Genomic DNA, 119,979 nt, shown 5'->3' with positions numbered 1-119,979 from the left:
CAATGGTCAACAGCTTCAAATGCTGTTGAAACATTAACAACTAAGATATCTCTCACAATAGGAATGATGTTGGTAAGTTTATCAAGAGGAGTTTCACAGCAGTATTGGGGGTAAAAGTCTAATATACAGTTGAGGGTCACCTGGAGGTGAGGAACTGGTGATAAGCAAGCATAGACAATTTTCTCAAAAATTCTCTTTACAGGAAAGGAGAATTTGAGCAGAAGCTAGAAGGAGGATATGCATGAAGAAGACACTTTAAACAAATGAGAATGCTAATGGCAAGAAACCAGTAAAGAGCGAGAGGTTGAAGACACAACAGAAAGAGAATAATTGATGGACCAAGGCCCCAAGTAGACAGGAGTAGACAAGACCTAGAATACATATTGAATGATGACCTCTATTGTAAAAAGAATGGAGGAAGGAATGAGTATAGTTCAAAACTTGTTAATTTGATTATAAGTAGTAACTAACACACACTCTCATGTTATTAATTGAATTCTTATAATAAAGTATATAAGTATAGAAATACAGAGTAATATAAATATACTGTTTATTAGTATTATTTTCTCTGATTCTCAAGACTCAAACTACCTAGATTCATGGGACCTAGCCAGCCATTTTTTGTTTTGGTAAGTGCCTTATACAATGTCTGAAATACCGTAAATATTTCACAAGTGGTAATTTAACCCCATTTCCTTGGCTGACTCTGGATTCAAAGAGTTAGGGGCTTCATCACTGATGATATCTGATTCTTCTTCTAGCTTCTCCATTAGTATGATCTACTCTACCTGCCAGATACCTCCTGAGGTTATAAATATCTTCTTTTCTGATCTAGCCCTACTTCTACATTTTTCCAGGATAAATCTATCCATTTATGATACAATAATTTTTTTTTTTTTTTTGAGATGGAGTCGCTTTGTTGCCTAGGCTGGAGTGCGGTAGCATGATCTCGGCTCACTGCGAGCTCTGCCTCCTGGTTTCACGCCATTCTCCTGCCTCAGTCTCCAGAGTAGTTGGGACTATAGGAGCACACCACCATGCCCAGCTAATTTTTTGTATTTTTAGTAGAGACGGGGTTTCAGTGTTTTAGCCAGGATGGTCTCGATCTCCTGACCTCGTGATCCGCCCACCTAGGCCTCCCAAAGTGCTGGGATTACAGGAGCCACTAGAAATTGATGCTGGGTATGGGGTAATCCCTCAAAAATAATACAACTTATAAAACTGAACAAAAACTAAAATTGATGTCAATTTTCATAGTGACAGGTACTGACCAAAGGCATATTTTCAGACTTTGTCCAAATGTATCAAAGAGCATTTTAAAGTATTAAATTGGGTTCTTCACTTACTAGTAATGAAAATACATACTTTTATTTATAATTAACAAGTATAAAAACTTGTTCAAGATTGAAAAACTGAAAAAACTTGCAGAGAAATAAGGGAATAAAATAGAACCACACATATCTATTACCTCATTAAGGGGAAATATTTCATCTGGAAGATCAATCCAAACGATGACTTCTAAAAACTAAATACTTAATTATATACCAATAAGAATCAATTTTGGAGCTAGTTCAGTGATAGGAAGACAATGTAAAATACCTTATCTTATATTCTAAATTAGATAATATAAAAATACTACACAGCTACACATCCACAATTTTTTAAATAAGTATATCATTAATATTTTCTTAATATGTCAGAAAAGATGAAAAGAAACAATATAGAAATATTTTCAGCTATACAAATTCAGGGCTTCCATGACAAATAAAGGCTAAAGATTCCACCTTTATTTACATACACTTTTTTCTTCATAGAAAAAGCCGATATCCAATAAAATGTTACCTAATGCAACCCCAGGCAAAGTGAATGCCATGATTGGACAATGCAGACCTATTCATTGAATGGTTATATGTAATTACCATGTGCCAGATACTGTTCTAAGCACTCTATGGATGTTAGCTCATTTAATCTTAAAACCATGTAAGAGAATATGGTAAAAAAAATAAATATGAAAAACTAAAATTGCTACTTTTCTCCCCACCTCTTCATCCTACCCCATCATATATTGTCAGTAAAAGGACAGCAGGAGTCCAATGAAAAGATATTTAAGTTGGACTCAAAAGATTTGAGTTCATTTCTGGCTCTACTTAGGGTTCTGTGTGACCTTGAACAAGTTATTGAAACCAGAACTTCCCAAACCTGACTGATCATTGGAATTCAAAGGAGAGTGTTATTACAGTTACAGATGCCTTGGACTTCACCCAAGATTTTCTAATCCTAAATCTAAATATTTTCTATGTTTAGAGTGGGACTTGAGAATCTGAATTTCCTTTGAAACTATACAGGTGATTGTGATAAGCAGTCACATTTGGGAACCACTGATACAGTACTCTTATCCTCCAATCCCTTGACAGAAAAAGTATAGAAATACATGGTCAAAAAGGGTCGTCGACATGAAGAGGAGAATTATGAAGACCTAAACTGTCATAACCCCACTCTACACATTCTCATTAAAGCTGTGTTTAGATATTCTAGGTGACCCTTTTGTTGTGGGTCATCCAGACTATCTAAGCCCAACAAACATATCCAGAAGCATATCATACAGGGGACTGTCATCTCCAGCACCTACTTAAGCCTATCTCTCCAAGGCATGACATCATTAAAAATGAAGTGGGAAACTGAGGCAATGGTTCCACCAATTTAAAGCATAAACCCAAACTAACTATCTTTATGTGAATGTGCTGAAAATGTGTACAATCCCCTAAAAAAGTTTCTGAGGTGATTGTATCAGCTTTTTATTCCCTAATTCAACTAAACATCACAATATACTTTTTATTTATCCCCAAAATATTTTCTAAGTACTTATTTTGGACAACATGAAGGATACAAAAATGAATAAAACAAAGTGCCTGTCTTCAAGCTGGTAAAGATACAGCCATAAACATAAGAATTGTAGTTTTCAATTTTAAAAACTTAAGTTTGGCTGAATTTTGGAGATGGTGCAGGCAATCAAAAATAAGCCAGAAATGCTCATATTATAAATACGTTCTGAAATAACAGTCATATCAAGCTGGTGACCCTGGTATAAAGTACTAAAAGAAACAATATATTTGAGAATCTCAAGATGTGTGCTTGAGTAGGCTACTTGACAACTGTAGCGAGTTTTTAAGTCTTTAAAAACTAGTCTCAGAGGGCTAGTCTTTCAGCACTCTAAGCCTACTTCTTTCTTTTCTTTTCTCTTTTCTTTTTTTTTTTTTGAGACAGAGTTTTGCTCTTGTTGCCCAGGCTGGAGTGCAATGGCAAGATCTTGGCTCACTGCAATCTTTCCTTGAACAATTTGTATCTCACAAAATTGTGAAAACAAAATGAAATAGTACAAATGTTAAGGTATCATGGATTTTTTTTTTTTCTTTTTTGAGACAGGGTTTCATTTTGTTGCCCAGGCTAGAGCACAGTGTAATGATCACAGGCACTGTAGCCTCGACCTTCTGGGCTCAAGGGATCCACCTCAGCCTCCTGAGTAACTGGGATCACAGGTGAATGCCACTATGCCTGCCTAGTTTTTTTTTTTGTTTTTTTTTTTTTTAATAGAGATGAGGACTCCCTATGTTGCCCAAGCTGGTCTTGAACTCCTGTATTCAAGTGATCCTCATGCCTGGGCCTCCCAAAGTGCTGGGATTACAGGTGTGAGCCACTACACCCAGTCAAGGTGTCATGACTCTTATAGATAATGCTCTTAACTCTAATAAATAATAAAACATGACTTTGAGTTGATTTTTCATCAATGGTGACAAATGGCTATTAACCAATTACCTTTTCATCTGGCCCTAAAACACAAAGAAGTCTTGTTTGTCATTGTTGTTACCAGATGTATAGTTAATATACATTATATGATAATTTTATAAATTGGTATATAAGCAAGTATATAAAAATAAATATGCACATTAGGTAGTCATGAATATATTTAAATATTTACATTATGCATACACCTTTCTAAAGGAAACACTGAAGTCACCAATTTAATGGAAAAAAATTTCATCTACTTTAGGGATAGACATTGGACAAAACTTCACAAGTCTATATATTTCATTACGTTTCTGATTAAACAGTGATGAGAATGACAGAGTCTCACAGGAATGTTCAACTTAATTGTGTCAAACATGTAACTGTATATAAATTCTATAGGGACTGCATTATTCTATGGGGACATGAGTAATGTTTTTAATACAAAATTCCAGTTAATTGACTGGAGTAGACTAATCATTAATTCTAAAACATGCTTCTGGCAAATCCCTATCTACCCTGTATTTTCCCCTAAAGCATATATTAGCTATGAGTAGCATGAACATAAAAGTTGTAGTTACCAAAACTTCTTTTTACTTCCCTCTTTCATTAACTATATTTGTTAATACACTAGGTTTTATCATAAATAGTAAACAGTCAATTCACAAGTTAAGAAAAAAGATCTAAGTGTATTTCAAAACAGGATCCTTCATGTTCTTTGAGTAATCCAGGCAGCAAAGTCAGGAATGCTCATGAGTGCTACTGGATATTAGTGCTAACTATTAATAATATGTGCTTACAATTATGCCCTTTCATCCAAGTACCTCAAAGAGCTTTCATAGCATTAATTTGTTATTTCCTATAATATCTCTGAGAGGCAGTTGATAGAAAGTTATTATTACCTCTATTTTACAGTCAGAGAAACTAGAGCATAGAGAGGTTAAGTGACATTGCTAGGGTCATACGGTGAACAACTAACAAAAGAGGGACTCAAGCTAATTATTCTCATTTCCTGTTCAGTATATTATCCATTATATGGTTGTTCAATACACCTAAATGCTTTTTTATCCAAGGCAAATTGAGAATACTGTATTTAAATAATCTACGATGTAAGTGAATGAGTTTCTCGTTTTTGTGTGTTCAAAAATGCTGCTCTACAGGGATATAGAGTTAAAAACTAATAATTAGTCTTTGGTTTGCAGCTGTAGCTATTATTTATAGGGCTTTTACTACTTGTGGTTTTCTGAAGCTCTGCTCAAAACGAACTATTCTATTTCTGACTGCTTTATGCTAGGTTAGCATAGCTGTGAGCCACCGAAAAGCAGCTGAGACAGGCTTACTAATGAATCTGAGGTTGTCTTTCATTGCATTCCTATTGCTCTCTTCTTGAAGTCATCCTCCTTCTAGTTCTCCATTGAGCAGATATTTGTGCAACCCACCATCCTCAATCCTTAACCTATGGCCAGCTTAACTGTTGTCAATGATTAAATTTAAAATATTTTATTGGAACGGAGCAATTCCGAGAGAATAAAAAAGAAAAAATTAAAATATTAAAATATAAACATAGATAATATTTCATTTTATGAGTTAATGATGCTATACTATTAACAGTTACCACTGTTACATCCAGTTTCTGCTAAACCTGACCTTTAGGGTCCTTAGAAGACCATTAAACATTAAAGTATTGGTCTATGGATGACACATATCACCATACTGGGTTTTTTAATGCGGTATTTCAGTAATTTTCCCAAGTAAAGGCAGGGAGAAAGGAGAAGTAGTTTTGAAACTGTGCTCAATGACATAAGACTGCAGTCAGCTTGGATGTGGTAATGTAACCCTGTGGTGTTTCCAACTTCAGCCCCGCTCCTCCCTGAGCTCTAGACCCATACAGCAACCACCATTAGACAGCACCACTCTTACTTCACTCATCAACTCCAAAACTGACTGTCCCCTCCCAGGACTCATTCTAATTCTTCCTTATCTTATTTAGTAAAATACGCCCTTATCCTGCCCCTCCCTCAAAGCAAAACAAGGCCTCATCATTGCCTCTTCCATTCTCCTATCTGGCAGCTGCCCCTAGCAACCAATTATCAGTTGATCTGGTCTCTTGAATATTTTAGGAATCCATCTCCTTTGGATGCTCACTACCACTCACACAAGGATCGGGCTTCTGCAATAGCCCCCTTGTGGGCTCTCTGCTTACCCTTCTCCTCTGCCCTCCCACCTCCACCCCGCAAGTTGTATCTGTTCTCTACCAACAGAAGAATAGCTTAAATTGTAATCTGTCCACTCATTGCCTCACCAGGGCATAGATGATTCGTGATTTGGCTCCTGTTTTCTTCTCTAGCCTCATCCTTTTCAGCAACCTAAGTTTGAAATTTAAGACCTGTAATTATTACTCATTCTCCTCAACACATTATTTGTCCCCGTGCTGCATCTCCTTTCTGTTCGGATCCGGATTTGCCATCCCACCCCTTTTTTTGTAGTAGAAAATACCTATTTATCTTAAAAACTCTAACCTACAGTTAGTAAAGCTATCCATTCTTTACTCTGTACATCTTGATATACCATACTTTCAATAGCAATTATTTGCTTTCATGTCTGTCTGTCCACTAGACTGGACAATACTTGAATGGCTCATACCAGGAATGTAGTTGGTACTCAATTTGTAGGAAGCAAAGAGAGATAAGCGAATAAATGTCAAGACATAAGAATCTGTAGTTGCTAACTTAAATTTACGGATTTAGTGAAACTACTTCTCACAAGCTACCAAATCACAGTGCCATGGGGCCGCAAGATGATCTCAGTGCCACACCGACACCTGACCCGCAGAATCGCAGGGGGGGTCCGATACCCCTCAGAAAGAACTCGCAGACCGTCCGAGGAGGCGAATTCTCCAGGGGGTCAGCAGTTAGATGAGGCCCAGGGCAGCCACGAGACCCTCCAGCCAGGGTAGGCGGCTGACCCGCCTCCTGGGATTTGGCCCGCGACAAGCCACGTCGCCAGCTCCGCTCTGAATACCTCCGTCCACGCCACCGAGCGGCCTCAACCCTGAGACGCCCAGGGAACAGGAGCTGACCCTCTAGAAGCAAGATGGCGGACTCCGCTCTCCCCTCCTTCCCGCAAGAACCCCCTCCTGGTCCCCAAAATAAAGACAAGGACACCGGGGCGACGCCGCCGAGATCCGGGAACCTCCGCGAGCCCGCAGCCACTCCCGAGCCCCCAGGAGATGACTTCACCTCGCGGAGCTCAGAGAGCCGGGGGTGGGGCCACCGGAAAGACAGCGCAGACAGGCCTCACCATGCAGGGGGCGGAGGCCGTGCAGCCTGCGCCCTCCAAGCCATTGTTCTCCTGCCCGGGCCCATGTTCACCCTCCTCTCAGCCCACGGACAGGAAGTCGCTCCCCAGCCGCCCCGCCCCGCTCCCCAGCGCCCCGGAAGTGATCTGCGGCGGCTGCTGCAGAGCCGCCAGGAGGAGGGTGGATCTCCCCAGAGCCGAGCGTTGGAGTTCTCCTCCTCCTCCTCCTCTTCCAGCCGCCCAGGCTCCGTCGCCACCCGTCGGACTCCTCCTTCGACCGCTCCCGGCGCGGGGCCTCCCAGGCGACAAGGACCGAGTACCCTCCGGCCGGAGCCACGCAGCCGCGGCTTCCGGAGCCTTCGGGGCGGCGGACTGGCTCGGGGTGCAGGTGAGCGATACCCGCTCGGGCCGCCCGGGGAGGGACTGGGGCCACCAGGGCGGCGGCGGGGGTGTGTCCGGGCGGCGGCGGGCCGAGGCCCTTACGCGGATTCGGGCTGCCGAGATTGCACATCCCGCGTTCTGCCCGAGGTCGAGCTGCGAGATGAGCCCGGCTGGAATCCGGGGCACCGCGTTCGCCGCTGTGGGGCGAGTGAGCCCCCAAGAGCGGGCGGCTGCGGAGAGGTCCCCCGCGCCCGGCAGCCCCTCTGAGTTGGCCTCGTCCGAAGGTCACCCCGCACCTCTCGTCCACGGCGCCCAAGTTCCCGCCCGGGCGGTGCCCGCGACCTGGGGCAACCCGCTGCCGCCGCAGTCCCCGCGCCTCACTCCGCCCCTCTCCCCTCCTTCCCTTTCTTTCCACTCCTTGCCTGTACTAGAGCTGCTGCTTTTTAAGCATCTCCCCCAGGGTTTTTTGTTTGTTTGTTTGTTTTTTGCCAGTTAAAGGAATGTTTTTTCAGACTAAAGTCATTAGACTCCCCGCGCTGAACTGACTACCTGGCCTTGGGCGCTTGCACCGCTTTAGCCCATTTTCAGGTAATCTAGCTTCTAAAATGAGGAAGAGAATACATTTTGGGAGAGAGGTGTTTCCTCTGTGGTTCGTTTCTGAAAGATTTCTAGAAGTAGAAGATGTGATTGGCATGCTTTAGCCTGTATATATGTGTGTAAGTCGACGGGGGTGACGGCACACGGGTGGCAGTGTTGTTTCAGGATTTAGGGAGAATTAGGGAGTTAACTGGCCTGTGCTCGGAAACCTGAATGTCCATACTTGTAAGAGCTCATCCAAGTGTCGCTGAGGTAGTGTGAGAAGCCCCGTGCCACGCCCTACGTGTCAAGCTGAAAAGCACCTAATTTACAAATTGTGTAGTGTGTGTGGGGAACAACCTTTATAAAACATTATAAAACATGTATCATAAGTTAATGCTTTTCCAGGAAGTAAATTGCAACTTTAATCATATTCCAGAAATTGGATAACAGATTTCATTAGTAAACTCTTACAGTATGTTTATTAATGTATTTCAGTGTGTCTTATTAGCTCATGTTTTTCTGTCTCTGGAATACAATATTATTCTAAACTGTCTCTTGTATTAAAATAATAACACTATTATTGTAAAATATTATCTGAAAACACCATTTTTTGACCTTGAATTTCTTCAGGGCAGGAGCCATGTCCTACTTACCACTGTTTCTATGCAGAATGCCTTGAACATGAAGCTGTTCACACATTTCTGCACTGAATGAATGAGTGTGTAGGTTATCTCACAGTCACCATCCAGGAGTTGCTTATTTTTGTTGGGCTAGGCTATTTGGTTTGTTTTAGGTTCTTGCCACATACAGACTTACTTCGTCTTTACATTCTTAAGCAGAGTCAAAGAATTCTTTACCTTCCAAAACTAGCCTGCTCTGAAAGGTTAAAATTATATTAAAATTGTGCTGGGCATTGTAACTTGTATTCCAGTGTTAAATGCTTACTACTTGAGCATATTCAGAGTTAGTAGGAAGAGATTGCCTGGTGATACACAGCAAGTTTATGTTTGGGATTGATAACTGTACCCTATCTTAATCAAAAAGAGGAAATTAGGAATTATCACTGTTTGGAAAACGTGGTGCTTCCCAGAATGCTTATAGTGGTTCATTCTTCCCATGAATACATGCAATCCTCTGACATCCTGATGTGACCTTGGCATGATTTACCAATAGCCTCTTTTACATTTATTTTCCAAGATCCAGATGCTGTTCTCTAGTGTGTTTGCTGAGTGTGCAATAATACATATCATTTATTTTGAAGCAGTACTTCATTACAACACTTTCTTCACAGGACTTTCCAAAGGAAGAAAGGACTAATTATAGAAAAGAATCTTGTCTACCATTTGTGAGGGAATATTTTTGTCTATAGATGGTTGGATTATTTTCATGTTAGGGAGGTTCAAATAAGAAGAAGGTGCGATGTTTTCTGTCCTCTCCAAGTATCTGGTGGTGGTCCTGCACTGTTTTTCCAAGCTTAGCTTCTACAGAACATAAATAAATGTACCACTGTCAATTCTTGTAGATATGCGTATCAGTGTAATATGCATTTGTATTCTTTAGTAGATGAGTGGCAAGGACAATTACTTTTAAAATAACTGGAATAAGAGGCTGTGAATGTTAATGAGGAAAAATATTATGATTTTGAAGTAGATAGTTTATGATTTTCATTGTTTTATAAAATGTTTTAACTCTAAGACACTAAGGAGAGGGAGGCCAGCAATTTCTTATGTCAGTGACATTACCACTATACAGAGGTTAGATTTTCCTTCTTTAATTCAGTAGTCCTCTTGGTAATAAGAGTTCTCATGTGTTGATTGCCTGCCAAGCACTGTGATAAGAGCTTTACTTAAATTATTTCTAATCTCCACAACACTTCTGCAAGACAGGTAGTTTTCCCATACTTTATTAAGGTAAATTGAAGTTATTTGCCAGAGGCTGGGCACCTAGCTTCTGTATAGTAGAGCCTAGATTTGAAAGTAACAATTGCTGAGAGCATTGAGTATTATTGTAGTTAATCCTAAATGGCTGTGGAAAAGGCAGTTCTGACTGAGCTGGGAACTGGAGCTTCAGGAAGGCGAAGATACTGATTCCTCTCTCTTGGACATCAAATGTGGCCTGGGGTTGCCAGTGGCCCTGGCCAGGTGGCCTCAAGCAGCAGCCATTCTTCTCTTTTATCTTCAGTGTGCCTACAAATACAGTGTTACCACCTTCTATGTGTGCCATGATGGAAAAATGGTTGTGCATTGTTCCCGTCAGTGTTCTGGTAAAGTATTTGGACTCAGTTCTTTTGATTAGTGCTTTTTAAAGTAACAGAACTGTCCCTGTTTGAGAGGAATACCGTAAGTCTATTTGTAGTGACCTTTCCTTGAAATCACATTGTTTTTTTAGTTCTTTCTTTCACTAATGGAAATTGGGGAGAAGCTAAGGGGGACAGTAGAAAGAATGGTAAAAGAAGCAGAGATGTTCTGGGTCTGTTTTTAACCATTTGAGGCCGTTAATCATTTTCTCTGGGTTTAAGATGGAGGCTTAAAGGTGGCAGAAGTCTTGTAAGGGTCTAGCTGCTATTCAGTGCTGGTAGAATTCTCTTCCTTCCTTCTAAGCCTGTGCACTTTTTAAAATGCACTTTTAAATAGGCTTACTTTGAAGAATGTGTTTTTTTCTCTCTCTCTTTCTGTTTTTTTAAAGATATACCCTTAAGTAAAAAACAGCTGATTATCTGGCCCCCATAAGTAACAGTTATTCTGTTTTTTTTTTTTTTTTAAGACATCTTTCTTATTACCTTATTGCATTCATAAGGATTTGGGTTGCCATATAGAAAAAAAGAAATTAAACTTCTATGGGTTTCTATGTATGAGTAAATTTTAGATGAGAATTTGCATATTTGATTTAATTATACGTAAAGGTATTGACTTAGTTTCTCAAAGTCAAGAGGGTAGTCTTTACAAGCCAAAAAAGGCATGTCTCCATAAAATGATACTGTTCTTAAAGCCCTTCACCGCTAGGGTCCTATATTACATGCAATAGATGTAACACTGGCATACATAATCTCCTTAAAGTCTGGGATCCAATTTTATTACTGAATTTACTTTTGAAACTAAATGTCAGGGTTTGATAGTGTTATTTTGGACAATAAGACACAGTTAGATTATAAAATGGCTTATACTCCCTGATTTATTGGGAAGGTGACCAAAGATCCCCCAGTTTCCAAAAGATTGTGATCATCTAAGCCATGGGATCCGTTTGCTTATGTAGTCGAGAAGCTAACGTAGTACTCCATTGAAAGTGGAGGTTGCCACACTGAGCGACTGAACACTGAGTTCAGCTGCCCTGTCTAGATTATTCTGGATTACTACAGCAGCCTTATAGCCTGTGGTTGGAACTCATCTGATACTTTTCCCATTCTTGTGTAGAACAGTGGTGATATTCCCCTGCTTGAAATCCTCTTGTGGCTCTTTTTTGCCCATTAATAAAATTCAAACTCCATTTAGCCTTAATCTCATATACAAAATCTTCAAGATGTGCTCCTTACCTAACTCTTTTTTTCCCCTTTATCTTTCATATTTTTTCATTTTTTTCTTACCTAACCCTTTAGCCTTATCTCTCTTCTTGGATGATCTTTTGTTCTAACAATACCCAGCTTCTGGAATGCTAGTGTTTGTTTACTCAGTCCTCCATTTCCTCTTCCTGGAATTCTAGCCTCTCTTCCTTCCCCTAATTTAGTATAGTCCTACTGGTCCTTCAGAATTCAGTTTAGGTTATACTTCTCCAAAAAAAATTACAATTAGGTTCTCTCTCTGGATCCCATCCCTCAAAAAAAAAAAAAAAAAAAAAAACCTTCAAGACTGGGCTGGTTGCTTCTCTTATGTCCTGTCATAACATCTGCTACAGCTCGTACTACACTGGAGAGAGTACTTTCATTAGCCTGTTGTAAATTTTGTTGACAACAATCCACAGTAACCTCATAACTACACACACACACGCTTTCTTTCTCTCTCTTAAAGGCCTTCTTCATAGGCCTTTATCAATCAAGTGCCCAGGCTTTCTCAATTCATGGCACCCTTATTATCGCAGTAATTTTTTTCACAGCATCCCTAGGTCAAAAGAAACACCTAACAGTTTAATTTTTTTGTTTGTTTGTTCTTTTTTTTGAGATGCAGTCTCGCTCTTTCACCCACGCTGGAGTGCAGTGGCTTGATTTTGGCTCACTGCGACCACCACTTCCCAGGTTCAAGCAATTCTTCTGCCTCAGCCTCCCGAGTAGCTGGGATTACAGGCACATGGCACTATATCTGGCTAATTTTTTGTATTTTTCATAGAGACGGGGTTTCACCATAGTGGCCAGGCTGGTTTCGAACTCCTGACCTCGTGATCTGCCCACCTCAGCCTCCCAAAGTGCTGGGATTACAGGCGTCAGCCACCACGCCCTGCCAGTTTCATTTATTAAGTAATTAGGTCTGAACAACTTAATAAGTATTTATCTCCTAACAACTCAGTAGCTATGTGAAAAGATAATATACATAAACTAAAATCAATAACTTTCATTCTTAACTGCTATCGTAGGTACCATAGTTTTTCAACTATGTCCTGTTTGAACATTTAAATAATATCTAATATTTTGCAATTACAAATGATGTTACAGTGAAAAACTTTGCGTACGTGTATCTTTGTATTGTTGGAGATACATCTTCAGGATAATGCATATGTAGAGTTGTTAGATACTGTCAAACTCCTTATCCTATGGGGTTGTACTATTTTGCATTCCTACCAGCAGTGTATGAGAGTAGAGTGTTTATTTCCCACAGCCTCACCAGCAGTGTTTTGTCAGCTTTTGAATTTCTGCTGATCTAATAGGTAAGAAATGGTATCTCAGTGTAGTTTTCTTTTGTACTTCTATTACAAGTGAATTGAACATGTTTTCATAGATTTAAGGGCCGTTTTAGTATTTCTTTTTATTGTTCATAGTATTTGCCCACTTTCTTTTCTTTTTCCTTTTTGAGACAGAGTTTTGCTCTGTTGCCCATGCTGGAGTGCAGTGGCATGATCTCTGCTCACTGCAACCTCCGTCTCCCAGGTTCAAGTGATTCTTCTGCCTCAGCTTCCTGAGTAGCTGGGATTACAGGTGTGCGCCACCATGCCTGGCTAATTTTTGTATTTATTTACTTATTTATTTATTTAGAGATAGAGTCTCGCTCTGCCAGGCTGGAGTGCAGTGGCGCCATCTCAGCTCACTACAACCTCTGCCTCCCAGGTTCAGGCGATTTTCCTGCTTCAGCCTCCCGAGTAGCTGGGACTATAGGTGCGTGCTGCCACGCCCAGCTAATTTTTTGTATTTTTAGTAGAGACGGGGTTTCACCGTGTTAGCCAGGATAGTCTCGCTCTCCTGACCTCGTGGTCTGCCTGCCTCGGCCTCCCAAAGTGCTGGGATTACAGGCATGAGCCACCATCCCTGGCCCTAATTTTGTATTTTTAGTAGAGATGGGATTTTACCATGTTGGTCAGGCTGGTCTCAAACTCCTGACCTCATGATCCATTCGCCTCAGCCTCCCCAAGAGCTAGGATTACAGGTGTGAGCCACTGTGCCCAGCTCTCTTTTTCTTTTTCTTTTTTTTTTTTTTTTTTTTTATTTAAGACAGAGTCTTGCTGGACCCTCCCAGGCTGGAGTGCAGTGGTGCAATGGTGCAATCACAGCTCATTGCAGCCTCAGCCTCTGAGACTCAAGTGATCTTTCTACTTCAGCCTCCTGAGTAGCTGGGATTATAGGTGCATGCCACCATGCTGTGCTGATTTTTGTATTTTGTTTGTCGAGATGAGGTTTTAACATGTTGCCCAAACTGGTCTTGAACTCCTGGACTCAAGTAATCTGCCCACCTCAGCTTCCCAAAGTACTGGGATTACAGGCAGCAGCCACTGTGCCCGACCAATTTGCCCATTTTCTATATGACTTTCAGTCTTTTTTCCCCTCAGCTTTTAAAAGTTCCTTCTACTTAAGAATATTAGCCATTTAACTTTGACATATGTTGCAGATATTTTTGCTAGTTGTCTTGGCATTGCTTGTGGTGATTTTTTGCCATGCAAGAGATTGTTTTTGTATAGTCAAATATGTAAATTTTAAATTTACTGCATCTGAAGTTTTAGTCATATTTAGGAAGCTTTTTCTTTTTTTTTTTTTTTTTTTTTTTTTTGAGACAGAGTCTCACGCTGTCACCCAGGCTGCAGTGGAGTGCAGTGGCCGGATCTCAGCTCACTGCAATCTCCACCTCCCAGGTTTGCGCCATTCTCCTGCCTCAGCCTCCTGAGTCGCAGGGACTACAGGCGCCCGCCACTTCGCCCGGCTATTTTTTGTATTTTTTTTAGTAGAGACGGGGTTTCACTGTGTTAGCCAGGATGGTCTCGATCTCCTGACCTCGTGATCCGCCCGTCTCGGCCTCCCAAAGTGCTGGGATTACAGGCTTGAGCCACCGCGCCCGGCCTTAGGAAGCTTTTTCTTACCTTCAGGTTATAGAGGAATTCACATTACACATGCTTTCTTCTGGTATGCATATAGTTTCGTTTCTCACATTTAGTTCCATTCAGAGTTTATTTCTATGTATGATACATGGAATGCATCTAATTTTATCCTTTTCCAAGTGGCTATCCAGTTGCCCCAATGACATTTATTTAAAAAAGAAAAAAAAAATTCTTGTTCCTTCTATATGCAGTTGGGTGTATTTTTTTCTATTGGAATATCTCACCATTCATGTACCAGTACCACATCATTTTAATCATAGAGGCTTTGTAGTATGTTTTAATAGTTGGTAGGGCTAGTCCCCCATTATAGCGCTTCCTCTTCGTTGTTTTTCTTGCCTTCTTGTATGAACTTTAGCATCGATTTGTCTTAAGTCTGTGAAACAATTCCATTGCTGTTTTTGTTCGTTTGTTTGTTTTGTTTTGAGACAGAGTCTTGCCGTGTTACCCAGGCTGGAGTGCAGTGGTGCCATCTCAGCTCACTGCACCCTCTGCCTCCCAGGTTCAAGCGATTCTCCTGCCTTAGCCTCCCATATAGCTGGGACTACGCATATGTGCCACCATGCCCAGCTTATTTTTTTTATTTTTAGTAGAGACGGGGTTTCCCCATATTGGCCAGGCTGGTCTCAAACTCCTGGCCTCAAGTGATCCACCTGCCTCGGCCTTCTAAAGTGCTGGGATTACAAGCATGAGCCACGGTGCCCGGCCTCATTGCTGTTTTTATTAGGATCACATTAAGCTTATACTAACTTATTGAGAACTGACATCTTTTTTTTAGAGAAAGGGTCTCCCTCTGTTGCCCAGGCTGGAGTACAGTGGTGCCATCATAGCTCACTGCAGCCTTGAACTCCTGGGCTCAAGTGATCCTCCTGCCTCAGCCACCTGAGCAGATGGTAGTACAGGTGTCTGCCATCATGCCCCGCTATGGAATTGACATCTTGATGGTATTGAGACATGTTAACCTAAAACAAACAATGTCTTTTTATTTTTTAAATTCTACTTTTGTGTCTTTGAGGAATGGTTTATAGTTTTCTTCATATAAGTTTTCAACATTTCTTGCTTATTCCTAAGCTATTTTATCTTTTTTGTTGCTATTATAGTTTTCTTATAATTTATGTCTTTTAGCTGGTTATTGTCCATGAATACGAATATTGTCGATTTCTGCATATTTTCCTGCCACCTTGCCAAATTCTTATTAAGTTGACTATGTTAGCCTCTTTTGCGTTGCTATGAAAGAATACCTACGACTGTGTAATTCATAAAGGAAAGAGATTTGTTTGGCTCACGGTTCTGCAGGCTGTACTAGCATGACACCAACATCTGCTTGGCGAGGTGAGGCCTCAGGAAGTTTTTACTCATGGAAGAAGGCAAAGAGTGAGCAGGTGTGACACATGTCAAAAGAGGAGTAAGAGAGAGGAAGAGGTTCTGGGCTCTTTTAAACAACCAGCTGTCATGTGAACTAATAGAGTGAGAACTTGCTCATTACCGTAAGGACAGCACCAAGCCATTCATGAGGAATCTGCCCCATGACCGACACATCCCCCACTAGGCCCACCTCCAACGTTGGGAATCAGATTTCAACATGAAACTTGGAAGAGACACACATCTAAATCATATCAATTATTTTCATCATTGCTTCTCTCAGACTTTCCAGAGATACTATCATGTCATCTGTAAATAGAGTTTTTTTCCTCCTTTTCCAGTGTTTATGCTTTTAACTGTTTATCTTATCTAATTGCATTGACTAATATCTCCAGAACAATATTAAATAGCAGTGTAACAGTGTCTATAATAGAGGTGCTGATTGCTTCATTGTATTACATTCATCATGGATATACAAATGTGTACATTTAAACCTAGATAATAATCTGGCTATGTATATACCTTGCAAGGGTTGCACACAGTCTTTTGCTATGTCTTTAAGAGATGCTTGTGGAGATTGACTGGGCATGGGGGCTAAGACATGTAATCCCAGTAGTTTGGGAGGCTGAGGCCAGCAGGTAGCTTGAGCTCAGGAGTTTGAGACAAGGTTGAGTAACATGGTGAAACCCGTCTCTACAAAAAGTACAAAAATTAGCTGAGCATGGTGGCGTGTGCCTGTGGTCCCAACTACTTGGGAGGCTGAGGTGGGAGGATCACTTGAGCCCAGGAGGGAAGGCTTCAGTGAGCTGAGATCATGCCACTGCACTCCAGCCTGGGTGACAGAGTGAGACTCTATCTCAATTTTTAAAATATTAAATTTTAACAAAAGATACTTAAGGAGATGGATGTGGCAAGAGGCAGGAAAAGTCAAACTTTCTTAGTGCATGGTAGCAAAATACGGTGCTTAGCATGGTAACTGCTCCATGGTTTCTCAGTTTATACAACCAGTCCTGAGTTTTCTTGCTTCTCTACACAGTTTTCTGGATTTCATTGTGTTTTTTACCCAGCTAGTTATAGATGCCACAGGGTGACCTCCTTTTCTCTTCTAGGCTAAAGCTGTCATGGGTCTATGAAAATCTAGGAATTCCCTTCTAGGCTTCATAGTCTTAAGTGGTGTGTGTGCTTTGCAGATGAGCAAGGCTGATTTTGTATTGATATGGTGCTGCCTTGACTTCTTGTATTTCTAGATCGTATAGCGAGGTAGATGTTAGTCTGTTCTCACACTGCTATAAAGACATACCCTAGAATGGGTAATTGTAAAGAAGAGAGGTTTAATTAACTCACAGTTTCACATGGCTGGGGAGGCCTCAGGAAACTTAAAATCATGGCGGAAGGTGAAGAAGGCATGTGTTACATGTCAGCAGAAAAGAGAGAGAGAATGAGAATGCCTGTGAGAGAGCAAGAGGGAGCATGTGCACGCCAGAGCAGGAAAAACTGACTTATAAAACCATCAGATCTCGTGAGAACTCACTCACTATCACAAAAACAGCACAGAGGAAACCGCCTCCATGATCCAGTCACCTCCCACCTGGTCCCCCCCTCAACAGGTGGGATTATGGCGATTACAATTCAAGATGAGATTTTGGTGGGGACACAGCCAAACTGTATCAGCAGGTTTGTAATTAGATGAGTTTATCCATTGGGGGGTAATCCTAGAGTACATAGCTGTGGGTGGTTCTTGACAAGTGTGTAGGGCCTGGGACATCTGGCTTTGAGGCAGTTCTTTCTCCAGGTTTTATTTATGCGGATCCAGTCATCTGGCAGGAATGATTTGTTGGTGTGAAATCAGGTGTTGGCCCAACATCCTGCACATGTTCCATCCACATGGCAATGAAGGTGGTTGCACACCAGTGCTTGGTCTCCCAAGTTCTGGAGAGTGTTTTTATTTCACTGCCATCTAATTTATCCAGAAAGTTCAAGTAGCATATTTTCTGTAGATTCTTATAATTTCAAGATTTCCAGGTCCCTTTGTGAACTCTCAGACCACATCCTATTGCCCTTTTCTGTCACTCTATTGTTTTCTCTCCCAGGAGGGCTGGGTGGTAGGATGTTTATTAATTTATTGCCCCATATGCTAATGAGTTCTTCCTAGAACTCCTTATAATTCTCAATCCTTGGCCTGCTGTCCATCTTTACTGTCCCTGGAGTGCTGGTAGGTGGAGTATTTAATGATCTCTTCTTGTCCTTAGGTTGAGGAGCCTTCACTCACCTTGGTCCATTCCTTGGTCCATTCCACCTATCTGTCTTCACTTTTCCTGTGACCCATGTCACCTTTTTCTCTCAGGGTCTTGCTGCCTCACTGGTATGAAAATCAGACTTGGGTGGGGCAGACTTTGGGGTTTCCTGCCTTGAAGATCCTCAGATATTGTCCTGTGGTGCGTGCAGCTACCCTGATGGCACGCTTCAGCAGGAGGGTGATCTTTTCTGTTCTTTTTGTTGTTGTAGTCTTATTTCCTCTGCCCGCCCCCTACCATTTTTAGTCTGAGGGAAATCTGTCTTCCATCATCTTTCTGCCTAAAATATTTAGTCCATCCTCTGAAGTCTTAGGTTTCTGGGACACCAGCCCTAGTCATTTAGTGCTTGAATAATTGGTAACCTTCCCACTACCCTATTAATCTCCAAAGTCTTCCTGTTTCTTACATCTGCATAATATAGCTAAGACAATTCTGTGCCCCTGCTGCTTCATTCTTATTTGCTGCTTGTGATTTTCAGTAGCTTTCTTAGTCCCTAAGAATAAAATAAAACTTGATCATTTTGTCGCTGTTTGTTGCTATGCTTATTTATTTTTATGTTTTGTTTTGGTCCAGTTCATAAAACCCATTTCTTTGTCTTGTTAAAGTTTCTATTTCATTGGTCATTTGTATTTCTTAGTGTGTGAATTGTCTTTATTTCCTTTGCTTATTATTTTTTTGTAGTGAGGACTTGAATCTTCTTTATAATAACAGATTTATTGAGATATAATTCACATACCATAAAATTTGCCCTTTAAAATGTACAATTTCACCAGATATGGAGGCTCATGCCTGTAATTCCAGCACTTTGGGAGGCCAAGGCGGGCAGATTGCTTGAATCCAGGAGTTCAAAACCAGTCTAGCAACATGGCAAAACCCCATCTCTACAAAAAGTACAAAAAAATTAACCAAGCATCTCTACAAAAAATACAGAAAAATTAGCTGAACATGGTGGCGCATGCCTGTCTGTAGTCCTAGCTACTCAGGATTCTGAGGTGAGAGGGTCGCTTGAGCCCAGGAGGTGGAGGTTGCAGTGAGCCGAGATCATGCCACTGCACTCCAGCCTGGGCAGCGGAGCCAGACCTGTCTTGAAAAAGAAAAAAGTACAATTTAGTGGTTTTTAATATAGTCAGAGTTGTGCAATTATCACCAATATCTAATTCCAGAAGATTTTCATTACCTTCAAAAAGAAAGCCATACTCATTAGTCATCAGGCTTGATTTCTTCTGCCCCTCAGCCCCGGCAACTACTAATCTATTTTCTGTCTCCACAGCAGTGGTCCCCAGCCTTATTGGCACCAAGGACTGGTTTTGTGGAAGACAGTTTTTCCACGGACCAGGGGAGATGGGGAGGAGGATGGTGTTGGGATGAAACTGTTCCACCTCGGATCATCAGGCATTAGATTCTCATAAGGAGCACACAACCTAGATTGCTCATGTGCGCAGTTCACAATAGGGTTTATACTCCTGTGAGAATCTGATGCCAGCACTCATCTGACAGGAGTTGGAGCTCAGGAAGTAATGCTTGCTTGCCCTCCGCTCACCTCCTGCTGTGCGGCCCAGTTCCTAACAGGCCACAGACTGCTACCAGTTTGCGGCCCAGGGGATGGGGACTCTGCTCTACAGCCTTTCCTATTCCAAACAATTTTTGGATTCCATAAATGGAATCACACAATGTGTAGTCTTTGTGTCTGGCTACTTTCACCTAACATAATGTTTTCAAGATTATCCACGTTGTAGCATGTGGCAATACTTCATTTGTTTTTATGGCTGCATAATGTTCCATTGTGTGGGTATGCCATGATTTATCCATTCATCAGTTGATAGACATGTGGGTGTTTCCACTTGGGGGCTTATATTGAATAATGCTGACATGAACATTGATGTATGTGTTTTTGCATGGATGTATGTTTTCATTTCTCTTGGGTGTATATACCTGGGAGTATATACTCCCAGGGAATTGCTGGGTCACGTAGTAACTCCATGTTTAACATTTTGAGGACCAGTCAAACTTTTCTAAAGCAGCTGCACCATTTTACATCCCCACTGGCAGTGTATGAGAGTTCCCAGTTTTTCCGCAACTTCACTAACAGTTGTTATTGCCTTATTTTTTTTATTATAGCCATTCTAGTGAATATAATTTGTTTTCCTTCCTCTGCTAGGATACTTTGAGCTCCCCTATGTTTATGAAGTTATCTATGTTTTAGCATATCATATATGCCTTTTCTTCTTAGATCTCTAAGTTTAAGGTCCAGTCCCAAGAACACTTTCTTTATTGTAAAAACTATAAACTTGACTTTTTGTTTGAACTTCCAGGTGGGCTTTTCTTTTGATTCATTAACAAAATTTCTGTTTTACATTTGTGTATTTGATGTTATACCAGTTTGTTCTCTCAGTGCTATAAAGAACTACCTGAGACTGGGTAATTTATGAAGAGAAGAGGTTTAATTGACTCACAGTTCTGCAAACTGAATGGGAATCATGACTGGGAGGCCTCAGGAAACTTACAATCATGGCGGAAAGCAAAGGGGAAGCAAGCACATTCTCGTTAAGGTGGAGCAGGAGAGAGAGACAGCAGGCAAGGAAGTGCTACACTTTTAAACCATCAGATCTCATGAGAACTCACTATCACTAGAACAGCATAGGAGAAACCACCCCCATGATCCAGTCACCTCCTTCCAGGTCCGTCCCCTGACACATGGGGATTACAAATTGACATGAGATTTGGGTGGGGACATAGAGTCAAACCATATCAGATGAGTTTCAAGCTGTTAAAACAGTAAATTGCTAAAAGCACACTGTTAAAATTTGTGGTGTAGCAAATAGAATGTTTAAGAGTAATGAAGGGGAATTATTCATAATGAATACTGACATTGTCTAAGTGAATTGTTAGTGCAGTGTTGACTACAAAATTGAGGAGCCCCAGTTATAGCCAAAGTAACCCAAAATGATGCTAGGTTTAATCCTGTATTTCTGTCCCTGTTAACAGGAAAGTACAAAGTGTGACTAATTTTTTTTAATGGAAACTGAACTTTTGTATACATTATCTTATTTGATCTTTATTATCAGCCAAGAGATATAGAGAGGACAGCTGTTCTTCCACATGGGAACATTTATTGACCTTCATTCAACAATTGTTCCCTCTGTTTCAGTATGTTAACACAGGTAGACCAAAAAGATGACAGTATTTATACATCAACTATGTTCTTCTTTCTAAATGCACAGAGAACTTTATTGGTGATTCCTTTTACATTTGGTTAGGTTTAAAATGAGAGTGCTATTTCCTCCCAGCTTTTTGTTTTGAAACATTTAAAACCTACAGAAAAGAGTAACATAGTATATTGAATGCCTACATACCCTACACCTATATTCACCAATCACCAATTATCATTTTGGCCACATTTGCTTTTTCTGAGTATAGATGCTTTTATTGATTGATTGATATTTGAGCTATTTGAAAGTAAGCTGGAGAAACTTCACCTTTGTGTACTTCAGCTTGCATTTTCTGAGAATAAAGGCATTCTCCTGCATAATACTGTTGTAATACTATTGTAACACCTAAGAAAATTAGTAATAATTCCATAACATCCTCTAATATCTAATCCAGATTCAGGTGTCCCAGTTGTCTCCTAATGTCTCTTTCTCCCTCTCTTTTTTTTAAATTTTATTTTAAAAGACAGGGTCTTACTCTGTCACTTAGGCTGAATGCTCTGTCACCTAGGCTGGAGTACAATGGTGTGATCACAGCTCACTCTAACCTCTAACTCCTGGCCTCAAGTGATCCTGCTGCTTAAGCCTCCTGAGTAGCTGGGATTACAGGAGTGTGCCACTTGTTCATAAATTTAGAACAATATTTAGTGTCAAGTCAGTGATTTTTCTAAGGGTATAACAGGGATCTTCATAGATTTGCCCTTTCCAGATGGTACATATAAATGAAATCATACAATATGTGGTTTTTGTGTTTGGCTTCTTTTACTTAGCATAGTGTCTTTCTGGTTCATTCATGTTACAGCATGTGTTTTTTTGTTTGTTTGTTTATTTGTTTGTTTGTTTGTTTTGAGACGGAGTCTTGCTCTGTCGTCCAGGCTGGAGTGCAGTGGCGTGATCTCAGCTCACTGCAAGCTCCGCCTCCCGGGTTCACACCATTCTCCTGCCTCAGCCTCCCGAGTAGCTGGAACTATAGGCGCCCACCATCACGCCCGGCTAACTTTTTTGTATTTTAGTAGAGATGGGATTTCACTGTGTTAACCAAGATGATCTCAATCTCCTGACCTCATGATCCGCCCGCCTCGGCCTCCCAAAGTGATAGTATTACAGGTGTGAGCCACAGCACCTGGCCCATGTGTCAGTAGTTCTTTTTGTTGCTTAGTAGTATTCCATTCTATGGATATGGATATACCACATTTTGTTTATCATCATGTCTCCCTGCAGTCTTGACCCTCCTGGGCTCAAGCATTCTTCCCACCTCAGCCTCCCAAGTAGCTGGGACCACAGGCACATGCTACCAGGCCTGGCTAGTTTTTAAATTTTTTTTGTAGATATGGGGTTCTCCCTGTGTTGTCCAGGATGGTCTGAAACTCCTGGGTTCAAGCTGTCCTCCCCTTTGGCCTCCCAGAATTCTGGAATAACAGGCATGAACCACTGTGCCCAGGCCATCTTGTTTATCTATTTACAGTTGGTGTATATTTGGATTTTTTCCACTTTTTGGTGGTTGTGAATAATCCTGCTGTGAACATTCATGTACAAGTCTTTGTGTAGACATATGTTTTCATTTCTCATGTATATACACTTGGGAGTGTAATTATTGGGCTGTATGGTACATTTATGTTTAATCTCTTAAGAAATTGCCACGCTGTTTTCCAGAGTGGCTGCACATTATTTTGCATCCTCACCAGCAGTGTTTGAGGGCTTCTATTTCTCTGCATCTTTATGGACAGTTGTTACACAGTAAGTCCTCACTTAATGTCATAGGTAGGTTCTTGGAAAATGTGACTTTAAGTGAAATGGTGTATAACAAAAACAATTTTACCATAGGTTAATTGATATAAACAAGAGTTAAGTTTCTGCAGCATATTTCTGGTCACAAAAACATCACAAACTTCTAAATCAAGACCCAAAACACTTCTAAACATTGAAATAATTGTGAGCTATACATACCTTTCAGAAAGATTGATACAAACAAGTAAGATTATTACCCAATTTTTGGTGAATCAGTGAGTGACAGCAGTTGCATTAGTGATTGGTCAAATCAAAGAAGAACTCTTTACAAAGCGAAAAATGTAAGGAGCACTTTCTGCCACCACACAGTTCAGAAAAAAAAGCGGTGATGTGCGCACGTAGTCCCAGCTCCATAAGAGGCTGAGATAAGAGGATCTCTTGAGCCCAAGAGTTTGAGGCTGTAGTGCACTATGGTTAAGACTGAATAGTCATTGCACTCTTAACCATGACAACATAGTGAGACCCTGTTCCTTTAAAAAAATAGAGGGAGAGAAATAATCATAAATATGACAGACTTTCTGAGCACTTTTATATCATATCCTGTGTTTTCATACATTTGTCCGATTATCATAGACTTTATAGATTTTTATTTTCTAATAATTTGTATTCATCCATTCATTTTCCAACCCGCTTTTTCCAGTTCAGGCTCTTGGATGGCCAGAGCCCATTCCAGCAACTTAGGGAACCAGGCTGGAACCAGCCTTGAACAGGACGCCATCCTGTTGCAGGATGCCCTCATGCACACACCCACACTCACTCAGGCATGGACAATTTAGACATGCCTGTGAACCTCTTGTACACATCTTTGGAATGTGGGGTTTTTTCCTCCTATTTCATTAAAACCAAATGATGTTGAACCAAACAACATTATTTGAGGACCTGCTGTAGTCTTTTTTGATGTTAGTGTTTTTTCTGTATTATAACCATTCTAGTGAGTATGAAATGGTATCTGGTTTTTGTTTTGTTTGTTTTTTTGAGACAGGGCCTTGCTCTGTTGTTCAGGCTGGAGTGCAGTGGTGAGATCTTGGCACACTGGAGCTCAACCTCACAGGCTCAAGCAATCCTGCCATCTCAGCCTCCCCAACAGCTGGGACTACAGGTGCATGGCACCACTCCTGGTTAATTTTTGTATTTTTGTAGAAACGGGGTTTTGCTGTGTTGCCCAGGCTTGTCTCAAACTCCTGAGCTCAAGGGGTCCACCTGCTTTGGCCTCCCAAAGTGGTGGGATTACAGGCATGAGCCACACTGTACCCAGCCTGAAATGGTATCTTATTGTGGTTTTCATTTGCATTTCCTTAATAACTAATGATGTTCAGCATCTTTTCATGTGCTTCTTAGCCATTCACATATCTTCTTTGGTGAGATGTTTAGTCAAATCTTTTTCCTGTTTCTTTTTAAATTGGGTTATTTTCTTGTTACTGAGTTGTAAGAGTTTGTGTATTACAGATAAAAATCTTTTATCAGATATATATGATTGGCAGATATTTTCTCTCAGAGAGTGCTGTGTTTTTTGGTAATGATGTTGACCATGAGCCTTTCTTAATGTTTTCTAATTTCCCATGTGACTTTCTTGGAGGGTTGGGAGAAAAGCTACATCTTCTGGTCTTAATTCTTCCATGTATCTATTAATAGTATTAAAGCAGAGCCAGTTAAAGAAAGAATAGTCACCTTCATCTTCATTCAACAATTAAGCAGTGAGAAACTCTTCCCCTTTGAACCATGTGAAGCAAATACTCATACTGTGGGTATTAGGACTCTACCCACAGTTGTAAGAGCCAGAAAACCAGTTCAATAAAACAGAGTTTTGCCATTTTTTTCTCTCTTCCTCTACTTCTCCATTTTACTGGCAGACTCTCTTCATGTGGTCAGAAAGATAGCCACCTTTATCTCCAGATTCAGTTCTTCCTCACTAGCCCTACTAGAAGAGCCCAAGAATGGAGCGCTTTGGCCAGCTTGGGTCTCATGCCTTGCTTTTGAGGGAAGTGGCGCATGCTAATTTAGTCCTGTTGTGATGGGGTAAGGAGAGGAAGGGGTGCTGGAGGGGTGCTGGGCAGACAAATCATATGTCTACTTCTTTATGGGTGTTATGTTATTTTTGCCCATTTTTTATGAGGTTAAACCAAAAGTAATGAATAGAAGGTTAATACCTGTACTATTTTCTAAAACTCACATTTATTTTCTGATTAATTTTAACGTTAAATCAGGCTTTACTAATAGAACCATTTTTGTATTGAAACAAACACATATGATACTTGGTTTATGCTAAAATATTCCACATACATCTTTGCACCTCCCAGGGAAGGGAGGGGACCTATCTCAACATTGATAACAACTTGATAATTGTGGCTGACCTCCCCACTTCTCGTGGACTTTCTTTTACGTAGTTTCTTTACCTCTCTGAGTGGGGTTATGACCATCTTGGAGTTCCTACATTCCTACAGATTGCTGAAATCAGTTTTTTAAAACTGGTTTGCTTCCCCTCTGTGTTCATATATTTGGATTCCCAAGCTCTGTCAGTGTCCATATGTTATATGATTCATCTTTGAAGTGATTTTTGTTTTAAGTAAGGATAATTTTTTTAAGTAAGCATAATTCCCAGTTCATTTTCATGACGTTGGGTATATGATGTGGATGGTGATGGTGATGGTGTTATTGATGTAGTTTTAGTGATTTTCTTGCTCAAAAAAGGAAATCATGTTTATCACTTGAAGTGCTTCTTATCTAAACCTTTAGTAGATAGATACAACTGGAATTTGTTCATGTAGTTGAACAGATATCTTTGGATACTGTGTGGAACTTACATTTCTTCCATATAGTACTTTTTGGGATTTATTTTAGTATGAAAATTAAATGCAGAATTGAAAAATTCTGGCTTCAGATTATCTGTATAAAATGTATTATCTGTCAGAGTTGAAACAGACCTTAAGGGGTCATCTTGTGTATTTTTGTACCCAAGAGGAAGGCTAAAGATCACCTCTACCCATCTTAGTTCCTCAGTTGGAACAACCGCTGTAACAAAAGGCAGTTTAACAATAGAAAAGCAAGTTTATTAACATGTGCAGCATACAACACATGGGAGAAACCGCAGTGAAAACAAACTCAGAGAACAGTGGCTTGCAGCTCTGGTTTATATAGCGTCTTCAAGAAAGGGCAGTAAATGTGTGAGTAAATGACAGGACAAAGGAAAGGATTTTAGGCTTCCAGGAGTGGGAAACTGTGGAAAGGTAAAGATAAGGGGGGAAAGTAAAGGAGTAAGATTTGTTTGCGGATTCCTCTGGTGCTGTCTCTGGGCTGATGAGTCTAGAGTTGTCTCTAGTGACAGAGGATTTATAACCTATATCTTGACTTTAGGTAGAAAAGGAAGAGGATAGAGATTTTCCTTGGTTTGCCATCTCTCAGTTGTCTTCAGCTAAAAAGTAATTTTTACATCAGAGAGGCATATTTGGGGGTTATATATTCTGATTTCCTTCACACTCTTTACAAAAATCCCCTCAAAGCTATCCGGCTATTAGCCATTCGTAAACCCCTGTAGTGATATTGTGGAAATCTGCTTCATTTTTGGATGTTTATATTTAAAAATATGTCCTCTTTGAACAGAAGACTGTTGTGACTTCTCGTTCCTTGGTTTGCTATCCGGAGCAGCATTTGGTAGACATATTTTTGAGCACTTGTTAAATAGCGCAACTGTTGACAGAATTGAGAGTAATCATTTTACATATACCTTTAATCAAATAATTGAAGCTGGCTGTCGTAAAACTTTCCCACTGGTTTCCCAAGTGGTCTGCCTCTTCAGGCCACACATCATTCATTTCTTTAGTTAGTTTCTAACCATCCTGATCACAAACTTCTGAAAATAACACTGTAACATTCACTTACTTGGAGCTCAAGTTTTACAGCTTACATATGGAACACCTAAGGCAGGAGGAAGTGACTAGAATCTGTAGATTTCCTTCTGTTCCCATGCCCTGACCTAAGCAATTTCAGATTCATTATTTACATCTAATTATCCAGTAAAACCTGTGAGGTAGAAGATGAGGAAACTTAAGACTATACCATTAAGAATTAGAAAGTAAAGTTCAAACAAACAAAGAACACCTTTGAGCATCCATATAAATGCCAAAGTCCTAGCACTAAAGGCTCTTGTGTATCTGATGCACAAGAGAATAATTAGGTTATCACCCAGAACCTACTTACCCTTGCTTTATACTTAGTAATAAACTTGATAGTTTATTTCCAAACAATTTTTAGGGGTGAAAGGATGTTGCTGCCGGCAGGCGCATAGGCAGTAGTGATCAGCGGGGGACAACTGTGCAAGGGAAGAAAGAGGCAGAAAAACGGCCAGGTGCAGTGGTTCATGCCTGTAATCCCAGCACTTTGAGAAGCTGAGGCAGGCGGATAACTTGAGGTCAGGAGTTCGAGACCAGTCTGGCCGACATGGCAAAATCCCCTCTCTACTGAAAATACAAAAATTAGCCAGGCGTGGTGTCTCACACCTGTAATCCCAGCGGTTTGGGAGGCAGACGCAGGTGGATCACTTGAGATCAGGAGTTTGAGACCAGCCTGACCTACATAGTAAAACCTCGGCTCTACTAAAAATAAAAATATTAGCCAGGCATGGTGGCACATGCCTGTAATCCCAGTCATCTCAGGAGGCTGAGGCAGGAGAATCGCTTGAACCGGGGAGGTGGAGTTTGCAGTGAGCCGAGATCCACACCACCTGCACTCCAGCCTGGGTGACAGAGTTGAGACTTCATCTCAAAAAAAAAAAAAAAAAAAAAAGAGGCAGAAGGACTATGCAGTGCTGATAGAAGAATTCAGAGTTCCACATTCCAGGGCTATTGAATTCAAGGAATACTGCCCAGAATTCATAATAGCCTCTGAGAGCGGGTTAATAATATACATAATGACTCCAGGTCCTCAGAAATCTTTTAAAAAGTTATTCAGTTAAATTGAGGAATTTATGAGACAGACAAAATTCTGAACTCAAAATATTTATTGAATATAACTCAGAAATTAAAATACTATTCTACCTGACTACTACTTCTGGTGGCTAAATTGATTGTTTCTTTTTGTTGTTGGTGTTGTTGAGATGGAGTCTTTTTCTGTCGCCCAGACTGGAGTGCAGTGATGCAATCTCGGCTCACTACGATCTCTTCCTCCCAGCTTCACGTCATTCTCCTGCCTCAGCCTCCCAAATAGCTGGAACTACAGGCGCCTGCCACCCCACCCGGCTAATTTTTTGTATTTTTTAGTAGAGACAGGATTTCACCGTGTTAGCCAGGATGGTCTCGATCTGACCTCGTGATCCGCCTGCCTTGCCCTCTCAAAGTGCTGGGATTACAGGCGTGAGCCACCACACCCAGCAAATTGATTGTTACTTATTATGGTCTTGCTGGGAAATTCCTATTTTTTTTTTTTTTTTATTTGTATGTGTTAAGAGTTAAGTGTAATAAGATACTCAGTAGGTATTCACTCATTGGTGCTTATTTTGGGAGCTAATTCATACAGTTAGAATGTATCTTGGTTATAACCTTGGTTGAATCATCAAAGTCTTCCCATCTTGACTGTGTCAAGGTTTATCCCAGCTTGACTTCCCTTTGTGTCTTAGCACATCCTGGTCCACTTTCCCTGCTATCAGTTGTTAAGTATTTACAGAATGCTGTTATTATTAGCCTGAGTGAAACATAGTTTAATTTTTCATATAAATATGTATGTGAGTACTTTTAAAATTATCTGCATAACAGTTGCTTTCTTGTAGACTTGGAAAGAAAAGAGTAAGTTTGCATTACTACTGAAATACTTTGTTTCATCCTTCATCTCTTTTTCCTTCAAACCCCAGCTGTTAATTTGGTTACTGTTTTGCCATAAACAGAGTACTGCCCTTTATTCTTAGTGGATTTAAACTGTCTAATTTCATTAGATCTTTACATCTTTGATGCAAATATTGACAATTTGTTCTTCAACCAAAAAAGATTAGGTAAATATATAGTCCAGAATATTTATGCTGTTATTTCTTGATTATTTAAAACCCAGAAGTAATGTTTGTCAGAGGATTGCTACCATTGAGACTAAAAAGTAGTAAACTTTTCTATGCTTTCAGGGAAATTTTAGGTACTTCATTTTAAAGAGTTTTGTTGTGCAGTATACAATACAATACACTTCATCACATGACAGATTTGTACAAAATTGTAGGAAACCCAAGTTCTGCTTATAAATTACTTTTTCCTCTTTCTTTATACTGATGGATTAAGCAGGTTTGATGCAATCAGACTTTTTGATGACTTTCCTAGATGTTAAAAGTGTGAAGTGTCCTTTGGCTTAAAATATTGAGATTATGATTGTAACATCATCCAGGTTCAGAACTGAGTACTCATTTTTTTTTTTTTCCAGTTTAATGTCAGTGTAAAGTATCCTATCACTTAACATTAAAATTCTTGGGACAAGAATTTTACCAGCAGGGTTTTGTAGCTTATTTTTGTTATATTAGCCAATAAACCTATTTTGTAAATCCTGTGTGACAGTGTGAGAGGTGAGGGCAGAAGGGTTCAGAAAGAACATTTCCTTTTTAAGGCAGCAATATGAAAATATTTTGAGATGAAAGTTGTTAGTAATGTGAGTTTTCTTAATTCTTAAACTGAGACACATTGACAATTATGGCCTCATAAATGAAATGAGAAAGGGAATGATGATAGTAATTGAGGGCTTTTTCCTTTAGAAATTATAGGTTGTTTTTCCTTTAATATTTGAAGCTGACAAAAGTCCATTTATTGTCAGTAAAGTGTAAAGGAAGCATATAACCTTTTAGGGGAGACAGTATGGTATAGTGACATGAGCATAGGTCTTGTTTAATAAAATGCTCTTGAATGAATAAACACCTGCTATGTCCCAGGTACTGTACTAGGCAAATAATAGTGACTGGCGCTTAACCTAGACTTAAGGAACAAGGAAAGCTTTCCGTAAGTGACCACAGGAGAACAAATAGGAATTTGATAACGGAGATGCATCAGGTTGAGCTGGACATTGAATGTTCAAAACTGGGAAATAAAATTCGTCCCATGAATTCAGAGCAAGAGTATATTCCTAAGGGGTGAAGAAGGGAGGGAAAAGAGACTGATTAGAGGGGTCAGGAGGTTATAGGCAAATCATAAAGCACCTTAGGTCACTGGGGAGTCAAAAAAACAATTTAAGAAGCATTATAAAATTTGCCTTTAGACAGACTTGGGCCATTCTCTACTTCAGAGCACTCAAAATTGTCTTTGGTGAAGGGCTATTTAAAAAATTTTTAATAAGTGGCCAACTGATACTTTTGGAAAATACAACCACAGTGAATTACTAGAAGAATGAAATGTTTAAAAGACAAAACCGTGCTGGCTCATGCATGTAGTCCTAACTACTTGGGAGTCTGAGGTGGGAGGATCACTTGAGCCTGGGAAGTCAAGGCCGCAATGAACCATGATCATGCCACTGCACTCCAGTCTGGATGACAGAGCAAGACCCTGTCCCTGCACCCCCCCAAAATAAAAAATAAATACAAGCCCACTTTTAAATTAGATTGAACAGACTGGGCACAGTGGCTTACACCTGTAATCTCAGCACTTTGGGAGGCTAAGGTGAGAGGATTGCTTGAGATCAGCCAGGGCAACACGGCGAGACCCCCATTTCTACAAAAAAATTTTTTTAAATGAGCCAGATGTGGCAGCACACATCTGTGGTCCCAGCTGCTCTGGAGGCTGAGGCAGGAGGATCACTTGAGCCCAGAGGTCAAGGCTGCAGTGAGCCATGTTCTCGCCATACACTCCAGCCTGAGTAACAGAGCAAGACCCTGTCTCTAAAACAAAACAAACAAAAAAAAAAACAGATTGAACATTGGATAGACATAAAATTGCTCTAAGTTTCTCTATAAAAATTTCTAAGTGTGTACTCTCAAATTTATTCTGTTCTAGTCATTAACTACTTCACTTTGAGTACCTCTGTTACAGAGGAGTAATGTTTTTTTGGTCCTGCACGCTCTCACTACAGAACTCTAGAGCCTCCCGTGTATATATTTGCTTTTTAGCCTTATCCATGTACTGCTGTGCAGTTATATGATTTCCATTATAAACCATAAAATAATAAACTATAAAAAGTAAGAAAATAATGAGAGGTTGGATAAGCTATTATAAAATGTAAAATTTTATTTTTAATCATATGTAAATATTGTGTTGACACTAAACCATTGTTTAGTGAGATCGGTATAACTAAGAACTCCTATTAGCTTATGAACAGATTCTTATTTATTTATTTTGGAGACAGGGTCTCACTGTGTCACTCAGGCTGGAGTGCAGTGGCATAGTCATGGCTCGTTGTAGCCTCGACCTCCCGGGCTCAAGCAGTCCTCCCACCTCAGCCTCCCAAGTAACTAGGACTACAGGCATGTGCCACCATGCCCAGCTAATTTTTGTATTTTTTGTAGACACAGAGTTTTGCCATATTGCCCAGACTGGTCTCGCACTCCTGCGCTCAAGCGTCGTGCCTTCCTTGATCTCCCAAAGTGCTAGGATTACAGGCATGAGCCACCATGCCTGGCTGCAGATTCTTTCTAGTGGAAATCTACATAGCTTCTGCACTCATGAGGCTTACTCTGTGATTGTTTCTGATCAAAAGGTTCCTTAAGTATCTGTGTCTGTCCTAGGTGTATTGTGTATCCTGTAACTGAAACTTGAGGTATTGTTGGAAACATTGGAAACAGTGTAGGTCTGGAGTTTCGTAGTCCTGCATTTGATTTCTAGCTTACTGTTGTGTGATCCTGGACATGTTTGCACTGGACTGAATGTTTATGTTCCCCCAAATTTGTACGTTGAAATCCTAGACAGCAAGGTGATGGTATTAAGAGTTGGGGCCTTCAGGAGGTAATTAGGTCATGACGGAAGAGACCTCATGAATGGAATTAGGGGCCTTATTGAAAACGACCCCAAAGAGAGCCCTTGCCCCTTCTGTGAGGTTACAGTGAGAAGAGCCATCTAGGAGGAAATGGGTCCTCACCAGACACCGAATCTGCTAGCACCTTGATCTTAAACTCCCCAGACTCCAGAACTGTAAGAAATAAATTTTTGTTGTTTAAAGAAAGAGTGAAAATTTCTTCCTACTTTTCAGTGTTGTTATTGAAAACAGAGATGACTTTTTCAAGTATCTATCAAAAAGTCTTAGATCTATTTTAAGCCCTTAAATAAGTGTTTGTTTCATTTTGTTTCACCAACCACATAAGCTTGTAGGCCACTTCTATAGGGTGTAACATTTTTCTTTCCATATTAACACACCTTTATAGAGGCTTGTAAGCTTCTAAAGTCATATAAAACATTTTGGAATTTTGTAGATTTTAAAGGGGCCCAGGGGCATGGGTTCAATCCTCTCATTTTACGTGTCTGAAAACCATGGTCTTCAGAGGTTTGTAGTGGCAGAAAACCAAAATCTTTAGAGGCTATGAGGTAGTAGAACCTAGGCCCATTGACTCATACTCTAGTCCTCTTTCTGCTATCATGTGTAATCCAGAGCTTTATGTTTAAAAACACTGTGAAAATGAAAAAGGAGTTAATATATACAGTTTTTTTTGCCAGTAGTTTTCCATCAAATTAATAAATTTTTGGGGGGCGGGGTCTCTTTTCACAGTTAACTCTTTCATCCAGCAGATATTAAGGATCTCATGTGTCAGGTAACGGAGATATAACAGTAAATACAATGGGCAAAATTCCTGCCCTCATGGATCTTAGGTTTTGCAGAGAGGAATCCTAAAGGATGTGAGGGAGCGAGTAATCTGCTAATCTTCCAGTTGAAGGAATGGCAAAGTAATTTAGGATCTCTTAGACCTCATAAGGCTTTTATTCCCAGTGATATGAGAAGTCTTCTTAGGAATGACTATATTTTGAGAGTAGAGGTGACAGATTTGCCAGCAAATCAGATGTGGGCTGTGAAAGAAGAGTTAAGAATGACTCCAAGGGGCTGGGTGCAATGGCTCACCCCTGTAATCCCAGCATTTTGGGAGGTTGAGGCAAGCTAATCACTTGAGCCCAAGAGTTTGAGACAGAAGAGGCAATAAGTCAAAACCCAGTCTCTACAAAAAAATACAAAAATTAGCTGGTCATGGTGACATGCGCCTGTAATCCCAGCTACTCAGGAGGCTTGAGGTGGGAGGATCGCTTAAGCCCAGGAGACTGAGGCTGTACTGAGCTGTGATCACGCCGTTGCACCCCAGCCTGTGTGACAGAATGAGACACTGTCTCAATAAAAATAAAAGAATGACTCCAGGGGTTTTGGCATGAGTATCCTGAAGAATCGGGTTGCCATTTACTGATAGAGGGAGAGCTAAGAGAGAGGCGGATTGGAGTAGGTTAAACCAGGTGTGGAGTTTTAGACAGTTTGGAATTTGGACAGTTAAGTTGCCTGTTAGACAACTAGTTTTATGTTTTAAGTAGATAGTTACGTGTGAATCTGATGTTCAGGGGAGAGATGAAATCTAAAGATATAAATTTGGATGTCATCCCCATGCAGATTCTATACTGAGTATTATGGTTTGAATGTTTGTGTTGCCTCCAAAATTCATGTTGGAACTTAATCCTTAATACAACAATATTAAGAAATGGTGCCAATAGGAGGTGATTAGTCCACAAGGGCAGAGTCTTCATGAATGGGATTAGCAACTTTATAAAAAGGCTAAAGGAACTAGCTAGGCCCTTTTTTGCTTTTCAGCTCCTTTTCCTAGGGAGGACACAGCATTGGTCCCCTCTGGAGGATGCAGCAACAGGGTGCCATCTTGGAGCAGATGATGGTCCTCACCAGATACCGAACCTACTGGTGCTTCAATTTGAATTTCTAGGCCACAGAACTATGAGAAATAAATTTATGTTCTTTATAAATTACCCAGGCTTACATGTTTTGTTGCAGCAACTCAAACAGCCTAAATGAACTCATGAAAGGAATTAATGTAGATGGAAAAAAGAGGCCCAAAAAGAGATGGATGGAAAAAGATAAGCCATAATGACTTTGGAAAACCAGGTGATTGTGGTATCCTGGAAACCAAACAAAGAAAATGTTTTAAGAAAGAGAGAGTCATGGTCTGCTGCTACTGATAAGTGAGGTATAACGAAGATTGAAAATTGACCATTGGATTTAGCAGTGTGGAGGTGACCTTAACAAAAACTTGGTATGAGTAGGCTTGGGAGAGGATAAAAGGAAAAAAATTGGAGACAGTGAGTTTGAGAAATGGAAGTAGGGTAGAGAGTTTTTGTTTTGTTTTTAAGATAGAAAAAAATACATTTGAAGCCAGTAGAGAGGAACAAATTCATGGATGAAAGGGAGAGAATTTCTGGAGCAGTCTCTGTTGAGTTGGCTAGAGGGAATGAGATCGACATGAGCGGAAGCATCGGGCTTACTAGGATCTCGATCAGTTTCATTTATAGCAGGGGTTGGCAAACCCCAGCTCTGGAGGCAAATTCAGCCTGCTGCCTGTTTTTAAAATAAAGTTTTATTGGAACATAACCTTGTGCATTTATTTAGGTATTGTCTGTGGCTGCTTTCAAACTATGGCAGCAGAATTGAGTAGTGCTACAGAGAAACCTAAAATATTTACTAGAAGGAGCTTGCCAACCCTTAGATTTACAGTAACTGAAGAAAGATAGGATGAAATATGAGTGGGAGAGGGGAAGAAATAGGTATGAAATCTAGGGAATTGAACATTTTGAAGAAGGTATTAGGACACCTTTTCTGGTTTTGATCAAACCACATAGAAAATCAGAACTTTGCATTTAGAGCAAAATGACTTGCAGCCTCGGTGCTTCTTCCTAAGGCGGGTTCTTGGAAGGGCCTCTGGTCTCAAACTGTAAGCTAACTATATAGTTATCTCTTGGGGCTGTGTTATAAATTACCAATATCTTAGCTGCTTAAAACAACAAACATTTATTATCACAGTTCCTGTGGGTCAACAATGTGGAAGCAGCTTAGCTGGATGGTTCTGACTTAGAATCTCCCATGAGGCTGCAATCAAAGTGTCAGCCAGGGCTGCAGACTTCTGAAACTTGGCTCAGTTGTATCGGCTTCATATCTCATTCATGGCTATTGGCAGGAGGCTTCAGTTCCTTGCCACATTGGCCTCTCCTTTGGACTAGTCACAACTGGTTTCCCCCGTAGAAAGTAATGAAAGAGAGTGCCCAGGACGGAAGCCTCAGCCTTTTATACCCTAATCTTTGGAATTGACATGCATAGACAGTCCCTGACTTAGGATTTTTCAACTTTACAATGGTATACCATCATTATGTTTTTCACTCTCAACCCAGTATTCAATAAATTACATGAGATAGTCAACACTTTATTATAAAATAGGCTTTGTGTTAGTTGGTTTTGCCCAACTGTAAGCTCATATAAGTCTTCTGAGCATGTTCAGGTTAGGCTAGGTGTATTAAATGCATTTTCGACTTATGATGTTTTCAATCTAACAGTCGTTTTATTGGGATGTAACTCTATTGTATGTCAAGGAACATCTGTGTATTTGTCACACAGACCTACCCTGGTACAACATAGAAGCCTACATAAGAACGTGAATACTAAGGGTGTGGGGATTGTTGGAAGCCATCTTGGAGGCTCCTCACCACACTGACCCACTTGAATGTCTGCAAAACTCTGTGTCATGTGACCAGTGTTTCCACAATTGCCAAAGCAGCTGTTTGTGACAGTTTGATTATATTGGAGCCTAGCCACAAATATTTTAAATATTTTTCCTTTTTCACTAAACTTTTTTTTTCTGATTACAAAAGTAACATTTGTGGTAGAAAACTGGAATACAGTTAAGCAAAAAGCCCTGGAAGTTAAACATTTTTCATATTCTCTTGTTCAGATTACTCTTAGTGAAATTTTATTTTGCTATCCAATCTTTTCATGTTTGTAGTAATACATATCTGTTCAAAATAAAGTTAATATATAAATACTCTTTGTAAGCAGCTTTTATTTTCTGAACGTTTTCCAGTGTCATTCAGTACTCAGTGTCATTTTAAAATGGCTGTTTTATGGTTCGTGGCTATCCATAATTCTTTTTTATTATGATGAATAATGTTACAATAAATATTCTTATCACTAATTTTCTATGCATAGTCATGACCCTGACAGCCATTGTCTCAGTCCATTTCCTGCTGCTAGAGCAAAGTACTGCAGACGGGGTAATTTGTTTTTTTAATTGCCTTTTTTTTTTTTTTTTTTTTTTTTTTGAGATGGAGTCTTCGCTCTGTCGCCCAGGCTGGAGTGCAGTAGCGCAGTCTCGGCTTACTGCAAGCTCCGCCTCCAGACTGGGTAATTTGTAAAGAATAGAAATTTCCTTCTTATATTCTGGAGGCGGGGAGGTTTAAGATCAAAGTATCAGCAGGTTCAGTCTCTGGTTCCAAGGTGGTCCCTTATTGCTGCATCCTCTAGGGAGGAGGAGGAATATGGTGTCCTCCTATGGCAGTAGAGCAAGAGAGGTTGAAAGGGCAAGGTGAAGGGTGATGAACCTATCTTTTTATAAGGGCACCAATCCCACCCATGAGGGTGGGCCTCTTATGGCCTACTCAGCTCTTCAAGGTCCCACATCTTAATGCTGTTAACAATGGCAGTTAAATTTCAACATGAGTTGGGACAAACATTCAAACTGGAATAGCCATTTCCCCCCCAATGTAAGTTCTTGCTAATAATTCACATACAAATTCACCAAAAGCAATAATTATAAGTTTTATAATATTTGTATTAGTTTTTAAACAGGACCATTGTAGGGCTTCTAAGATGAAGGTCCATTGGTTTTATTGGGTTCTCAAAGATGACTAGGATATTCAAATCCTCAGTTAATTTGCAAAAATTGTTCAGTTGCTGTAATCAGGTGTTACATAAACCTGTTGGAGTAGATATAAGAATATAGCAATTCTAACATTCCTCAGACTCCTAAACTTCATAATACCTGTATAAGGTAAGAAGCAAGAAAAGTTTTACGGAGGTTTGCTACTTTTCTAGAGTGATTTTAGTAAACGACTATCCTATCAGAGGATTTGAATTTCTTTGTAGTCAAATCATGATGTAGTTGAATTAATTTTATTATTATTATTATTTGAGATAGAGTCTTGCTCTATTGCCCAGGCTGGAGTGCAGTGGTGTGATCTTGACTCATTGCCACCTCTGCCTCCCAGGTGCCAGCAATTCTCCCACCTCAGCTTCTCAAGTAGCTGGAATTACAGGCATGCACCACCATACGCGGCTAACTTTTTAGTACAGATGGGGTTTTGCCATGTTAGCCAGGCTTGTCTCAAACTATTATTATTGTTAGCCAGGCTGGTCTCAAACTATTATTATTGTTAGCCAGTATGGTCTCAAGCTGTTATTATTTATTTATTTATTTATTTATTTTTGAGATGGAGTCTCGCTCTGTCGCCCAGGCTGGAGTGCAGTGGTGCAATCTCGGCTCACTGCAACCTCCACTTCCCAGGTTAAAGTGATTTTCCTGCCTCAGCCTCCTGAGTAGCTGGGATTACAGGCATGTGCCACCACGCCTGGCTAATTTTGTGTTTTTAGTAGAGACAGGGTTTCACCGTGTTGGTCAGGCTGGTCTCAAACTCCTGACCTCATCATCTGCCCACATCAGCCTTCTGAAGTGCTGGGATTACAGGCGTGAGCTACCACACCCAGCCTATTATTATTATTTTTTGAGATAGGGTCTTGCTCTGTTGCCCAGGCTGAAGTGCAGTGGCACAATCATGGCTCACTGCAGCCTTGACTACCTGGCTTAAGCCATCCTCCTACCTCAGCCTTCTGAGTAACTGAGACCAAGATGTGTGCCACCATGACTGGCCAATTTTTAAAACATTTTTAATAGAGATGAGACCTTGCTATGTCGCCCAGGCTGGTCTCGAACTCCTGAGCTCCTACAATCCTCCCACCTAGTTGTAATTTATTTAGAATAATTTATTTAGAATTTATCTATTTAGAATAATTATATGAAGTATCACCTCAGCTCAGCAGAATTATCTCTCAAAATTCCATTTTATTTTTTAAGACCTTTTTGAACATTAGTCTTGTAGTAGCTTATAGCTTCCAAGACCAGCGTTTAATTTTTGTGTAGTACATTGTACTTCCAGGTGATAAAACAGCGTTAAGTAGGGTTCCTATTCCTCCTGAGTGGATGTCTTAGAATTTTGCCAATACTGATGAACTGTTCTCTAAAATCATTTTCTCGAGTTCAGGGTTTTTTTCCATCTGAATATGTACTGAATATGTACTAGTTATTTTCACATACTGTGCTAGATGCTGAGATTACAGAACTGAAAAAGACAACTCTCAGCTCCCAATAATTAATTTGGTGAGCAGCACTGATAGAAGTTGCATCCAGAGTACTATGGAACAGTGAAACAATTAGCCCATTGAAGGCTGGAGAGCAATTGGAAGGTAGAGGATACTGCACAGGGGGTTCTATTTGAACAACTTTCTTTACCTTTATGTACACAGTCACATCACCCCGGCAGGTAAAAATGTTTTAATTGAAAACATTTTTATTGAATTGTATGAATCAAGAACATAATTGCTTCTTTCACCATTGAATAATATGATATCAAATATGCATTAAATTGGTCTTCTTAGAAATAGCTAAAATATGTATTTATAGAATAAGAAATTTGAATTTAATCAGCTCAGTCTCCAATCCTCTTTCTTTATCTGTTGGAATTCTTTGATGGGGCTTACAGACAGTTTATTCCAATTTTTACAGTAATAAGTACTTGGAAACATCTTGCTAGTGAGCCATAGCTGCCTCTTTTTGTCTTCTCCTCAGTAATTTTAGTTTTAAATTCTAAAAATTATCTCCCAGTCTGTGACTTATCCTTTCATTTTCTTGACCTTTAAAGACTGGAAGTTTTTTGTTTTGATGTCCAATTTATCAATTTGATAGATTTTGCATTTGACCTTCTATCTAAGAAATCATTGAATGCCTAACCCAAGGTCACATGCCTAACTCTATGCTTTCTTCTAGAAGTTTTGTGGCTTTAGGTTTTACATTTAGAAACAATCCATTTTGAGTTAATTTTTTTGTATATGGTATAATATATGAATCTAAATTTTGGTTTGTTTTTTTGAGACAGGATCTCGCCCTGTCACCAAGGCTGGAGTGCAATGGTGTGATCATGGCTCACTGCAGCCTCGCTTTCCCAGGCTCAAGCAATTCTCCCATCTCAGCCTCCCAAGCAGCTGGGGCTACAGGCGTATGCCACTATACCCAGCTAATTTCTTTTATTTTTTGTAGAGACTGTATCTGACTGTGTTGCCCAGGCTAGTCTTGAAGTCCTGAGCTCAAGCAATCCTCCTGCCTCGGCCTCCCAAAAATGCAGGATTATAGTCATGAGCCACCACGCCCAGCCTCTGAATTCTTTTTTTGCTATTCTATTTTTGCATCTAATTGTTCTAGCATCATTGTTTTAAAAAGGTGATTCTTTACTGAATTGCCTTTTGCACCTTTGTCAGCAGATGCTGAAAACTACAAACCACTCAAATGTCCATCAACAGGTGAATGAATAAACAAATTGTAATATATCCATACCATGGAATACTACTCAGCAATAAAAGGAAATGAGCTATAGATAAAAGCAACAGGGATAAATGTCAAAATTATGCTTACTAAAAGAAGCCAGATAAAACAGAGTACATATTGCATAATTCCTTTTATGTGAAACTGAAGAAAGTACTAACTAATCTATATGTACAGAAAGCAGATCGGTGTGAGGAGGGGAGATGGAGGGAAAGGAAGGAGAGGGATTACAGTTGAACAGACTTAAATATGTGCAGTTTATCATATGTTGTACCGCAATAAAGCTTTTCCAAATAAAATTCTGAAATTTATATAGTATAACATAGTGTTTAGATAAGCTTCTGATAACCAAGGTTTTTCTTTTCCCATTTCTTAATTTTTTTTTTATACTGTAACTCCAGTTTATTTTTCCTCTTAAAAAGGTATGTAGATCTGAATATAGCATTTGGAAAATAATTGTGATTGTTGTAAACTCACTTCAAGTATATCTTCTGTTTCTTTGAGTTATGTCATGCCAATCCCTTCAGAGTCTATTAACCTTACTTAGTACCACTGTTTCACTTTACTTATTATAATTTAACCCAAACTTCCCCAGATTTTCCACAATTATTAATAGAAATTACAGAATACATCAGGATCAAGGCATATAAGGATTAAGGGGAGAGGAATAAAAAAAGAAATGAGCAGGGGCAGAATTAAGGAATTTAGATTTTCACCTATGAGCAATGTGGAGTCTGAAGAATTTTAAGTAAGCTGTGTCAAACTAATTTCACTTTTTATTGTGATCAGCTGAACTTACATAAAAAAACTGGCAGTATTTATATAAGGGGCTTTGCATCAGTCTCTTTGGTGTTTTAGTTAGTATATAGTTTTTTGTAGTGGCAGAGTCAAAACCCCTATTCTGATATCTTAAATTTATTCCCATGCCTTGTACATTATAGTTGCATCCTGTCAAGTGAACTGTAACTAGCAATTCAAAATTCAGAGTTATCTGAATTTTCTTGCTTCTCAGTATTTCTTGGGTTTATGAGATTGACAACTCTATTTAGGGCAAAGTATTTAGTCTACTGGAATTAAGCAAATACAGGTTTCATCTATTCATGTTTGCTATTTCTCAATTTAAAATCCTGTAGCATGTAAGAGCTTTAGTATTTTATTTGTCTTTCTTTCAGTCCTTCAGAGTTAGGACTCACTGATTTGGGATTAGTTATGACTCTCTTATGAGGCTACTACTGATTTTTGATAGGAACACGAACCCAGGAAAGAAAAAAAAGGTAATTTATGAGCTGTAGCCAATTATCTGGCAACCAGATGCCTTGTTGTTAAGAGTCTATTGTAACAAGTCTCTTTGTCTTCATGCAGCATCTGTTACTGTGCAACAAGACCATGTTTTTGAACACCTAGCATAACATGAAACTGTTAGGTTATATTGTGGCTAATCCTGAAGGAAGTTAGTTAAAGTCTGGCTCATGTATTTAAACTCAGTCCTCCAGTATGACAGATTGGTGAATGTGGAAGTGGGTACCAGTTACTAAGTAAAACAAACATGCTTAGCCCATCTCTTGATCTGGACCCTGAATTTTGGGATAAAGTGAAGGGATGAGAGTAAGGGATGTTCGCTTCAAAAGTCATTTGGGAGTTTCCAGTGATGTCACATCTGACTACACTGGCATGGATATATAGAATCTCTTGGATCATACCATCCTGGCTCAGTTCCAGTTTGTTTGTTTGTTTTGTTTTGTTTTCTTGGGATGGACTCTTGCTCGGTCACCCAGGCTGGAGTGCAGTGGCGCAACCTCAACTCACTGCAACCTCCACCTCCTGGGTTTAAGCGATTCTCCCGTTCAGTCTCCCAAGTAGCTGGGATTACAGGCACCTGCCATCATGCCCAGCTAATTTTTGTATTTTTGTAGTGACAGGGTTTCACCATGTTGGCCAGGCTGGTCTTGAACTCCTGACCTCAGGTGATCTGCGCACCTCGGCCTCCCAAAGTGCTGGGATTACAGGCATGAGCCACCATGCCCAGCCCAGTTCAGTTTTAACTCCACTACAACTCTCTGGAACTTCATGCCAGTGATGTAACTCTTGTTGAACCCTTATTTCCTTATATAAAAAAATGGAGGGTTTGAATTGTTTTAAGGCTTCCTTCTGTGATTCTTCAATTTAATTATATTTACCTTCAAAAACTGTTCGGTGAAACTTCTAGGTAAACATAAAAGCAACTTGTTAAAAAATCATATCAAATTGTAAAATGGAAAGAAACAGACTAGTATACTGAAGTATTGGAGACGGTCCCAGGAGAGCCTTACTTTCTGTGGGGTCTGGACCTTCTAAACATTATCTTTTTGGTCATTAACCTGTCCTCTATATTAGTTGAGGCCTGTAAGCCTTAAGTGATAATGAAATGCAGCCAGACATGGTGGCTGATGCCTGTAATCCCAGTGCTTTGGAAGGCTGGGGCAGGAGGATTGCTTGAGCCTAGGAGTTAAAGATCAGCCTGGGCAACATAGCAAGAGCCTATCTCCACAAAAAAAGAAAAAAAATGTGATAATGAAATGCTACAATTCTGTTTCCAACCACTAGTTTGAATGTAGGTGCATGTGTTTACTATTTCAATTTTAAATATGACTGTCTTTTAATGATAGTTTTAAAAGATTGGAGGTTTGCTTGTGCATGGGCCTGATGCCCAGCCTGTGTGATACTAGTTCATTCCTGATGAGCCGTGACTGTACCCACTAAGCCCCATAAACAGAGGGTACTCTTCCCCCTACTTCTCTTTCTGTGAGTTAAGAGTATTAACAGCACATGCATTCTTGTCCGTATTCTTGATGTTACACATGTTGGAAATGACTGAGGAGCGTTGTCCGTTTCTTGAGCACACAGACAGTTGCTAAATGCAGGCCTTGTCTTAAATTAATGTTCTCTGGTGTCTTCTATTACCTTCTCACTCCATCATTAACCCCAGTGGTCTTCATTCCAGACATAACAGTGGTTTGCACTGTGGCATCCAGGACTTTGCTCCTTTTCTCCTTCAGCCACCTCTCCAACCCTCTCACCTCCCCATACAAAGTCAAGGTATATTTTTGCCCATTTCTTGCCTAGTGTTATCAATACTTTGAACAACTAGTATAAAGAAGTTAGTAAAGCACGCCTGGTACAAAGTAGTATGTTCAGTCTGTTGGGTATTTTTATCCCCCAGCCACTTTCTATTAGATAAACCATATGAAACTGCTGTTTTTGTATGTATCTATATAATGTTTGCAGTTTCATATGGTTTCACTTTATAAATATACACCGTGATGATTTTTCACCAGAGATATAAACTACAGTTATCTAGGCAGTTCAAAATATATATATACACACACTATCTGCATCCTTGACCAGTGAGTTAGGATCTTCATGGATGGGTCTAGGGTAAATGCATTTTTTAAAAAGCTGATTCTGAGTCATACTCCTGGTTAAAAACACCTGTAAGCGAATCTTCCCTTCAGGGTGTTTTTAATTTTTTTAATTTTATTTTTTTTTTTAGAGATGGAGTCTTACTATGTTGCCCAGATTGGCCTCAGAATCCTGGGATCAAGCAATCCTCCCACCCTAGCCTCCTAAGTAGCTGGAACTACAGGCATGCGCCACCGTGCGTGCCTCAAGCAGACTTTGCATACAGATGCATTTTTGGTGTAATCAGTTGTCTGATATGAACTGAAACATTAAGTCTATGACTTCATAAATTACTATTATTTTAAAATTTTAAGATATGGACTGGGTGTGATGGCTCATACCTGTAATCCCTGCACTTTGGGAGGTCGAGGCAGGCAGATCACTTGAGCCCAGAAGTTCTAGACCAACCTGGGGCAAAATGACAGAACCCCTCCAAAAAAAAACACAACAAAAAAATTAGCCGGGTGTGGTGGTGCTGCTGTGGTGGGGATGAAAAGGGCTGAGGCAGGAGGCTCACTTGACCCCAGGAGGTCAAGGCTGCAGTGAGCTGAGATCATATCGCACCACTACCCCCAGCCTGGGCAAGGGAGAGAGACTCTGTCTCAAAACAATAAATTTAAAAAATATATAATCAAACCTTAAATTTAGATTTTTCAGTACTCAATCTTAGGAAGAAAAATATAAGTGCTACGAGATGTTTTATGATTTTCAGGGAATTGTCAAGTCTTTTTTTTTTCCTAGTTTGTAACTTCACATTATGTTTTGTATAACTTCAACTTAAGATTTTGTACTTTTCAAGTATGCTTTTGTCTTTCATGAAAAAGGGAGTTAACAGTAGTGAGCAGGCTGTAGTTGGTTATCAACTTAATCATGACTCACAATGCAGCTTACCTACATGATTCATAATTTTACTGTAGCCGAGAGAAAATGGAGTTTCTTTGAACAGCATCTGTCTCCCTTCACTGACGGTAATTTGTGTGTTATGCCGTTATCATTAATCACTGCTTTTGGAATCTCTGGGTAAGTAGGCTCTAAATAAGCCCAAAATTATGAGCAAAAGTTGTCTCTTAATTCATTGGCCACTGCAGAAAGGAGTACTAAAACCCAGAAAAGAGTTCTGAGCTTCCTTCTACCTCTCCCTAGCGTGTTCTCTCTAATTTTGCATTCCTTAAAAATGAGTTGGGCTTGCTTTAGTGGCATGTATATTTTTAAAAAATACAGATAAGTTTAGTGTGGCTCCTTTATAAAAATGACTCTCAAAAAATAATAAAAGGAACATGCTCTCCAAGGGGGCTATGCGCAGCTCTGGGCCCTTGGATGCCTGTGACTGGGAGTCTGAACCTGGTCTGCCCATGGCCCCCTTTTTAAGAAAATTTTTTTTTTTAATTAAAAACAATTTAAGGCCAGACGCAGTGGCATGACTGTAATCCCAGCACTTTGGGAGGCCCAGGTGGGAGGATCACAAAGTCAGGAGTTCAAGACCAGCCTGGCCAATATGGTGAAACCCCATCTCTACTTAAAAAGTACAAAAATTAGCCTGGTGTGGTGGCATGCACCTGTAGTCCCAGCTCCTTGGAAGGCTGAGGCAGGAGAATTGCTTCAACTTAGGAGGCAGAGGTTGCAGTGAGCCAAGATCACACCACTGAACTCCAGCTGGGGCAACCAAGACTCCATCTCAAAAAAAAAAAAAAAAAAAAAAAAATCGTAAAATGACTCCCACTTGTGATCCATTTCTTTAGAAATACATAACACTTTTAAGAGGCAGTCTCTAGTGCTTAACTCAGAAGAATTTTTATCAGGAAGGAATATTGAATTTTATCCAATGCTTATTTCTTTTCTCTCTCTTTGTTTTTAAATGGATTTGCCTTCTCTGCATCACTTTTTCTTTTCACTTGCATTGATTATATTGATTTTCTCACTGGGCCTATTCATGTGATTGTATTTTCATGCTTACTATTAATCTAATATTGCATATTTGGAATACAGTTGACCCTTCAACAACACAGGTTTGAACCACAATGGTTTACTTATGGAGATTTTTTCAATAAATATATTGGAAATTTTTTTACAGATTTACGACAATTTGAAAAAACTTACAGTTGAGCTGTATAATCTAGAAATATCGAAAACAAGATAGGTATATCATGAATGCATTAAATATATGCAGATACTAGTTTATTATTTACTATCATGTATACAAATCTTATAAAAAGTTAAAATTTATCAAAATACATGCATATTATATTAGTCTGTTTTCATGCTGCTGACATGAAAGACATACCCAAGAGTGGGTAATTTATAAAGAAAAAGAGGTTTAATTGACTCACACTTTTCCTGTGGCTGGAGAGACCTCACAATCATGGTGGAAGGTGAAAGGCCTGTCTTACATGGTGGCAGACAAGAGAATGAGAGAGCCAAGCTAAAAGGTAAACTCCTTATAAAACAATCAGATCTCATGAGACTTATTCACTACCAAAAGAATAGAATAGTATGGGGGAAACTGCCCCCATGATTCAGTTATCTCCCAATAGGTCCCTACCACAACATGTGGGAATCATGGGAGCTACAATTCAAGTTGAGATTTGGGTAGGGACACAACCAAACCGTATCATTCTGCCCCAGCCCCTCCCAAATCTCATGTCCTCACATTTCAAAACCAATAATGCCTTCCCAACAGTCCCCCAAAGTCTTAACTCATTTCAGCATTAACTCAAAAGTCCACAGTTCAAAATCACATCTAGACAAGGCAAGTCCCTTATGCCTATGAGTCTGTAAAATCAAAAGCAAGTTAGTTACTTCCTAGATACAATGGAGGTGCAGGCATTGGGTAAATGCACCCCTTCCAAATGGGAGAAATTGGCCAAAACAAAGGGGCCAGAGATCCTATGCAAGTCCAAAATCCAGCAGGGCAGTCAAATCCAAGCTCCAAAATGATCTCCTTTGACTCCATGTCTCACATCCAGGTCACTCTGATGCAAGAGGTGGGTTCCCATGGTCTTGGGCAGCTCTGCCTCTGTGGCTTTGCCAGGTACAGCCTCCCTCCTGGCTGCTTTCGTGAACTGATGTTGAGTGTGACTTTTCCAGGCTCATGGTGCAAGCTGTCAGTGGATTTACCATTCTAGGGTCTGGAGGACAGTGGCCCTCTTCTCTCAGCTCCAGTAGACAGTGCCCCAGTGGGGACTTTGTGGGGGTGCTTCAACCCCACATTTCCCTTCTGCACAGCCTTAGCAGAAGTTCTCCATGAGGGCCCTGCCCCTGCCTGGACATCCAGGCATTTCCATACATTCTCTGAAATCTATGCAGAGGTTCCCAAACCTCAGTTCTTGACTTCTTTGCACTCGCAGGCTCAACACCACGTGGAAGCAGCTGCCAAGTCTTGGGGCTTGTACCCTCTGAAACCACAACCTGACCTGTGCCCTGGCTCCTTTTAGGCTTAGCTGGAGTGACTGGGAGGTAGGACACCAAGTCCCTAGGCTGCACACAGCAGGGAGGCCCTGAGCCCAGCTCAGGAAACCATTTTTTCCTCCTAGGCCTCAGGCCTGTGATGGGAGGGGCTGCCACAAAGATCTCTGACATGCCCTGGAGACATTTTCCCCATTGTCTTGGTGATTGACATTCCCGCTGGGCTCATCATTACTTATGCAGATTTGTATAGCCAGCTTGAATTTCTCCTCAGAAAGCTGGCTTGTTTTTCCTGTTGCATTGTCAGGCTGCAAATTTGTCAAACTTCTATGCTCTGTTTCCCTTTTAAAACTGAATGCTTTTAACAGAAGTCACCTTTTCAGTGCTTTGCTACTTAGAAATTTCTTCCACCAGATGCCCTAAATCATCTCCCTCAAGTTCAGAGTTCCACAGATCTCTAGTTCAGGGGCAAAATTCTGTCAGTCTCTTTGCTAAAACATAGCAAGAGTCACCTTTACTCCAATTCCCAACAAGTTCGTCATCTACATCTGAGACCACCTCAGCCTGGATTTCATTGTCTATATCATTATCAGCATTTCAGTCCAAGCCATTCAACAAGTCTCTAGGAAATTCCAGACTTTCCCACATTTTCCTGTCTTCTTTGGAGCCCTCCAGACTGTTCCAGTCTCTGTCCATTACCCAGTTCCAAGGTTGCTTCCACATTTTTGGATCTTTACAATAGCACCTCACTCTACCAGTACCAGTTTCCTGTATTGGTCTGTTTTCATGCTGATGATAAAGACACACCCTAGACTGGGTAATTTATAGAGAAAAGGAGGTTTAACAGACTCACAGTTTCCTGTGGCTGGAAAGGCCTCACAATCATGGCAGATGGTGAAAGGCACATCTTACATGGTGGCAGATGAGAGAGTGAGAGAGCCAAGCTAAATGAGACTTATTCACTACCATGAGAATAGTGTGGGGGAACCACCCCCATGATTCAGTTGTCTCCCCCGAGTCCCTCTCACAACATGTAGGAATCATAGGAGCTACAATTCAAGATGAGATTTGGGTGGGGACACATCCAAATCATATCCCATACAAACACTATATGTGGCGCCATTTGCAGTCAATAGAAATGTAAACCAATGTAAAGATTCAGTATTAAATTATAACTGCATGAAATTAACTGTAGTGCATATGATACTGTAATAATTTTATAACTACCTCCTGTTGCTATTGGTGAGCTCAAGTGTTGTAGATATCTGCTTCAAATGCCATGTGACACTGATTATCTCTGTGTGAGCAGTTCATCTCTCCAGTAAATGTAGTGTTTGTACAACACTGCAAACTTTGAATAACACCATGGGACCCATAGGAAATGTTACTAGTGATGCTGGAAGTGCTCCCAAGAAGCAGAGAAAAGTCAACATTACAAGAAAAAAGTTTAATTGCCTGATAATGTAGCATAGATTGAGCTGTGATTGTCCATCATTTCAAGATGAATGAATCCAGAGTAAGGGACATTGTAAAAAAAAGAAAAGAAAATATATGAAGCCTTCACTGTAACTACAGCAGCAGGCATAAAAACTTTGCATTTGTTGCAAAATACCTTTTTATCATATTGAAAATTCAGCTTTTATGAGGGTGCAGGGTTGCTGTAAGAAAGGCATACCTTTCCAACCAATCTGTCCCTGCGTCTAAGGAAAAAAAGCTGTACCTGTAGACTCTACTGTGATTCCAGAAAAAGCAAAGTCATTATATGACAACTTAAAGCAAAAGGAAGGTGAAGGATCTAAAGCTGGAGAATTTAATGCCAGCAAAGGATGGTTTGATAATTTTAGAAAGAGATTTGGCTTTTTAAATGTCAAGATAACATGAGAAGCAGCATCTGCCAACCAAGAGGCAGCAGATGAATTCCCAGAAGCCATTAAAAAAACATTGAGGAGAAAGGATATCTGCTTGAACAGATTTTTAATGCAGACAAAATTGCCCTATTCTGGAAAAAATTTTAAAAGCCACAAGGTACTTCTGTTGGTAAGGAAGAAAAGCAAGCACCAGGATTTAAGGCAGGAAGGAGTAGGTTAACTACTATTTTGTGCAAGTGCAGTCAGGTTTATGATCAGGGCCGCCCTTATCTGTAAAGCTGCTAATCCTCAAGTCTTAAAGAGATAAACAGCAGCTGCCAGTCTTTAGGTTGTTGTACAACAAGAAGTCATGGACAAGAACCCTTTTTCTGGATTGCTTTCATCAGTGCTTTGTCCCTGAAGTCAGAAAGTATCTTGCCAGTAAAGGATTGGTTTTTAAAGTTCTTTTGATATTGGATAATGCCCCTGGCCACTCCAAACCCTATGAGGTCAAAACTGAAGGCATTGAAGTGGACTACTTGCCACCAAACACAACATCTGTAATTCAGCTTCTAGATTGGGGGTTGTAAGGACCTGGAAGGCTCATTATACGCAGCACTCTGTGGAAAGGATGTCAGTGCTATGGAGGACCCCAATAGAAGGAACATCATGAAAGCCTAGAAGGCTTGCACTATTGAATATGCCATCATTGTTACAGAAGAAACTGTGAAAGCCATTAATCCCCAAACAATAAATTCCTGCTGGAGAAAATTGTGTCCAAATATTGTGTATGACTTCACAAGATTTATGACATAGCCAATCAAGGAAATCTTGAAAGAGTTTGTGGATGTGCCAAAAAAAAAAAAAAAAAGGGTCGAGGGGGCACAAAAATCTGCTTGATAGAGATCAGTGCGTCTGAACTGGTGCCAGGTGATGAGGAGTCCTGGAAGAAGCAAACCCATAAAAGGAAATGATGTTAGATAATCTAGCAGAAGGATTCTTATTATTCAAGACTGCTTTTTACTTCATTTACAACATAGACTCTTTCATGATACAAGCACTAAAACTAAAGCAAATGGCGGAAGAAGGATTGGTACCATATAGAAACATTTTTAGAAAAATGAAAGAGCAAAAAAGTCTAATTATGGTGCATAAAGTTCTTTAGCTACATTGAGTGTGCCTGCTTTTTCTGCCTCCCTTCCACCTCCTCCACCTCTTTTTCCTCTGCTACCCCTGAGACAGCAGGACCAATCCTTCCTCTTCCTCCTCCTCTTCAGCCTACTCAACATGAAAATGATGAGAATGAAGACCTTTATGATGATCCGCTTTCACTTAATGACTAGTAAGTGTATTTTTCCTTCCTTACAATTTTTATCTTTTTTCTAGCTTACTTTATTGTAAGAATACAGTATATAATACATATAACATGTGTTAATCGACTATTATGTTATTGGCAAGGCTTCCAGTCAAGTAGGCATTTGTAGTTAAGTTTTGGAGGAGTCAAAAGTTGGATTTTCGACTGCACACAGTGAGGTTGGGGGAGTTGGTTCAGTACCCCAATCCCTGTGTTGTCCAAGGGTCGACTGTATAACACACTGTGCTGTAATGGATTATTTGTGTGCTGAGAGGTAAATTTCAGGTGTTGGTATTTTATGGAATTTCTCTGTTCATAAATGAGATTGCAATGTAGTTTTTTTGGTGTGATTATTGCTATTTTGTACCACTGACCTTATAAAATGATTTGGGTAGCTTTTCTGTGCCACCCGTGAGAATTATCTTTTTATGTTTAAAAGAAATTGCCTCTAACCTTTGTATAAGGTCATTCTTACTAGTTTCTTCCATAGTGGTAATAAAGTTTAGATGGCTTAGGATGTGAATTTTTTTTTTTTTTTTATCCTGGCTTCACATCAATAGTGTATCCTAGGGCATATTTTTAAAGCTTGATATGGCTCAATTTTCTCACCTATAAGCTGTCTAAAGTTGTTTTGAGGGTTTCATGAGATAATTAAGTACGTAGTTGAAAAAGTGTCTGATACAGAATAAGCGCTCAATAAATAGGAAGATTATTTACTTTTCCCCAAGATTTCCCGAAGATTTTTGTCCTATCCAGGTATTTGGATTTTTTAATCTCCCTTTTTTTCCCTTTCTTTTTCCTGCTTTCCCTGGAATTTTCCTCTTAGCTTCCTGAACTTTGTGACTGGTTGACTACTTTGTGTAAGATAGTCCTAGAAGACAGTAAAAATTCAAAAAGATGTATACTCGGTGTCAGGGCCACAAAGGTGACATTTTCTTGCTTTACTCTCTAGTTGTATGTAATGAATATATGTTACTTTTATAGTCATGAAAAAACACTGAGGATAGGAGGAGCTCAAGTCCCACCCGTGCCTGTATGTGTTGGGAGGTGATGAACACAAGTGGTAGGATTAGGCGTATTCAGCAGCATTCAAGATCACCTGTGGAAGTAAGCCTGTGCTAAACAGATTTGTGTTGGAGAATGTAACTGATAGTACTCAGTTGTCATTAAACATAATTTGAGGTAATATATTTTTATATTCAGTGCCAGAGGGGTTCTTTAAATTTAAAAAGTGACATTCGCAATGCCTTACTTTTATAGGAAAGATCTTACAGTGCATACTAAGAGGTTAACCTGACTGGATAGATGTGGGGTGCCACATATAGCAAGTCAGAATTTAAAAGATTACTAGTTTATATTTTCTTTCTTTCTTTTTAACTGGTCCCTGTTACTCTGTAAAAAGAATTGGCTATTCACCCACGGTTCCACAGAGTAAGAATTCAGCAGGTGGTCTGTAAAAGAGCTGTAGTAAAGGTTAATTGACACAAAGGGAATCTTTGTTGCTGTAGAAACAGTCTTTAGCTTTACATTCCTGGTATGTAAAAATAATGTCAGTGTTTAATTTTCAAGGCTTTGACTGATCAATACATCTTCTTAAAAATTTTGAGTTTTAGCCAACTTGTCCCAATGTTGTGAAGAAAGAAACATTTTTGGGGAAAACAATCACTTCATCCCTTCTCTGTAGCAGTTGAGACCATTAGCTTTCCTTTCTCTTCTCTCCCATTTGTGCCTCACTCCTAGTCTTTTTGATGCCAGGTATTGCCCCATCTTAAACTTTTGTGTTTATTTATGATTCTTTGGTCATCCATATGAGGAAACTGATTTGCTCTTGAAGTTGGTACTGAAAAATAGTATTCTTTAAAATTCAGGCTAATTTTAATTGAATGTCTTGGTATTTTTTTATATAGTGTCTAAATTTGAAATATTTTGGGGTTCACCTCAGGATTTTAACTCAAGTTCATAGTAGTGAAAGCCAGTAGACTAAATATATGTGTCTACCTCCTCTTATCCCCAACTCTCTGTGAAAAGACAGGAAAAAGAATTTACAGACAGAAATGTGTAATTCTGTCATAGCACTGAGAATGGGAACAGATGGAGTGACCATCAGCAAAGCAGAGACTTTCTAGGTTGTAGAAGACAGAAAACAGATGGTGCTGATGGATGAAGCAGGGCGAAGGAAGGGCTACCCAGCATCCCCATGAGGGAGGCCTGTAAGGGAAATCTATTCTCCCCACTGAGTCCTGAAGATACTTTAAGCAATGAATCAGTAGGAACAGAGGGCAGAAGAGATGATAGGACATGCTATTAATTAAAGGAATATACATGAAAAGCTAGCTTGATATCCTGCCCACACACCCAGCCCATACAAAGATTGCAGCAACATCTGTTCCATGCTAATTTTGGAAATCTACTTCGAAAAACATTTCTTTTTGAACTCACAGCCTGGGAGGACTAGGAGTTCTAATGAACATGTTAACAACCCAGGGTAAACTCTCTTTTTTTGATATTTGGAGAAGGAGCCAATTTGTCAACCTGTTTCTTGCCCATGAACCTAAAGTGAAACTTTAAAATACCCCATGAATTTAAAGCCTCTTCCTGATCTGTTGTGAGAAACAGGTCTACCCAACAACAGAGGAAACTTACTTACTATAGTGGACTGGGAGAGCAAGATGAAAGAAAGTCTAGCCAATGGTGACATGAAATTACACAAAATGTGATACGAGATATTATTACCAGATGAGTAAAGGATAAGAACTAGCAATTCACAAAATAAATGTTACATAGAAAAAATATTCACCCTCTTTAAGAAATCAGAGATGTAATTAGAAATAACAATGAGGTATTTTTCACAGTATACAAGTAGCAGGTTTTTTAAAAGAATAACTCAATGCCAGTAGGGATACTAACAATACTAGCATAGTTACATGTGCTAGAATATAGCACTTTAAGAAAGCAGTTGGACAATGTGCATGATAAACCTTAAACAGTCAGTTTGTTAATTTTCTATTTCTTAGATTCTGTCTCATGGAAAGTACTTTAAATGTAGAAATAGATGGTCATCCATTATAATTTTGAAGAATTCAAAACAGCTCTTATATTATGGTATATGGTAAATAAATTGCTTTGTGTCCACAGGATGATATGTTACATAGCCATTAAAAATTACAGCTATGAAGTCAGTAAAACAACATAAGGCTGGCTGTGGTTACTAATGCCTGTAACCCCAGCGCTTTGGGAGGCTGAGGTGGGCGGATCACCTGAGGTCAGGAATTTGAGACCAGCTTGACCAACATGGAGAAACCCTGTCTCTACTGAAAATACAAAAATTAACTGGGCATGGTGGCGCATGCCTGTAATCCCAGCTACTCGGGAGGCTGAGGCAGGAGAATTGCTTGAACCCAGGAGGCGGAGATTGTGGTGAGCCGAGATCACACCACCATTGCACTCCAGCCTGAGCAACAAGAGCGAAATTCCATCTAAAAAAATAAAAAGGAAAGGCCGGGTGCAGTGGCTAACGCCTGTAATCCTAGCACTTTGGGAGGCCAAGGCAGGCAGATCATGAGGTCAAGAGATTGAGACCATCCAGGCCGACACGGTGAAACCCCATCTCTACTAAAAATACAAAAATTATCTGGGCATGGTGGTGCTCGCCTATAATCCCAGCTACTCGGAGGCTGAGGCAGGAGAATTTCTTGAACCTGGGAGGCAGAGGTTGCAGTGAGCCAAGATCGCACCATTGCACTTCAGCCTAGTGACAGAGCAAGACTCTGTCTAAAAAAAAATAATTAATTAATAAAATAAAAATACAAGTGTGACGTAAGTGGTAAGGAATGCAAAAGGCAAAATGATGTATAAGAATTTAAAACATTCTTTCCCTCCCGCTCTTGCTCCATCTCTGTACTTGATTTTAAGATCTTTGAAGTCAAGGATCTTGACTTGCTCATCTATGAACCTATCCCCCACCCTCTCCCAATGCCTAGCATAGTACCTGACTCAATAAATGTATGTTGGTGCAGAATATAGGCATAGGAAAAAGGAAAAGGAAATCCAGAATAATACCAAAAGATCAGAGAAGCAGCTATACAAAGAGAGAGCCAACTTACTGATGAAATGTGTATTAAAGAGTAGGATTTAACAGATGTCTTCATGTAAACCAGAAGCTATGCTTAGATTTTTCTTTTAAAATATTTCATTTGTGGGCCCAGGCACGGTGGCTTATGCCTATAATATCAGCTCTTTGGGAAGCCAAGGTGAGAAGTTCACTTGAGGCCAGGAGTTCAGTACCAGCCTGGGCAACATAGTGAGGCCCTGTCTGTTCAAAGAAAATAGAAAAAAATTAACCAGACGTGCCTATAGTCCCAACTAACTACTCAGGGGGATTACTTGAGCCCGGGAGTTCAGGGCTGTAGTAAGGTATGATAGCACCACTGCACTCCAGCCTGGGTGACAGACCGAGATTCTGTCTCTTAACAAAAAGGAAAAAAAAAGCCTGCTAGTGAACTTTCTGTCACTATTCTAATACATGGTTTGATGTAAGTCTTGTAAGTTAAGCAAGTGCCCTACTCATTTTTAAACTGGATCATTCAGGCATGGTTAATTCCATTATTTTTTCTGGCTGCATTTTTTAAAATTAACAAAGGTCTCATAGACAATATCAAGTTCATAAGTAAATCAATAAGAGAAACTCAAAACTACCAGGCTATATATATGCTTAATTTGTAGTAGCTCATACATAGAACCTAAAGCAGGTATAAATTACATAAATTATACTTTTAAAAATTAGATCTATTAAGCGTCTAAACCTGCATTATTATTATTATTTTTGTAGAGACAGGGTCTTGCTCTCTTGCCCAGGCCAAAATACAGTTGTGCAATCTTAGCTCACTGCAGCCTCGAATTCCTCAGCTTAAGTGATCCTCCCACCTCAGCCTCCTGAGTAGCTAGGACTACAGGCATGTGCCACCACATCCAGCTAATTTTTATTATTTTTTGTAGAGACAAAGTCTCACTGTGTTACCTAGGCTGGTCTCAAAACTCCTGGTCTCAAGCGATCCTCCCACCTCAGCCTCCCAAAATGCTGGGATTACAGGTGTGTGCCACCATGCTCAGCTGAACATTATTTCTGTATTTAATTTCCAAATATGTAATACATTCACATGGATCAAAATTCAGAAGGTGATGTATTCTTCCAGAATTAGCATAGGAATATGGAAGCACACATATATCTTTGCAATTAATTATTATTTTCTAAACTACATAATCTTATTTTGAAAACACAGGGGTTCAAAAACAAATATTAAAATATAAATAGCAGTTTATGAGTCTTTTATTTCCTTTTCCACCTTTCAGGTTCTACTCTGTTACTTATTTCTCAGTATTGCTGAAAACATTCAGGTCATAATCTCGTAGCAAAACCACTGGGGCTGGGGTAAGAAAACTGCTTATTCTTAGGCTACTCTCAGATTTTTCTTATTAAATATTTTGATCTTTTAATAGATCAATATTGATTTCCATCATTTCCTTGCACTAACTCCTCTCTCCCCTCCTATTCCCACCTGGTCCCACAGAAGCTGCTTGTTCCCCTTGTTTTCCTGACCATAGTCACTGAAGCTAGGAAGTTTGTTATTTTGGCTTAAATTCTCATTTTCCTTTACCACTCACATCTAATCTAGTTCATTTGACTCTTTTTTTCTAAATATCTTTTAGATCCATCCATCCCACCTCCTTAGTCCTAACTCAAGTCATCATTGACTTGTAGCCTTCCACCTGTTCTTCCTGCCTTCTGAGTCCCAGTGTCTCATTTTTTAAAACTCCTGGTGGTTCTCCATTGCTCTGAGGATAAAAATCTAAAGACTTGGTTTATAAAGTCCCTCTTTGGCCCTTTTACTTTTTATAGCTTGCTTTCTTACTGTCACCCCAAGGTTCACTTGATTTGCTAATGCTTTGTCTCAAGTCTCATCCATCACTTTCTCATGTGTTTTAGAAATTTTTTGTAAGTTTTAACTGTGGTAAGTGCTTTACCTTTGTGCTGCTGGTAATGATTTTGCACTAACTGCGGACTGAGTATATGTGGCATATAAAGTTGTGGTCTTCTAAAAAGATGCCTGAATATTTGTTACCCTTTATTGAATACGTATTTATGCATATTAGATATCTTACATATGTTGTTTTATTAATGTCAACCTTAGTGTTACAAATAAGCTGAAACCCAGGAAGATAAAACTTGACCCTTCATGATGTTTTTTTTGTTTGTTTGTTTTTTGTTTTGTTTTGTTTTGTTTTTTATTATTATTATACTTTAAGTTCTAGGGTACATGTGCATAACGTGCAGGTTTGTTACATATGTATATTTGTGCCATGTTGGTGTGCTGCACCCATCAACTCGTCAGCACCCATCAACTCGTCATTTACATCAGGTATAACTCCCAATGCAATCCCTCCCCCCTCCCCCCTGCCCCCTCCCCATGATAGGCCCCGGTGTGTGATGTCCCCCTTCCCGAGTCCAAGTGATCTCATTGTTCAGTTCCCACCTATGAGTGAGAACATGCGGTGTTTGGTTTTCTGTTCTTGTGATAGTTTGCTAAGAATGATGGTCTCCAGCCGCATCCATGTCCCTACAAAGGACACAAACTCATCCTTTTTTATGGCTGCATAGTATTCCATGGTGTATATGTGCCACATTTTCTTAATCCAGTCTGTCACTGATGGACATTTGGGTTGATTCCAAGTCTTTGCTATTGTGAATAGTGCCGCAATAAACATACGTGTGCATGTGTCTTTATAGCAGCATGATTTATAATCCTTTGGGTATATACCCAGTAATGGGATGGCTGGGTCATATGGTACTTCTAGTTCTAGATCCTTGAGGAATCGCCATACTGTTTTCCATAATGGTTGAACTAGTTTACAATCCCACCAACAGTGTAAAAGTGTTCCTATTTCTCCACATCCTCTCCAGCACTTGTTGTTTCCTGACTTTTTAATGATTGCCATTCTAACTGGTGTGAGATGGTATCTCATTGTGGTTTTGATTTGCATTTCTCTGATGGCCAGTGATGATGAGCATTTTTTCATGTATCTGTTGGCTGTATGAATGTCTTCTTTTGAGAAATGTCTGTTCATATCCTTTGCCCACTTTTTGATGGGGTTGTTTGTTTTTTTCTTGTAAATTTGTTTGAGTTCTTTGTAGGTTCTGGATATTAGCCCTTTGTCAGATGAGTAGATTGCAAAAATTTTCTCCCATTCTGTAGGTTGCCTGTTCACTCTGATGGTAGTTTCTTTTGCTGTGCAGAAGCTTTTTAGTTTAATGAGATCCCATTTGTCAATTTTGGCTTTTGCTGCCATTGCTTTTGGTGTTTTAGACATGAAGTCTTTGCCCATGCCTATGTCCTGAATGGTACTATCTAGGTTTTCCTCTAGGGTTTTTATGGTATTATTTTTTTTTTACCAGTCATCTTTTATTTGGAGGTTAATTCCCATTAGGACATGAAAGGATTCAGCAATGATCGAGATTGTGTTCCTCACGGAGGGGCTCAGGCCAAGGTCATGGCGTCAGGGGGTGGTGCATAGCGTGTCCTCTTCAGTGGTATTTGCGGAGCCGCTCGTACTTGAGATGCTTGTAGGAAATGCTGTAGTTGAAGAGCATGTAGCATGCCAGCACCACGGTAATCCCCGAGATGCTCCCCTTCTTCACGTTAATGTACTTGTTGTAGTACCGGTAGTAACCTCTTCGAAATGCTCCGAGAATGCCACAAGGACTGAAGTCCCGCATCAAGATCCAGTTTGGCAGCTCCCCCAGTTTGACCTCCAGAAGTTTCTTGTCCTTCACTGGTACAACTGACGCCATCTTGGAGTCCTGGTGTCCGCTGTGCCTCTTCATGATGTTAATTGTTAAGATTCTATGCTTTGATGTCTGACAACATGTCTGGCAAGTCTTATAAATAAATTTTATTTTGCAGACAAGGCAAAAATGTTAAACCATCTTTAAGCCATCAACTACTGTACCCTTAAAACAGAATATTACTTTTCTTAGTTCAGTCTTTGTTATTATTTTGTGTTCTCCTTATTCAGCACAGTTAGAGTAACGTGAAAATATTGAGTTGTTATGTTTCAATAGTAGAAAAATGCCTCAGGGATTTTCTTTGCATGTTGTTCCTAGGGAGCTTGATTTCATATTTAAAATGGAGGGTTTAACTGTTTAGGGTGTCAGTTATAACTAATGTCATTTTTTTGACTAGACTTCCTTCCATCTCTTTATAATAAATTATTAACTAAATAATAAGGCTTTATTTATAAATATTCAAAATGTAGTTACTTTGCAACTTAAAATTTGTCAAACATTTTTGAGACACCAAAAGCATAAAGAAAAATACTCATCAAAAAATATAAATGAAAAGATAAGCCACAAACTGGAAGAAAATATTTTCAAAATACATCTCTGGAAAGGATTTAATTCAGAATATATAAAGAACTCTTAAAACTCACTTAAAAGACAAATAAAAATTTTTAATGGACAAAAGATTTGAACACCAGAGTCATACGGATGGCAAGTAACTACATGAAAAGAGCTCAACATGATTAGTTATTAGGAAAATGCAAATTAAAACTATAATGAAATATTACTACACATTCACTAGACTGCCTAAAATTAAAAGCCTGGGACAGTACCAGGATGTGAAAGCAACTGGAAATCTCATATGTTGTTAGTGGAAATGCAAAAAGGTGCAGCCACTTTGGAAAACATTTAAACACACACCATACAACCTATCAGTTCTGCACCTGTTGTTTACCCAAGAATAATGATAATGTGTAGACCTGTACACAAAAGTTCATGACAGCTCTACTTATAAAATTTTTAAAAATGGAAACAACATAAATGAATCATGATACATCCAGACAATGAAATACTATTCAGTCGTAAAAAAAAAAAAAAAAAGGTACATGCACTGATATATGCAACAATATTTGTGTGTCTCAAAAACCTTGTCTAAAAGAAGCCAGGCATAAAAAGCTATATACATTGTGATCCAAAAGGCAGAACAGTAAGGCTTGAAATCCTGTCAGTGGCTGCCAGGGTGATGGAGAAGATTATCTGCAAAGGCGTAAGAGGAAACTTTTTGGGGTAATGGAAATGTTTTGTACCTTGATTGTGATGGTAGTTACATGACTGTATACATTTATCAGAACTCATTGAACTATACACTTAACAGGGTGAATTTTATTATATGTAAATCAACCTTCCCTGAAAAAGTTCAAGTCAGTTTTCAACATACGGCAATACCCTTTCTCTACTAAAAATACAAAAATTAGCTGAGTGTGGTGGTGCATGCCAGCTACTCAGGAGGCCAAGGTGGGAGGATTGCTTAAGCTTGAGAGACAGAGGCTGCAGTGAGCCGAGACCGCGCCACTGCACTCCAGCCTGGGCAACAGAGCAAGACTCTGTCTCAAAAAAAAAAAAAAAAAAAAAAAGAGAGAGAGAGAGACAGAGAGAAATTATCTTCACAAATTTTATGGTGAAGAAAACTTTAGGAGACAGGTCAGATGACTTCTGAGTCAGGTATTTTGTGTTTTGATGTACTACGTTTTTTCTAATCATTAAGATATTTTTAATTTTCATAATTAATAGTCTTTTTTTTACTGTCAGGGTTTTGTACCTTTACCAAAGTACACTCTTTATGTCCCAAGAACAGGTTGTCTTTATTTATTCAAGTCATCCTTTATGTTACTTAAGTATTATTATTAAACTGTCTTCATGTATATCTTACACAGATAGTGGTAGTTTTATTCTTAGTTATATACTGTTTGTGAGTGAGGTTGTAAATTGGGTCTTTCATTATATATTCTGTTATTTGAGAAGAAATTTAATTGTATATGTTATATTGCTTATATAACCATTTACCCTTTGAAATCTCTTATTTGTAGTAATTTTGCAGTTGATCCTTTGGTCTTTCTAGGTATGAAATCATATTATCAGTTAATAATGATCATATGCCTCTTTCTTTCCTTTTCTAATATGGTACCACTTCCAGAACAGTGCCAAGTAAGAGTGATGCTAGCGGCCATCCTTATCTTACTCCTGATGTTAATGGAAGTGCTTTTATTTTGTCATTAAAAATGATTTTTAAGAGACAGAGTCTCCCTTAAGAGGGTTGGCCAGACCCAGTGGCTCAAACCTGTAATCCCAGCACTTTGGGAGGCCGAGGCAGGTGGATTGCTTGAGCTCAGCAGTTCAAGACCAGCCCAGGCAACATAGTGAGACCTCGTCTCTACTGAAAATTCAACAACAAAGAAAATTAGCCTGGAAGTAATTACCTGGAACTACAGGCATACATTGCAAAAAAAAAAAGAAAGAAAGAGGGTGTCTCACTATGTAGCCCAGGCTGTAATGCAGTGACAAAATCATATCTCACTGTAACCTCAAACCCCTGGGCTTAAGCCATCCTCCTACCGCAGCCTCCTAAAGCACTGGGATTACAGGTTAGAGCTGCTGCACTGGGCCTGATTTGGGTTTTAAGACCATCAGTTCCTGTGTGATTAATGAACACTAATCTATTTCTACTTTTTTGATGAGCAGTTTTATCAAATATTCTAGAACCTGTAGAGATACTCATATGATTTTTTTTTCACCTATTAATATCAGAAATTATGACTTCCTAAAATTCTAAGCCATTCTTGTATCTGGTTTGAATCATACCTGGTCACTTTGGTTTATTCTTTTAATGTGCTAGATTCTATCTGTTAACATTTTTTACTTAGAATTTTTTGCCCCATATTCATGTGACAGTCCAATCATTCTATTTTGTCTTTATTCTATTTTTGTCAGTACTTTGCATCACTGTTAGGCTAGCTTGCTAAAAAGAATTTGGAAGCTTTCCCTGTGCTCTGAGACGTTAAATAGTACAGATTGAGTATCCTTTATCCTAAATGCTTGGGACCAGAAGTGTTGCAAGATTTTTTTGGATTTTGGAATATTTGCAAATGCATATTGAGATATCTTGGGGATGGGACCCAAGTCTAAACATGAAATGCGTTTATGTATATACACTTTATACATATATCAGCCTGAAGGTAATTTTATACAATTTTTTTTGTGTGTGTCAAAGTCTCCCTCGGTTGCCCAGGCTGGAGTACAGTGGTATGATCTCAGCTCACTGCAACCTCCACCTCCTGGGTTCAAGCGATTCTCCTGCCTCAGTCACCTGCATAGCTGGGATTACAGGCGCACACTACCACGCCCCACTGATTTTGTTGTATTTTCAGTAGAAACGGGGTTTAACCATTTTGACCAGGCTGGTCTCGAACTCCTTACCTCAGGTGCTCTGGCTGCCTTGGCCTCCCAAAGTGCTGTGATTACAGGCATGAGCCAATTTTTAATAATTATGTGTGTGAAACAAAGTTTGTATACATGGAACCATTTTGCTACCCTTTGTGGGAATGCTTGCATGAGAGAATCTGGGCATGTGCAGAAAAGATACATTGCAGCCGAAGAGGGCTAGGAGGGTCTTGGGGATGCTGAATAAACTGTATTGTGCACTTGTGTTTTGACTGCAACCCACATGAGGTCACATGAGGTCAGGTGTGGAATATTCTACTTGTGGCATCATGTCAATGCTCCGAAAGTTTCAGATTTTGGAACATGTCTGATCTTCAGGTTAGAGATGCTCAACCTGTATTGATGACACTTGTTCTTCTGTCAGTTAGGAAAATGTACTTGTGGGCCTGGCGCAGTGGCTCAGCCGGTAATCCTAACACGGAGGCCTAGACGGGAGGATCGCTGGAGCCCAGGCGTTCAAGACCAGCCTGGGCAACACAGACCCTGTCTCTACAAAATATTTTTAAAATTAGCTGAGAGTGGTGGCGGTGGCGCATGCCTGTAGTTCTAGTTACTCAGGTGGCTGAGATGGGAGGATCATTGAAGCCCTGCAGGTCAAGGCTGCAGTGAGCTGTGATGGTACCATTGCACCCTAGCCTGGGCAACAGAGTGAGACCATGTCCAGGAAATTACAAAAAAAAAAAAAAATGTGTATCTCCTTTTCTTGGTCATATATATTCTACCTCTTCTGAAATTGTTCATTTTATATTACCTGTGTTTTTTTAATTGAGCAAACATTCTTAATGCAGATAGGGAGTATCATGTGTGAGTTGTTTATATGAAATACTTTCCATTCACTAATATGGCCTGTACCTCCTTGTGATTTGTAATGATTTGATAGGGGCAGAACTTTAATGATCATAAATCTTTGTTTTTTTTGTTTTGTTTTGTTTTGTTTTTGAGACAGTCTCGCTCTGTCGCCCAGGCTGAAGTACAGTGGCCTGATCTCGGCTCATTGCAAGCTCCGCCTTCCGGGTTCACGCCATTCTCCTGCCTCAGCCTACCTAGTAGCTGGGACTACAGGCACCCGCCACTACGCCCGGCTAATTTTTTGTATTTTTAGTAGAGACGGGGTTTCACCGTGTTAGCCAGGATTGTCTTGATCTCCTGACCTTGTGATCCACCCGTTTCGGCCTCCCAAAGTACTGGGATTACAGGCGTGAGCCACTGCGCCCGGCCAATCATAAGTCTTTAATGCACCATTCAGATCAGAGGAAGGGAAATGCTTTCTTGAATCTCTTTATTAAAAAGGACTCTCACAACTTTTACCAGCCAATATTATTATTAGACTGAAGCCTAAAACAGGTTGTGTATCCTTGATCCGAAACACTTGGGATCAGAAATGTTTGGGATTTTGGATTTTCTTCAGCTTTTAGAATATCTGCATTATACTTAACCGGTTCAGCATCCCTAATCCAAAAATCCCAAATGCTCCTATGAGCGTTTTCTTCGAGGGTCATGTCATCACTAAAAAAGTGTTGAATTCGGGAGCATTTCACATTTTGGATTTTTGGATTAGCTATGCTTATCCTGTAATGAGCTTCTCTATCGAAAGTCTAAAGAAGATAATAATGAATTCCGGGCATACAAAGATCACTGGGGTTTTTGTTTTGGCAGGCATAGGGTATTTGACACCTTACTTAGTAGAGTATTCCTTAGTAAGTATTGAAAAACCCGAGTTGATTGTTTTTTAGAAAAATTTTTAAAGTTTAAAATAGAGAGTTTAGAGTCTGGATTGAAGGTTTGTGGTCCGAAGCTCCTTGACCCACTTTCCTGTGTGTGGTAAGCAGTAGGCTGAGTAATGGCCCCACAAAATATCCATGTCCTAACTCCTAGAACCCGTGAATGTTGCCCTATGTGACAAAAAGGAATTTTGCCAGCATAATTAAGGATTTTGAGGTGAGGAGATTATTCTGGATCATCTGGGTGGGCCAAATGAATCACAAGTGTCTTATAAAAGGGAATTAAAGGGAGGTTTGAGTTTGACTAAAGTAGAGGAGAAGGCAGTGTGACCACAGAAGCAGAGCAGTGCTTCTGTGATGGCGGCCAGGGGCCAAGGAATGCCCCAGGCTATAGAAGCGAAGAGGCAAGGAGCACATTCTCCCCTGAAGCCCCCTCAAGGAACCAACTCGACATCTTCTTTTTAGCCCTTTAAGATTCTTTTTGGGCTTCTGGCATCCAGTACTGTAACAGAATAAATGTGTGTTGTTTTAGGCCACTAATTTTGTGGTAATTTGCTGCAGCAGCAACAGGAAACTAATACATTGTGGGACCTGTTAACTAAACATACAAGGGCAGGATTCCATAGCTCCAGCACTTAGCACAGTGCCTTATGTAATAAGGTAGGCCCTGGGTGTATTTTTGGAGAGAAGGAAAAATGGAGGAAAGAAGAAAGGAAGTAACTTAAGTAGCTCGTATGAGCATGGTGTAGGTGTCTACTTTCTGGATGAAGCAGAGAAAAACAGTGAACTTGAAAACTTGAAGCCCACCCATCACCCCAAATAGGTTCTATAGTATTATTCTAGGACATCACTTTAAAAAGTTGAACAGTGAGAGTCAGAAAATAATTGAGGAGCCAAAAAAGTCACACAATTTGAAATTCAAGAATCCCTGCTCATTTGAAGGGGAAAAATACAAAGCTGTGTACATGTGGGTAAGTTATATTTTAATTAAAATTCAAGCTCACATCTCTAATTTCTAGGTACCAAGAACATAGTTAATTGCAGTTTTGCCGAGTACAATAAATAACTGGACTTCGTTGATTTATGACTAGTTTTAATTATATTTTTAAAAGAAGTTATACATTTACATGATATAAAAATCAAATGTACAAAATGGTGTACTCTCTCACCTCTGTAGTGACTTAGTTTCCGTTTTCACAGACAAACTTGTGTTACCGTTTAAAAAAAAAGTCCTTCCAAATATATGAACAGTCAAATCCTGAATGTTCCTTTTTTGTTTTAATGTTTTTAGGCAATGCATAGCATACGGGATGTGTTGTTCTGCATCTTTTTTTTTTTTCTTTCATTTTAACTCTGCGTTGGAGTGCCTTCTATTTCAGTGCATAAAGAGCTTCCTCATTTTTTGTGGTTGCATATTATTCCGTGTATCAGATTTACAGTTCCACCAGCAATCATTGAATATGCCTATTTCTCTACACCAGGGATAGATAAAAATTTTCTGTAAAGGGCCGACAGAAAATATTTTAGGCTTGCAAGCCACATTCTCTGTTGCATATTCTTCTTGGTTTGGTTTGATTTTAATTACAACCCTTCAAAAACGTAAAAACCATTGTTAACTTACAGGCCGTATGAAAACAATTCAAGGGGGGCTGTGGTTTGCTAGCCCTTGCAAACATATAGTTATTAATTTGATGGATAAAACATTATCCCAATATAGTTTTATTTGTATTATTTATCAGTGAGGTCACGTATACTTAGAGTCATTTGTATATCCTTTTCTGTGACTACTCATATTTTTTGCCCAATTTCCTACAGTTTTTTATTTTATTTATGGTAACTTCTTTAAAGACTAGTCAAGTGCAGTAGTGAGAAGTGGGGTATAGCTTTTTATATAGAGAAATCATCTCTTATCTGTAAAATGAATTGCAGATGTTTTCCACAGTTTTATCTTTTTACTTCGCTTTCAGAAGATTTTGCCATGCAGAATTTTTTTTTTAGATGGACTCTTCCTCTGTTGCCCAGGCTGGAGTGCAGTGGTACAGTCTCGGCTCACTGCTAAGCGAGTTTCCTGCCTCGGCCTCCTGAGTATCTGGGACTACAGCCGTGCACCACCATGCCTGGCTAATTTTTATATTTTTAGTAGAGATGGGGTTTCACTATGTTGGCAAGGCTGGTCTCGAACTCTTGACCTCATGATCACCCACCTTGGCCTCCCAAAGTGCTGGGATTACAGGCGTGAGCCACCGCACCTGGCCAGAAATATTTTCAGTAGTAAAATTTTTCAAACTTATGACTTGGGTTTTATGTAATACTTTAGACCTTCCCCACTTAAGGTTATGAAACAGGCCGGGCACTGTGACTCATGCCTGTAGTCCCAACGCTGGGAGGCCAAGGCAGGCCGATCACCTGAGGTCGGGAGTTTAAGACCAGCCTGACAAACATGGAGAAACCCCATCTCTACTAAAATACAAAATTAGCTGGATGTGGTGGCATGCACCTGTAGTCCCAGCTACTCAGGAGGCTGAGGCAGGAGAATTGCTTGAACCAGGGGTTGCACTCCAGCCTGGGCAACAAGAGTGAAACTCTGTCTCAAAAAAAAAGATTAAAAAAAAAAAGATTATCAAACAATTCAATTCTTTCATGTTTTTTTTCTTGTGCCTTTGTGATTTCATTTTGTCACTTAAATCTTTGATCCTCTTAGGCTTTATATTGGTATCAGGAGAATAGATCCAACTTTTATTTTTTTCCAGTTGGCTCAACAGTTGTCCAAACACTACCTGTTGAATTGTTCTCCGTCTTCCCCCACCCCCATTTGAAGTGCCACCGTTTATTACACACTACACTACAGTATGTATTTGAATCTAATGTGTATATTCTGTTCTATTGATCTATCTAGACAGGCTTGCTTTTGAATTCCGACTCCCTCACAAAATTATCTGTGGTTGTATTTCATTGAAGAAATACAGATACAGTCAAATATATCTACCTACAGCCGGCACCTATGCCCCTATTCTTTGCATTGCCTCACCTCCCATTACGAAGGAAGAGATGTCCCTGCTCCTGTTATGTTCCAGGTCCTAATTCTTCTGGTTCACTCCAGAACTTTGCTCCTAGAGTTCACCCTGCCTTCTAGATCATTAATTTATGCCTGTCTTGGATGATTGTCATGCACACATCCCTTAATAATATTTAAAAAGCAGCCAAACAAAAAGCCCTTTTCCTAACAACACCTTCCCCTTATGATTGCATTTCTCCATTCATCTTGAGAGTAAAAATCCAATTCTCTACCTTCTGTTTCTCCTCAACCCAAACCCACCCTATTCCTTTTTTTTTTTTCCCAGACAGAGTCTGTCTAGCTCAGGCTGGCGTGCAGTAGTGCAATCTTGGATCTTGGCTCACTGCAGCCTCCAACTCCCGGGTTCAAGTGATTCGCATGCCTCAGTCTCCCAAGTAGCTGGGATTACAGGCATGCACTGTCCACCCCATTCTTACCTCAACTGGTGAAATGACTCTTCCCAAAATTACCAACAACCTCCATCTTGCACAGAATTAGCTCTTTTTTTGTCTCTCCTCATATCTCACCTCAGTCTGTCAGCAGGATTTAAGTCAGCCAGCCTCAGTGACTGTGCGATCACTAGATCTCCTGCTGGCCTAGCCTGTTGAGTTGTTTCAGGGCTCTTTCCTTTGCCGCTTTCTCGTATCTATCTTCCTCTTGTCCCTAAGAAAGCTCATTCCAGTCTTGTGACTTTAAATATCATCTGTAAACTGACATGCGATTTTTTTTTCCATCTCTACCCTCATCCCTGAACTCCAGACTAAAACATTAAGTTTTTCTTGTTCAACTCTAGTTGAAATGTCTAATGTGCAAGCAGAGCTTGGGATTTCTTTCCCAGACCTATTCCTTCTTGGTCGTTCTCCATCTTAGATAGAGGTGCCTAACATTCAGATATTTGGGGCAAAAACTTAAAGGTTAGTCTTGTTTTCTCCCATCCAATCTATCAGGAAGTCCTATCAACTGTTTCTTCAAAGTGTATCCCAAATAACATAGTGGTTAGGAGAGCCAGGTTGCCTCAGTCTGAATTCTGGCTTAGTCTTGAGCAAGTCGACATCTGTGACCCAGATTCCTCATCTGTTAAATGAAATTAAAATAGTACATACCACCTAGGATTGTAAATATCTGAAATGTAGTACTCAGCTGAATTAGTATGTGCAGAGTGCTCAGAACAGTGCCTCACACTTAGTGAGTGGTCAGTAAATGTTCGTTGTCCCCAGTGTAGTTGGTATTAGTAGTTATACGGGAACTAGTAATACGGTTACTGCTGCTGCTGCTGCTGTACCCCAAGCCTCTATCCTCTCTTGCGTAGATTAATGGGATAGCCTCCTATACTTTCAACTCTTGCCACTTCCACTGTCCATTCTCTACACACCAACCAGGGTAATCTTTTTAAAAACCCAAATTTTGCCACTATCCTTCTTAAAAACTCCAGAGGCTTCCCGTTGCAGTTCTAGTAAAATCCAAACACTTCGGGGGCCTTCAAGGTTTTTTGTGAATCGCCCTCTGCCTACCTGTCAATTTTAGCTCCTCTTACTCTCCAGTCATTCACTAAATGCTGTTGTTTAAATGTGTCCTGCAAATTTCATGTGTTGGAAATTTTTTTTTTCTTTCTAAGACAGTCTCACTCTGTTGCCCAGGCTGGAGTGCAGTGGCACGGTCTTGGCTCACTGCAACCTCCACCTCCTGGGTTCAAGCGATTCTCCTGCCTCAGCCTCCTGTGTAGCTGGGATTACAGGCGCCTACCACCATGCCCCACTACTTTTTTTGTATTTTTAGTAGAGATGGGGTTTCACCGTGTTGCCAGCTGGTCTCCTGACCTCAACTGATCCACCCGCCTTAGCCTCCTAAAGTGCTGGGATTATAGGCATGAGCCACTGCACCTGGCCGTGTGTTGGAAATTTAATCCCCACATTCATATGTTGATTGGCAGTGAGGCTTTGGGAGGTAATTAGGATTAAATAAGGTTATCAGGGTAGGGCCCCCATGATGGGACTGGTGGCTTTATAAGAGGCAGCAAACTTGCCCATTTGCCATATGATGTCTTCCACCAGAAGCCATGTAGGTGCTGCCACCATGCTCTTAGGATTCCCAGCCTTCAGAACTGTAAGAAATCAATTTCTTTTTAAAAAATAAATTACCCAGTCTCAGATATTCTGTTATAGCAACAAGAAACAGACTGACACTAGGCTTCATCTACTTTGGCCTTCTTCTGGTCCCTAGAACAGGCTCCCCACTCCCACCCCCTTCTAAGTTCTTTGTACTTGTTATTCCCTGTGTCTGGAATGCTCTCCCCTCAGAGCTGACTGGTTTCTTCAAAACATTCAGATCTCAGCTCAAATGCTACCTCTTCAGAGGAGTCATCCTTGAACATCTGGTTAAAGTAGCTCCTCCCCCCATTGCTGCCTTATTTTTTTTTTCATTGCACTTTGCACTAATGGTATTTGCTTATTTGTGTATGTGTGTGTCTTAAGTTCCACATAGACAGGGTCTTTGGCTTGTTTATCATTCGAAACAACATCTCGACTAGGGCTTGGGAATTAAGTGGTGGAGTTCCAAGTCTTTTAATACGGGGGTCGAGTAGTTTTTCCTTGGCAGGAGCTTCTTTTCCTGGATAGCCTCTTAATAGTCTGGAGTGCGCAGCTCATAGTTATTAGGAAATGTTTGCACTTTGGAAAAATGTCCTTGGAAATCTCTGCCTTTTCTGAGTCACAGATTGTATTTTAAATTGTTCTAGAAGGAAAAGTGTTTTAACCCAGTTGTAGTGACTGATAAGTGTTTTCTTTTGAGCACATACACACACACAACTCTTAGAATATTAATTGATATGGTAATGCCCTGAGCTCATGTGATATGAACTGTTTTAAAAATAAAACAGTAGATATATTAGCTGTGACATGATTATAACTGCCAGCAAGTAAGGATTATAATAAAGAAGTGACTTCCTGACGTGTTTAGGAACACCAGCAACAGCATGCTTCATAAACTGGCTTAGATTTGGTATCTTTCAGACTTTTAGTTACCTGCAGTGTACTGTAATTTTCATTGTTTTTGAGCAGTGATAAGCACTCACAATTGAATGGTCATGTTCTCCATACCCAAGTCAAAGAGCGGCTGAATTCGTGTTTGTTGAATTAAATTGAACTCTTAGCCTGTAAGTGTAAATTTTTTGCCATACACTTAACAGTTCAAACTGCTTCTGCTAAAATGCTTTTGATACAATGGTAAGAACAGGATGAAAAAAATGCATTTATGTATACGTGATCTCAGTTATGTTAAGTGTAGATTGAAAGCAGTCTCCAAGGAAGTATGTTAGCCTGTTCATATTGTTAAATGGACAAGAGGATTATGGCGGATTTTTCTTAATACTTTTCTGTATTGGGCAAACAGGCATATGGGAATGATTTATGGTTGGGGCCTGAAGCTCTGCCCAGCTCTTGGGTGCCCTGTACATCCCGTATGTGAGGCACAGACCCATGGCAGATTGTCCTGGCCCCTGCTTGTGATTGAACCTCTAGTAGGAAGAGCTACTTTACACCAGTACAGCCTAAAAGCAGAGGTCCAATCTTTTGGCTTCCCTGGGCCACATTGGAAGAAGAATTGTCTTGGGCCAGACATCAAATACACTAATGATAGCTGATGAGCAAAAAAAAAAAAAAAAAAAAAAGTTGCATAATGTTTTAAGAGAGTTTTCAAATTTGTGTTGGGCATTCAAAGGGCTGCATGTGGCCCATGGGCCACAGGTTGGACAAGCTTGGCCTAAAGTATTCCTCAGGGTTAAGTCAGACTGCAAACATTTGTGTATTCATTCATTCATTCATTCATTCAACACTTTTGCACTAAGTGGCTGATTTTGCCAGCCATGTTAGTTACATTAAGCAGACTATTAACCAAAATGGACATGGCCCTGAACTCTCTGTTTCTGGTATACTAGAGAAATACTTATACTATTAAGTTGGTGCAAAAGTAATTGCGATTTTGCCATTGAAAGTAATGGCCAAAACTGCAATTACTTTCCCGCCAACCTAATACATATTCAGGCAATTTCAACTTGTGATAAGGGTTATGAAGGAAAAGTAGCAGATGCTATCTGAGAGCACAGAGCAGAGAAGAACCTAATTAGGTTGAGAGTTTCAGGTAAGGCTAAGACCCAAAAACCAAGAGGAGTTAGCCAGATAGAATAAGAATATACCAGACAGAGGAAGCTGCATGGCAAAGGCCAAGAGGCATAGAAGAGTGAAGAACAGAAGGAGACCATTGTGGGTCTGATGCAGCTGAGCTAGGAAGGATTGGCCCAAGATAGAAAGGTAAACTGGAGGGAGCATGGTTCTGGGAGCTGCAACATAGAAAGCTGTTTGTGTCCAAAACAAGTCAAAGAGTTGCTGAGGACAAGGGGTGCAACCCCCTAATAACAAAAAGTCTCCTTGCTTGGATCTGCACACACATTCAGAGTGTTTGTTGTGGCCTCACAGGATTTTTTCTAAGGCTAAGTAAGCGTGGCCAGAGGTAACTGGATGCCATTAGTGCACATCCCCACTACAACTTCTGTAAAAACCTGGCCTCTCCACACTGAATGTCAAAATGTATTAAACAGTGCATGCTCTGAGAAAAGTGAAGGCATGCTAGATCCAAGCATTTAAGTTAGATTGGCCATCCACCCCAAGAAACAAATGTTCCAGTAATCTGTTAGTTGGGGTATACAGTGTTGTATTCTGTTTATAATTCTACCACCAAGTTTTTGGGATGGGGTGTCTTCTTCTATAAAATAGCATTAAGTAAGCATCTCAATGAGGTCCTTAATGTGAGGCATGATGTAGTAAACACATTAGCAGTCTTTTTTTTGGTCACTTGTTTCTTACTCAAGAGAAACATCTTGGTTGGGGGCGTGGTAGCTCACGCCTGTAATCCCAACACTTTGCAAGGCCAAGGCAGGCGGATCATTTGAGGCCAGGAGTTTGAGACCAGCCTGGCCAACATAGTGAAACCCTGTCTCTGCTAAAAATGCAAAAGCTAGCCAAGCATGGTGGTGCACGCTTGTAGTCCCAGCTACTCAGGAGGCTGAGGCACAAGAATCGCTTGAACCTGGGAGGTGGAGGCTGCAGTAAGCCAAGATCACGCCACTGCACTCTAGCCTGAGTGACAGAGCAAGACTCCGTCTCAAAAAAAAAAAAAAAAAAAAAAAAAGGAAGAAACATCTCTTTAATTATTGCCAGTGTAAATTAGTGTGAAAACAGAGATCCTGTAGCCTGCTTTCATGTCTATGTGGACATACTGCAGTGCAGCTGATACCTCATTATTGTCAGCATGCAGTTATACTAGGAAATTTTCACATGTGATCATAGCTCATTACTGAAACCCAACTATTTTAAGAGAAATGCCCTTGAGTCATAGGCTTGATTTATTGCCATGGTATTCTCTGATAAATGGTTAATGGTTCTTCCCCTAAGTGAGCATACTTCATTTGCCATCTGTTTAAAATCACTACAGATTGAAAAGTAGTATATTGAACTCTAAGGACGTAATCTCTTTCTTACACTGGAATTCTGAAGAAGAATGTACTGAGCATCACTTACTCTTTCTTTCTTAGATTCTTCTTAATCCTTTGGTGAAAACTGAGACACAAGATGGCCGCAAATAAGCCCAAGGGTCAGAATTCTTTGGCCTTACACAAAGTCATCATGGTGGGCAGTGGTGGCGTGGGCAAGTCAGCTCTGACTCTACAGTTCATGTACGATGAGGTAAGTGTTAATTTTATAATGGATCAAAGTTTAGGCTTTCAGAGAATATTTCCCTGGCTTAGTTTTGGTGCTATTTTGTATGGATTCTTTGAATCCTCGAAACTGTTAATAATTTTTTTTCATTTTTGTGTTTAGAGCCATCTGTACATGACTTGATTTTACAAATCAGGAACTTATGGTCCTTAAAATCCTCATGCTTTAAACACAAAACTAAACTAAAAGCAGTGCCTCTTTTTTTAGTAATCTAACTTTAGCTTTTTTGTTTTTAGGTTTTATTGGAGATTCCTACCTTTAATTAATGGAAGTGGTGGGTATAGTACTTAATAGGTTAACATATATAAAGTATCTTTTAGGCCAGGCGTAGTGGACCATGCCTGTAATCCCAGCACTTTGGGAGGCCAAGACGGGTGGATCACAAGGTCAGGAGATTGAGACCATCCAGGCTAACACGGTGAAACCCCGTCTCTACTAAAAATACAAAAAAGTAGCTGGGCGCCGTGGCAGGCACCTGTAGTCCCAGCTGCTCAGGAGGTTGAGGCAGGAGAATGGCATGAACCCGGGAGATGGAGCTTGCAGTGAGCTGAGATCACACCACTGCACTCCAGCCTGGGCAACAGAGCGAGACTCTGTCTCAAAAAAAAAAAAAAAAAAAAAAAAAAAAAAAAATTTTTAATAAACTTGATGAAAAAGTCATTATTGCATGTTTGGCATGGCACTACCCTCATCATTAAACAGGCTGTGTTGCTAAAATTTATAATTGCTACACAGGTTACAGATTTGTATGCCTGTATTCATTATCAGACTTCATCATCCCTGAGTAAAGGTGTAGCCTCTATACAGCAATGTAGTCTTTCCCTGGAGGACTGTTATCAAGTCTTAATGATGATGTAAGAGTTGGTAATCCAGTGTTAGCATTTATCCTCACTTCTGTTTTCTCCCAATAAAAGCCAGGTTTTATGGTTGCAGAGAACTTAGTCCTCGTAACAATCTTGTGTGGGAGATGGTGGTATCCCCATTTTACAGATGTGAAAACAGAACCTCAGAGAGTTACCCAACTTGCCCAAGAAAAGTGACCTGTGATGAGCAACAAAGTGTTAAACCTGGTCTTTTGACTAAAAATACCTCTACAGACTTTTTCCCACCCCATGTCTTTATCTCTTTTTTTACCTTTTATTTTTTTTTAAATAGAGACCAGGGTCTCGCTCTGTTGCCCAGCGTGATCCTCCCACCTTGGGCTCCCAGAGCTGGGATTACAGGTGTGAGCCAGTGCACCCAACCCCCCATGTCTTTTTCTATTGCCTGTGTCCCACCATTCTTTTTACACACATACATAAAACCCTTAAATCTATCAGTTGCCACGCTTGTTAGTGAGCGAATTGAAAAGTTTAGGGAAGGCGTAGGCAGGAGAATCACTTGAGCCTAGGAGCTTGAACCAGCTGGCAACAAAGTGAGACTCTGTCTCTATAAAAATATTTAAAAATTAATTGGGTGTGGTGCTGCACGCCTGTTTTCCTAGTTACTTAGGAGACTAAGGCAGGAGGATCATTTGCGTTGGAGGTCACAGTGAGCAACGACTGTGCCACTGCACTCCAGCCTAGACAACAGAGCAAAACCTCTGTCTCTTTTAAAAAAAAGTTTATGGAGAGAGGATTGAAGTGGTACTTTAAATGAAATTACTGATCTATTAATTCAATTCTGTTTTTCATACTGTTTATTTAAGAGCTAATCTTCTCTCAGACTAATCCTTAAATTGGTCTCGACAATAAGGAAGCCAAAAGTAAGAATATTCACATGCCTAAATTTTTTTTTTTTTTTTTTTTTTTTTTTAAGGTAATGTCTGTCGCCCTTGCGGTGGTGCAGTCTCGGCTCACTGCAACCTCTGCCTCCCAGGCTCAAGCAATCCTCCCATTTCAGCCTTCCGAGTAGTTGAGACTACAGGCATATGCCACTATGCCCAGCTAATTGTTGTATATTTTTGTAGAGATGGGGTGTATCCATCTGTTCTCACAGTACTATAAAGAATTACCTGACACTGGGGTAATTTATGAAGATAAGAGGTTTAATTGACTCACAGTTCCGCAGGCTTAACAGGAAGCATGACTAGGAGGCTTCAGGAAACCTACAATTGTGGCAGAGGGTGAAGGGAAAGCAAGTACATCCTCACATGTTGGGGTGGGGGTGGAGAGAGAGAGAGATGTGCACACTTCAAAAACCATCAGATCTCATGAGAATTCACTATCATGAGAACAGCATGAGGGAAATCTGCCCCCATGATCCAGTCACCTCCCACCTGTTCCCTCCGCCAACATTGGGAATTACAGTTCAACATGAGATTTGGGTGGGGACACAGAGCCAAACCATATCACAGGGTTTTGCCATGTTGCCCAGTCTGCTCTTGAACTCCTGGGCTCAAGTGATCCACTCACCTCAGCCTCCCTAACTGCTGGCATTACAGGCATGCGCCACCACACCCAGCCCACATGCCTAACTTTTAATGAATGACTAAGCCCATTAATAGCATGTAAATGTGGTGGAATGTTATTTAACTTTTACAGTTACAAATACACTGTGTCCATTTTTTAAAAAATTATTTATTGAGTATCTACCATATACCAGGCACTGTTGTAGGCTTTAGAGATATAATGATGAGTAGCATATGCAAGGTCCCTGCTCTGAGGGGTTAAATTCTAATGACAGGATATAGTCATAGCAAATAAATAAGAACATATCAGATAATGAAAATATTTACAGGAACTAATAAAAAACCCACAAATATCTGTGTATAAATGAACACGTGCTAACAATGATATCAAAAGATAGGCCAGGCATGGTGGCTTACACCTGTGATCCCAACACTTTAGGAGACCGAGGCAGTAGGACTGTTTGAGCCCAGGAGTTCAAGACCAGCCTGGGCAACATAGTAAGGCCTTGTCTACGTACATACACATGTACTTATCATCTATCTGCCTGCCTACCTACATACTGGTTTATCAAGGTATATTAAAGTGAGATTTATGGGGCTGCCGATAGGAGTGGGAATGTAAAGTTGTTTAATTATACTATTTAAAAAATCAAAAGTTTGGGAAGAAGTCTCAAAGGTTAAGGTTTGACTTTTATTGAGTAGTATAAATCACTTTATTGACTTGGCTCATTTTAGAAAAAGAAAGGATTTAATGATACTTTCAGTGCTTACCAAAATATTAACTTTTAAGTTATTTCCACAATTCTAGCATGAAAATTTATATTCAGAGTCACATAGAAAAAAGATTCTTATAAATTTGGTAAAATATATGTGTAATAGTTTTTGCAGGTATTGTGTTTTAAGGAAGAAAAGCTGTTTTCAAGCTGTAAAAAGCCTAGAGGTAATAATTCAGCCCTCTCTTTTTGCAAATGAGGAAACCTACAGATTGTCTAAAATTAAAATTAATGTAGTTTTTACCAATGGAGGAATCTGGGCAAAGGGTATACAGAACTCTTCTTATACTATTTTGGCAGCTTCACATGAATGTATAATTATTTCAAAATAAGCAGTTTTGAAACGTAAAAATAACAATTAAAAAATTGGTGTGCTTTTATCTTTTCTAGTTTGTGGAGGACTATGAGCCTACCAAAGCGGACAGCTATCGGAAGAAGGTAGTGCTAGATGGGGAGGAAGTACAGATCGATATCTTAGATACAGCTGGGCAGGAGGACTACGCTGCAATTAGAGACAACTACTTCCGAAGCGGGGAGGGGTTCCTCTGTGTTTTCTCTATTACAGAAATGGAATCCTTTGCAGCTACAGCTGACTTCAGGTATGTCCTAGAGTAATGTTGCTTGTGACATACCATACAACAATTTCTTCCCCACACACAAGTAGACAACTAGAGGTTCTAACTTGTTAGTCTTTTATTCTAATTGTGTTTATTCCCTTTTTGATATTAGTATATGACTCTCTCTACTGTGTTATGTACACACGGTTAGGATACTTTGCATAGTCTTACAGCTATCCCAGTGTCACCTGTATTAGAGTTTGATCTTGTGACAGCTTCACTTACCCAGAGTCTCTATGAGTTACTGAAGTATTTCTCTTTAGTGTAAACTACTACTGCCATAATAGTTCATACTTGGAGCACATAGTGGAGCTTACCCAGGTGTTACAGCTTTCTCTGTTAGTCACGGTTTCTCAGCACCTATGTAATGTTCAGCAGACACTTTGCCATCCTCTTCAAAATATAGATGCCCTAATAGCACAGGCTGATTTTGTTTGTTTGTTTTTCTTATTACATGGGAACCTTCAGAATGAATGAATTTTTGAATAGAAATAATATCTCTGTAGATGGGCACACTAGATTGTTATATTTTTAATATTTATTGTTTAATCAAAATCTGGAACCCATTTGGTTTTAGAGGAGGTGGTTTTGGTGAAGGGGAAAGAGGTACTCCTCTATAAGAGAAATTTGGCATAGAGTTCTTGTGTGGTCTTGCATATACTACATGCATAAATCAAGTGTTCTTTAATTAAGTGATACATATTTTTATTTCTGTGTTAAGTGTCTACTTGATTATGGAGGACAGAAAAGAAGCATGTAATGTATCCACTGTTTTCAAGATTCACACAGCCTAGATGAATATATAAGGCATTTAACCAAGAGCAAGTTAGTGACAAAGTAGGAAACAATGGGCAGTGGTTAATACAGAGGATCTGGGAGGGGAAAGAAACTGGGAAACCTTCATGAAGTAGATGAGCTTGAAGAAAAGAAGGATTTTCACATATAAGGAAAGAGGGCATTTCAGGTGGTTGAGCAAAAAACTAAACCAAGGCTTATACAAAGCATTCCTTTTTATGCACACTTGAAAATCTCAAGAACTTACTCTAATAGAGTATTCTTTACAAAAAGTAGGTAATTGAGAAACTCTGAAGTATAGATTTATTTATAAAATAAAGTTTGTTGGTTTCTATGAGGAAGGAATTTCATATATGATGACATGCAAAGGGTGGCAGACCCTGGTAACTTGTAATTGGAAGACATGTTGAAAGTTATGTAAATGCCAATGCTTATTCATTCAGCAGATATTTGAGTGCTTATAATGTAGCAAGTCGTGTTCTAAGTAATGGAATAAATGTTAATCACCATAGTCACCAAAGTCAAAGTGGTATCTCAGGAGAATAAAGTATTTTCATGCCAAGAATCTTGGGCGATTATTATTACAGAAAATAAGGATGATTCATTACTCTTATGGCATACCTCCAGTGCCCCTGCCATAAATAAAAACGACCCTACTGACTCACCAACAATATAAAAGACTTTTTTGAAAAGGTCTGAATGGTTATAGTAGGCACTCCATGTGGTCTAAACTACAAGAGTAGCATAAATATTAGCTCCTCCCTTTAGCCTTCCTGGTCATCTCTATGATCCACAAAATCCATTACTTCCTTGTCTATATATGTGTTGTCCTTGATACAACTCCAGTATCACACTTAACCACCCATTCCTTGCCTGTCTCAGTATCCCCAGTACCTATATATGACATAGTTGCTAGCATATAATCTATAGTAAGTACATGTTTAGTAAACATTTGTTTTGATTCAAAAACCGTTACCTTTTGGTTTTTACTTTCCTATGTCAAAATGAAATTGGACCAGATTGTACTTCCCTATTCTGAAATTCTGTAATAGCCTCTAAAACTGTATTTAAAGGGAGTATTGTATTAAGCAAAATGTATATGAAGTTTATACCATAGGATTACCTTTCTCTGACATCCAGGAAAGTTGCTAATAAAACCAATCTATTAACTCTAAAAAAAAATAACATCATCTCACCTCAGAACCCAGTAGGTCCAGGTTTTCTATAGCCTTGTTTCTGCCAGCATCAGTCATACTATAGTTTTTCAGCATTGGTTTCCCTGCAGCGCCTGACTCAGAATAGCTTAGTAGGTATTTATTAAGAAATAAATTAATGACTGTATATACACACATATAACCAGAGGTGCTAGAGTTACAAACACCTGAGTCAGTCTCACCTTCCAAGTGGTGAGACTGAGTGGCAGGTTAGTTGTTGTTAACAACTTCATTCAGTGGCGATCATTAAGTCAGGAAACAACAGATGCTGGAGAGGATGTGGAGAAATAGGGATGCTTTTACACTGTTGGTGGGAGTGTAAATTAGTTTAACCATTGTGGAAGACAGTGTGATGATTCCTCAAGGATCTAGAACTAGAAATACCATTTAACCCAGTGATCCCATTACTGGGTATATACCCAAAGGATTATAAATCATGCTACTATGAAGACACATGCACATGTATGTTTATTGCGGCACTACTCGCAATAGCAAAGACTTGGAACCAACCCAAATGTCCATCAGTGATAGACTGGATTAAGAAAATGTGGCACATATACACCATGGAATACTATGCAGCTATAAAAAAGGATGAGTTCATGTCCTTTGCAGGGACATGGATGATGCTGGAAGCCATCATTCTGAGCAAACTATCACAAGGACAGAAAACCAAACACCGCATGTTTTCACTCATAGGTGGGAACTGAACAATGAGAACACTTGGACACAGGGCGGGACACATCACACACTTGAGCCTGTCTTGGGGTGGGGGTCTGCGGGAGGGATAGCATTGGGAGAAATACCTAATGTAAATGATGAGTTGATGGGTGCAGCAAACCAACATGGCACATGTATCCCTATGTAACAAACCTGCACGTTGTGCACATGTACCCTAGAACTTAAAGTATAATTTAAAAAAAAAAGAAGAAGAAGAAGAACAGCATTCAGGTCCTCATTCACAAAGGAAACTGGTTAAGAAAGTCACAGCACGCCCTAGAAAAAGATTGTGATTGGCCAAAATCCTCTTCACAAGTACTGCGTATATTTAATAGTAATCATGGTGAAAGTTGACTTAGTTTTTGCAAGAAATCATGTGAGTGGTAGGAAGCATCATAGCACTATGTAGTGTTGTACATCTTAGCCTGCATCACCCAGATACCGTGCTTATTTGGCATTTAGTTTTCTAAAAGGATGTTTAAGACAAATACAAATCAGTGAAGAATGGAGTTTACTTTCTCTGTGACCCATAGTCTGTGCAGCCTATGGTCTATTCACATTAGAAGAACTGAGAGTTCAGTTCCAAAGAACTTCCTTTGAGTGTTGAATGTATTAGAACGTTTGCTACATCATGAGTAATCAAGTGAATGAAGTAATAATAGTAGTAGCACTACCTCATACTCATGCAGCACTTACCAGGAGCCAGACTGTTCTAAGCATTCATATATAAACAAGTTTCTCAAACAACACTGTGAGGTAGATACTACTGGATTTCATAGATTATAAAATGTACATTTTAACAGCTCTCAGGGCTATGTCTTATGATATGGCACCATACAGTTATAATTGCCAGCATTTTTTCTTGGAGTCCATAAAATAAGATTGAGAACCAGTGATGTCTTAAATTTAACTTTATTTTAAAAAGCGACATCCAAATTTATAAATGAAGAAGCTGAAATGCAGGGAGGTTAAGTGGCTTGCCCCAGGTCGTACAGTCAGGAATAGCATAGAGTTAAAATCCAGGAGGTCTGCCTTTGTATTCTCGTGGTATCTAATGTACAAGTTCATTGTGTGCTTTGGAGTTGGATTTCTCAGACCTGGTTCTACTTAAGTGTGACTCTGAGCAAGTTAACGTAATTTCTCTGTGTATCAGATTCCTCATCTGTAGGACAAGAATAATAATGATACTAACTTCATAGGTTTAGGTAAGGATTAAATGAGAAAATATGTAAAGTCCTGAAAGCGGTGTTTGGCACATTGTGAACACTGAGTAAAATGTTAGTGGTAGTAGTGTGGTGGTGGTATTTAGGAAACATTGTCTAAGAAGCACAGAATGGAATAATCAGAAAATAAGGGAAGAAAGTTTTTCCCAATTTCTCAAGGATCACTATAGAATGCCTGCAGCCAGGTGCAGTGGCTCACTGCAGTAATCCCAGCACTTTGGGAGGTCGAGGCAGACAGATCACTTGAGCTCAGGCGTTCAAGACCAGTCTGGACGACACGGTGAAACCCCGTCTCTACGGAAAAAAGAAAACAAAATTAGCTGGGTATGGTGGTGCGTGCCTGTGGTATAGTTGTGCTACTTGGGAAGTTGAGGTGGGAGAATTGCTTGAGTCCAGGAGGTTGAGGCTGCAGCAAGCCATGATCATGCCACTGCACTCCAGCCTGGGTGTCAGGAAAAAAAAAAAAAAAAGACCTGCAAAACCAAGTGTACTTTGCTGATTTGCCATTCTAATATCCCTTTAATTTTCTCATTTTCTCTTATTGTAAAATATAGTCATCCCTCAATATGGGCTGGGGGGGGATTGGTTCCAGGACCCCTTGTGGATACCAGCATCCATGGATATTCAAGTCTCTTCTATAAAATGGTGTGGTATTTGCAGATAGCCTGTGCACATCCTCCCATGTATATTAAGTCATCTCTAGATTATTTTTAATAGCTAATACAGTGTAATTGGTAGGTAAATAGTTGTTATTCTGCATTTTAATTTTGTTTTACTTTTTGTTGTGGCATTTTTTTGGTTTTTGATTTTTTTTTTTTTGAGACAGGGTCTTACTCTGTCATCCAGGCTAGAGTACAGTGATGTAATCGTGGCTCACTGCAGCCTTAAATTCCTGGGCTCAAGTGATCTTCCTGAGTAGCTAGGACTACAGGTGCACACTACTACACCCAGCCAATTTTTTTTTTCTATTCTTTATAGATATGGGGTCTCACTATGTTGCCTGGGCTGGTATTGAACTCCTAGCCTCAAGCAATCCTCCTGCCTCAGCCTCCCAAAGTGCTGGGTTTACAGGTATGAGCCACTGCACCTGGCTGTTTTGGGGGTTTTAAAAGATATTTTTTATTTGCAGTTAGTTTAGTCTGTGGATACAGAGGGCTGATTGTACTTATGTTCCTATAGCTTCAACAGCTCTTAATAATTTCAAAGGAGAGGCATTTTTAAGGTAGCAAATTAGTGAACCTAAATCTTACAGATTTCCTTTTGTTTGTTGATTTTATAAGAAAACATTTCTTCCAGTAGATTAATGAGATAACATTTTTTTAATATTTACGCTGTTCCATGCAGTTATAAGCACTTCACATTTAACCCTCATAGCAACTTTATAAGGAATGTATCATTGTTAGCTCCATTTTATAGATGAGGAAACTGAGGTAAGAAGTACTTTGCTCAGACTTACATGACTAGGAAGAGCAGAACCATGGTACTTTAAAGTTGATGACACTTTCACAGTGGATAACTTACCTCTCAATGCAAAATTTATGCTCGAGGTCTGACTTCCAGTAATTTCTGGCACATTTGGGTTTTAAAAAACAGTTGGCAGCACCCTTGATATGATGCAATAAGAATAGCAGGCTCTTGTTATCTTCCTCCCAAGAACCAATAACCCTGGTTTAATCATGAGAAAAACATCTGACAAATCCCAGTTGAGAGACATTCAACAAACTGCCTGCCAGCAGTCCTTAAAACTATCAAGGTCATCAAAAACAAGGAAAGTCTGAGAACTACCATGGCCAACTCGAGGCTAAAGAGACATGACGAAATTCAATGTCATGTGGCAACCTGGATGGGATCCTGGAACAGAAAAAGGATGTCAGGCAAAAAGCAAGCACATTTGAATAAAGTTTGGACCTTAGTTGCTAATACTGTATCAGTATTGGTTCTTTAATTGTGATTCGTGTACCATAGTAGTAGAAGATGTTAACAATAGGGAAAACTAGATACAGGGTAAACAAGAACTTTCTGTACTATCCTTATAATGTTATTATTTCTTTTTCATTTTCTCTTATCCAGGGAGCAGATTTTAAGGGTAAAAGAAGATGAGAATGTTCCCTTTCTACTGGTTGGTAACAAATCAGATTTAGAAGATAAAAGGCAGGTTTCTGTAGAAGAGGCAAAAAACAGAGCTGAGCAGTGGAATGTTAACTACGTGGAAACATCTGCTAAAACACGAGCTAATGTTGACAAGGTAACACGTGACTCTCTTTACTACTGCGTCATGTTAAAATAGGTTGGTTTGCTTTAACTTGGCTCTCTTTTGTCTGGAGAGTCTATGAAACTTTCAAATAGAGATTTAAAGTATGTTGATTTGTATCATCCCTGAATGCTCAGATACATGTTAGGAATTATAGTTCACCTTCTCCTTAGCTTCCCAAGAGACGTTAAAACACAAGACACTGCAGCTAAATGTACCTTGTTTTTTTTTTTTTTTTTTTTAGCACTGATGGCATTCTTGACCTTTTTCCCCCCTTATCCTACTGAGTCTTTGAATAATTTAGAAGGAATTGTGTGAGTCCCAAGATTCCAGCACTGAGCGTTCTTACCTCTGACCTGACGCCTACCCAACCCCACTTAAGTTCTTAAAAATAAGGATACCACCCAAGATGAAGAAGCCCCCAGATAAGATTGTTTTAAAATCTCTCCTGCCACTCTCCGCTCCCCACCCTCAACCTTTGTTTTCTCCTGAAAGAGAAAGAAAGAAAAGGAAACCCTCTGCCCTCCTTTCTTGTCTTCTCACTTTGTTCAGAGTGGCCCTTCCTGAAGACCAGATGTGGAACGCCGGCAAGTACATTTCATCCCACTACCCTAGACCAGGTCCAGTATCTAGAAAGACTGTCCACTGGGCTGAGGTAGCACAGGATCTTAAAGGCCTCCAAGTGTGGTCTCTCTTTAGCCTGCAAGTATCTAGGCCACTCAAGCTCTAATAGGCAAAAGAACTGCCAGTAAATCTTGATAAACACACATTCTTGGGTCTTATCCCCAGAGATCTGGATTCATTTGGTCTGGAATGGGGCCTGAGAATTTACACTTGTAGCAAGTGCTGCGTGTGCCTGTAGATTTATAACCCTGATCCAGAAAGTACTAGGTTAAAAAAAAAGTTCAAGATTTGTTCCGTCATTTTGCTGTAGGTCTTAAGACAGTATCATTGCTGTCTTAAACTTACTAACTTTTTAGCACATTGTCAGATTCCTTTAGGTCTAACATATCTGTACAAAGTGAGTACTACAGATTTTTATTCAGGATACTAGTTTTTTCTAAGGTTGGGGCTAGAGCAAGTGTGTGTGTGTGTATGTGTGTGTGTGTGTGTGTGTTTTGCTTAAATAACAAAGTTATTTCCCACAGTTCTGGAGGCTGGTAAGTCTAAGATCAAGGTCTTAGACAATATGATTCTGGAGAGGGCTTTCTTCCTGATTTGCAGGATTTCCTTATACCTTCCTGCTGTATCCTCACATGACAGAGAGAGAGAGATAGCTCTCCTCATTCTTAGAAGGATACTAATTCCATTATGAAAACCCTACCCTAGTGACATAATTACCACCCAAAGGCCCCATCTCTTATTGTCATCATATAAGGAATTAGGGTTTCAGTATATGAATTTTGGGGTGACACAAGCATTCAGTCCATAGCATGCCCTTTCATAGTTTCCTGGAAACCACGGTTTCTGAACACAGTAAGTAGGGCTTGGGTATTTCAGTTGGCTTCCGTGTGGAAATGGGAACAAGAATACCTGCTTCATAGGATTATTGTAAAGATGAAATGAAATCACATATGTAAAATGCCCCAGCCTGTGCCTGACCTATAGTAAGTCATTAGAAAATTATAGATTTGAAGAGACAATATGTAGGGCAAATATTTTTAAAGTACTAATGAAAATATATTTTAAAATTGAGGGTGTTTGAGGTTTTAAAAGGCAACATTGAACATTCTCATAGCATATATATACTTTCCTAATTGATGTCTCGAGTAGGTTGTAGAACACACTATAAAAACTATTTAAACCTAAGGGGAATGGGGAAGACATGCAGCCACTGGCAGTTCAAGATAGAAAGCTGTATTGTAACAGTCCTTGTGGTGATCATCTGTTGGCATCAGAGGCCCTGGGAAGTATGGTGTCTGCATTAGCACAGCTCTTACGGACAGTGAGAGAAAGACCAAAAACCTAGGAAAAATGGCCCAAAAACAGCAACAGGCATGTCGTAGAAAGGAAACACAAATGGCCTTTAAACTGGAAGAGAGGTTCGGTCTCTTATAAAAAGGGAAGTACAACTTAAAAATATAGTGGAATGTCCTTTTTTTACCCGTCACTTTGGGAGAAAAAAAGCAAAGAGGTTGAGAATAGAATATACTGTCGGCAAGAGTATAGAAAAATAGGAACCTCTCATTTTGGTGGAAGGACAGTTTTGTGATATCCATCAGAATTATGACCCAACAATTTAAGTGCTAAAAATGTATTATACAGAACAAATTATGCACTCACGCATACATGTATGTTCAGTAGTAGTCAGTGAAGCATTAGTTTTAGAAGCAAAAGACTGGAAATATCCAAGTGTTCAATAATGGACTGGTTTAAATAATGGAGTATTGCCCAACCATTAAAAAGAAATGAAGATAGAACTAAATGTGCTGATATCAAATGATCTTCAATTATAAAGTAAGTGAAACAAAGTACAGAGTGGGGTCTGTAGCTTGCTGCCATGTGTTTTAAACACACATACATACACATTATCTATGTACACATCATAAGGATATGTAAGACTCTGGTACCTGTGGTTGTCTCCAGAGAATTAACTCACAGTTTATGCACTTTTCACTGTAAATACCCTTGTGAACTTTTTGCCATATTCATGGACACTTGGCCCTCAACACCGATTTCAGCTGCGCAGATTTTTTTTCACAGATGCAGTCTGCCCTCCATGTCATTGGGCTCTGCGTCTACAACTAGATACAGACAGAATACAGCAGGATGTGAAACCTGCATATGCGGAGGGCTGGCTTTTTGTATCCATGGGTTCCGCAGGGCCAGCTGCGGGACTTGAGTAGGTACAGATTGTGGTATCCGCAGGCATCCTGGAACCAATCCCCCACAGATACTGAGGTACGACTGTATCACTTTTTCAAAAAAATGAAAGTATAAGACTGTTTTAGTTACTATGGCTGTATAACAAAGTACACCCCAAAACCTTTCTGGGTAAAACAGTCATTTATTCTGCTTATACATTCTGTGGCCAAGAATTTGAACAGGGCACAGTGGAAATGGCTTGGCTCTGCTCCACAGTGTCTGCTGCCTCAGCTGAAAGCTTCAAGTCTAGGCACTGGAAATACCTAAACTTAGGTTCTGAAGGCTTGTTCGCACATGTCTGGCTCAGCCAGATAATGCTGGCTGTTATCCAAGGATGCCTCAGTTCCTCTCCAGGTGGGCTTCTCCATGTGGCCTTTTCCACATGTGCTAGTTTAGGCTTCCTCACAGCACAGTGGGCAGAGTCTCCAAGGGCAAGTGTCACAAGAGAAGAACAACCAGGCAAAAACCTTACAGCCTTTTATGACATAGTCTCTGAAGTTACGCAGCACTATTTCTACCTCATTCTACAGGTTGGAGGTAGTCACAAAGTCTCACCTAGGTTGAGAAGGAAGGGCAGTAGACTTCACCTCTTGATGAAAAGTGGCAGGATTCTGGAAAAGCACATAGGAAGCATTGCTGTGGCCAGTTTCAGATAATACAGTCTGCAGTCAGTGGTCACCTGTCCAAAACAGAATTACATTAAACGAGGCTGCTTGTAAAGTGAGGTGGAAATCCATACTGAAGAATGTAATTTCGTGTACTGCTACATCCTGCAGAGTGGCTACCAGATAAAATACCTCAGTGGCTACGTAAAAGGCATTTGCAGCAACTATTCAATTTCCGGGATTAGGTTATACTTGTCTTCGTGGTTGTTCTCCTGAGGAAATAATCTAATAATCAGAAAAGCTAATATTTGTTTGTACTTATAAGAGCCAGGCACTGTGATAAGTACCAACCATTTAATCCTTAATTGGTTGAGGCATAGATACTCTTCCGATGCTCACTTTTTAGACGAGGAAGCTGAGGTGTGGGAAGATTACATAACTGGCTCAAGGTCATGGGGTTTGTGGTGGCATCTGCAGCCTCTGGGTCTGGCCAACTCTGGTTATGACATGCTCACATTCTTTCCTCACTGTTTTACTCAGAAAAATGGTTGGGGCCAGGTGCGGTGGCTCACACCTATAATCCCTGCACTCTGGTAGGCTGAGGCAGGCAGATTACTTGAGCTCAGGAGTTCGAGACCAGCCTGGGCAACATGGCAAAACCCTATCTCTACAAAAAATACAAAAATTAGCCAGGTGTGGTGGCGAATGTCTCTGTAGTCCCAGTTACTTGGGAGGCTGAGACAGGAGGATTGCTTGAGCCTGGGAGGCGGAGGCTACAGTAAACTGAGATCACACCACTACCCTCTAGCCTGGGTAATGGAGCTAGACCCTATCTCAAAAACAAAACAAAACAATGGTTGGAATAGCTAGTGTATCTCCCATTTCTTATGTCATCCACTACTAGAAGCCTGATCACAAATTTTCAGGAATAGGAAGTGTTATTCCCTTTTATTAAATTGTGACATGTTGTGCTTTGTCGCAGAACAAATGCTAGCTCTCTGTAAGATCATTGGCTCGTGCCTTATCCTCATCTGGAGGCCAAATAGACCATTAGGTGGAAGTTTCAAAGATGCAGATTTAAAATCTACTTATGAAGAAGTGTCATAGCCACCAGAGATGGGGCATGGCATGTCTCAGGAGGCCATGCTTGTCACAGAGGAATCACCCCAAGGCTCGAGGAACATCTGGGCAAACCTACTTGTGTACTCACTGGATTCATTCAATGACCTTGTTAGTATCCTAGCTAAATGCTCTGGTTCTTAATTCACGACTCCAAGGTTGCTCTTGATTTTAAGGAACATTCTGACAGAACAGAAAGAAGTTGAGCAAATATTAACAGATGTCCAAAGGGGGAGTGTGATTTATTATGTCAAGAGAATCAGTTTTATGTTGAGGGAAGAATGTTGGTAGAAATACACTGTATTTTTTGGAAAAGATATTTGGGTTTTTTCATTGTACAAGTAATACATGGATACATGCTTATTATATAAAGAAAAATTCATAATACAGAAACATAAGGAGGAAAAATGAGTCACTTTTCTCCCATATTTCATTCCCTTCCCCTGCCTTTCAGTAGCCAGTGCTAACACGGGTGTGTCTTTCCAGACGTTAAAAGCAGGCATACACATCTCTAAGGGAAAGTTTGCATTTGCTTGTTTTTCCCCCTGTATTAATAGGATTTGTGCATATTTATACACACACATAATATATTTTATATCTGTATATATAGTGCATATTTCTGTGGTGTGCTTTTAAAATTTTTTTTTTTTTTTTTTTTTTTTTTTTTTTTTTTTTTGTACTTAGCTATTTAATGAGGTTCTTAAGACATTTAGAACACCAATTTGTGAGGATAAATTCCATTCGTCAGGGCAAACACAGATCGCAGGTAGCCCTGGAGCTGAGGAACAGCTTTGATTTTTGGTAGAATTTGTGAGTCCACAGCTTTCTGATCAACCTTGCGCTGCTCTGTAATCTCGTATTTCTCTTTTTCTGTGTCGAAGATCTCACCTTCCTGGTGTCTGGGCTTCCGCAGCTGCTTCTTTTTGAAGTAAGCATCAGTAAGATGTTTTGGGATTTTGACATTGCTGATATCGATTTTGGTTGAGGTGGCAATGACAAATTTCTGGTGTGTTCTTCGTAGAGGAACTCGATTGAGGACCAGAGGTCCAGTCACAAGTAACAAGCCACTGGCCAGCTGCTTCAGGAAAACCACCCTCTTGCCCCTGTGGCGTCCAGTGAGGATGATCAGAATGGTCCCAGGGGTAATGCTGGCTCGCAGTTTTCTCACGTGCTGACTGAAGGGTTTTTTGCCGTGGCTCAACAGCTTTCGAGGCACATCTTCAGTAGGATAATATCTAGGCATTTTGCGAAGTTTAACCACCCGGGTACCGCCGTTCTTGTCACCACCAACTGGTTTTGTAAGAGTTGCAAGAACCTTCTCCTTCTTTTTCTTTTCAACCTTGGATTTAGCGGCTGAGTACTTCCTCTTGTACATGGCCTTTCTGGAATACATGGCAGATCGGGAATACCTGCCAATTCCTCTGACAAGGACAGGGTTGCGGCTGCAATGGGGCTTCCCCTTCTTGGGCTTCTTAGCCTTGAGGTTACCCTTTTTCACCTTGCCACCAGCATCAGCCTTCTTGGTTTCGGGTTTCTTTTCTTTAGTATCTGGCTTCTCAACTTTTTCACCCGCCATCTTGCAAGATGGGAAAGAGACTGCTTTTAAAATTTTATGACAAATCTTATAACTCTTCCATGTCACCGCATATAGATGTATCCACATTCCTTTCGAAACCACAAAGTATTCCATGGTTAGACTTTTCCATAATACAGCCGTTTTCCTATTAATGACATTTGTTTGTTACAGCACTGTTCACAATAGCCAAGATACGGAACTAACCCAAGTGCCAACAACAGATGAATGGATAAAGAAAATATGATATATACACACTATAGAATACTATTCAACCATTTAAAAGGATGAAATCCTGTCATTCAAGGCAATATGGATAGAACTGGAGAAAATTAAGTGAAATAAGCCAGGAACAGGCAGTTAAACACTGCATGTTCTCATTCATATGTAAAAGCTTAGAAAAGTTGATCTCATAGAAGTAAAAAATAGAACAGAATACTAGAGGCGAGAATGGGAGGGATAGGTAGAGGTTTGTTAAATTATACAGAATTACAGCTAGATATGAGGAATGAGCTCTGGTGTACTACACTACTGTAGATGACTATACTTAACAATAATATATAGTTTCAAATAACCTGAAAGGAGGATAATAAATGTTCCCAACACAAATAATAAATGGCTAAGATGATGGCTGTGCTAATTACCCTGGTCTTATCACTGTACATTATATGTATCAAAACATCACGGTATACTTTGTGAATATGTGTCAGTTAAACAGACAAAATTCAATTGAAAATAACATCAGAAATTAAACCTTCATCCAGTTTCCTTTTCATAGTGATTTGTCTGCATTAGAAAGCAATACTGGGAGTATTCCAATGATTACATTTAGTTAGAATTGAGACCTCCTGTCCTAGCTAGTTAACCAGAGACTTTCAAGAGGTCTTCTGAAATTCCTAGTCTCTGGGGAAATAGAATCACAACCAGTCGGGGCAGGAATTCATGGGTTTTATGTCATCGTTGTGTTTCATTCTGTTGCGTACTGTGTGTGTGTGTGTGTGTGTGTGTGTGTGTGTGTTTTATGCTCAGTTTTTCCCTTTAACCATTTATGCTCCTTCATGTTGGTCGTATGTCCATTTGACTCAGTCCATTCATCTCTGGTAGTTTCCTTGCTTTCTGACTTAAATTTTACGCTTCTTGCTGCAGATCAGAAATCAGCCATTCATCTGAGGAACTCAGGTTCTGTTTAGGAGGAATGGTTTTTAGCAGCCACAGCATAGTTACTTAATTTGCTTGCTGCTATTGTGTTGTCATTTTTTTAGTGAATAGTGCTAGGAAATAGGTATTATTAAAAGAAAAAAAATGTGATCATGTTGTTATTTCCAATTCAAATTTAACATTATAAATGTTTACATCTTTGATTTTGTATTTATATCTTTTCTCTTACGCTGAAAATCTTGGTTCCTAAATTACATTAACATAATTCCTCCCTTGCATTAGTCTTCAGTGTATATAAAATAGTTCCAAAAGAGCAACATTGCTGTCACAAACAAACTACAAAATAAAGTTTGGCTGGGTGTGGTGGCTCACGTCTATAATCCCAGCACATTCAGAGGCTGAGGCAGGCAGGTCACCTGAGGTCAGGAGTTTGAGACCAGCCTGGCCAACATGGCAAAACCCTGTCTCTACCAAAAATACAAAAATTAGCCGGGCATGGTGGCGCACATCTGTAATCCCAACTACTCGGGAGGCTGAGGCAGAAGAATCTCTTGAACCCAGGGGGCGGAGATTGCAGTGAGCTGATATCACGTCATTGCACTCCAGCCTGGGCAACAGAGAGTCTCTCAAAAAAAAAAAAAAAGTTTAAGATTTGTCTTTGTATTGTTTTGTTGGAATTTTGTTTCTATTTTTATCCTTAGCATCTATTCTAAAATAGGTACTTTCTATGCTATGTCTTGTAGACCTTTGAAATAATTCCTCTGTATGACTGTGTCACCATCTTGGAATATAGTCAGTCTTACTTGTTTGTGTTTTTGTTTGTTTGTTTGTTTGTTTTTGAAATGGAATCTCACTCTGTTGCCCAGGCTGGAGTTTAGTGGCATGATCTCAGCTCACTGCAACCTTCACCTCCTGAATTCAAGTGATCTGCCTCAGCCTCTCTAGTAGCTGGGATTACAGGCATATGCCACCATACCTGGCTAATTTTTTGTATTTTTAGAAGAGATGAGGTTTCTGTATGTTGGCCAGGCTGGTCTTGAACTCCTGACCTCAGGTGATCTTACCCACCTCAGCCTCCCAGAGTGCTGGATTTTAGGCGTGAGCCACCATGCCCGCCTAGTCTTACTTGTTTAAATTTGATTTTCAATTTTTAGGATTTGCTATTTTATTTTTTTATTTGTTTTTTTGAGACTAAGTCTTGCTCTGTCACCCAGGCAGGAATGCAGTGGCACGATCTTGGCTCAGTGCAACCTCCACCTCCCGGTTTCAAGCAATTCTTGTGCCTCAGCCTCCCGAGTAGCTGGGATTACAGGTGCCCTCCACCACACCCAGCTAATTTTTGTATTTTTAGTAGAGATAGTGTTTTGCCATGTTGGCCAGGGTATTCTAGAACTCCTGACCTCAGGTGATCTGCCCGCCTTGGCCTCCGAGAGTGCTGAGATTACAGGCATGAGTCACTGCCCCGGCCTAATTTTATTTTTGAGTATGTAAACCACCTGTGTCTCTAAAGTAGAAATTCTATAACAAGATATACTCAGAGATGCCTCACTCTTCCTTGTACCCTCCTCCCTTCTTCTTGAAAATAAAATTGATTATTAGGGTTTGGTTTATTATTTCATTGTTCTTTGTCCAAGGGCAAACAAATACAGGTGTACTCCTACCCTACACACACACACAGGTAGTGCTCTATCTGCTATTCTGTATGTTGCTTTTTTCAGAGATGCGTTAGGAAAGGCCACATCAGTCATGACATATGCACACTTTACTCACAGCACTCGTTATCGCTTTCATATTTCTTGCTTATCTTTAGTCTTACTGGGTTTTGTAATTCTATAAGTAAAAACTTATTTTTTAAATCCAGAATTCAAAAGTGATCATAAAAGTTATTCCTCCTTTTATCATATACTCTCAGCTGTTTATGTGGAGTGTGAGTGTGTAGCCTTCCAGACCCTTCTGTGTTACAGAACAGAGGAATTTCTTATTGAAATTGAACTTTGAATTGTTATACTCATAATTTTTTTAGTTACTATGCTAATGTCTCATTATTTACCGGTTCCTAGACATCAGACCAAAACTGATAAATTCGCACATATAGAGTAACAGACAAAGTTGTTTCATAGTGCCTGGTATCAAGATGATAAAGCATACACCCATCTTCTTCAGCTTCATTTCTAAAAATGGAGCTTTTTCTCCATTTTTAGAAATGAAGCTGAGGAAACCAAGTTATGAAATACCAAATTATTAAATATAAAGTTAAGCATATATTGTTAAATTAATAAAATACATTTATTGATTATTAAAGTATTTCAGTATAATCCATTGAGTTTTATCTTTGGGGCTATCGTCACCTTGTAGCACTTGATAGATTTTCGTCTCAAAAACTGGAACAGAAAGATCAGGTTTTATTACATATGAACATTTTTACCATAAAGTATAATTCAGAAAACTTCCTAGTTTCCTCCTTTTTTCAAGATACTGGGAGAATCAGCCTTTAGTTGTATGCTTTCCGCTCTCTACTCCCAAACAAGAGCTCTTAAATATTTATACTTCTCTTATCCCCAAAGTTTACTGCTGTGATTTGGAGAAGTACTAAGTTCATATATCTGTTTGCTTTATTGATCCTATTTTTTTTTCTTTCTAGGTATTTTTTGATTTAATGAGAGAAATTCGAGCGAGAAAGATGGAAGACAGCAAAGAAAAGAATGGAAAAAAGAAGAGGAAAAGTTTAGCCAAGAGAATCAGAGAAAGATGCTGCATTTTATAATCAAAGCCCAAACTCCTTTCTTATCTTGACCATACTAATAAATATAATTTATAAGCATTGCCATTGAAGGCTTAATTGACTGAAATTACTTTAACATTTTGGAAATTGTTGTATATCACTAAAAGCATGAATTGGAACTGCAATGAAAGTCAAATTTACTTAAAAAAGAAATTAATGTGGCTTCACCAAGAAGCAAAGTTCAACTTATTTCATAATTGCCTACATTTATCATGGTCCTGAATGTAGCGTGTGAGCTTGTGTTTCTCGGCAGTCTTTCTTGAAATATTAAATAAAGAGGTGAGATGGGGGTGGGGAGTGGGAGGAAAGGCGACTTCCTCTGGTGTTTATTATAAAGCTTAAATTTTATATCATTTTAAAATGTCTTGGTCTTCTGCCTTGAAAAATGACAGTTGTGAAGATGATAGTTAAACTGTACCACTTTTTTTAACCATTATTATGCAAAATTTAGAAGAAAAGTTATTGGCATGGTTGTTGCATATAGTTAAACTGAGAGTAATTCATCTGTGAATCTGCTTTAGTTACCTGGTGAGTAACTTAGAAAAGTGGTGTAAACTTGTACATGGAATTTTTTGAATATGCCTTAATTTAGAAACTGAAAAATACCCGGTTATATCATTCTGGGTGTGTTACTGACACGAGGGGTCCACTGCCCCGTGTGTACTGGTGAGAAAATATATGCCTAGCATGGAGTACAGCTTTTGTATAGAAAATTCTTGAGAAGTAACTGTCTGCTAGGAGTCTGTCCAAATTTAAAATGTGTGCCATACTCTGGTTCTTGAAAATAAGATTCCAGAGCTCTTTGATCACTTTTAATAAACTGCAAGGTCATTTTAAGTGAAGGGCCAGCCTATACTTGTAAGATAATTTTCAACTGCGAGGATTCAGCACGTTATGTTTGAATGAACCCTCCTCTTCTTGAAGATGCTGGTCCCTGGAAATCACTTTCTGCCAGTGGTGAGCATGTAAGTGTTAAGTTTTTAATCTGGGAGCAGGGCACAGGAAGAAAGTGTCAGTAGTGCTAATGCATTTTGCACTAGAACACTTCGGGAAAATATTCATGCTTACCATCTGTTCGTTTCTAAATTTATACTCATGAAGTTACAATTCGATACAGGAATTATTAGTAGTAATTCTTGTCTGTTCATGTATAATGAAGAACACTAGCTACATTTTCAGAAGTTAACATCAAGCCGTCAAACCTGGGTATAGTGCAGAAAACGTGTTGCACACACCACACATTAGGCTGTGTCACCATTGTGTGGTGTTCCTGCTGGAAGAATTCTGGCACACTACTTGGGGACATAATTTCAGTCAGAAATACGCCACTGTCAGATTTTTTCCCCCCTCTTTGCAGTGGGGCTAGGACAGTTGATTCAACAAAGTATTTTTTTCTTTTTTCTCAGTCCTAATTTCAACAGGTCAAAGATGTGTTCAGGCATTCCAGGTAACAGGTGTGTATGTAAAGTTAGGAACTCACTCTTCAGATATTACATCCAGCTTCTCATGTTAAATATTTGTCCTTAAAGGGTGTGAGATGTACATCTTTCATTTCGTATTTCTCATAGGCTGTGCCATGTGCGGAATTCAAGTTACCAATGTAACACTGGCCAGCGGGCCCAGCAATCTCCATGTGTACTCATTGCAGTCTTATTTAACCAGGGGTCCTAACCACTAACATTGTGACTTTTCTTTGAGACCTTTCCTCTCCTGGGTACTGAGGTGCTATGAAGCCAACTGACAAAGATGCATCACGTGTCTTAGGCTGATGCCACTACCCGATTTGTTTATTTGCAATTTGAGCCATTTAAAGACCAATAAACTTCCTTTTTTAAAATGTTTGTGGTGTTACTTGATGTTTACAATATAACATGTAATATTCAGATGTATCAACGCGGGTGTTTTTACCAAACAACTACATCTTTTGAGCTCTCAGTTTGGAGACTTCTTTTGTGTAATGCCAGATTTCCTAAGTAATAGTGTCAGCATTGCTAAGATTTAATCAAGGCTCAGAAATGGAGGGACTCGTGTACAACTGCATGGAAGATGTTCCATGCGGTCATGAAATGACAAATGTGTACATTACTTTTAGAATGCTCCAAACTCTAGAATGGATAGGTGACAGCTTTATATTCATTTTCTGATCAGAATGACCCCCAGAGACAATTTACAAATTGTGGGAGGAATGACACCCTGTACCATTTCACCAAGCTTTGGGCCAACGTTTGATGTCTGGAGGGAAGCGTGGCCTATTAACTGTCGAATAGCCTGCAAGTTAGAAACAATCTGGCCCAATATTGAGCACAACCTTTCAAAATCCAGTTCATTTTAATTGCATAACTTTCATAAGCAGTGCTAGAATGAGCACATTTAAGTTATAATTGGCATAATTTTAAATCTCACTGTGTGTACACATTCTTAACTCCAATATGGAGTATGATGTTAAATACTGTGCTCTGGTTGGGCACCGTGGCTCACACCTGTAATTCCAGCGCTTTGAGAGGCCAAGGCAGGAGGATTGCTTGAGCCCAGGAGTTTGAGACCAGCCTGGACAACATAGCCCCGTTTACAAAAAAAATTAAAAAATTAGCCGGACATGGTCTTGCTCACCTGAATGAGTTAGAAAGTCGTGTCTCAAAATTTTGTGAGAACGTAAACATTTGGCAACTTTGTATTACTACCTTAAGCTATCAAAGCATTTACTAAAATTTCTGTAGAGGTTTCAGAGTAATCCAGTGTTAGAAGTCTCCTTTAGGCGAAGTCTGTAATCCCAGCATTTTGGGAGGCCGTAGTGGGCAGATTGCTTGAGCCCAAGAGTTGAAGACTAGCCTGGGCAACATGGTGAGACCTCATCTCTACAAAAAAATCAAAAAATTAGCCAGGCATACTGACATGTGCCTGTAATCCCAGCTACCAGGGAGGCTGAGGCAGGAGGATCGATTGAGCCCAGGATATTGAGGCAGCAGTGAGCTATGATCAAGTCACTTCAATCCAGCCATCAGGGACAAAGTGAGACCACAACTGTATTTTAAAAACAAAAAACAAAAAAAAACCCTCCTTTGGTGTCGAAAGTCAAGAATGGCAGGTCAGTAGAGGTCTTTGTGCCTCTAATATTCAATAGATTTTGATGAACTGCCTGCTCTGGGTTCGGCTGGGAATATGCAGGTGAAGGACAAACAGGCATAAGGGACAATTGCAGAGATTCATACTGAAGAAAGTACCCCATGTATAAGGAGAGGAAGTGAAGTTTCAAAAAGATTAGAGTTTATCTCATTCTCCTTATGCTGAACTAGGCCCCCTATTTCTTAATGATCGTCAATCCATATAATATTAGCAAACAGTACACCTGACATGCAAGATACTTTATTTTTGTATATCTAAATTTAATACTTAATGAGGTAGATAGTGCCATTAACCCTTATTTTGCAGATGTTGGAACTGAGGCATAGAGAATTTGAATAACTTGCCCAAGGCCACAGAACTGGTCATTATTAACTGAGATTGGAAGCAAAGTAGTCTGGCTCTGAGTCCATGCTCTTATTAGTCACTGCACAGTGGAGAAGCAACAGAATGGAGCTCAGATTACAGTTAGTTATTGCCTATACTAAAGTAGGAAACACCCGAGATTTCCCCAGGGCTGCAGCCTGTTGAATGACTGAAAGCTTGCAGATGTTGCTGTGTGAATGGGAAAGAGGCTTCTTGTGCTTGCAGCCTGGTTGCTAAGAGGATCAAGAGCCAAGTGGCAAAACCTTGTGCAGAGCTCAGCTGTGGAGCCAGGCCTGACTCTGCTTTTTCCATAATATCAGTAAAAAGGCAGCATTCCTTTGGCAGCCCAGAGCTTTCCTCCCATATTTTTTTAACTGCAAAATTGTTTTAGTCCTCTACTCTAGCAGTTCTGCATGTAGCTACTATAGACAATGCCTGTGGATACATGGCAAATGGGGAGGAAGTGAGGTTTGGTCATCTATTCTCGATCAGGACCCAGACACCATTGATGGGGATGGGGAGAGGGTGGAGGAACAGTTAACATCTGTTTAAGAGAGAATATGAGACACATGAAATTTTGCAAGGCTAATCTGATAGAAAAACTGTCAGATATCTGATAAAAGGTTGCTCGCATCAAAAGCCCCAAGGAAAATAAGCAGAAAAGCATTTAGGTGCTTGCAAGCAGATAGTACTTAGAAAATATTCCTAAAGACAGTTTTTGTGCTTGTTGAATTGGAAGCAGGTATGAGAGCTAACTTCTGAGCCTCTGCTGACAGGCAACTCGTCTCTGAAGGATGGGAAGTGGATTTCAGGTTACAGCCCTGAGAGCTGCATCATCACATGCCAGCTGTTTTATTTGTTTATGGACTGGTCTTTGTAAAGAATGCCAGATTGGGCTGGGCATGGTGGCTCCCACCTGTAATCCCAGCACTTTGGGAGGCCAAAGCGGGTGGATCACCGAAAGTCAGGAGTTTGAGACCAGCCTAGCCAACATGGTGAAACCTTGTCTCTACTAAAATTACAAAAATCAGTCGGGCGCGGTGGTGCACACTTGTAATCCCAGCTACTTGGGAGCCTGAGGCAAGAGAATTGCTTGAACCTGGGAGGTGGAGGTTGGCTGTGGGCAGAGATTGCGCCACTGCACTCCAGCCTGGGTGATAGAGCGAGACTCCATTTCAAAAACAACAACAACAAAAAAGAATGTCAGATTCAACGGATTCAATGGGTAGATATTTAGATGGTTTTCCTAGAATCCTAGAAGTTGGCCTAAACGGCACCTTAAAAGCCGTTCCCTCAGTTTACAGATCAGAAGAAAGATACTTTGCGCAAGATCACAGGAGTAACATAAGAACCAAAATTAGAATGCAGAGCTTCAATTAAAAAAGGAAAAAGAAAAAGAAAGGCGTGGTGGCTTATGCCTATGGAGGGTGAGATATGAGGATCACTTGAGCCCAGGAGTTCCAGACTAGCCTGGGCAACAAAGTGAGACCCCATCGAAAAAAAAAAAAAAAAGCATCTGTCATCTTTGTCTTTTTTTTTTTTTTTTAGAGACAGGGTCTCACTCTGTTGCCCAGGCTGGAATGCAGTGGCATGATCATAGCTCACTGCAGCCTCGACCTCCTGAACTCTAGTGATCCTCCTACTTCAGCCTCCTGAGTAGCTGAGACTAGAGGCATAAGCCACCACATCCAGCCAAGTCATCAGTCTTCTAATTCCACGCTCTTCCCACTTACTTTTCCAAGTTCTGGGTGGGGGCTGAGGGTGCTTATGTGGAGACAGCACAATAGTCTGAGGGTTCCCAGAGCATGATGAACTGAAATTCAAATTTGGCCTCCATCCCTTCTCATTTGCCTTGAGGAACTTCCTTGAACCCTGGGTTCTTCGCTGTAAAACTCCTAGTCAGTGCCTAAATCCTGGGGTTATTGTGAGGATTTTACAAAGAGTAAGATATTTTTAGTACAGGGTATACATATTTTAAATGCAGAGAAAAGTTCTCCCTGTGGCTGGCCCCTGTTCTCTGTAAAAAGCAGTTTCTGTGTGACATTCTGCTTGGCACCAATTAAACCATTGACAATACCCCTCAAGTCCATGCTTTATGTTGGAAAGAAGAAACTGGGAGACTCTAGTTTAAGGAACCAGAGATTCAGGTTGCCACACCTTTGTATTCACTGAGTCTTAGCACTGAAAATACCCTCAGATCGCAAGTCATGGAAACAAAGAAGTGAAGTCTGCGGAGACCAGGCGGCCTGTGCAAGGTCATAGCTAGAAAGACTTAATCCTGCACTGCTGGCCGAGTCTTTCGTGTTCTTTCTACCCCACTCTAGTATCTTTCATCAATATCTGGAGTTCCTGCCAAGGAGATGGGGGTATGGAGCATAAGGACACTAGAAGAAAGGACAGGTAAGAGATACCTGACTAGTTACAGAGAAGGCTCCTCTCTCAGCCTCACTGAAGGCCTGGAGCACTGGGGTAGAGGCAAACTTGAGAGACCATTAATGTGGAGATGAATAGTCTCTTTGGCCGCTGATACGAAAGTTCTGACTTAGAAGAGGCCTTCAATACACTTTTACTCATTGACTGACAGACTGGAGAGACTGAATCATTCAACATTTTGACCCTTGATTTATAGAGAGCACATGGTTAAGCACTGATGAAGAATATCATTCTCAAAGAATTTTTTAGAGCAACCCGAGATACCAGCTCCAAGAGTTTGTGGGGTTTGACTTTCAGACCCCATTACATTGGATGTGAGCGAGGCTGCATTTTGGGAATTATGAAGTGGTTCACTGACTCAAACCACTAAACTAAAGCGGCCTGCCTTCACCTTGATTCTCTACTTTGGGGGTCAGCTGGCATCACCAAAGGCAAATCTTCTTGAGAGGGCCAATAGCATAAGTGGAGCATGGAGGTGAATGGGCACAGACACCTGCATATACATCACATCTTGTGTCTCTTTTATCCTGCCCCTAGCACACCACACTCCCACAGTCCCAGAAAGAAAATACAGTATTTCTCAGTAAAGTGATAGTAAATGAGAATGATAATACATGATGAAATCAGCAAAATACATTGTGAAGCCTATGTCACGGTTGAATTTCTTCTGAGACACGTTAACATCAAGAGCTTGTATCAACACAGGATTTTTAAACAATAGAAAAAGGAAAACAGGAAAATGCTGAGCAGCAGCTGCAGCCTCTGGTGAAAAGGCTGGCCAGTAGCATATCTAAGTAATCCCCCTGTCCCACTGCATATCTGCCAAAGAGAGAAGGAAGTATTCGATTCCAGGAAATCAGCAACTGCTTTGTGAGTTTGCTCCACTGCTGGGAGGAGGCTTCAAATGAAGCACTGTCCTTATGTCAAAGGTCAATATCCATTTCCAAGAGAGAAGTCACAAACCTTCTGACAAGTTATCATGACAAATGAGCCTTAAAAGGACAGCTAGTGATTGTCAGGGTATGCAGGGCTCAGCAGGTGATATATTTTGGATATCCGTCCCCTCTCAAATCTCATGTTGAATTGAAATCCCCAATGCTGGAGGTGGGCCCTTGGGGGAGGTGTTTGGGTCATGGCAGGAGGTGGATCACTCATGGCTTGGTGCTGTCTTCATGATGGTGACTTCTCATGAAATCTGGTATTTAAAAAGTGTGTGGTACCTCCCCCTCCATCTCACTTGCTCCTGCTTTCACCACGTGACATGTCCATCCATGTTTTCTGCCATGATTGTAAGCTTCCTGAGGCCTCCCAAGAAAATGAGCTGATGTTGGCATCATGCTTCCTGTATAGCCTGCAAAACCATGAGCCAATTAAACCTCTTTTCTTTATAGATTACTTAGTTTCAGGTAGTTCTTCATAGCAATGCAAGAACAAACTAATACAGAAAATTGGTACCAGGAGGGGATATTGCTATAAGGAGACCTGAAAATGTGGAAGCAACTTTAGAATTGGGTATCAGGTCAAGGTTGGAAGAGTTTGGAGGGCTCAGAAAACAGGAAGATGAGGGAAAGTTTGGAACTCCTTAGAGATGGGTTAAATGGTTGTGATCAAAATGGTGATAGTGATATGGAAAATGAAGTCCAGGCTTCTGAGGTCTTAGATAGAAATGGCAAACTTATTGGGAAGTGGCGGAAAGGTCATGCATGTTATACCTTAGCAAAGAGCTTGGCTACATTGTGACCATGCTCTAAGGATCTTTGGAAGTTTGAACTAAAGCGTGATGATTGATTTAGGGTATCTGGTAGAAGACATTTCTAAGCAGAAAAGCATTCAATACATGGCCTGGCTGCTTCTAACAGCCTATGCTCAAATGCAGGAGCAAAGAAATGATTTAAAGGTGGAATTTATATTTATTTTTTAATAAACCTTATTAAATTTTTTGAGACAAGGTCTCACTCTGTCACCCAGGCTGAAGTGCAATGCCATGATCTTGGCTCACTGCAACCTCCACCTCCTGAGTTCAATAAATTTTCCTGCCTTCACCTGCTGACTAGTTGGGACTACAGGCATGCACCAGCACACCCCGCTAACGTCTTTTGTTTTTGCCTTTAGTAGATACAAGGTTTTGCCATGTTGCCCATGCTGGTCTCAAACTCCTAGACTCAAGAGATCCATCTGCCTTTGCCCTGTAAAGTGTTGGAATTACAGGCATGAGCAGCTGGAATTTATATTTAAAAGGGAAGAAGAGCATAAAAATTTGGAAAATTTGCAGCCTGGCCATGTGACAGAGGAAGGAAAAGCTTTTTTAGGATAGGAATTCAAGCAGATTGTGGAGCAACCATTTGCTAGAGAAATTTGCATAACTAAAAGAGAGGCAAGTGCTGATAACCAAGATAATGGGGAAAAGGCCTCAAAGGCATTTCAGAGAACATTGTAACAGCCCCTCCCATAAAAGGCCCAGAGGCCAAGGAGGAAAGAATGGTTTCATGGACCAGACCCATGGCCCTGCTGTCCTATACAGCTTGGGACATTGTTCCCTGCATCCTGGCCATTCCAGCTCCAGCCAGGGCACAAAGGGGCCCAGGTTCAGCTTGAGCTACCACTTGGGAGAATGTAAGCCTTAAGCCTTGATGATTTCCACTTTGTGTTAAGCCTGCAGGCACACAGAATGCAAAAGTGAAGTAGGCTTGGGAGCCTCTGCTTAGATTTCAGTATGGAAAAGCCTGGGTGTCCAGGCAGCAGCCTGCTACAAGGGTGGAGCCCTCAAAAAGGACTTCTATTTAGGGTAGTACCAAGGGAAAATGTGGGGTTGGAACCCCCACATAGAGTCCCAACTGGGACACCTTCTAGAGGAGCTGTGAGAAGTGCCCACCACCCTCCGGATCAGAGAATGGTAGATAGACCAGCAGCTTGCATCCTGCACTTGGAAATGCCACAGGCACTCAACAATCTGTAAGAGCGGTCTTTTTAAGATAAATACAGGACTCCAAAAATAGTGTGGTGAGCTGCAAAATGGCCCCCCAAAGATGTCCATGTCCTAATTCCCAGAACCTGTGGATATGTTATTATCTTATATGGCAAAAGGGACTTTGCAGGTGTGATTAAGTTAAGGATTTTGAGATGAGATTACTATCCTGGATTATCTCAGTGGGTTCAGTGTAATCTTAAGGGTCCTTCTAAGACGGAAGCAGGAGAGTCAGGGTCTGAGAATCAGAGAAGGAGATGGGAAGATGCAAGCAGAGAATGAAGGTTGTGACGCCAGAACCCCAGGAATGCAGGCAGCCTCTAGAAGTGGGAAATGCTAAAAAGAAGATTCCCCACTAAAGCCTCCAGAAGGAACACATGGGGCTCTGCTGACACCTTGATTTTAGCTCCATAAAACCCATTTTGGGTTTCTGATCTTCAGGACTGTAAGATAAGTTTGTGCTGTTTCAAGTCATGAAATTTGAGATAATTTGTCATGGCAGCAACAGGAAACTAATGCACAAGGCTCACTGGGCCCTGCAAGCTCTCCCCATCTTATGCTGTGCTCCCTTCCCCTGACACTCCATGTCACACTCGTTTCTTGTAGCTCTTTGCAATTCAGAGCCTTCGCACATGCTAGTCCCACTGCTGGAAAACCTCTTTCACATTCCTTTTCATCAAGCATAGCAAACAACATTGGTTCCTACCCCAAATTTATTCCTCCACCACCCCTTTTCCTTTCTGGTACAGCCCAGTTTTGTTCAGGAATCCATTCTTTTCTGTATGAAAAGAGGCCAAAAGCTCAATTGTAGCTCCAGGGAGTAAATCATGTTTGATTGGTCTAAGCAAATAGGATGGTTCCAGTCCCCTTGCCATTGACTGGACTAGGCATCATGTGATTCTAGCCAATAAGACTTGGGATGCTGCCTCAAGACTTCATGGGAAGATTTTCTGCTAAAAGTAGATATACAGGGAGTAGTGGCTCCTCTTCTGTTGGTCACGTTTGTCTTTGCACATAACATCTGGAACTGTGAAATCCATTTTTGCAATGTGAGGGGAAATGAGCCAACACTGACAATAGCAAGAGGAAGATGAAGGGGACGTGTTTTGTTTGTTTGTTTGTTTGTTTGCTTTTTGCTGTTTGTTTAATTATTGACAAGGTCTTGCTCTGTCAACCAGGCTGGAGTACAGTAATGCAATCATAGCTCAGTGCCACCTCAAATTCCTGGGTAAAGTTATCCTCTCACCTCAGCCTCCCAATTAGCTGGGACTATAGGCACATGCCACCACACCTGGCTAATTTTTAAAATATTTGTAGAGATGAGGTCTTGCTACATTGTCCAGGCTGGTCTCAAGCTCCTTGCCTTAAGCAATCCTCCAACCTCAGCTTCCCAAGGGACCTGGGTTCTTGATGACATTGTTGAACTACTGAGTTGTCCAATGTGGAAGTTTCTTTTATTTCTGGGTGTCTTATATTGGATGATCCATTTTCTTTATTGTTGAGTCAACTAAGTTAGAGTAAACGTTTAATACTTGAAGCCAAAAGCATCCTAACTGATAAACAAAGTTAATTCCTTCTCATCCTTCAGATTGAAGCTTCTTATCCCTCAGGCTAATTGTTACTTTCTATGGGAGGCCTCCCTGAGCTCCCTGACTAATCGAGTCCCCACCTGTTAACTCTATGTATTCTCCTATGCAACACTTAGGAGCAATTGTACATTTATGGACACAACTATTTAATTAATGACTGAGGGTTCCTCTAAATTCTGAGTTCTATGATTTGGCAACCATGTCTGCTTTTACACAACATCATGTCCCCGGGACATGTATTTTATATCATCATGTATTTATTGGAGTGAGTGGGGTTGTTGCTGAGATAAGACTGTGAACAGGACAGAGTTCCTGCCCACCAGGACACTTCAGAAGAAAGAGAGGCAGACTCTATGAGCAGTGTAAAACAACATAAGAAGTGTCATTGAAGATGACAGAAAGAAGAAAGAAATGCCGAGTCACTAAGCCATTAACTTTCATTGAGCAGTGTTAAAAATTTAACTTTTTATTATGGAAAATCTTGGATCCATTCATAAGAGTAGAGAGAATAGGCTAGGCTTGGTGGTTCATGCCTGTAATCCCAATGCTTTGGGAAGCTGACGGGGGAAGATCACTTCAGGCCAGAAGTTTGAGACCAGCCTAGGTAACATAGTGAAAACCCTGTCTTTAAAAGGAACAAAATTGGCCAGGCGCAGTGGATCACACCTGTAGTCCTAGCACTTTGGGAGGCCAAAGCGGGTAGATTGCCTGAGCTCAGGAGTTCAAGACCAGCCTGGGCAACAACAGTGAAACTGTCTCTACTAAATACAAAAAATTAGTTGGGCATGGCAGCATGCGCCTGTAGTCCCAGCTACTTGGGAGGCTGAGGCAGGAGAATCGCTTGAACCCAGGAGGGGGAGGTTGCAGCGAGCCAAGCTTGCACCACTGCACTTCAGCCTGGGCATCAAAGCGAGACTCCGTCTCCAAAAAAAAAAAAAAAGAAACAAAATTAAAATTAAAAGTAGGGCTGGGCACGGTGGGTCATACCTGTAATCCCAGCGCTTTGGGAAGCCATGATGGGAGGATGTCTTGAGCCAGGGAGGATGGCTTGAGCCCAGGAGTTTGAGACCAGCCTGGGCAAGATGGTGAGACACCATCTCTACAAAAAATTATAAAATTAATTATCTATGACCTGGGTAGCAGACATATTCAGTGGGTGAATATCCCTGAGGTCATAGAGTCAATTGCACATGGCTTGCATATGAAGTGAATCAGCTGCCTCATCTGGGGTGTCCATTGGCCTTTATAGGTGAAGTTAAACAGTTTCCCTTCCCAGGGTTAACAGACCTCACAGAAGTTTTTATCCAGTGCACCAGGCTGGCTGTTCCCTCAGGCATAACCTCCTGTGTGTCCAGATCATATATACCCATGTGTGACTGTTCAGTAGTGAGCTATGGGTCCTGCATCAACCCAAACATGCTCTTCCACTCTCAGCATTTAAAACCAAAGATACTGCTCCTAAATTAGTTATTCTCATGATCTATTTTTGTAAAGATGCCTTGGGAAGCTGATGATACCACTCTACAAAATGAAACAATTCCTTCACACTATTCCCTCGGGCTTCAGTCGTTACTTGGTTTTGTCCTTCTCCCACGTTGAATACCTTCTTGGTAACCATAGTTCTTAGAGGTACTTTCTGTTGTTCTGGCATAATGTTCCCACTTGGTAGCATTGAGGCTGGTGGCCTGAGCTTTGACCTGCATCTGAGCTTGGTCCAGCCTCAACAGCCTCAAGACCCAACTTCACACTCTCTTTTACTTTCTTTTTTTTTTTTTTTTTTTTTTTGAGACGGAGTCTTGCTCTGTCACCCAGGCAGGAGTGCAGTGGCGCAATCTCGGCTCACTGCAAGCTCTGCCTCCCAGGTTCATGCCATCCTCCTGCCTCAGCCTCCCGAGTAGCTGGGACCACAGGCGCCCGCCACCACGCCCGGCTATCTTTTTTTTTTTTTTTTTTTTTGTATTTTTTAGTGGAGACAGGGTTTCACCCTGTTAGCCAGGATGGTCTCAATCTCCTGACCTCGTGATCTGCCTGCCTCGGCCTCCCAAAGTGCTGGGATTACAGGCATGAGCCCCCGCGCCCAGCCTCTTTTACTTTCATTTTAGCTATTATAGATAACAGTAGCCGGGAGATTGAATATTTTAATTTTTTCTTATTAGTTTGCATTTTCTTATGCCTCCAGTGACCCAACTCCCTGGGAGTTGGATCCATCTTTAAATTTCACTGGAAATGTTTACCTTATTGATGAAAAAAGACAAATTCTAAAATTTTTAATATTCTGAGCCAAATATAAGTGGCCATGGCCTGAGGCACAGTCTCAAGAGGTCCTGAGAACATGTGCCCAAGGTGGTTGAGTTATGGCTTGATTTCATACAATTTAGGGGGACATAAGACATCAATTGATGCCTCATATATATGCATTAATTCTGTCTTGAAAGGCAGGACAACTTGAAGCTGGGGAAGTGGGGAAGCGGGCTTTCAGGTTATAGATGGATTCAAAGATTTTCTGATTGGCAATTAGTTGAAACAGTTATTACCTAAAGACCTGAAGTCAACAGAAAGAAGTGTCTAGGTTAAGATGAGGGGTTGTGGAAAGCAAGGTTACTGTTATGTAGATGAAGTATCATAGGTAGCAATCTTAGAGATAATAGATGGCAAATGTTTCCTATTTAGACCTTTAAAAGGTGCCAGACTTTCGGTTAATCTCTTCAGGATTGGGAGCACCTGGAAGGGGAAAGCTCAATTATGTTAATAGAGACTCTTTACATATGCAACTTTTCTCCCAGAGAAAAGAGAAAAGCCTTTCTTTCTTTTTTTTTTTTTTTCTTCAGGTCCTGCTATCTGTCATGTGATTCTATATTAGCATTGGTTTGAAATTTGGTTTATTATTACTAATCAGTCTGTTTTGTCAGTCTTAAGATCTCTGTTTTAATGTTAATGTTGGTCAATTGTGCCTGAATTCTAAAGGGAGGAGAGTAGAATGAGGCACATCTGTACTGGCAGTGTGAATCCAATGGGTCTGCAGCAAACTTGATTCTTACCTCCTCAGAGGAAAGAATTCAGCCAAGGGGCATAAGGCAGAGTGAGAGAATAAGGCAAGTTTTAGGGCAGGAGTGAGAGTTTATTAAAAAGCTTTAGAGCAAGAACAAAAGGAAGCAAAGTACACTTGGAAGAAGGCCAAACACCAAGCAGGTGACTTGAGAGATCTAAGTGCCCCATCCAATCCTTGATTTTTTTTTTTTTTTTTTTTTTTTTTTTTTTTTTTTTTTGAGAAGGAGTCTCGCTCTGTCACCAGGCTGGAGTGCAGTGGTGCAATGTTGGCTTACTGCAACCTCTGCCTCTCAGGTTTAAGCAATTCTCCTGCCTCAGCCTCCCGAGTAGCTAGGACTACAGGCACACGCCATCAGGCCCAGCTAACCTATGTATTTTTAGTATAGACAGGGTTTCACCATGTTGGCCAAGATGGTCTCGATTTCTTGACCTTGTGATCCACCCACTTCAGCCTCCCAAAGTGCTGGGATTACAGGTTTAAGCCACCACACCTGGCCAAATAGGAGTTTTATACCCTGGCATGGTTCCAGGGTTTGTGTTTCCTCTCCCTTGATTCTTTCCTTGAGGTGGCCTGTCAGCACTTAGGAGGGGCCACATGAGCAGTGTGTTCACTAAAGTTGTGCATGTGCTCATCTGAGGCATTTTTTTCCCACACCAGTCAAGTATTTCTAGGAAAAGGTCATATACCAGTGAAACTCCGCCATTTTGCCTGTTAGTGCGCATGATTGAGCCTGCCTGCCCAACTCCTCAGATCTTTTTAGGAAGCTACTGATCACCAGCTTCAGGTGTTTTCTATCTATTGGGAGACTATCGATTATTATTTTAGACAGACAGTGTAACAACCACCTTCACCTGATGGTTGCCTGACATTGCTGGCAATTGGGCAGGGGAAACCTCCTCTCCTGCCCTGCTCATGTCTGCCTAGCTACCTACTCTAACATCTGCTCCCTCATTCCTGCCATGGCCTGAACTAGTTTTTCAGGTTTTAGGTGTGATCTCCTTAGCCAAGAGGAAGTAGGCCCATTCAGTCGGTTTTATGTTCGGTTTACAATCTCAACACAGCTGCAGCCTCATACCATGGGCGACCACGTGGCCACCCAGGAATCAAAGGTTTCTCACCACTGCCCCACCCCCTGCCCACCCTTTTTTTCTTTCTTTTCCCAAACCACGTGTTTCCGTTGTCAGGGCCTTTCCAGCAAATCCCAATTCACTGACACAAATTATGTCAGGAAAAACTCTCTCAAACCACGTTTTTCCTCTACTCTTACACCACAACAATAATATCTATATAGAAGAAGACTTCTGTGACAAAATTTTAGGAGTTTCTCCCTACTATCAAGCAGGGGACACCAGCTGGTTGTCCTCCAGTTCAAGTCTGACACTATCTGGAGAGAGCATCAGATTCCACTGGCTGAATACTCTGTCCCCAAGACTAGCCCTGCTCCACAGATATCAACCACAAACTTGGGCCTCCAGAACTTCTGACCACTGGGTTTGGGTCGGGGTTCCCACCACCTCCTCTTTGGGTTTAAATAATTTGCTGGAGCAGCTCACAGAACTCAGGAAACACATTTACCAGTTTATTATAAAGGATATTACAAAGGATACAGATGAAGCGATACATGGGGCAAGGTGTAAGGGAACGGGCTCAGGGATTCCATGCCCTCTCTGGGGCACTGCCCTCCAGGAACCTCCACATTTTCAGCTATTTGAAAACTCCTGAACCCAATTCTCTTGGATTTCTATGGAAGCTTCAGGAAGTCAGCATTCCTTCCCCAAGGGTATGAGGCAGGATCCTCTCAGGGGAGAGTTGTAAGACTCACAATCAGAAAGGTGGGAAGAATAGAGTCCTGCTTTGGGGCGGGTGAAAGGAGGGCAGGCAAGAGATTCTGTTTCCTGAGGCCTAATACACCCAACATTATAACCAGAGACTATAAAAGACTATGGGCCAGGAACCACGGACAAAAACCTATATATATATATAAAATAACACCACAGGAAGAGAGAAATAAAATTCTGTTTGCAGATGACATGATGCTGTGTACAGAAAATCCTAAAGAGTCCATTAAAAATTAATTGAACTCATAAATGAGTTCAGTATGATTGCGGAGTAGAAGATCAATATACAAAAGTCAATTGCATTTCTATGCACTAGCTGTAAACAACCCAACAAAAGTGATTTTTAAAACATAATAATTCTGAAGTGGCTACGTTGTCTGGGGTATATACCCTGGGGTTTGTCGACTCGTGCCAGGGAAATTTAGGACACAGACACATACCAGGAGTTTAGGAACGGACGTTTAATAGGCAGAAGAGAAGAGAAAGAAAAACAACTCTTTCTGCATATAGAGAAGGGTCTTCCGAGCAGAAAAGACTGGCTGGATGCAAATGCACCATATTTTGTAGTCCGGCTTGAGGAAGCGGTGTCTGATTTACATAGGACTCACAAATTGGTTTGATCAGGTGTGATATTTACATAGCATGGGGCGGGGGTGGGGGTGGGACTGGGGGCGGCAGAGAGTGGGGGAAGGCTGGTTGCCCCACTCTAATCTTATTAGGTAAATGAATTCTCCTTGGACAGTGCCATCTTGTCTGCTCCTTACTGTATGCGTGTCTGGCTGAGAAGGGAAGCTGGAGCCGCCATCTTGAACATGTCTAGTCCCTACTTCCTGCCAGCATTCTCGGCTGCAGAGCTCCCAGCTTGCTTGTCTATGTCTGCAGCTCAACTTTACAGGCTGCGCATTGTTAGAAAATGATTTGGGCTGCTTTTCATTAAAGAGAAAAGCCTTGTCGAGGACTGCATAGTCTTACTATCTGCCTAAGTGATTTCTTCTTAAGTCGTATTATCAATTCCTCTTATAATTGTTTCAAAAGAATAAAATACTTAGGAATAAATTTAACAAAAGAATTGGAAAACTTGGCCAGGTGCAGTGGCTCACACCTGTAATCCTAGCACTTTGGGAGGCCAAGGAGGTTGGATCACGATGTCAGGAGTTCAAGACCAGCCTGGCCAACATAGGGAAACCCTGTCTTTACTAAAAATACAAAAACTAGCTGGGGGTGGTGAGGCATGCCTGTAATCCCATCTACTCAGGAGGCTGAGGCAGGAGAATGGCTTGAACCCAGGAGGCGGAGGTTGCAGTGAGCCCAGACTGTGCCACTGCACTCCAGCCTGGGTGACAGAGCAAGACTCTGTCTCAAAAAAAAAAAAAAAAAAAAAAAAGATTTGGAAAACCTATAGCCTGAAAATTACAAAAATTTGCAGAAAGAAATTACAGAAGACTTACATAAATAGAAAACATACTGGTTTGGAAGACTTAATATAGTATTGCTAAGACAGCAATACTCCCTTAAATGATCTACATATTTTATGGAATTCTTATCAAAACTCTGCTGATTTTTTCATGAAAATTGACAAGCTGATTCTAAAATTCATATGGAAATTCAGGGGATCCAGAACAGTCAAAACAATCTTAGAAAATAACAAAGTTGGAGCGGTCACACCTCATGATTTCAAAACTTATTACAAAGCTAGAGTAATCACGACTGTGTGGTACTGACATAAGAATAGACAAATAGATCAGTGAAATAGACTTGAAAGTCTAGAAACAAACCCCTTACATTTATGGTTAATTGATTTTTGACAAGGGTGCCAAAATAATTCAAAAGGGGAAGAAAGTCTTTTTAACAAAATGGCACTGGGACAACTGAATATCCACATGCAAATAAAATTGAACTTCTTCCTCAAACTATATGTGAAAATTATAAACCAAAAATAAAATTCTAAGCCCCGCAATCAACTGATGGACCCCCTCTCAACCAAGGGCATTCCAATGTAAACTTGAACATCTAGTTAAGGCCATGATGGGAAGGAGGGATCCAAGATGCCTCATTGTACCTCCCTCCCTTTGGAATTCAGAACAGCTGACCAACATTAACATTAAAACAGATCTTAAGACTGACAAGGATGGGTGTGGTGGCTCACGCCTGTAATCCCAGCATTTTGGGAGGCCAAGGCAGGTGGATTGCCTAAGGTTGGGAGTTCGAAACCAGCCTGACCAAGATGGAGAAACCCTGTCTCTACTAAAAATACAAAAAAAAAAAAAACCTAGCTAGGCATGGTGGTGCACGCTGGGAGGTGGAGGTCCTGGTGGCACATTCCTGTAATCCTAGCTACTGAGGAGGCCGAGGCAGGAGAATCCCTTGAACCTGGGACGTGGAGGTTGCAGTGAGTCAAGATCGTGCCATTGCACTCCAGCCTGGGCAACAAGAGTGAAACTCCATCTCAAAAACAACAACAACAACAAAAAAACACCTGACAAAACAGACTCTTGCACCAGGTGTAATGGCTCATGCCTGTAATCCCATCACTTTGGGAGGCTGAAGTGGGCAGATTACTTGATATCAGGAATTCAAGACCAGTCTGGCCAACATGATGAAATCCCATCTCTACTGAAAATACAAAAATTAGACAGGTGTGGTGGCTTACAACTGTAATCCCAGCACTTTGGGAGGCCAAGGTGGGTGGACCAGTTGAGGTCAGGAGTTTGAGACCAACCTGGCCAACATGGTGAAATCCTGTCTCTACTAAAAATTCAAAAATTAGCTGGGCGTGGTGGCAGGTGCCTGTAATCCCAGCTACTCGGGAGGCTGCAGCAGGAGAATTGCTTGAACCAAGAGGCAGAGGTTGCAGTGAGTGGAGATTGTACCACTGCACTCCAGCCTGGGCAACAGAGCAAGACTCTGTCTCATAAACAGAGACAAAAACAAAATTAAAAACTTTTGCACTTCAAGAAATACCATGAAGAAAGCATAAAGACAACTCATGGAATGGAAGAGAATATTTTCAAGCTTATATCTGATAAAGGACTTACATCTAGCATATATTAAAAAACTCCTCCAACTCAATAATAAAAAGACTAATAATTTGATTTTAAAATGGGCAAAGAATCTGAATAAATATTTCTCCAAAGAATATAGGCAAATGGCTAATAAAAGAATGAAAATATCCTCAACATCATTAGTCGTTAGTGAAATTGCAAATTAAAACCACAGTGAGCTCCTACTTCACACCTAGTAGGATGGCTATAATCAGGACAGATGGCTCTTGATTATAGCCATCCTATAATCAAGGCTCATGCCTGTAATCCCAGCACTTCGGGAGGCCAAGGCAAAAGGATTGCTAGAGCCCAGGAGTTTGAGACCAATCTGGGCAACATAATGAGATCTCATCTCTACAAAAAATTTTAAAATTAGCCAGGTGTGGGGGCATCCTCCTTTAGTCCCAGCTACTCAGGAAGCTGAGGCAAGAGGATCATTTGAACCTGGGAGGTTAAGGCTGTAGCGAGCCATGCATACGCCACTGCACTCCATCCTAGGCAACAGAGCAAGACCCTGTCTCAAAAAAAAAAAAAAAAAAAAAATAGATGATAATAAGTGTTGGTAAGGTTGTGGAGAAATTGGAACCCTCATACGCTGCTGGTGGGATGGTAGTTTGACAGCTCCTGAAAAAGTTAAACATAGAGTTGTCATATGATCTGACATTCCACTCCCTGGTGTATACCTAAGAGAAATGAAAACACTGTGTCCACATAAAAGCTTGTATGCAAATGTTCATAGCAGCATAATTCGTAACAGCCAAAAAATTGAAACATCCAAATGTTCATCAGCTGATAAATAGGTAAACAAAATGTGATCTATCCATCCACTGGATTATTATTCAGCTATAAAAAATAATGAGGTACGTGTTGCAACATACATGAACTTGGAAAACATTATGGTAAGTGAAAGAAGCCAGTCACAAAAGACCACATATTGTGTGATTCTATTTATATGAAATACCCAGAATAGACAAATCTATCAGTACAGAAAGCAAATTGAGAGTTCAGCACACAGTCAAAAGGTAAATAAAAAGGAAAGTAGATTAGTGGCTGCCTAAGATTGAGAGTTTGGGAGAAATAGGGAGTGACTGCTAATGGATATAAGGTTTCCTTTTTCAGTGATGAAAAAGCTCTAAAATTGTGGTGATAGTTGCATGACTCTTTTAATAGATTAAAAACCATTGAATTGTACAATTTTAATGGAGGAATTACATGTTATATTAATTATATCTCAATAAAGCTGTTATAGTTAAAGATTGCATCCTGAATTATTCCATTTATATAACATTGTCTATGTAGAGATGGAGAAAAAAGATAAGTGGTTTCCAGGGGAGGGGTGGGGAGTGAAGGAGTGGGTGTGAATATAAAGAAGTAGCAGGAGAGAGGTCTTTTGCAGTGACGGAACAGTTTTGCATCTTAATTGTGGTGGTGGTTACACAAATTTCTACATGGGATAAAATTGCATTGAAGAATATACATACACACAAAATGCATGAAGGATTTTTTTACTGGTGAGATAAAACCTGTAGTCTAAAACAGTAATATGCCAATGCAAATTTCCTAGCTTTGATATTGCACTATACCCATGGAAGATGTCACTATGTGGGGAAAGGACTCTGTACTAATTTTGTAATTTTCTCTGAGCTTATAATTATTTCCAATAGAAAGTTTGAGATAAAATAAAATTAGAGTAGTCCAAAACTGACAAGCTCTCTTCCCTGAAATGGTGATTTCTCCATTTGGTGGAGTTTAAAATAGAAACTGGGTGATTCTATATCTGAGATGCTTTTTTAAAAAAATGTGGTTAGAGGTCTGGCAAGTGGAAAAGCTTTTTTAGGGCAAAATCCAGGAGCCACTGCTATTCAAGCTGACCCCCTCCTGCACTTCCTAGGCCTGCGAATGTCACCTGGATGTAGAACGCCCTGCAGTGCCTGGAAGGACCAGGCTGCCTTCAGGGTTGCAGGTGACCCAAAGCTCTTTAGCTTCCTAGGCTGACGTGATAAGCTCCTTTTAGCCATTTTCTGGGCAAGCCCATCTCTGGCCTCGCTTTGATGCCAAGCCCTTCCCTAGCACATACACAACGGGGCTGGGCTCAATGGGTGCAGAAAAGGCTCTTTCTGGACACATCTTTGATAAGAAACTGAGTGACTTCCATCTCCATGAGCCATTTGAGGATAGAGACTGAGTCTCACTTTAAAATTTCCCATGGCTAATACCTTGTCTAATACAAGGGAAATGGCTGAGTGAGGACCTCTCAAAGATCTCTCTAAATCCCAATAGGTCTCAACTCCAACTGCACATTACAGCTTCAAAAAAAATTCAGTAGCGTCAGTTCCACACCACCCCAGTCAAATTCATTTTTTTGTTTTTATTTTTCTTGCTTCTTATTTTATAGCATCTTCAATGCCATTCTTATATCAGGTTCAATGAAGTTTCTGAGAGACATTTCTCTTCATTTTTCATTTTGTTTTATTTTTAGCTGACAATAATAACCATATATATGTATGGTGTACGCTGTGATGTTTCAATATGTGTATGTTGTGGAGTAATCGAATCAGGCTTATTAGCATATCCATCACCTCAGAGACTCATCTTTTCTTTGTGATGAGAACATTTCAAATCCATGCTTTTGGCTATTTTGAAATATACAATACACTATCTATAGTCACTATGCTGTAGATAATTAGGTTAGGGTTAGGATTAAGGTTGTAGAATAGATTACCAGAACCTAGTCTTCCTGTCTAACTGAAATGTTGTATCCTTTGACCAACATCCCCCGTTTTCCCATCCACATTACATTCCCCACTACTCCCACTGGCCCAGCCTCTGGCAACTACCATTCTACTTTCTACTTCTGAGTTCAACATTTTTAGATTCCACCTATAAATGAGATCATTTGGTATTTGTCTCTCTGTGCCTTTCTTATTTCTCTTGGGTCCTTTAAGGCCCATTCATGCTGTTACAGAAGACAGAATTTCCTGCTGTTTAAAGGCTGAATAGTATCCCATTGTGTATATTTGCCCCCTTTAAAAAATCCATTCACCCGTTGATGGGCACTGTGGTTGTTGCCGTGTCTTAGTTATTGTGGGTAACACAGCAATGGACATGGGAGTGCGGGCATCTCATTGGCACACTGATTTCACTTCCTTTGGAAATAAACCCAGAAGTGGGATTGCTGCATCATATGGTAATTCTATTTTTAGTTTTTTGAGGAACCTCCATGGTTTTTGAAATGGCTGTGCTAATTTACATTCCCACTAACAGTGTATGAGGGTTCCCCTTTCTCCACATCCTCACCAGTGAGGGATATTTCTTAAGATGACCCTCAGTAAGTCTGGTAGTTATCATTCATAAGGATTCAGTTAAATATGTTGTCAATACATTTTCAGCTTTGGGCTCATCTAAGCTGCCACAAATTAATTTCATCTATTTTAATACATGCACATAGTAAACAGAAGCCAAAAATACCAAAAGATACACAGTGAAAAGGGAGTCTCCTTCCCACCTCGCCTCTCTGAGGCGACCGTACCGGCCTCTTCTGTTTCCTCCCGGACATCATCTCTGCATCCACACACCCCGTGTACTTACACAGAAACGCATTTTAGAACACAGAACCCTGTGTGTGCTTTGATGTGTTAGTCAGTGGTTCGGGGAGTGGGGGAGTAAATTTGGGAAATACTCTATCCATCTCACAGTGCATATTAGCATATTAAAAGCTCCGAGTGTTTCTCAAACTTATTTGAACACAGAATCTTTTGCAGGGAAAGTTTCTTGAAGACTTTTCATGTTTTCTGTATTGGCATTTCCTGATACATCTAGGTGAGTGCTCATGTGGCGGATCATTTGATAAACTAGCCAATGTGTCTTCACCTTGGTCATTCCTGGTCCCTGTGACCTTTCCTCTACTGGGCATCCACTACAGCACTCCGGGCTCCCGGCCCCAGGGAAAGAGGGGCACAGAAACGCAAAAATGTCCATTCTGAATTTCTGGTTTTCAAAGTACATCTTTGAGACAACAAAAGGAGACAAAGGTTTTTTTGTTTTGTTCTGTTTTTTGAGACAGAAGCTTACTCTGTCACCCAGGCTGGAGTGCAGTGGCACGATCTTGGCTCACCGCAAATTTCGCCTCCCGGGTTCAAGTGATTCTCCTACCTCAGCCTCCAGAGTAGCTGGGATTACAGACGCCCGCCACCGTGCCCAGCTAACATTGTGTGTCTGTGTATGTGTGTTTTTAGTAGAGATGGGGTTTCACCATGTTGGCCAAGCTGGTCTTGAACTCCTGACCTCAAAAGATCCGCCTGCCTCGGCCTCCCAAAGTGCCGGGATTACAGGCATGAGCCACAGCATCCAGCAGAGACAAGGGTTTTGAGTGTCAAACGTCAAAGCCCCAAGGAACTCAGGGCAGGCAGTTTATGACAGAATTAATAGATTTGGATGAATGCAAGATAATACTTTTTTCCTGCTCTAGATTAAGAGATTAAGAATCTCTGAATTGAGTGAAGGGAGAAAAAAAAAGCCAGAAAAGAAGCCACAGATTAGGCACTGGTGGGTGTCTCTGAGGAGGAGAATGCAAGATAGAATCCCCAAATAAATCTGAAGATCTAAAAACAAAAGCACCTGTGTTCTATTCCTCTTGGTAACTCCAAGGAGAAATCAAACCTCATTAATAAGCTCCAAGTCTGAGATAGCATGAAGTGTGTGTGCTAGAACTGGGTTCTGCAAGGGACAGAAACTCCATAATAAGGGATTTATACACTTATAAGTTTATTTTTATTTATAGTAAAAGGCCAGGCACAGTGGCTCATGCCTGTAATACCAACACTTTGGGAAGCCAAGATAGGAGGATTGCTTAAGGCCAGAAGTTCGAGAATGGTCAACGTAGCAAGACTCTGTCTCTACAAAATAAAAATAAAATTAGTCAGGCATGGTGGCTCACACTGTAGTCACTGTTACTTGGGAGGCCAAGAAGGCGGGAGGATGGCTTAAGCCCAAAAGTTCAAAGCTGCCGTGAGCCATGATCACACCATTGCACTCCAGCCTGGGGAGCAGGGCAACATCTTGTCTCTTAAAAAAAAAAAAAAAAAAAAAAAAAAAAAAGTCCGGGCGTGGTGGCTCACGCCTGCAATCCCAGCACTTTGGGAGGCCAAAGCAGACAGATCACTTGAGGTCAGGAGTTCAAGACCAGCCTGGTCAACATGCTGAAACCCAACCTCTACTAAAAATACAAAAATTAGCCGGGCATGGTGGCGGGTGTCTGTAGTCCCAGCTACTCGGGAGGCTGAGGCAGGAGAATCACTTGAACCTGGGAGGTGGAGGTTGCAGTGAGCCAAGATCGTGCCACTGCACTCCAGCCTGAGCAACCGACCGAGACTCCATCTCAAAAAAAAAAAAAAAAAAAGACGAGGTCTTTAAGGTGGGCCCTAATTCAATATGACGGATGTCCTTATAGGATGAGGAAAAGAGGCCCAGAGGGAAAAGATGCCATGGGATGTGAGAGGCAGGGGTTGGAGTGATGTGTCTATAAGGCAAAGAATGCCCAGGGTTGCTGGCAAACACCAGAAGCCAGAAGAGGCAACAAAGGACTCACCCCTCAGGTTTTAGAGAGAGCACGGCCCTGCTTTTGGACTTTTAGCCTCTATGTGAGACAATCAATTTCTGTGGTTTTAAGTCACTCGATCTGCAGTGCTCGGGTACAGCAGCCCTAGGAGGCTAACACACCTGGCCACACCTGGCTGCAAGAGAGGCCAGGAAATACAGATATTATTCGGGGCAGTTGTGTGAGATTCTGTTATCATGGAAGAAGAGGAGAACAGAAAGTGGGGAATAAGTGGAGCATCTGCCACAGGTGTTGAGGCCAGCAGGCTTAAGAACATCTCATTAAGTCCCCAAGAACTCAACAACTTACCCAGAAAGCAGTAGAATGACCTCTGCAAGTAGCCAAGGCAGTGCAGACATGGCACTAAGAATCAGTGGATCTGGCTAGGCCTGTGGTCAGGACAAAGTGGACAATAGGGAGCTGTTAAGGTTCTTGAGTTGGACATGACATGAGAAAATTTCTGTCTTACCCATTGAAGACTACCTTGCCCATGACGCTATTACGACACTCAGCACAGGGTGTAAGAGTCAGCAGACCCAGATCATGAAGGACTTGAATGGCAGGCTTAAGAGTCATCGGGGGGTGGGAATGTCTGCCATGAGATGTCCCTCATTTACTATCCGAGAGGACCCTGGGTCAAGGTCATGCCAAGAGGCAAGGCCAGCAGCTGACCTTTCTCTCTTCCTTCAGTACATGTGTTATATTGATGAGGCAAAGATGGCCTCTGTGTATGGGTTTCTAGGTTGTTTATTTCTTCACCATGGGCTGAGACATGTTAGCTCAAAAGCCTGCCAGTGCCACATTCAAATTTCTACACATCCAATTATTTTTTTCAAATGGTCCAAAGAAGCATATTTTTAGCCACTTAGAGGCTGCCTGCTTTGCAAACCCTGCAAAACCTCACACAAAGTTGCTAGCAATAGATACAACATAGCTTTGTAGTTATAAGACCCCAAGCAGCTGCTTCCCTTTGGAGACTCCCTGCCATGCTGCTGAGGGACATCACCTAAACAGAGAAGACCCCTCTGTGGTCACCCTCTCCCCCAGGAGATGCCTTAACCCCTCCCATTCTGGAAGATGGCTCCCCCACCTTAAAGCTCTGGATGGTCTCATGCTATGAGGAACTTCCCCTCTTATGCATCCCTATCCAAGCACTGCCCAATAATGCTTCTGTGTGCCTGCCTCTAGTGTGTCTGTTTTTTCTTGATCAGCCTCCATACGCCTGAAACCCTGATAGCTTGTAAATCTCATGCCCATTTACTCCTTCCTAGGGACAAGAGACTAGGATAAACCACTTCCAACCAGCCCCGTTCTTTCTGGAGGAATCCTTGAAGCAGAAACTGAAGGTGAAGAAAACATACAGAGAGGAGGGGACAGGATGGATACTAAGCTGGGGCCTCAGGAGGCAGCCCCAGGGCCTCAGCCCTGAGCACTGCAAAGGAGCAGGTTTCCGGATACGGTCAGGGCGCCATCAAGAATGGATACCCTTTCTAGGGCCATGTTTTGTTATAATCTGTTCACTTCGTTCAGTACAAAAGTTCACTTTCAGAGCAGAGGCTGGGGTGGAGAGTTTGGAATTTAAGTTCTAACGCATCCTAGAGCCAGTCTCCTTGAGGGCAGGAACCTTATTCTCTTATTCATTATTGCACCCCAGGCCTTGGAAAAGGACCTGGCTCACAGTTGGTTCTTACTCATTCTGAGAAGGGAAGGGGGAATGACTTCCTTCCGGGGACCCTCCTCAAGCTGGACTGAGCCAGGTCCTATGGCCACCTGAGGAAGAGCACCGCAGGGTTTGGGGCCATCTGCAGCAAGACAAGGTGGCATTCAGGCTCCCTGCAGCTCAGCTCCAGCCAATTCTCCTCCTTCCCGCCATGCACACTGCAACTAGTGGAGTAGTTTTCCAGGGTGGCACTTCCCTCTGCCACCCTCCCCCGTTAGGAAAAGCCCTTCCTCTTTTGAACTCCCATCGCTGCCTGAACCCCACTCAGCGAGAGCCAGGGACAGGATTTCTCCTGAAGTCTTCTCTTCTCTGCCAACGACAGTTCTCTTCCACTCTCCCCGACCCAAGGGCCGCTCCTCCTACAGTAGACGGCGGTGTCTGCATCGAAAAGGAATTCAGGAGGAGGAGGAGCAGGTGGGGGGAGGGGAGAGGTGCATTTTGGAGGAACTCGATAGGAGGTGCCTTCGGACACCCTGGAGGCGACGAAGCTGCGTCTCTCAGACTGCCACTCTTACTCCTCTCCCTGTACCAGAATCCCAACCCCAGGCCTCAGACTCCGGGGATCCGCTGAATTCTCGGCCAAAGCTGTGAAGCCTGCCCAGCCACCGTGACGTCACGAGACCCCCGCTATCTCATTGGTGGCTATTTCCTCTCCCGCTGTGGTCCCTGGAGACGCGGGAGGAGGTTTCCGTGACAACTGCAAGCTGGCTGCAACGAAGACGCCCACGTGGGCCTCCCCGGCCTGCTGGAGGAGAAGGGATCCCCCAGGGCAGAGGCGGCTACACCCGGAGTGCCCGGAAACCGGAAGCGCGGATCCTGCCGGCTCTGGACTAGCTGCTTAGCACCAGCGCGGAAGGCGGACCAGGCGAGGCGAGCGCCCAGCCTCCATCCGGAATTCAAGGCCACTGGCTGGCTCTGGTTTTCTCAACACGGCCTCCTAGTCCCCTTCCCCCTTGGGCATCAGTTTTTCTTATATAGACCCAGGAGCCGCCGGTGATGTTCTGTAAGCAGGTTCCGCTTCAGAATCACAGGTACTTAAGCAGGAACCTGGATACTAGACCTGCCCTTGACGCTGGCCTCAGTTTCTTTACCTGTAAAACAGGGATTTTGGAACTGTGAAATTAAATCAAACTTAAAAGAATTACAACTTAAAGCTTCTGGCACTTTACATGATCCCGAGCCTTGAGAGGAATGTGGCTATGCAGCCTGAGCCTGAGTCACGTGGCATGCAGATGCAACCTCTGTCTTTTTTCCACTGTAAATAATTAAGAAGACCAAGTAGCATCCGCGATAAGACCCCTTTAGATCATTGTCCCTCCTCGCAGTCATAATCTTCCTTGGAATATAGCAATCTGAAACCAACCACATCGCTGTGGGTAGGCACCTGCGTGCACACTTGTAATCCTCCTGGAATGTCCCTATCTCTGCCTATGTAATTTAAACCTTACCTTCACTTTGGAAACGCTGACATCATTTGTTTGGAGTCAGCGCTTTCCTGGATGGCCATCCTCAATCTTTGTGCTCAGATAAACTCTATGCTTATTTACATTTTCTGAACTTCATTGTTTAAGGTTGACAGAGATTGAATGCAGGGGGCAGGGGGACAGTGCAGTGGAGGGACATTAGAACCCCTAGAGTCCCGTGATTCCCAGAGGGGTCTCTCAGCTGCCAGGTGTCTTTCAGGGGTTCGAGATGAAGTGACGTGCCCCAGGTCCCACAGTGAGGAAGTGGCTGAGTCAGAACATAGGTAATTTCCAGAGCTTCTAATTAGCAATTCACAAGGAGATCCTTCAGAGCCTCTGCTTCCCCTTTTGTAGAATGAGGATTGTAAACCCTTCTTCAGTGGGATGCCCCTAGAATTATGTGAAACGACTACAAAAAGTGCCAAACACATGGCTGTTAATAAATGACCATTATAATGTCTTTAATTTTTAATAAATAAAATGGGTTCTTATTAAATTTGTATTCTGTGTTGGGTCCTCGTGCTTATTCTTCTGTTAACTCGTTCCTCTTTAAGCTGGTCTGATTTCCCGGTCTTCCTCTCTCCACCTCACCTCCCACTTCTGGAATGCCTAGGGATTCAACTTGCTTCTCTCTCACCCTGGTCACTTCACTATTCCCTCCACTAGATCTTGGGAGGTCTGTACCTTAATCTGCTAGTCTCCTTCCTGTTCCAGGCATCAGTTTTTTTATATGTAGATTTATCCTAAGCCAGGCGCAGTGGCACACACCTGTAATGCCAGCACTTTGAAAGGCCGAGGTGGGCGGATCATGAGGTCAGGAGTTCGAGACTAGCCTGGCCAACATGGTGAAACTCTGTCTCTACTAAAAATACAAAAATTAGCCAGGAGTAGTGCTGCGTGCCTGTAATCCCCGCTACTTGGGAGGCTGAGGCAGGAGAACTGCTTGAACCCGGGAAGTGGAGATTGCAGTGAGCCAAGATTATGCCACTGCACACCAGCCTGGGCAACAGAGCAAGACTCCGTCTTGGGGAAAAAAAACAAAAACATAA

General features: G+C 40.7%; 2 protein-coding genes and 1 pseudogene across 2 annotated transcripts; 1 reads left to right on the top strand and 2 right to left on the bottom strand.

The window, feature by feature from the left end:
* The first annotated feature begins 7,203 nt into the window (after positions 1-7,203).
* RALA (RAS like proto-oncogene A) lies at positions 7,204-93,587 on the top strand. The gene is made up of 5 exons (XM_007981551.3): positions 7,204-7,468; positions 71,486-71,636; positions 75,222-75,430; positions 81,468-81,642; positions 91,610-93,587. Exons 2-5 carry the CDS (start codon positions 71,523-71,525, stop codon positions 91,730-91,732), a joined length of 621 nt encoding a protein of 206 aa, XP_007979742.1. The 5' UTR covers positions 7,204-7,468; positions 71,486-71,522; the 3' UTR covers positions 91,733-93,587.
* On the bottom strand, positions 57,039-57,723 carry LOC103226185 (ATP synthase subunit f, mitochondrial pseudogene; annotated as a pseudogene).
* On the bottom strand, positions 86,946-87,834 carry LOC119618237 (large ribosomal subunit protein eL6). Its single transcript, XM_037988188.2, has one exon. It carries the CDS (start codon positions 87,811-87,813, stop codon positions 86,947-86,949), a length of 867 nt encoding a protein of 288 aa, XP_037844116.2. The 5' UTR covers positions 87,814-87,834; the 3' UTR covers position 86,946.
* Positions 93,588-119,979: the final 26,392 nt, after the last annotated feature.

The sequence above is a fragment of the Chlorocebus sabaeus genome, chromosome 21, assembly GCF_047675955.1.
Source record: "Chlorocebus sabaeus isolate Y175 chromosome 21, mChlSab1.0.hap1, whole genome shotgun sequence".
Lineage (NCBI taxonomy): Eukaryota > Metazoa > Chordata > Mammalia > Primates > Cercopithecidae > Chlorocebus > Chlorocebus sabaeus.
Note: the sequence above shows the minus strand (reverse complement) of the source record. Positions and strands in the feature narration are given on the sequence as shown.

Excerpts from the sequence above, each read along its gene's own strand:
- LOC119618237 (XM_037988188.2), bottom strand. The coding sequence starts at position 87,813 with ATGGCGGGTGAAAAAGTTGAGAAGCCAGATACTAAAGAAAAGAAACCC.
- RALA (XM_007981551.3), top strand. The coding sequence starts at position 71,523 with ATGGCCGCAAATAAGCCCAAGGGTCAGAATTCTTTGGCCTTACACAAA. Across the intron at positions 71,637-75,221 it reads TACAGTTCATGTACGATGAG|TTTGTGGAGGACTATGAGCC; the intron begins GTAAGTGTTAAT and ends TATCTTTTCTAG. Across the intron at positions 75,431-81,467 it reads GCAGCTACAGCTGACTTCAG|GGAGCAGATTTTAAGGGTAA; the intron begins GTATGTCCTAGA and ends TCTCTTATCCAG.